General features: G+C 43.3%; 2 protein-coding genes across 2 annotated transcripts; one reads left to right on the plus strand and one right to left on the minus strand.

The window, feature by feature from the left end:
- Positions 1-496: 496 nt before the first annotated feature.
- On the plus strand, positions 497-19,249 carry KRT8 (keratin 8). The gene is made up of 9 exons (XM_087710628.1): positions 497-904; positions 6,187-6,395; positions 9,293-9,353; positions 9,451-9,546; positions 10,997-11,161; positions 13,342-13,467; positions 14,838-15,058; positions 15,381-15,436; positions 18,163-19,249. The coding sequence occupies exons 1-9, from the start codon at positions 581-583 to the stop codon at positions 18,354-18,356; spliced, it is 1,452 nt and encodes a 483-aa protein (XP_087566754.1). The 5' UTR covers positions 497-580; the 3' UTR covers positions 18,357-19,249.
- Positions 19,250-22,801: 3,552 nt separating this feature from the next.
- ITGA5 (integrin subunit alpha 5) lies at positions 22,802-119,552 on the minus strand. The gene is made up of 30 exons (XM_087710627.1): positions 119,257-119,552; positions 90,841-90,974; positions 81,918-82,018; positions 73,859-73,982; positions 71,942-72,003; positions 71,445-71,490; positions 69,886-70,011; positions 66,757-66,801; positions 65,641-65,684; positions 62,194-62,250; positions 59,415-59,467; positions 58,565-58,773; positions 53,117-53,305; positions 50,857-50,902; positions 50,184-50,291; positions 47,044-47,099; positions 45,557-45,711; positions 43,348-43,485; positions 42,502-42,569; positions 39,572-39,722; positions 37,254-37,346; positions 36,069-36,148; positions 35,315-35,395; positions 30,159-30,258; positions 28,476-28,628; positions 27,661-27,756; positions 26,528-26,641; positions 25,934-26,035; positions 24,881-25,003; positions 22,802-23,800 (listed from the first exon to the last, which is right to left on the minus strand). The coding sequence occupies exons 1-30, from the start codon at positions 119,463-119,465 to the stop codon at positions 23,717-23,719; spliced, it is 3,147 nt and encodes a 1,048-aa protein (XP_087566753.1). The 5' UTR covers positions 119,466-119,552; the 3' UTR covers positions 22,802-23,716.
- Positions 119,553-144,179: the final 24,627 nt, after the last annotated feature.

The raw sequence follows: 144,179 nt of genomic DNA on the forward strand, positions 1-144,179 counted from the left end.
TGGCGAGCTCTTCCCAGGGAGTCCCTCGCCTCGGGCCCTTCGTGTTTCAAACCTTCTCGCTCGGTTTAAGCCGCCAGAGCGAAGCGCCTCTCCTCTCCCGTGGGGGTTGGGGAGCTCAGGCATCCCCCGGGAGAGGGTCCCGGGTCAGCGCAAGTTTGGGCAACTGCTGCCCTCTTTGGGTTTGTTCGCTGCCCGAACACTTAAAACGTAGTAAGCTGGAGTGAATATCGCGGGGGAGGGGGGGAGATTTCCCGAAGGTGGCGCGTGGACGTGTCGCTCCGTGGCTCAGAGTCCCGCTAGGAAAGAGTTAAAAGGCGCAGCTTCCTTGCCGGGCAAAGCAGGTATCCGAGCTTTGGAGCTCCGCCCCCTCATGGTTGTAAAAGCCACTCAGGTGCTGCCGTCCTCTCCGCCAACCGCGCCCTTTCCTCCCCACGCCCCCCTCCAACGCGCTTGCATATAAGTCGCCGCCCGGCTTCCTCCGCCGTTGGCGTTGCCTTGCTTTCCAGCTGCCTGCATTCTTCCAGCGTCTTCCTCCCGCGCTTCCTTGCAAAAAAAAAACAACCAACCCCACAAACCCACCATGATGAAGAATTACCGGAACACGTCTAGCACCGTCCGCAGTTTTAGCAGCCGGTCTTACACGCCTGGCCCCGTTGCCAGCTCTCGGATCAGCACCTCTTACTCCTCCTCCTCCGCCCTCGGGGGCGGCAGGTATAGCGTTGGGGGGGCCAGCTTCCGCGGAGCTTCTCCGGGGAGCATGGGGGGCATCACGGCGGTCAGCGTCAACAAGAGCCTGCTGGCCCCGCTCAACTTGGAAGTCGACCACGCCATGCAGCAAGTGAGAACCAAGGAGAAGGAAGAGATTAAGTTCCTCAACAACAAGTTTGCCAACTTGATTGATAAGGTGAGTGGGTTTTTTGTGTGGGGGGGTCTTTACAGAAGTAAGGGGCTTAAAAGGGGGTTATTTGTTCAGCGACGTTTCACTGCCGGTTTTGCCCAAAATGAGTCTCTGCTCTTACAAAACTTGTAGGTTAAGTTTTGGGGAAACTGAGGCAGGAATGAAAAAGGCGTCAAGTGCACGCCCGTAGTAGAGAAAGCGGAGGAATTGGAGGACTTCTCCCCCCCCCAACCAACGGCATTTGTGAACAAGGGAATTCTTCGTGGGGGGGGCGGGGGGGGGCTGCCAACGGGGTTAGAGACTGGAAGCCAGAGAGAATAATTCCTGCTCCCATGAGTGCTTCTGTAGAGGGACTCAAACTACTTGAGTGGTGGTGTGGACGCCGAGCAAAAAGCTGCTCCTACAGGTGTGACGCGTAGTAAGACGAGCCTCGAATTTCATGTTTTGTGAGAGAGCAGAGCAGATGGCATTCTACTCTTTTATATTATTGACAAAACCTCCTGAATTTCCGGGATGATACACCAAGTTTATGGTCCACTGGCTTGAGACAAAAGTTAATGGCATTGAAAGTTTACTTTGTTTCTGGCTTAGTGGTGTTGGAGCTGACCTAATCATTATTGGTCTACAGTTTGCTGGGTAAATCATTTTTGCTTGGAAAAAAATGAATCTGGTTAGTTTATATCTTGAAAATACCCTTTGTTAGGCTGACTGGCAGTTATGAGCTTAAAAGGACAGCAGATATCCATACATTCTCTGGATGCTTGCATTATTTGGGGATAGTTTTTTTTAGTGTGCTTATCCTCTAATGAACAAAAAACAGAACGCTGATTAATCTTGTTTCTTTCTATCTGTTCTTATCTGTTATCTTTCTAAACTTGTTATGCTTATAATTATTGAGGGCAATACGTATTGTATTGCAACAGAATGTGTATACACATGCAGAGGTATTGTACCTTCACAAAGGTAGCTAATCCTTATGACTGCCTTCCTCCTCAAGGCTATGATATCTGGCCTGCAAAAATCCAGATGGTTTCTAGCCAGCATTGAAGATTATCTTTCCTTACCTCTTTGCTGCCACCTGATGGTCATTTAGATTTTTGCAGCCTGGGTATGTCAGCTGTGGATAAGTGAAGCTGGACTGCTGCTTGTATGTACAGTAGTATCGTTGAGGGACTTGTGTGTGCAAAACCAGCCTTTTTTGTGGTACTGGCAGGGAGAACCCTTTAAACCAGTGTTTCTCAACCTTGACAACTTGAAGTCCTGTGGACTTCAAGTTGCCAAGGTTGAGAAACACTGCTTTAAACTACAGATAAATTATTTGATTAGCTTTTCTATTTAGTATTCAACCAGTATCAGGCTGTGGTCTTAACAATTAAGCTGCAGTCAAGGCCATTAGGAGATTTGAGGGGAGGAACAATGCCCATGCCTGGGAAGGGTGGCTGCAGGATCAGAATTCTGCAATGTACTCCTAGTTTCTTAATAGCTGGCAAGTGGGAGCTCAATGTGTGCACTGTGCAACGGGAAAACTGCCCCAATTTGAAAGGAACATGCAGTGTAACATTTATTTTCCAGGTCTAAAGGTACAAGTGGGAAAGTCCTCAGTTTGGTGGGTGGCTTTCTGCAGAGCTCCCTCCATGCTGCTACCAGCTGCTTTCATGGGTGAGGTTTTTCCAAAGCTTGAACTGCCTACATATTGCTTGAATAACAAAAGAATTCTAGATACATACCCCGTGAACTTTTTTTTTATTTAAAAAAATGGAAACTAGATGCACTAAGAGATTGTTTGACTATATGTGTGAAACCAGCAGCAATTTCCCCTAATTATTTTGGCTCATAATAAATCAGGTGCTGCAGCTTCAGGTGTTTCCTGAACACCTCTAAGGAAGCATAGGATGAGGTGAGAGCTACCACACCTTCTGCTCTTGTTATTGCCAGAATGCTGCATCAACAGAGGTCTGAAATCTTGGGAGAAAAGTGTCTCTCGATTTTCCTGAGCTACCCCCTAGCATTCTCACCATGCGCCCTTAAAGCAATTGGGCCTAACTGAGCTGGTTGCTTCTAAGAAGTGCACTTTTTAATCCACAGTTTTTCCCTATTGTTTGTAAATAGCAATAGCAATAGCAATAGCAATTAGACTTATATACCGCTTCATAGGGCTTCCAGCCCTCTCTAAGCGGTTTACAGAGTCAGCATATTGCCCCCAACAACAATCTGGGTCCTCATTTTACCCACCTCGGAAGGATGGAAGGCTGAGTCAACCCTGAGCCGGTAAGATTTGAACAGCCGAACTGCAGTCAGCTGAAGTAGCCTGCATTTAACCACTGCGCCACCTCGGCTCTTAGAATAGAATAGAATTCTTTATTGGCCAAGTGTGATTGGGACACACCAGGAGTTTGTCTTTGGTGCATATGCTCTCAGTGTACATAAAAATAAAATGGAATACATTCATCAAGAATCATAAGATACAACACTTAGTGATAGTCATAGGTTACTAATAATCAAATTATACTAGGAAACAAAACAATATAAATTTTAAAGATGCAAGCAACATGGTTATAGCCATAAGTGGAAAGAGATAGGTACTAGGAAGGAAGAGAAGAATAATAGTAATACAGTCTTAAGTAAATAATTTGACAGTGTTGTGGGGATTAGTTGTTTAGCAGACTGATGGCATTTGGGGAAAAAACTGTCCTTGTGTCTAGTTGTTCTGGTGTGCAGTGCCCTGTAGCATCATTTTAAGGGTAGAAGTTGAAACAATTTATGCCCAGGATGTGAGGGGTTTGTAGATATTTTCACAGCCCTCTTTTTGACTCTTGCAGTGTACAGGTCCTCAATGGAAGGCAGGTTGGTAGCAATTGGTTTTTCTGCAGTTCTATCAGCCTAAAACTTTCTGGCAGGAGACCATATGAAAGGAAGGAGATACCAAAAATGTTTTTGAGGGGGGGGGGGAAATGTAATGGTGGCATTTGGATGACCACTCAGATGAATAGAAAATGAGTTTTTTCTAACATAACTCTAGTTCCCACTGTGCCTATTCTCAGTCTGTTCCTCTTCTGGTTCTCCTCCTGCTTCTCTTCCCCTTCCCTAAGGCAAAATGGTTCCTCCAAAGCTGTCTTTACGTTTTATAATAAATGCCTCAGTCTTTCATTAGTGTGTGAACTTCTCACAAGACTGTCAAGCTGCAGTTACTCCATCACTAAAGCATCTGCCTCTTCAGTAATCTTCTGAATTGCTAAGCGTGTTCCGCCATTAAAAACAGGTTATGTTTTAAATCTTGGCTAACCCTGCTTCAGGTTAGGTGCTGACTCTCCATCGCCAGTTCTTCCTCTCCTGCCTTTGCCATGGCTCAGATAAGATATGTTGAGGCAGGGTGACAAGAGGCTTTTTAAGACCCTTCTTGCCCCAAGGAGGGTTGTTGGGCATAGGCTTCAACCCACAAACTGTTCTTGACCCACGCACATGTTAGGACTGTTTTCAAAAGTTAAACATTGTTTCCTGTAATAGCAGTTTTCAGGTATGTAATCACTTAGATATGTTTCCAGACCAGAGGTGTACTCCCAAAGCTTTGGGTGTGCCCTCCCCAGAGTGCTTTTAAATTGTAATTTGTAGTGAGTGGAGGGGGAAAAAGTTATTGTAGGCCTGAGAGAAGTAATCAAATTCATTGGGTCTAATTCAAATTAAATCAGACTTCACTTTTGCTCTTGCCTCTCCTACACTTTGAAGTGCAGTATTTGGCCTTGGGCCGGTGAATGTTTGATGCACCTTAAGCCCCAAAGGAGCCATGCACCTCTTCACCTTGCATTTCTGGGGGGGGGGGGAAAGAAATGTTTGCTGTCCTTTTATTCGGAACAGGCTTAATCCACAGGGAACCTGGGAATTGTCAATTTTGCAGGGTGGCACAACCAAACACACTAAACTGAGATGATAAAAGTTTGCTCCTGCAAGCAGCTATTTAAGGAGCATTTTCAAATTCCAGTTTTGCTGATTTTTTTCAGACCTGGGAGATTTTAGACCAGGGGTAATCAACCTTTTTATACCTACCGCCCACTTTTGTATCTCTGTTAGTAGTAAAATTTTCTAACCGCCCACCGGTTCCACAATAATGGTGATTTTATGAAAACCTAATGAACATTTTTAAATAATGCTATGATTTTTTTAAAAAAAAGTCAATTAAATTAAAAAAAAAGAAAGTGCTTCAGTATTGGACAAAACTCTTACCACCCACCATGAAAGCTGGAACGCCCACTAGTGGGCGGTAGGGACCAGGTTGACTACCACTGCTTTAGACCCATCTTCCTTAGCTAATGGGAATGATGCAATGGAAGAATGTCACATTGAGATATTACATGACACATTTCTCTGCCTATTCTGACAATTATTGTCAGAATAGGCAGAGAAATGTGTGATTGTAAAATGTTTTTCATGGCACTTCTGTGTTTGGTTTTAAAGTGAAATTACTGAGTTATTTTTATTATTTGCTTGTGCTTTCATTAGCTGCTACAATTTGTAGCTGTCTTTTTTCTCCTTTAATCTGCCTTTCCGCTTATTTAAAATTGTTTCAAATAAATCAGATCTTTTCATTTGAGGCTACAAGCCACACTTGATTTCTTTGTGGATGCAGCGGCTCACATTCCAGAAAGTAGTAGACACTGGGAAAGAACTAAATTTAATTAAGCTAAATTAAAATCAGGTAAATATTATGATTGCTCCTTGGGAATTTAATCTTCTGTTTATATTAAACTTTACAATCCAATGGCAAGTTTCAGAAATATCCTGGGGTGAATGGCAGTCACACGAAAAGGCTACTTATAACTGTAGGGTTTCAGATTGTATCTTTTTAATCTAAAATAAAATCCGTCATAAAGTGCACAAAGTAACCTGTAGCAGATACATTGCCTCAACTACTTCTATTTGGGGATCCAGGAGACACCACAAATAAATTATGCATTGAGCCAAGAGGTATATTCCTTAGCATGTATATCTTTTGTTCTCAGATGTTTCTAGTAATCAAATAGTACTTAATAATGTGTTAAGTTTGGGAAGGCCTGCTGAATCCATTTACTAATAGCAGGAACTACAGCTTTGCAAGCTGCTGTGAACCTTTTCTGACTGGGGTGATGGCTACCTTAAGCCAGTAGAACATGGCCTACCTTATGCCAGGGAAATACCAGTTTGACCTCTGATGAAAAAGATAAATGGGGCTGCCCAGCTGAAGAGCTGCAGAGCTGCATGGATGCTGCTGAAGTATCAGGGATTTACTTCCTGATCTGATCTCCCTTCCCCCTCAGGTTCGCTTCCTAGAACAGCAGAACAAGATGCTGGAAACCAAATGGAGCCTCTTGCAGAATCAGAAGACTACACGGAGCAACATGGACAGTATGTTTGAGGCCTACATCAACAACCTACGCCGGCAGCTGGAAAACTTGGGTCAGGAGAGGGCAAGGCTGGGTGCTGAGTTGGGAAACATGCAAGGCCTGGTGGAAGAATTCAAGAGCAAGTGAGTCCTTCTAGTTCCATTGCTTTGGGTATGCCTGGGCTGGACAAAGTAGCTTTACCACCCATCTTATGCTTAAAAGGTAAAGGTTCCCCTCGCACATATATGCTAGTTGTTCCTGATTCTAGGGGGCGGTGCTCATCTCCATTTCAAAGCCGAAGAGTCAGCGCTGTCCGAAGACGTCTCTGTGGTCATGTGGCCAGCATGACTAAATGCTGAAGGCGCACGGAGCACTGTTACCTTCCCACCAAAGGTGGTCTCTATTTTTCTACATGCATTTTTACATGCTTTTGAATTGCTAGGTTGGCAGAAGCTGGGAAAAGTAACAGGAGCTCACTCCATTACGTGGCACTAGGGATTCGAACCTCCAAACTGCCAACCTTTCTGAGCGACAAGCTCAGTGCCTGAGCCACTGAGCCATCATGTCCCTTAGACCTGTGGAAATGCCACAGCAATCCTTCATTCTGCTGTGATGGCTTAGTTTCCCCAAACTATTTTTTAAATCCCTGCCACACCTTAAAATTGTTAATGGCTGCTGGTGGGTTGTCTTCTTTTAGGTTTTGCCATCCTTGTATTTGACTTTGCACTGATATCATAGCCCCAATCTCTTAATCTTGACCTATGTCAACCAGGTAACCCTATACACATTTATTTGGTGTAATATAAAACTATAAAACTCAGTGGACAGAGCTGGAAGGACAACGACATTAAGGATTTATTTATCAAACCATGCTAAACAAAGGAATTGTACCATAAGGCTGGGCAGGGATTATTTCCAGAAAAAGGGAAGCGGTAAACCAAAACACATATATGATCTCTTTGAAGTGTTTGAGGAAGTTGAGGATGGGAGGATACTGCCAGGAGAATTGTTCAGTCCTATTCCTCTACGTGGTAGCACACCCTCATCACACATCTGGGTGTCTTGCTTTGTACCAAGCAAGATTGCTGTTAAGACAAAGCGCTAATGGGAGAATTACCTAACTTGTTTTGCAAGTGTCTGTTTTTAGTGGAGGCAGGGACATTGAGGACAAATTGCTTTGTTAGTATGTCATTCTTCCCCATTGCCTTTTCAACTTCCCTGGCAGGCTGGTGCTGCAACTCCAGGGATACCTTTGGGCTTGGAATACCAAGTTGGATGAGACTGTTTCCAATGGAGGGAATGGGATATTGTCTTAAGAATTTCCAGCTTTCCAAATATTTCTGAGATTGGGAATTGGACAGGAGTTAACAAAGTTAGGATTGGAGAAAGTGGGTGTTGGAGCATGGGAAAGAATGGCTGGTGCAGATGACCTCTTGCCTGTACATATTTTTGGTGTCACACCCTGAAATTTCACATCCACTCTTGGGAGAGTTGAGGAGGAGGAGAACCTGTGGTATCTCGAGTTTGTGACCAAATCAAGTGTCCCTGGCACATTCTTGCTCCAACTTTCCCAGCTCCAGAAGTGTTTCATGTGAAACCATGTAAATAGTTAAATTTGCCATCTGTGGGTCTCACTCTCATCTTTATAAAAGTGTGGACTAAGGGATGCATGAGCAGACAAAAAGGTAGCTGATGCCGAATGCATTTTGACTCTGCCAGATGGTCCTTGGGTATAATCATCTGTTAGCGGTCACTCATAGTTAAGGTGCTGAATGAGGAGGACTCATCCTTGGAGGCTCATGCCTGTTGTAGCAAGTCTCAGCCATATGATTTAGATTGTTTCAAATATTCCCTGCTGGCTTCCCATAACCAGTCAATGGGGAAGCCATCAGTAAGTTGCAATGTTGTGAGGTCCCTTACTTAATGCCTGCTTGGTCCTTGTTTAAATCTGGCAACTGAAACTGCTGTTGTTAAGTGATGTCATCTGACAATATAGTCACAAGGCATTGTGCTTCAGAACTATATTGCTTAGCAACAGAGTTCCCGGTTCCAATTGCAGTTGTAACCTGAGGACTATTTGTAATATATGCCCACTTCAAGGATTGTAGCCAGAAAGCAAATATGACGAAAGTATCCCTAAACTGCTTTTAAGTTATCCTCTACCTCTACTAATGATCTAGTGGTTGGTTTGTTGTGGACTTTTTGTGGGGAAGGACTAGTAGGCCCAATTCTTAAGTAATGTCTTCAGCCATTTTACATATTTTATATTCAAGGGTTCCTTATGGGCTCCAAGGCATTTCTGCAGATACAGTTATTGTAATTCTAGTGGTTGACAAATTGCGGAATGGCAGCTTTTCACATTTTTTTAAATTAAAACAAAATCTAAATAGGATTTTAAAAATATGACAAGAGAAGAGCCTGAAAGGCATCCTAAGAGGGACATTGGCAGTATATAAAAAACTCTCAGCAAATGTCTGTTGGTTTGAATAGTAAGCTGCTGCCCCAGGAATTCACTGGGTTTCTCTAAATGTATTGCTATTGTGTTATTTGACATCTGTCCAAATAATGCAATTCACTTTGAACTATGGACTCAACTGTGCAGCTGCCGTGTTTTCATGAAGATTTTTAACAGAATATTATGCATAAATGAACACTGACCAAAAACTTACTGGCCAATGGAAATGTTCATAGTGGGAAGCACAAAAAATTACTCAAAAAGTAACCTTTGGGAAAATAACAAATGCAGGCCTGTGCATTCTTAATCTACTTTATTCTGCCTTTGTAAATAACATATTCAAAAACAAAGTTAATCGGAAAATGAACCTTTTAAAACCATGATGATCTTTTAATTTAGGGCCTTCCACTTTAACTCCCAGCATCTATATTTTGGCAGTGATTAGTCAGGGGATGCAGCACTTGGCACAAGGTCAGATGCATCACTATTTTTACATATTTCTAATGGTGATCCTAGCACACAGTGCTTGTAGCGTTGATCCAAATTGCACGTAATAAAAACCACTTAACTTCCTTCGCCCTGCAGATATGAAGATGAAATCAACCATCGTACTGAAAAGGAGAATGAGTTTGTCCTCCTGAAGAAGGTAAGTGGCAGGCTGATCATGTTCCTTGTTTTAATTATCACAATTTTGAGATTTTGTGAATGAGTCTTCACTTACAAGGGTGCACTCTTTCCCTCAGGATGTGGATGAGGCTTACATGAACAAGGTTGAATTGGAATCCCGCCTGGAATGTCTGACGGACGAGATCAACTTCCTGAGGCACCTTTATGATGAGGTAGGTAGTGGATTTCATTGAGCGAAGAGCGGCTTTTTTAAATGAACCCTTTTTGAAGACGTGGGCAGGGCAAGGAACGGTGGTGTCTGATCAGATGACAAAAAGGCTGTCATCTCATCATGTTCCCTTTCTACATACCAAAACAGGCCAGACTGGCCATTGCAGCTAATTTCAAAGACTCCTTGGGCTAGTTAATGGGCTTGGCAAGCTAATAAGAGGCTGCACCAAGATGACTCTAGTGTTGTGTCAAAGCCTTTTAAGAAGTTCCAAACAAGGTAATTATTTTTATGTATACTTTATGTACCGTGTTTTCCCAAAAATAAGACCGGGTCTTATTTTCTTTTGACTCCCGAAATAAGCATGTGGCCTTATTTTCAGGGAGGTCTTATTTTTGAGGTGCAGGAGGTGGGCGAGCGTGGTCACCTGGCTGCTGCCGTGTTGCAATATTTTCAGGGAGGGCTTATTTTCAGGGGTGGGCTTATTTTAGCACATGCGCTCAAAAGCCCAATTGGGCTTATTATCTGGGGAGGTCTTATTTTTGGGGAAACGGTAATATCATATGTCATGTATATTATAGTTTGCCTTTCTACAAAGTGACATTCTGATCTAGTTTCCATTAGTGCATGAAATATGAGAATCATGTAGGAAGCTGTAGTAAGTTGCTTACTATTTTATACAAAGGAGAACTTTTGGTGAAACATTTGTGTGGGGAAAAGGCTGAAATGAGAGGGGTGATGATGCAAAGAACATAGAGCCAGGATACATTGGGGTTGGTGGGGAAGACACGTTTTCTTCCTTTTATACATTATGTTTAGCCTATTTTATGACCTATATTAAATGTGTTTTTTTTTCTTTCCATGCAAACGGGACAGAAAAGATGCTGTCGAGTTGTGGCAGCTATAGTTAGAAATAGCTTTGAGGCTGCAGAAATTTAGAGACTACAATCAGCTTTAATGAGGATATCCCTCACAAAGTCCTGTTTGATTTCATTTGCTTTGCTAGGAAACACATGTTATTTTTACTGAAAACTTCCCTAGAGAAGTTTCAGGTTTAGCAAGGTTCCTCTTCATGTTCGACAGTGCTCGGCCTGCAATAAGTTTTCTCTTTAACTATCTAACTCAGTAGCCACCAGCCCTTCGGGCAGCAGGGGACCGGTTCTGTGGAGAAAGGTTTTTCCATGGGTCAGAGGGGACAGGGTTTCGTTTGTTGCCTGCATCCCGCGGATGGGACTTTGCTTGTTTGCGCGGCCTGGTTTCTGTCATGCCATGGCCCAGAGTCAGTCCACAGACTGGGGGATTCAACTAGTTCTGCCATTAGTTTTGAGACTTCACCTGTTGAATAAGAAAGAAGTTTCTTGTGAGTAGAGGAATGAGTAGGGAAGATTTGAATCCGCACCTCATGGTTCCCTGTTTGATTCCGGATAATTTCTAAATGTTACCTTTTGATACAGGAGCTGCGTGTCCTGCAGTCTCAAATCAGCGACACCTCTGTGGTGGTGTCCATGGACAACAACCGCAGCCTGGACTTGGAAGGCATCATTGCTGAAGTCAGGGCTCAGTATGAAGAAGTTGCTAACAGGAGCCGGGCTGAGGCAGAGAGGACATACCAGATCAAGGTGAGGCTCCATGCTGACTCTGGCTTTCCTCCACCATACCTGATGAAAAATTAATTCCCAATGAAGAGCTACAAGGCCTTCATTCATGTTAGGAGTTGGGGGATAACTCATGTCACAAAAGAAAGGAATCAATGCTTCATGCAGCGACAAAAGAGCAGCAGCATCCACACTGTCTTCCAAAGCAGGGGTCTTCAACCTTGGCAACTTTAAGACTTGTGGACTTCAACTCCCAGAATTCCTCAGCCAGCGCTGGCTGAGGAACTCTGAGAGTTGAAGTCCACAAGTCTTAAAGTTGCCAAGGTTGGAGACCCCTGCTTTGGAAGCTCTTTCACTTTGCTCATCTCCACCTCCTTTCTTTGCAGAGCAACGGAATCGTTTCCTCACTCTTTTTATCTGTTGAAAATATTGGCCTTTTTACGGGGAAAGTCTGGAGAATCCCCGTAGTGCAATAACTCTTTATTTTATCGATGGATTGATTTGTCAAATGTCTAAAGCTGCCTGATTCCATGATAACTCTGGCTAGCGTACAGTGTTAAATACAATTGAAAAGCAATAACCAGCAAAATGAAGGAGAGGTGTTTAGAGATAGTTAATAGTAAAAACTGTAAAACAATAGAGTTTGGTGTGGTGGTTAAGGCATCAGGCTAGAAACTGGGAGATTTAAAGAATAACAGAATTGGAAGATACCTTGGAGGTCTTCTAGTCCAACCCCCTGCTCAGGCAAGAAATCGTATACCATTTCAGATAAATGGTTGTCCAATCTCTTCTTAAAAACTTCCAGTGCTGGAGCATTCTCAACTTCTGGAGGCAAGTTGTTCCACTGATTATTTGTTCTGTCAGGAAATTTCCCCTTAGTTCTTGGTTGGTTCTCTCCTTGATTTATCCCAAAAGTGCTTTTTCAGGAGGCAACTGGACTTTCTTGTTTTTCCTTTGAAGACATTTTGCTTTTCATCCCATTCCCCACTATCCTGTCAGAACTGAAGAAGCTTCTTGGATGAGAAGCGAAATGTTTCTAAAGAAACAATAAAGTCCAATTGCCTCCTAAAAAAAAGCACCTTTGGGACAACCAGGACTTTCGGTGATTGAGAATCCCTAACACTCTTCTTGATTAGTTTCCATGTATCGCTTCTTCTGCCTTCACAACTTAAATTCAGTTGTGGCTTCCATTTTCCCTTGGTGGTGGTCCTAGCTATCCTTTCATGGCATGCTGGCTAGGGTTGAGGTTTACTATTTGAGTTGTGGTTGGGAAAAAACAAGTGTTGTTTGGTATTCAGTATAACTTGGACAGTATATTAAATAGCACTATTACGCCAATAATGGAAGCCTTAGATTATGATTTTCATTGCAAATAGAGAAGGCAATTGAGACTAGGAGATAATTACTTGCCTGAGGCTATCCAAGTAATGTTTGTGGTTCACTTCAGTTTTATGATGTATTTTTTCAGGTTGTTAGTCAAAACACCCATGGCGGCTTCAGTAGACCAGCTGTTTGAATGGAAAAGGAGGCTAGATAACTAGACATTTTCCTCTGAGATTAACTTTTGCATTTACTCTCTTGGCTCAGATGGGATTGGAGAATGAATATCAAAATCAAACAAGCCACACGATAGCTTTAGGTAATATTGCCTACAGCTATCATGTGGCTGGTTTGATTTTGATATGTGAACTTTAACTGTTGTGATTTATGGTTCAGTATGCGAGGTATGCGAAAGCAAGCCTCTGGTTTATATAGCTGACGGTGCTTAAAATAAACCAGAGTTTAGAGTGTCAGTCAATGAATTCTCCAATCTCCTCTGCCTGCCCTCAAAGTAATCTAGACCAGTGTTTCTCAACCTTGGCTACTTGAAGATGTCTGGACTTCAACTCCCAGAATTCCCCAGCCAGCGAATGCTGGCTGGGGAATTCTGGGAGTTGAAGTCCAGACATCTTCAAGTAGCCAAGGTTGAGAAACACTGATCTAGACAGGTTGAAATTTAGGTGGACAACTTAATTGGAATTAAGGAGTCGTTTCTAGGAATTAATACTGTACTATGGACCCCTTTGTTGAAGAGATGGTTGAGAGATGGTTGAGAGCTCAGTGTGTTATGGATATATAAAGAACTGTAGTCTTTCCAACCACTTATTTGCTCCTGTGGTCTTCCTGTCATCACATCTCTTGTCTCTTCTGTCTCCTCTCTTTAGTATGAAGAGCTCCAGACCATGGCAGGCAAGCATGGGGATGACCTCCGCAGCACCAAGAATGAAATCAATGAACTGAATCGAATGATAACCCGGATGCAGTCAGAAATCGATGGTTTGAAAGGCCAGGTCAGAAACCTGTCTTCTGCAATCCTCCTTAAGTTGGCTTTAGAGCTATAGCTTTGTCCCCAAGGAACATTGGTCTTCTCCAACTTTCTACCAGCATTGGACCAGAGCTCCTACAGTCACCAACAACATGGATATGATTATATGATTCAGTATCAGCTAGGTTGGGAATGTCTGTATTAAGAAGCCCAAGTTATTGCAGGGCAAGAGTGAGGATGAGCCACAAGTTGATACCATCAACTTGTATGGTTGTGTACGTAAAAGGTCCTTAGTACAGTCTCGTCTCCAACTAGGTTGGAGAACCAGTTGCCGCCTCTATGCTGTTTCTGGCTTACACAACTCTTCTAATCCTGTAGTCTTGGGCTGCAGAAATGCTGTAGCTTCCTGACTCTGGAGTAAATGCCTGAGAGACACTGACTTCTATTTGACCCCTTGAAGGCCATTCAGAGGACTAGAATTGACTTTCCTTTTGTGACCACAAAAAATGGATGGCTAAAGTCTTGAGTGTTGCCATTGGATCTAGCAGAATAGGGGTGGGGGTTGCTGGTATGGTTGAAGGCTTGGGAATGTGGGTGGGTGCTGTTGAAGGCAAAAGGTAGCATGTTAAGCAGAGACGGATGGATTTTCAACCTTTCTTGCTTTCTTGAATTCATGGGGTGGTGATGGTGGCCTGCATTCCAGTGGCAGGATTCATACTTTTTTGCTACCAGTTTTGTGGGCATGGCTTGGTGGGCATGGGAGGGGAAGGATACTGCAAAATCTCCATTCCCTCCTGATCAGCTGGGACTCTGGAGGCAAAGAATAGATGGGGGCAGGGCCAGTCAGAGGTGGTATTTACCGGTTCTCCGAACTACTCAAAATTTCCACTACCAGTTCTCCAGAACTGGTCAGAACCTGCTGAATACCACCTCTGCTGCATCATTCTCTGCATTTTATTCAGGCTAATCCCTGTTATTTCCACCTATGATAGGTGGAATATGGTTATTCTGGGGGTCTGCACAGTTTCTCACCTTAATATCTATAGTGTCAATGTTTTTTTGCACAAATAAAAGGAAGGGATTGGGTAAAGAACCTTGCTTGTGGCTTTCACCTTCTTTGGAGGAGATATGAAAGAACAGGAGTCATTCAATCCAATTATAATTAATTGTGCTTTGATCAAGTATAGTTATCCTCATCTGGGAAGAGACAGTTCTCATTCCTTAATTTTAGACTGTATTTCTAGGGAAAAAATCTGTCCGTTGTCTCTTAATTGCCCGTATCACAGAAGGGTGAGACTATTGGATAACAGCCGTATCCTCTCCACCCGCTGCCTTTTTCCTGGGTTTTGAGACCTGAGCTGCTGTTTCAACTCTTTCTTCCCTGCCCCCGTACAGCGTGCAAGCTTGGAAGCGGCAATCACTGAAGCAGAGGAGCGTGGGGAGCTGGCCGTGAAGGATGCCAACAACAAGCTGGCCGAATTGGATGGTGCCTTGCAGCGAGCCAAACAAGACCTGGCTCGTCAGCTGCGGGATTATCAGGAGCTGCTGAACACCAAGCTGGCCCTGGATATAGAGATTGCCACCTACAGGAAGCTGCTGGAAGGAGAGGAGTTCAGGTAAGGATTGGCCCAACATATGTGGACTTGTGGACTTCAGCTCCCAGAATTCTTCAGCCAGCAAAGCTGAGGAATTCTGGGAGTTGAAGTCCACAAATCTTAAAGTTGCCAAAGTTAGAGACCCCTGCTCTATAGTGATCCACGCTAGCATATAACACTGGGATTGAGATCCTTGATGCATCAAGAAACTGTTTCAAATTCAACTTGGCTGTAGGAACTTGTTCTGTCAGACTTGCATTTTGTCTGACTTAATATCATTTCTTGACTGATTTATTTTTGGGGTGGGGGGGACTCTTCCCCAACCCTTCCTCTTTTTTAACAGACTGGAATCTGGAATGCAGAATCTCAGCATTCAGACCAAGACAACTGGTTATTCAGGTAAGGAAATGTCGCATGTTGAAGAAGAGGGGGAGGGGTGATCAAGATATCAATGCAAATGTCAGAAATTAACCAGAGCAGGGAATCCTGTATTTATTTAGAAGATTTAGAAGACAGCTGCCCAATTCGCATAATTGCAGTTCTGGGTGGCGTGCGATATATAAAAATATTTGATTGCCGAGTTAGATCTCAACGTGTTTCAACACTGTTACGTGATGTTTATTTCCCTTGCTTTCATTTGGGAACCTGTTTAACTTGATACTTAATGCTGATTTTAACAAGGAATGGCTTGTCTTCCGACGAATTTTTTTCCATAGAGGAAGTGAAATAAAATTATTTCACTTCCTCTATTTTACAAAACGATGTGTAATCAATCAAAGCTGTAATACTACTTCAGCATATGAAGTTGGATTTCTTCCCTGAGTTGAGGGTTGGATTTTATGGCTTTAAGTGATGCCACCCAAGTCCTATTTTATTAGTTATTTTTTTTTCTTAAGTTTTCTTACTTCCCATGGCAGTTGAAAATCACTGCAGATTAGTTGCCAGAGAAATAAGAGCCAGTATGAAGACAAACAAGAGGACAAACCATCATAGTTTTAAGCATGTTTGGCTGGGCAACAAATAGTTTATTGTTTAAATTATTTTTTTAATTAAATTTGTTTGCCATCCATCTTGCCACTCTTGGCATCTGTTCCTTGCAGCTTTCCCCATCCCTGAGCTTTGTTCCAGTAGATCTAGAGTGTACAGGGTAGAGAAAACTAGTTTTCTGCATTTAAAAAAAAACCTCTCTTACTTTGCAGAAATAATAGTGATAAAAAATAGGCACTGTGAAATTATTTATCCTCCAGAGATACTTTAAAGATCAAAGCTAGTGCTGGAGCATAAAGTAGTTGCAAGGATGTACCCATGATAAGATTATGTTGCAAGCAATTGCTCGAGCAGTATTTTTGAGACTTTATGGATAGTAGATTGATTTTTCCAAAATTTAAAATTGGTGTGTGACCTTTTCTTTTTAAATGGATGGAAATTTCAAGTGTGAATGTGGGAGCTGTGCCATTAACTGGCAGAAAAAGAGGCTGGAAGCAGGGTCTGTCCATTGCTTGTCTAAAACAGTGTTTCTCAACCTTGGCAACTTGAAGATGTCTGGACTTCAACTCCCAGAATTCCCCAGCCAGCATTCGCTGGCTGGGGAATTCTGGGAGTTGAAGTCCAGACATCTTCAAGTTGCCAAGGTTGAGAAACACTGGTCTAAAAGATGCAGCTTGCAAGCATCTGCAGTTGGAGGTTGTTCAGAACAGCTTTCATCAACCTGGTGTCTTCCAAATGTGTTGAACTCCATTTTGATGATCTCCAACTGGATGAGAAGCTGATAAAATTCACAGTCCAATACATTTGGAGAGCAGCAAGTGAACAAAGACCGAAGTAGCATTTGGTGTGCCAAATTTTGTTGTCTTATCTCCCGCCCCTACCATTGGCAATTCTGAGACCTCATTGTTCAAGTTTTTAAGTGGTTGATTTCCAGAAATTTGGTGCAGTTGTACAGTGCCACATGAGGAAGATATGGGCACAAAGTGTGTGTTTCTGTGTGTAGAGAATCAAAACAAAATATGAGTCTGTATCTGCTCCCCTAAGCTTGGAGAAATGGCCTGCTACTTATCCTTTCCTCTTCCCTATGGGTCTTCAACTGGGAGGAGAAGTGCAGGTGGTCCTCACCTTACAACCACAATTGAGCCCAATGTTACTTTTGCTAAGCAAAACAGTCATAAAGTGAGTTTTATACCCCATTTTAGGACTTCCTTGCTAAGTGAATCACTGCAGTTGTTAAAATTAGTAACAAGGTTAAGTGAATCAGGCTCAGCCATTGACTTGGCTTGTCAGAAGGTCACAAAGGGTGAGGACCTGACCCTGGGACACCTGAACCCTCACAAGTTGCTAAGCGTCTGAATTTTGATCCTGTGCCAACAGAGACACTGCAATGGTTGGGTGAACAAAGTTGTAGCTCACTTTTCCCAGGCCATTTAACTTCAACTGGTCATAAAGTGAACTGTTGTAAGTTGAGGTCTACAGGCTGTAAGATGAGAGCAGTAGGGAAAACCCAGTCTATTTTAATCTCAGGTGTAGACAACGTGACTCAGTGGCTAAGACACTTGTGTTTGAAGATCAGAAAGGTTGGCAGTTTGGCGGTTCAAATCCCTAGTGCCGCGTAAAGGCGTGAGCTCCCATTACTTGTTCCAGCTTCTGCCAACCAAGCAGTTGGAACGCATGTAAAAATGCAAGTAGAAAAATAGGAACCACCTTTGGTGGGAAGGTAACAGGGTTCTGTGCACCTTTGGCATTTAGTCATGCAGGCCACATGACCACGGAGATGTCTTTGGACAACGCTGGCTCTTTGGCTTTGAAACGGAGACGAGCAGCACCCCCTAGAGTTGGGAATGACTAGCACATATGTGAGAGGGAAACCTTTACCTTTATATTTATTCCTTTCATCTCCCAGTCCTCACCTTAGGGAATTTGGCATGGCAAAGGATGCCACTATAACTGGACAAGGTAGCAGGAGAGGGTCTCCTCTGCATCTGGGAAAGGAATGAGGAAAATCCATGCATATAACCCGCTTCTTACTGTGCCACGCTTCCAATGTCTAGATTTGGAGATAAAAGCGAAAACCAAGATACCAAGTGCTGGAAACTGCTCTTCTCTCCTTTACCAGTGTTCTCTATCTTTTCCAGGTGGCCTGAGCAGCAGCTACGGCAATTACGGAGGTGGCTACGGCTCTTCCTACTCAAGCGGTGGATATTCCATAAATACATTGCCCATGGAGAGTTCAGCCGTCAGCACCAAGACCAAGGCTATTGTCATCAAGAAGATCGAGACCCGCGATGGAAAGCTGGTGTCTGAATCCTCCGATGTGCTGTCAAACTAGCTCTGTGGGGGTCTTGAGCAATGGAACCACTCACGGTTTTAAAAGTGCCTGAATCCAATAAGCCTTACCTAATTTAGCTAAGAAGATGAGCCACAGGTTAGAAGAGAGGGAAGAAATGCCTTTGTTCTCTTGCCGAACTTTGTTTTTTTTCTCTAGAAGGAAGAATTTATGTTTGTCAGATACTTGTGGACTACAGCTCCCATCAGCCCTTTCCTGGCCTTGCTGGAGGAGGCTGGTGGGACTTGGGAGTCCAGCTGCAACTGGGAAGTCCACAGCTGCTTTTAGAAAACCACAAACCATTGCCACTGACTTGCATGAGATGTGATCAGGGAGGAAAAAGACACTTGCTCTCCCCCAAGGGATCTCATGGTTTTGACACTTTCCCATCATTAGAGGGGCAGCTGTTGAAAAGAAGGCAGGAAACCGGCTTTCCCAAGCTAGGATCAGCAAGAAGTATTAACTCTTTTTAGACCACTGTATGTAGAGACGGACACCTCAGAATTGGTTTGTAGTTTTCACATCGTTTAAAAGCTGCCCTGTTGTATTATTCACCCCTCTTGCTGTTTGGCATAGCGTTCAGGTCAAATTTTCAATCAAAACCAAGGCTTGGAAACATTTTATTTTGAAGGATGGGGATTTGGAAAAATCCACCCAAGTCTTAACACTGGAGACAGCAATTCTCACACTAGCTATCTAAAGAAGATGGGAGCTTTGCAGTGCACCCGATTGGGATGCTAGGAAGAGGAGGGTAAAGTGGGAGCCGAGTTGGGCAGAAGCACAAAGCAAGCTAGTTCCATGAAGATTTTTTTTTTAAGAACTTCACATTGTTTTCATTTTATTTGAAATAAAAAGGTTTTCTTCCAATCTTTGATATTAAATGACTTAACTTTTCAGTCTGTGTTTCGTTTACTCATGGGAAGGCCCAAGATAAAGGATGAATGGAAAAGCAGAACTCATCTGCTAAAAACAAAAAGCATTCTGTGCTTTCAGAGCACAAATAGATTGTTAACAGCCCTGCATTTAGGAATTTGGGAAGGGGAGACAACCAGCCCCCTCAAAGGTTTTCTTGACATTAAGGCCCACTGGCCCACTGAGGTTGCTCCCTGTGCAAATGCTCATACATTGCAGTTAAGATTTGTTCCCAAGGTTAACCAATGGAAATTAATTCTCAATGACACAGAATTTAAAAAGGTGAACATGGCTGGGTCATGTCCCCTTAGGGATGTCATGCTCCTTGTGCTTTTAAAGCATCATTTCACATGGATTATGAAACTAGTAATAGCAATAGCAATAGCAGTAGACTTATATACCGCTTCATAGGCCTTTCAGGCCTCTCTAAGCGGTTTACAGAGAGTCAGCATATTGCCCCCAACAATACGGGTCCTCATTTTACCCACCTCGGAAGGATGGAAGGCTGAGTCAACCCTGAGCCGGTGAGATTTGAACCGCTGACCTGCTGATCTAGCAGTAGCCTGCAGTGCTTATTCGATGGTGATAGGGCAAAGCTAGTGTTCTGAGGGACCATACTCAAAAATAACACAATGGTCCACCTTTTCTTAGAAGGTAAAGGTTCCCCTCGCATATATGTGCTAGTTGTTCCTGACTCTAGGGGGCAGTGCTCATCTCCATTTCAAAGCTGAAGAGCCACTAAACACCGAAGGCACGCAGAACACTGTTACCTTCCCACCAAAGGTGGTTCCTGTTTTTCCACTTGCATTTTTACATGCTTTCAAACTGCTAGGTTGGCAGAAGCTGGGACAAGTAACGGGAGCTCACTCAGTTATGCAGCGCTAGGGATTTGAACCACCGAACGGCTGACTTTTCTGATAAGACAATCTCAGCGTCTTAGCTACCGAGCCACCTTTTTTTAGAAACACGTTATCCCAGTTAGTACTTTATTGGAAGCCCCCTCCTTCTCTCTAGGGCACCAAGAGGGTAACATGTTAAAGGAGGCTTGAGTTGGGTAAAGGCTACAATAAACTCCCACTCGCTGGCAGAGGAAAATACTAATTAATGAAGAAGAAGGGTTGGTGTTCTTTTGAGCTTGCTTGTTTTCTTGCAAACATTTCATTTTTAACTGGTTCTCTCCTGACACATGGTTGCTCAAGAAGACAAATGTTAGCATATCTTAACATTCCATGAACAGCCTAGGGTTGACAAAACATTTTTTTTCGAATAAAAACCTTCCCTGCTTGTGCACATACATCTAGAACCGTGTCGGTGAACCTATGGCACGCGTGCCAAATGTGGAACACCATGTCCACAAAGAGCCGAGGTGGCGCAGTGGTTAAATGCAGCACTGCAGGCTACTTCAGCTGACTGCAGTTCTGCAGTTCGGCTGTTCAAATCTCACCGGCTCAGGGTTGACTCAGCCTTCCAGCCTTCCGAGGTGGGTAAAATGGGTACCCGGATTGTTGTTGGGGGCAATATGCTGACTCTCTAAACCGCTTAGAGAGGGCTGAAAGCCCTATGAAGCGATATATAAGTCTAACTGCTATTGCTATGTCACCTGGCACACACGGCCTTGCCTGTTTGTTTTCCAAGTTTCTGGTGTGCATGTGTGTGTGACAATCCATTGTCCTTCATGCGCATAGCACGTACGCTGGCCAGCTGATTGTCAGATGCACATGTGCACCAGAACCCAAAGTCCGGCTTTTCCAGGAGTGTGATCCCTTTGTGCACGCAACAGTGCCAAAAACTGGCCTGCACATGTGTGCAAGCCAGCTGATTGGTGTGCATGTGCGCTAAAACCCGGAAGTTCGGCTTTTCTAGAGCCTGTGTGATGTTTCCACATGAGAAGAGGTTCGCCATCACTGATCTAGAAGTTCTAAGCAAGGCTTATCAAGAGGGAATGTTTGTTGCGATGGAAAGTTATAGCATAACACCCAGAATAATTTTTAGCTGTCTAGAGCAGTGGTTCCCAAACTTGGCAACTTTAGGACTTGTGGACTTCAACTCCCAGAGTTCTCCAGCCAGAAGAGCTAGCTGGAGAATTCTGGGAGTTGAAGTCCACAAGTCTTAAAGTTGCCAAGTTTGGGAACCACTGGTCTAGAGCACCATGGTATTACAGGTAGTCCTGGACTTAATGACCACAATGGAGCCCAACATTTATTGTTAAGTGAAAGAATTTGTTTTGCCCCAATTGTTAAGTGAATCACTGCTGTTGATAGTGAGTAACCCAGTTGTTAAGTGAATCTGGCTTCCCCATTAACTTGGCTTGTGAGAAGGGATCACACGACCTTGGAGCACAGCAACAGTCATAAATATGAACCAACTGCCAAACATCTGAATTTTGATCACACAATTATGGGGATGCTACAGAGGTAATTGTATTCAAGTCTTAATTTGGGATACGACTTACTAGCACTTAAGACATATTTCATTATGATTTTTGGACAAAACCCATTGACTGGGTTCAATCTGCCAACCCAACCCAAATGATTCTCATGAAGGCTTCATGAACACCACATATGAACCAACTTATTGATTATTTAGAGTTTCCACTTTGCTACAAGGAGACTTGTGATAAGTGTATCAGGCTGACTTCAGTAACCAGGATTAATGCACATCCATCCCCATGAGGCTACGTAAGGAATAAATAATGCTGCCTAACCATTCAAGCACATTCTGAATTAGACAGTTTAAACCTCTGCAGGAAACATGTCATCAAACTTATTTACTGGAGTAAGTTCACACATTTGATGTAATTGAATTAATTAACACAGCCTATGCAGTCTGTGATTTGGCCACTGACACATCTTGCTTTTATTGGCCTTTCCCTTCCCTTTTGTTATTTTGCTATTGGTTGAGGTCCAACATGTCTATTCGGCAAAAAATGTGATGTTTTCATGCTTTTCCACAAAAGCCTAAAAAATAGATTTGCACAGGTCCATCCCTGAAGCTCTGACGAGGAATATTCCAAACCTGCTCTCAATATTCTCATTTGGAAAAACCAAGATCAGTATTTTGAAGCACTTTCACGGCTCAAATAGCTTTATCATGCTCTACTCCTATTTGTTACCCAGCTCTGCATTATATTCTTACGGCTTGTTTTCCTGTTGTGTTTGATTCCATCGAGCTGACTTGTCCCATGTTATGTTGCTTTTTAAAATACTTAAAAAGATATACTTGCACAGCTATGTTTCACTTCCATATTAGGTCATATATTAATTGGGGACACATAACAAGAATGCCAAGGGAGAGAAGATTTCTCAGGGCATCCCAAAATGGCTTCTGCATTCTGGTTTTGCAAGACTGTCTTCATAACCATCCCAAATAATCATTCGACCAAAGTTCTCAGCTGTTTCTTTTACATGACTCCTGCTACCTGTTCATTTACACCATCAAAATTCTAACTCTGTTGGGCAGAAACAAGCAGTTCTAGAGGCTGTATCGCCCATAGCCAACCACATGGCGCTAACATTTACTAAGTAAGTAGACAAAAGTAGAAAATAGGGAAGCATTTATTGCACATTGGACATTTTAAATTAAAACAGCAACCCCTGTCTCTGCTACCAAGAGGTGGCCCTCGCTTCCTCATTCCTTCTTCTTTTCATTAAAGTGGCATCTGAAAAATAAAACATCTCAAGCGGTTTCCGGAGATCAGTGCGAAGACCGTCGGCGAGTCCGGGCCGACACCGGGTGATGGCTTGGCTTCCTAATGTGGCAAATCTTTGGCATTGTGGGAGCATCCTGCTTTCCCAGATAAAGTCTCTGCCCCATGTTGTCCTCCACAGGAAGCAAACCGGGGAAGACCGGAAAGGAGAGAAAGAGAGAGAGAGAGAGCCCAGGATCCTCCATTATGGCCCACGGAGGAGAAAGAGCTGGACTCAGGAGGTGATTGTGCTTTTATTTTTTGTTTCCTTTCGTTTTTTTCAGCCAAGCTGTGTCAATCTAAAGAAGACCGGCAGCTTGAGAACTGTCCACGACGACAATCCCTTCCCCGCAGATGGACGGAACAGACAGCTTGACTTAAGGGGCCTGAAATCAGGCCAGCACCTGCCGCTCTAGCGGCTTCAAGTATTCCCTTGGGCTGGAAGCGAATGCCTGCTGCAGCCCTCAGACTTCAGGACACAAGTTGTTGGTATGATCCAAGCCTCAGGGGACGGGAGTGGCTGGGAAAGGAGGGCACTTAGTGTCAAGGTTGGAGCCTCTTTCACGGAGGGAAAGCAGAGGTGCTTGGTGCACAGAACCCTGCAGTCGTCCAAGGGGCCCAGTGTCTGTGGCCCTGCCCTTCTACACCTTGCTGGTGTTGGTTGGAATCCTTCTTCTTCCCCAGTGCTCTTGATGGGCGATCCGAATGCCTCTTCGCAGGGCGGTGGCAGCAGCAACACACATACATAGAGGGCAACATTCACTTGCTAGGCCTCTGAAGCTGCTTGTGGTTTCAGCTGAGCTTTCTCCATGGCTGTGCCGTAAGGAAGGGAACGTTTGAAAAAACCCAGCTAAAAAAGAAAGAAAGAAAGAATGAATGAAAGAAAGAAAGAAAGAAAGATTAGCATCTATACAGGACATCACCCACCGAATTCTTTTTCAGGGCAAATTCCATTGTGGTTGAGTGGTCTTGTGGAAGCACATTTATGATTCCTTCTTAACACCACTGTAATCAAAGTAGTATAGAAATACCCCTAGATTTTTATTTAAAAACAAGAGAGTGTTTTCTCTTTCCATCTCTCTTTGAGTATCTCCTGACATTAACTTATTGCTGTCATTTCTAAGTGCCTTTGAATCGTTTTTGGCCACCTGGACAAGCCCCTGCATTTTTTTAAAGCAACATTTGTGGAAGGAGTTTATTATCACTATCCTCTTGCTAGGGCTAAGAGAGGATTGACTGACCCAAGGTCGCCTAGCTGTCCTTCTGTCCAAGGCAAGACTAGAATTCGCAGGGTTCGTGCTTCTAGCCTGATGCCTTGAAATTATGATATCAAACTGGGTCTTAACTTAATTAATGCTATAAAATTAAGTATGTAGTTCTCTAAACTCATGAGGACTGGAGCCATAACAATGAAAAACTCTTGGCTCAATTACATGTTTATGTGCATCACGCCCCACCTGCAGAGTTTCAGCTGAATACTGGAAACTGTGTCTCTTAAAAACACTAAATGTTGATTCAAGCCACTTTCATGACTGTGTACAGGCTGATTCACGTAGGTGCAGAATGCTAAAAAGGTAATTGTGTGTGCTTTGGGGTTGTAATTCTCCGTTGCAGGCCAAACTGTACACTTGTCGAATAACAGGGAAATGAGTCAGAGTCAATTCACCAGGGCAGGGCTAGAAAATCACAGGTGTTGCAGAAGATTCAGGTGCTGTCCAGGGTGCTGAAAACACTCCCCCATTGACACCTCTTAACATTCTATACCCCACAGCTTTTAACTGGCTTCTGACATTTCAGAATCTCCCTACCTACTCATAATTTCTTACATCTGCAGTCCTTACAAATCAAGACACACCCAGTACTTCAGAGCTTAAACGGTTTTCTCTCCAACCCTGAATTCCACAATTATTAGGTTGTTCCGTGAACTCACCTTGTACAGCACATAGATGAGCAGTGCTAACAGCAGCAGCCCAATCAGGATGGCTAAGATGATGATCCATAGAGGAACACCCTGGCTAGTCTCTGCCTTGGCCCAGTGGATTGATGTTGACACCTGTCACCAGAAAGGAAGCATGAATAAGAGATATCCAAAAGTTGTAATTGAAGGTGTTACTTTGGTAGCATCTAAGTCTGTTGGATCAACATATATACTATAAGTCATTCTTCAAAATGTTATAAGGACCTGTACATAAGATGAATAATTTTACCATATGTGGTATGAGTAAATAAGTATCTCAGAGCATGACTTTTGTTATGGAGAAAATAGGAGAAGGAAACACTACGTACACTGCCTTGAGCTGTACAGAAGCAAAGATGGGATATACTGTAAATCAAATAAGTAAGAATAAACTCCCCTTTATGACTCTGTAATCCATTAATAAGGGGTAGTGTTGGGGAAACTGAATCGAGCTGAGCATTTACCAGGATGCCATACCTGATGCCATATGCAGGTATTTTTACTTTGCCTCCTAGGAGATAATCTGCTACTACCTAGGATTGAACTCTCAACCCTTTGAATAGGAGGTAAGAGTATTCACCACTAGGCCACTACACCTCTCTAATAAATAAGCAAGAATAAAGCATCCTAAATCCACCAGGGTGCCAGGTATGTCATTCTCATAAATTTCAAAATAGGCCATTAGAAAGAGGCTAGCCTTCTTTAGTTATCCTAGGTTTCACATCATTCAGCCTCACCAGGCAATCCAGCACCTGAATTATAAGAGGAAAAATTACTTAGCCTACTCCACTTGTGTCCTTCTTACTATAACTTTCATTTATCCACTTTTCAAGAATATATCCAAGCTGGACTGACCCCGCCCATTCAGAGCTAAGAGCTACCTGCTTCTCTGAGTTGAGCTGATCCCAATCGCTCTCTCTGTTGTGGCAAAATGTCTCGTAATTTTCTTAATGTAAATTGGAATCCTCTTGGAAGAATTGGTATTCATAAGGACAGAATATTTCTATTCTAACCGATAATACTGACCTTCAGATCAATGGTGGGGAGCTCTAGAGGCTGGATTTTGTAGGGCACCTTTTGCATATGGTAAACAGCTTCACACTGGATAGCCTGAGGATAGTTCTCTTTCTGCAAGTGGGGAAAGAATCATGAGAAATGGTTCTGCACAAATGTTGGGTTGGATAGATGTACTGGAAGTGAAAGAACTTTAATAGGGAGGAATTAAGTATCCCATTCCCAAATGCTTAATACTATGAAAGCTAACACTTGTACAAAATGAATGGGAAGGAGCAGGCCGTTATTTTTCTGCTGGGATTATTACATTTTTTTCTGTGTGTACATAGATCAGAGGTGGGCAACTGTGATCTTTTAGCTTGAGTTATTCCATTCCTTTAACTTTCATTCATTTCTGTGCCAGCTACTGCTACAACCAAGAATAACAGTAAGGAAGGTGGGGGAAAAAAAGAGAGACAGACACAAAATTTGTCCAAACAATTGAAGCCTGATGAACACCAAAAATATGAATCTCTCTCCCTCCCTCTCCCTCTCCCTCTCTCTCACACACACAATTTGTCCCAAACAATTGAGGTCTGGTGAACACCAAAAATATAATAAGTTTACCTGTTGAAAGCTTTTGGACCAGATGCGAAAATGGAGGAATAAGCTGACACTTTCTAGCCGTTGCAATGCTCCCATGCGGCAGTGAAGTTGGAAACATTCATCTTCATTACACTTCTGCAGCGCAAGAACATTGAATGGTCAAATGAGACATTGGATGAACATATCTCATCAACCTTTAGTTACCTCCAAGGCAGAATTTGGGCCAAGCATCTTTGTGAACCTGAATGTCTGGCCTTACTTGACCTTCTTGCGCGTTGGATTATATCTCAGAATTCCCAGACAATACAACAAATAAGAATTACAGTCTAAGTTCTCGAGGACGACAGAATGGGGAAGTTATTGAATTGAATTGAAAAGTTTATTTATAGGCCGCCCTTTTCCCTGGGGGGACTCAGGGCGGCTTACAATTCATGGGGGGGGGGAATACAAACAGTGAGACATAAAACAATACATAATTAAAAATAGAACACAGCATTCATCATTCGGGTGGGGACGGATTACAATCTAACCCCAGGCCTGACGGGATAGCCAGATCTTAAGGGCTGTGCGGAAGGTCTGGAGGGTGGTGAGGGTGCGAATCTCCACGGGGAGATCGTTCCAAAGGGTCGGAGCTACTACCGAGAAGGCTCTCCTCCGCGTAGTCGCCAGTCGACACTGACTGGCAGATGGGATTCGGAGGAGGCCTAATCTGTGTGATCTAATTGGTCGTGAGGAGGTGATTGGCAGGAGGCAGTCTCAAGGGAATGTGAATCAGGACATTAGACCTAAGTTTCTCTGCATTATGGATGCATCTTACTTTTGAAGACTATGGCAAACAAAGGATCATGATTAGATTTGAAAATAAGCTACCGAAATGCATTTAGTGCTGCTTTTTGAAAACCACCTTCCACGTGTATTTATTTATGTAATTTATTTATTTAAATTTAAATTTATTGGCCACCCAACTTCCATGGACTCTGGGGGTGGGGATGGGGCAACGATGTCAACAAAAACAATGAGAAAACACTGTGGTGTAAGGAAATATTAGTGCAGCTCTTTAGGTTGGTCCTAAACACATCGTAAGGGTATCAAAGATACGGAGCACAACTCTTGTGTTTTGAAGACGTTTCTTAAAATGATGATGTGGGGCTTACCAGAGGGAAAGTGCCTCCAATGTTGCCCGTGTTCCATCCTCCATCTTGCACATAGTGCTGCTCCTGCCCAGGAGGAGGTGTTGGAGGTGGCTCCAGCTAAACAGAGGGAGGGACGGAGGGGGAGAGAGAGATTGCAAATGTGAATTTTCATAAATTAATTCTCTGTAGCTACCAGTTGTAGTCTTGTTGATTAGGTTAATACAGTTCTCCATGGCCTGTTAAACAGAGGCATTCCTTGTGGTGTGATTAGCTCAAGGTATCAAAGGGTATCTTTGCAAAGTATTGTAATACAGCTGCCAGTCAGAAAAGGCCCTTCTTTTGAATGCCAGGGCGACTCCAAGAATTAGTGCTCTTGTGCGATACAGGCTTCCCAATAGCAGAAAATCCCCCCTTGTTGTTACAACTCAGTCTCAGGCTTGGGCATGTTCTAACACAGAGCAAAGGCAAATGTCTTGTGGAAACAAGCTACTTGTTGAAACATTTATGGAAAAAAAAACACCTGCAGGCAAAAAAAAACCAAGCAGGTTACCAAAAGGGGGAAGATTTGAGATGGAAGACAATGCACAACATTGCCATTGCTGAATGGAAAAATGGCAAATTATTAAAGTAACCAAATAATGTATAGACAAATTTGGGGAATTTGCTGTCTCCTACAATTTATTACTGCTCCCTTCCTCTTTATTTTGATTTTCTAAACTATCTTGCTTGGTGCCTTTAGGTTTCAGGAGCTGAACTCCAGTCTCAACATTTAGTGGACAGGCCAAGTCACTTCCTCCTTTGTATCCTCCCCACCCCCCACAGGGGGCCCCTATTACCTGTAGACGTGATGGATTAATGGGGCTGCTGGAGGTACAATTTGCCGGCACCGTGTAGCGGGTGACGTACAGTACAGCTCGTCCTTGCACTCGGAGAGGACAGCTGAGGTCCAACACTCCTTCGCTGATGGCGCTGGGCCCCTCATTGACAAACTACATAAAGGAAAAGAAAAGAAATAGAGGAAATTATCCAAGGAACCGGGAAACCGCTTCATTCTAGAAAAGGCTGCTCGTTTACTTTGTCCTTCAAGGCTGAGATGCAGAGAAACCTATCACCTGCTGAATGACCTTGCAAACCAGCATGAAATCAGGACTATAATGCAGAACAGGTCCAGCTGAGCTAACAAGACCGCCCACGAGACAAACTGTAGCCATTTCATAAAGATATCTTGATCAGCAACCAAATGAAGAGCAATGCCAATAAAGGCTAGTGCCATAACAATAGTCAGCAAACCAGCCATGTTTCCATCGTTAGCCAAGCATTTATTTTTGGAAAAATCCCAGATGCGAAAAAGTAACTTCTGTATAACTTTATACAGAGGTATATATAAAACCTTATAAAGCTCAACATTCACAGCAATATCAACCTAGGCAGGTATATTGCTGTGAAGGTTGAGCTTTAATATGGCTTGTGTTAATCTAGATCTGCCTCCTTATTGTTAGTGTCTTTCAGAAGTGTAGGTTTGAAACTCCCATAATTCTTAGCCCGTATGACTTACACCAGATCTGTCAAACTGGCGGCCTGTGGGCCGCATGCATCATGCACAGTCCACGCCCAACCCGGCTTCGCAAAGGCAACCCCCCCGTCACAATATGTCATGTGACACAATCTAATTCGACACTCGTGACTTACACTCATGTTCCTTAAGAATTTTGAATGCTGAGGTGGAGTCATTTGGAGGCTACCACTTTGAAAAAGACTGGTACAAAAGGACATTTCAGAAGCTGAATTGGGTCCGATCCAGGGGTGGGTTCCTGCCAGTTCTAACCTCTTCTATAGAAGAGGTTCCACAAATCTACAGTGCCATTTAGAACCGGTTCCAGATCCCTCCCCCTGCCCATCCGCACATCATCAAGATGAAGAGCGAGAGGAGGAACTCTGGGAGTTGAAGTCCACAAGTCTTAAAGCTGTCAAGTTTGAACACCCCTGAGGTTTTTTTTTCTAAAGGGTTAGGGGTGCAAGGGTCTTGTAACTTGACAGCTTTAAGATTTGCACACTTCAATGCCAGAGTTCCTGAGTCAACATGACTGAGGAGGAATTCTGGAAATTGAAGTCTACGTCATAAAGCTGTCAAGTTTGAACACCCTGGGTTTTTTTTTCTAAAAGGTTAGGGATGCAAGGGTCTTGAACTTGACAGCTTTAAGACTTGTGCGCTCCAAATGCCAGTTTCTGAGCCAACATTTTGGTTGCTAAACAAGAGTGTTGTTAAGTGAGTTTCACCACATTTTATAAGTTGGCCACACCCACCCAGTCACATGACTGGCAAGCCACTCCCACCCGTTCACATGGTCGGCAAGCCACTCCCACAAAGCAGGCCACACCTACAGAAGAGGTTCTAAAATTTTTTGAAGCCCACCACTGATCCGATCCCAGAAATAAAATAGGCACCCCCAAGGACATTTGGCCCATTGGGAAGTCCCAGCTATTCCATCGGCTTCTTCTGCTCAGCAAGAAACACCCACCTGATAGACATGGCGGACCCCAGGGCCGATATCTTGTTCACGCTGCACTGATCTACCAGGCGCCCAACCAGGCAGAGCCACAGCGTCTGGCATGGATGCTCTGTGGAAGAGGTAGAAAAAAGCATTTCAGACAAAGAAATTATTCACTGGGGACTAGAGCAATTTAAATAATCAATGCAAATCATTTCTCAATGATGTGAGGCAAAATTAAAGCAAAATCCAAACAACAGTAATCAAGTCTTAACATCACATAAAGTTCACTGTGATGTCTACTAATATAGCAATGCCCTTTACTGGGATGTGTAAGCATGGAAATCAGAACATGTGTGTGTTCCTCTGGCTAAGCATTCAACATGTATTTATTTTAACTGAGAAGCAAATTGCAAAATTAATGTTTGGCAACAATACGATTTGCTTATTTGATATTTTTATTCCATTCTTTTATAGTAGGCCCAAGGCTGTGGATTTAATCCACAATTAAGCAATGCAATGATAATAATTATTTTTATGTTGTATGTTTTATTTATGAAGTAAAGCAGAATGAAGTTAATAAAACTATAAAAATGCAACAAGAATAAATGATTCATTAAATATATTTTTGTTATTTCTGAAGGTTATTATGTTCTGGGGGAAAATGACACATATTTTAAATTGACTTTGAAATGAACTTGGATATTTTTAGATGATCATATTCCTATGAACCATGTACTTATTAGATGGTAATTGATGGCTGAACTATGCAAATAGTTTTTCTACATCCTTCTTGCTGTCAGGACACTAGTTCTTTTACACGGAAGAAACAAATTTATGCCTTCAATTACTGAACTGAAGAGTGGTGTTACCTATAACTCATGAACATTGCTTCTAGGCCCAGATATAATGAAAAAGGAACTGTTATGCAAACTTCACACCCACACACATGAGAGACGCCCACAAAATTACTGTACACACCTCTCACTGTACATATTCATACATATAAGGTAAAGGTTCCCCTCGCACATACGTGCTAGTCGTTCCTGATTCTAGGGGGAGATGCTCATCTCTGTTTCAAAGCCATAGAGCCAGCACTGGCAAAAGACGTCTCTGTGATCATGTGGCCGAAGGCGCATGGAATGCTGTTACCTTCCCACCAAAGGTGGTCCCTATTGTTCTACTTGCACTTTTACATGCTTTCGAACTGCTAAGTTGGCAGAAGCTGGGACACGTAATAGGAGCTCACTCCGTTAGGCAGCACCAGGGATTCGAACTGCTGAACTGCCAACCTTTCGAAATGCTAAGTGTCTCAGCCACCGAGCCACTGCGTCCCGTTACACATAATTATTTCTTGTTGTTTGCTGTGTTTTTTTCCTTTTGTTATTTTTCTATTTTTTCTATTTTATCAAATAGAATGCAAAAAATATGACACAATGAGCCCACCAACAATCAGCAATCTCCTCCTGCCTCGTATGCAACTTTTGTTACTAAATACAGGGCTGAAACATTATGGAGCAAAGTAATTGTTAAAAATCAGTATTAAAAACTAGTTTGATTCTCCTGCTTAATAAAAATATTAAAAAATGGTCCCGGCTCTGCCCGTTTTAGAGTATGGTTGATATTGGGCACATGTGTAAAAATCAAGCTAGGATTTACTTTCGGGGTAGGTCGTATTTTGGGGGGAAATACAGTGGAAGCAGACCTGCTGAGATTTCTCTGAGCCTAGTCAAGGTTGAGTGTGACTAGCTGTGCATTTATTTATTTATTTATTTATTTATTTATTTATTTATTTATTTGTCAACAAGTGCATGGAAACAAGTATGAAAAATACATGAAAAAATGGATAAAAATAAGCAAAGCATAGCCACAAACATATAAAGAATACATATAAATGGGACAGGACTGGGACAGGAGGCACGCTGGTGCATTTATGCATGCCCCCTTAGGGACCTCTTAAGAAATGTGTAAGGTCCATGGTAGACAGCTTATGTTTATAAATATTATAATTTATGATATTCCTTTAGCCCATGATGAAACTCAAGGTGGTATACATTAGATTGCTTAATGCCTCCTCTTCGACTCTTGAACGTAATTGGTGAATTATAGGTGTTAAGATCTGTAAATGGCCTGCTCTACTCAACATTTGGGTCTCTTGCATCTTCTCCCAGGAATTAACCCTCCTTTATCAAGAATAGAATGAGAAAGATCTGCATATGCTCAAACTACCTCAGATTAAACCCCCCCTAAAGTGATCCCCCCCATTAATCTTTGACCACTTGGTAAATTAGGAGGCATTCATTCAAAACAGATTTATAATTTTAAAAGAAAATGTCTAGTAAGCCTAGGTACAGAGGGAAGGCGACTGCTTAGTTGCGGAGATAATGTAAGTTCTGCATGAAGAACCTCAAAAATTTAATCCTTGGCATTTTAAGAGGAAAATGTTGGGGAAGTTTACCAGCAGGCCTTGGAAATCAACTGCCAGAAGCTCTCACCACCTGAGGCCTGTGAAAAATACAGACTTCTTGGTGAGAGAGTAGAAAGACACGTGGAACAGTCTGACTGTCAGAGGCAGGATTTGAAAAGGAGGAGACAGGCTCTTCCTAAAACCCCAGAGTTGCCTCTAGGCGTGATGAGCAGCAAACAAGCCTAATAAATGGAATAAATAAATAAATAAATGAGAAATAAGAGTCCTCGGGGCTGTAGGCTAGAGCTTCCTCATTCCTGGTTTATATGTTTTTTGTTCCCTTTTGAAATTCCATCATGCACAGACTCTTTTATGATTAAGGAGCGTTCATTTAAATTGCTACAATTAGACGAGGTGTTATTCTAAGCTACTTCTGCAAAAGCTGCTAACCTGCCAAGAGTTGCTAATTAAGAAAGAGGCATTTTCTTGGGGAACTGGGGGAATATAGAAAGTTGCCCTGCTGGATTCATGAGGACTCCTGGGAAAAGAAAACTTGTCTAAAAGGTTTGACCAATGGTTTCAAGGGTTGACTTGTGACTGGAATATAACAGACCCCACGGTGTTCGTTCAAGAGAACGCTAACTAATCAAGAACATTTGCTAATCACTGTAATCAAATGGACTGTTTTCTCAAAGTGCTTGAATTAAAAGCTGATTCATACTCTCCAACATGGGGCATAAAATCGTGTGGGAAATTTTATTGTCTCTCCAGCTGCATATTCTTTGAATATAAGCTAGCCGAGCTTTCGGTAAAATGTCTATTTAAATAACTTGCTTGTGTTTCCTGGAGGAGATAATCATGGATGACTAGATTTCAGGTTTCAGAAGAAAAACAGCTCCCTTGGGGTAAATACCAGCTGCTGCCACATTTTCCAGTTGCAATGTACGCCTGTGAAGGTTGGACCATAAGAAAGGTTGAGCGCCAAAGAATTGAAGCCTTTGAACTATGGTGTGGAGAAGACTCCTGCGAGTCCCTTGGACTGCAAGGCGATCAAGTCCTAGAAGAGATCAACCCTGACTGCTCTTTAGAAGGCCAGATCCTGAAGATGAAACTCAAATACTTTGGCCACCTGATGAGAATGAAGGACGAGAAGATCCTAATGCTGGGAAAGATGGAGAGCAAAAGAAGAAGGGGACAGCAGATAATGAGGTGGCTGGATGGAGAAACTGAAGCAGTAGGCATGAGCTTAAATGGACTCCAGAGGATGGTAGAGGACAGGAAGGCCTGGAGGAATGTTGTCCATGGGGTCGCGATGGGTCAGACATGACTTTGCAACTAACAACAACCACATTGGAGAGCATTTCTCAGGGATACTTATATTTCCATAAGAAAATGTTCATGCAACTAGCATTCCACTGGTGTCATATAAGAAAGTGAGCGCAAATCCTAGACTGAACTCATGCAATCAGCACAGCAAAAATTGAAGTGTGGACCAGGCATCCTTGGCTAAGGGGATTGTCAAGTTGACGGGATCTACAGCACTTTAAAATATTGCAAGATGCTTCCTTCTGATTTACCAGTTGTCCAATCAACTAAACTTCATGTTCCTGTGCTGGATATCAGCACTGTTTCCCATTTGATCAATCTATACCAATGTGGAATATTTGGTTGCACTGAGCAGAGTCAAATATGCATATATTTGAATCCAAGCAATAAATTTAGCAGTAAGTGATTAGAGAGTTATCTTCTAAAAGCAAACCAGGTCTTCATTTAAGGGAGGACAGAGAAAGATGGCGAAGATCTAAGAAAGACCATTTCTCATGAAAGGAACTTTTCAAGTGTAACTTCTCTAATGATGCACTTACCAAACCAGACATAATATTGCCCGTGCTAATGAATTGAAAACTGTAAATTGACTGGGAGACAACCAGACCCAACTTCATTCAACTCGTTTTTAAATTATTGAATGAATAATTCCAGCTTTTTGGTAGTGTCTCTTTAGTTCTACTTTGGGGATATTTTCTTTCTTTACAGGTAGTCCTCGCCTCACAACAGTTAGTTTAGTGACCATTCGGAGTTACAACAGCACTGAAAAAAGTGATTTATGACCTTTTATCACACTTATACAGCATCCCCAGTCATGTGATTTACACTCAGATGCTTGACAAATGGTTCATATTTATGACGGTTGTAGTGTCCCGGAGTCATGGGATCTCCTTTTGTGACCTTCTGACAAGCAGACAATGGGGAAGTCAGATTCGCTTAACAACGGTGTTGCTAATTTAACAATTGCGGTGATTCACAACAAATGTGGCAAGAAATGTCATAAAATGGGGCAAAACTCCCCAATTAACCCAATTTCTCACTTGGCAACCTAAACTTTAGGGTCAATTGTGTTTGTAAGTCAAGGACTACCTGTATTTTCCCCACTGTTTAGCTAATCATCCCAACAATGCATGTGGCAAAACACAGAGTAAGAAGAGAGCAACATTCTCGGTGTCAGGGAAGTAGGAAGACTTTTATTAAAAATTGTTGGGAGGGAGGAAGATCAACTTATGAAGGGATGGAAAGGCAGGTGGGTTCCTGGCCTGGCAGCTGGTGCAGCCTTCAGGGTTAAAATGATTTGCCAACACGTGGCACCTTTCCTTTGTTATTAAAGGTGTGATTTGCCCTTACCCGCTTATGATTAAACTCCAGCATTTGCATGCCTTGCAGGCAACAGCAGGCCTTGGACATTCTTTTAACCATTCAAAATAATTACTCCTGGCGTGATACTTACCCATGGGATGTAATGCGAAGGGAAGTTTCCACACGCAGGACAAAAGATTCCACTTCGCTGTGAGAATTGTTGGCGTTCTTGCTGCGAAAAAACAGATATGTCTATGTGGAAGGGTGTAGACTAAAAGCACCGTGCAGGAAAGAAATAGTCCAGGAAACCAAGGACTGTTCTGACCTAGGCTTCCCAAGAGCATGAAGCAAACCCACTTTTATTAATTTACTGTGAATTCTGCTCATTCACATCCAGCAAAGTCTTTCAAGGGGGGATTAACAGTCACAGACCTTATCTGGCTTGGAGAGCTGACAGGCCGATATCTGCAAAACTTGGCAAGGAGTCTCAGAGAGTCACGAACCAATTAAGCAAACTAAATGTCTCCTGTAAATTCCCCTCCCCTTTCGTTCCTCTGTTATTTCCTTCCTCTGGGAGGGGCCATTCATCATCCACCTGTGGCCTTACTCCCAAGTCGACCCCTGTTCTTTAGCTGTTCCCTTTGTCTGGCAACTCTGCGCATGCGCACACTGGGAACAGGCTCCAGCTGTTCGTCTGCCTCACTGATGTCTGACTCTGAAGGCAGCTGATAACTGGCATATGGCTCTGGCCCCCTCTCTGCCTCCGACACAGAGCCCTCATCGGAGCCTTCCCCAGACTCCAGGACTGGCCCACGTTCCCCCCAACCTCCTCACTGTCCGAATCTGTTGCCAGCTTTGCTGGCGGGCCACAATAGGTACTGGCAGATTATCTTGGGTGTTTTTACCTGTGAATCTGGAAATCAAACTGGATGGATGGCTTAGCATCGGTGATGCGAGGCACAGTAAAACGCAGGCCACCCCAGAGCTAAGAAGGATAAGACAAAAAAAAAGAAGAAGGCATTAGAATCAAGTGCTTTATTCAGATATCTTCTATCAGAGGGTGTGCGTGTGGGTTTACTTGGATCTTGGTTGTTTTCTTGCAGACATTTCATTACCCAGCTATGTAACAGAGTGGGCTGTTTTGGATGTAATAGTTGCATGTTGATAGACCAAAGCCAACACTTTAGTACAGAGGCCTCCAACCCCTGAGTCTTGGATGGTACTTGTCTTTGGCCTGTTACAGCCTAAGGTGCACAGCCGAAGGTGAATGACAGGCAAGCAAGTGAAGCTTCATCTATATCTGCAAGTGCTCCTCAGTGCTAGCATCACCGTTTCACCTTCACCACAGCTCATCATATTAGATTCTCATAGGACAGTGATGGCGAACCTATTGCATGCATGCCACAGGTGGCACACTGAGCCATTTGTTAGGTGAGGCGTTGCCCTGACAGTCCAGCACACATGTGCGTGCTGGCCAGCTGACTTTGGCCTTCATGTTTGACCATTTTTCATCCCCTGGAAGCTTCCCTGAAACCTTCGGAAGGTGAAAAACAAGCAAACAGGAAGTTCAGGAATGGACTTCCGGTTTTGGCGTTGGGCTGTTTTTCTCCCTCCGGAGGCTTCAGGGAAGCCTTCTGAAGGCGAAAAACAGCCCTACAGGCAAACCAGAAGTCCATTCCCGAACTTCTGGGTTGACCATAGGGCCATTTGGGGGGGAGGGAGGAGGGGGAGGCTGTTTTCGCCCTCCCCAGGCTCCTAGAAAGCCTCTGGGCCTGGGGAGGGCGAAAAACGGGTCCATCGTGTGCCAAAAGCAGGGGGGGGCATGCGCATAAAATTATGGGTGTGGGCACGCCCGTGCATGACCCCCCCCTGCGCTCCCCCCGCTTTTGGCACGCAATGGGAAAAAGGTTAGCCATCACTGTCATAGGAAGTTGAACCCTACTATAAATTCCTACTGCAAGGGATCTAGGTTGTGTGCTCCTCCCTCCCCCCCACCTCCCACTCTGTGGAGAAAACAGTCTTCCACGAAACTAGTCCCTGGTGTGAAAAAGGTTGGGACCACTGCCTTAGTACATAGCAGCAACACTCACGCTGACACCTGCTTTCATCGGGTTGCCAAGATCACAGATAACCATATTTGTATCGTTCACGGTGTCATAACGGCAGCTCTGGCTGGAAATGTTCTAAAGGAAAGACAAAGAAAAAGTGCGTTAAGACCACGGGTATCAAACTTGCCCCGTCATGTTATTGTCATGTGACATTCCCCTCCTTCGTGGAGCTGGGGTGGGCGTGGCCTGCACAGGATGCATCTGGCCTGTGGGCCGCCAGTTTGACACCCCTGATTTAGACAAATCCATGGGGGATTTGTGTGTTATCATCAAAGTTAAAGGTAATAAGCTTTGGATACCAATGGCTAAAGAGCAAAGAGGCCTGCGCGCTTTCACTATCTTGTCCGACTTGTTATAATTCTTACTGCTAGGATAGAAGCCTCTTAACAAACTTTTCACGTGAGCTTCAATCCATTTCATCTGCTCCAGTCAGGGCTGGGTTTCAACCGGTTCGCACCGGTCCCTGCGATCCGGTTGGTCGCCGAACCCGGAAGTAAGTAACTTCCGGGAACTGCGAAGCCCCCCCCCGCGCCCGCGCGCGCCCGCACACCCGCGCCCGCTCCTTACCCGTTTTTTTGAATTTCGCGCTTTCCACGCATGCGCAGAACGCCTGCGCGATCCTCCAGGAGCAGCTGGAGCATCGCGCAGACGCTAATACGCATGCGCGTGCCGCGTGCGTGCACGAGGACGCCGCGTGCGTGCGCGAGGATGCCGCGTGCGTGCGCGAGGACGCTGCCGGCCTCGTTCCAACCGGATCGGGGCGAGAAACCCACCCCTGGCTCCAGTGTATACATGAGTAAAAAGGGTTCTGCTGAAATATTTATAATCACGTGTACATAAAACCAATAGCTCGCAGCGTAGAGAAAGCATTTCCCTTCTGTTACATGAAAGGGAAGAATGTTTTTATGGACTTAAACTATTAGGTTTCTATGTTTCTGCACAATTTAGTTCCTAAAAAGGGCTTTCTAATGTTTATACCCAAATTGAATAGATTCTTCAATTTTAAAAGATTTAGGGTTTTTGTTTTTTTAAAGGGAGAAGACTGTGATCAATCAGGAGCAGCCAAAAATGCATTAAAAAATAGAATAAAGAACAGGGTAAATAATGTAGCCTTTTCATTCTTGTAATTCCCAGAATCTTCTGGGATGGTGGGTGAGAAGCATGAATATCAGCTCGATACAGGTGGTCCTTGACTTACAACAATTCATTTAGTGACTCTTTGAAGTTACAGCATCACTGAAAAAAGTGACTTATGATTGTTTCCTACACTTACAGCCATTGCACCATCCCCATGGTCACTTGTTCAAAATTTGGATGCTTGGCAACTGGTTTGTATTTATGACAGCTGCAGTGTCCCAGAACATGCGACTGTCTTTTGTGACCTTCTGACAAGCAACGTCAATGGGGAAGCCAGATTCACTTAACAACCGTGATGCTAACTTAACAACTACAGTGATTCACTTAACAACTGTGGCAGGAAAGGTTGTAAAATGGGGCAAAATTCACTTAACAACTGTCTCACCTAGCCACACAATTGTGTTTGTACTGAATGGCAACTGAAATGGAGTCACTTTATGATCGCTTGAATTTTTGAAAATAATGAGTCATGTGGTACTTTTGGCCAGCATATTTATTGTGGCATAAGCTTCCAAGGATTAACGGAATGTGTTAATGTTTTGAAATGCCACCCCCCCCCCCAACCACTGTTGTATTTTTGTTGCTTTAGAAATCAGAAATATTGACCTGCTGGAATTCACAACATCATCATTTTTCAACGACCCCAGAATCTCTTGCAGGGTGGAGTCTGGGCAAGCAGAGAGTTCTTAATGGCCGGATGCCCTTCCTGTTGCCAATGCAGAATTTTGTGCAGCAGATATATTCTCATTGTGCCCAGAGAGAGAAATATCTGCCTCTACCTAGGATTGAACTCACAGCCTCCTGATTGTGAAGTGAGAACTCCATATCTAGGTCACCACACCACTGGAATTCACAACATGCTCCCACAATTCACAATCTTTTACACTTTGGTCAAAGAACAGAAGATGTGTCCCAGGGCTTCTATCAGTCCCCATGTTGTACTTCATGCTCTAGTTTGACAACTAATGCAGTGTTTCTCAACCTTGGCAACTTGAAGACGTCTGGACTTCAACTCCCAGAATTCCCCAGCCAGCGAATGCTGGCTGGGGAATTCTGGGAGTTGAAGTCCAGACGTCTTCAAGTTGCCAAGGTTGAGAAACACTGAACTAATGGATGGAACATCATTGGATTTTGAGGGAGAAGGTTCGTTAAGGAGCACTTACGCCGTAGTTGCGTTGAATTCCTGAATAGTCTGCCTCGGGTGGGATTGTCACATGGAGTTCAGCTTCATAGGCACCACCTTCTCCACGATTCATGGCATGGAATGAAAGGTTAAGTGAATTCTTGTTTCCCAGAAAGGCAACAGTTGGGTCCCTGCGAAAGGTGAAATCCACAATGAATGAGTGCACGCATCAAAACAAAACGAAATCTGAAACAATGAGGGCAAGATCAAAGGCGGCAAAGCTACCGTATTTTTCGGAGTATAAGACACACCTTTTTCCTCTCAAAAAAGAGGCTGAAAATCTGGGTGCGTCTTATACACTGAATACAGCATTTTTGGCCTCCTGAAACCCCGCCCCCTTCACCCAAATGGCCGTGCATAGCCTTTAGGAGCCTTGCAGAATGCTCCTGGGGGCTGGGGAGGAGGGCAAAAATGAGCAAAAAATGGTCTGATTTTTGCCCCCCACAACCCCTAGGAGCACTCTACAAACCTCCTAAAGGCTATGCATGCCCTTTTTTTTGACAAAAAAACAGGCCGTTTTTGGGAGGTCTGCAGAGTGCAAAAACTTTTTTTTTTAAAAAAAAAACATGCCTCTTTAAAATCTTGGTGCATCTTATACTCCGATGCATCTTATATTCCAAAAAATACCGGTAATTATTTGGGCACCATCCGGAGAGTTCAGAGAAAGGAGTACTGTACTTTTATGTCACTTTCAGGTGACCCTAGTCAACTAAATCTTCCGGCGTACAATTTAAATCAGTCTGAACTTCGTACTCTTCTCCGCAACCTTGGTAGAAAGTTGTTTTATATAACCAATGAGTCAACAAGGCCTGGAAAGTTTCAAGTATTTCTTTCCCCCACCCCCCTTTGTAACATATGAAATGTTAGTTCTTCTCAAGCACCTAAAACATTAGCTCATTCCTAGATTTTACACATATTAATCAAAACACTGTGCTTGGTGTCCATGTCAGATAAAGATTCTGCAGCATAGAAAAGGGATTGTGGTTTTGTCCTGGACTAACAGTTATTACAAGGTGTAGACCTGACGGAAGTCTCCGTTTTTATCACAAACACATTGCCAATAGAGCTATGTTGATATTTAGAAGGTGCTTAAACTGTGTTTCTCTGGTCAGCTCCCGACACCAGGATTCCCAATCTGGTCCCCTCCAGCTCTGGTTGGACTAGAATCAGGGCAATTATCTTTCCTTTCCAACTACATTTAACTGAAATTAAATACACTTAATACATTGACTCTCAGTAATACTAAAACTGTAGCACAGTAATTGTTTTTAGATAGCTCTAGGACTGCACTCAAGAAGGGGGGGGGTCAGATAGTACAGCTATGATCTCGTTCATTCTTGTCCACGTTGATCAGCAAAGACTTTCTGACATTTCTTTCTCAGTCAAGCGTTAAAATGAGACTTTTTGGCATGCAAAGCATGCATTCTGCAACTGCATATTTCCTCTTTCGACTAGTGTAGAGATTCAGATAGGAAGTATCTATTGGGCATGTAGTCTTTTCTGAACAACTATTTATCACCTTCCTTATTCATACAATTGATTCACAGAGCACGTTCATTTCATACTTATTTGTATTGGAAACAATATGCTAGCCCAAGGGGTCCTCAACTCCTGGCCTGCGGCTTGGTAAATCCATGCAAGCAGTGGGCAAGTGGGTGAAGCTCCATTTGTGTATGGGATGGGTGGATGCGTCTGCCGCTTGTGCACAACCATCCTTTCTCTCTCCCCCCACCGCACCACTACTGCCGCCACCACTGCCGCCATCACCACCAGTCCACAGAGCCTTAAAAGTTGGGGGCCATCATTGTAGGTGAGGATGTAAAAAGGGGATATCATTCCTCAAAGTGTGTTAATGTTGATGTGTACGTCCGTTTGTGTTACAAGCAACAAAAGATGTGAAACATTTAAAAGAGACCATGAATGGATCCGTTGCAGAGGTGGTATTTAGCCAGTTTGGACTGGTTCTCGTGAACTGGTAGCGGAAATTTTGAGTAGTTCGGAGAACCGGCAAATACCACCTCTGGTTGGCTCCACCCTCCCGTCCCCTGTCATTTATTCCCTTGTTTTTTAGCTCAGCTGATTTGCGCGGCAGAGCGGATTGCCGTGCCTCAGCTGAGCTAAACAACAGCTCTGCTCACCAGCGCTGACACCGAGGGCAGTCTTTGAGTGCTGCGCACGCGCAGGAAGTGCACACGTGCAAAGCGCTCTCTCGTAGAACCTTTCGGAAAAGATTTGGAATCCCACCGCTGATCAGTTGGTAACGAAAGAGCAAAAAGGATTGCACCTGGAAGGAATTGCAAATCTACATTTTCCAGTTGGAAATCTTGCATGCCTGCATTTCCATCTCACGATGGGAAAAGATACCAAATGGTCAATGTTTAAGAAAGGGACAATACAGAACCACTGGTCCCCAGGGCTAAAAGCACATTAAATTATGCATGCAAGTTGCATTTCAAGCTTAGGATGGGCTGCTCTGGGCTAACCAGAAGTGATTTCCAGTACTGTTCTGATCGCTCCAGAAGTATTCTGGAAGATGCTAAGCACACTCCTACTAAAAAGGTAGAGTTGACTTGCAAATCAGCAGATATTGGAAAACAACATTACTGAATGGGTCATGGACCATTTCCATTGCTTGACTCCTCCAAAGTCAGACTATTTGTCTGGAACGGTATAGGGTTTCCTGCCTAGGCAGGGGGTTGGACTAGAAGACCTCCAAGGTCCCTTCCAACTCTGCTATTGTATTGTTTTGTATTGGTGTTCAAAATGCATAAGAGGATGCAAAATATTAGATTTAGGAAAGAGGAGACTCTCTTTGGATTTCTTGAGATCAAGAAAATACAAGTAGTACACAGCTGTCCACCTTTATCCTTGCTTGTGGTACAGCAGGAAAATGACATGGCAGAGACTTACCCAAAGACATCAAGTTGCAGGTCAGGGACACAGACATTGTCCTCTCCACAGTCCAGCTGAATCTGGGCCTGGGAAAGAATTCCAGCTACAAGTCAGATGAAACTCTACCTTCTTCACATGTGTTAAAAGTACTGTCGGTGGCAGCTCCGACCCTATGGAACGATCTCCCCGTGGAGATTCGTACCCTCACCACCCTCCAGACCTTCCGCACAGCCCTCAAAACCTGGCTATCCCATCAGGCCTGGGGTTAAAGACCCGAATTGTATGAATGTTGTGCTTTTAATGATGTACTGTCTTATGTGTTAATCTGTTTGTTTTCCCCTCCTTTCGAATTGTAAGCCGCCCTGAGTCCCCCCAGGGAAAAGGGCGGCATATAAATAAACTACTCCAAATACTCCAAATTAAGCTGGGGGGGGGGGAAGAGGAATAATAGAATTCATTCATTTACTTCTTTCTTTCTTTCTGCGCCATGGTGGTGCAGTGGTTAGAATGCATTACTGCAGGCTACTTCTGCTGATTGCTGGCTGCCGGCAGTTTGATTCTCACTGGCTCAAGGTTGATTCAACCTTCCATCTTTCTGAAGTCAGTAAAATGAGAACCCAGATTGTTAGGGGCAATAGGCTGACTCTGTAAAACACTTTGAGAGCGCTGTAAAGCACTATGATGAGGAATATAAGTACTATTGCTATTGCTATTTCCTTGGCAGATGACTAAAGGTTTACCAGGAACAAGGGAAGGTGTTTCTAAGTCATGGGTATCCAATTCATTTGCAAGCAACACTCAGATTCCATTATTCTTGCTAGGCAAAACCTTCTTTGACACCTTCAAAGGCTGCATGGATCATACCTTCTGTTCAATGTGGTTGCGTGTGTGGTAGTTAAGGATGGGCTGCAGGCCATGGACATCTGGTGGTGCCTCTGGATCCAATGAGAAGTTCAGGGACAGATGGATGGGGGAGAGCTTGTCCCGGAATTCTGACTCATTCTGGAGAGACAGAGGAAGGCGTTGAGCATGGTGGGGAATAAGTTATGAAGAAATGCATGCTACTGTCATGTGGGCTTGTTTGCTCTGTTTTGGCTCCTCTGCAGAGGTGGGTTCCTACCAGTTCGCACCTATTCGGTACAACCGGTTCGTCAAATCTACCGAACTGGTTAGAAGAGGTTCCACCAGTGGACCTGGAAAGCAGGCCACACCTACAGAAGAGGTTCCAAAAATTTTTGAAACCCACTACTGGTCCTTGGATATGATTATTCTACACTATCATGCTCATATTTATAAAACTCAGTGCCTCTGTGAAAGGTAAGGATGACTACTGTGTTTGTGGTGCAATCAGAACATTGTGTGTGTTGAAGTTGTTTTAACGCAAACCAAAGATGCCTTTTAAAAAACAAGTTTACATCATATTCTTATGCCAGTGCTCTGTGTGAGGTAATTTAAGGTGGTTCTGATAAGTGTCGTCGGCATCTTCATATCCGGTCACATGGGTGGCAAGCCACTCCCATCCGGTCACATGGGTGGCAAGCCACTCCTACAAAGGAGGCCACACCCACAGAGTAGGTTCGAACAATTTTTGAAACCCACCACTGCTCCTCTGCAAACCAGAGCTTCATAACCTACCATATCCTGGCTACACTGTACTTACAATATTCCTACACTCCTAACCCTCAATTATTATATGCAAACATCAAAAACGTCATCAAAAAGCACAACAAAGAATGTTCTTTCTGCATCAACTCAGGAAGCTCAAACTGCCCAAGGAGCTGCTGATTCAGTCCTACAGATGAATGATTGAGTCTGTCATCTGCACCTCTATAACTGTCTGGTTTGGTTCTGCAACCCAACAAGACAGACCCAGACTTCAGAGGATAATCAGAACTCCAGAAAAAACAATTACTGCCAACCTGCCTTCCATTGCGGACCTGTACACTGCACAAGTCTTAAAGAGGGTCGTGAAAATATTTACAGACCCCTCGCATCCTGGACATAAATTGTTTCCACTCCTACCCTCAAAATGATGCTATAGAGCACTGCACATCAAGGCAACTGGACACAAGAACAGTTTTTCCCCAAACACCATCACTCTGCTAAACAAATAATTCCCTCACTACTGTCAAACCATTCACTAAGGCTGCATTACTATTACTATTAGTCTTTTCATCGTTCCTATCACCCATCTCCCCCCCACTTATGACTACAGGACTGTAACTTGTATCCTTACGATTTATATTGATATTGATAGTTTCCTGATTGTTTACTATGATTAAGTGTTGTACCTTATGATTCTTGACGAATGTTTTTTTTCATTGTATTTAAGTACAATGACACTAAAGATTATACTTATACTTATGTACACCGAGAGCATCTGCACGAAAGACAAATTCCTTGTGTGTCCAATCACACTTGGCCAATAAAGAATTCTATTCTATTCTGTTCTATTATTCTGTAGTTTGAAAATTGCAATTCTTGAGGCTCTTTTTGTGGTTTCCCTTTAAATATCCATAAATTATGTCAAGAATATCTATGGTAAATAGAACTGGTTACACCTTTATTCCACTGTTTCTCAAAATGTGATTATGGTCGTTTTACAGGATTTTCCTTCTGTGACCTCCAATTTTATTCTAAGGGAGGTGGTTTGGGTGAAATGGGATGAGGTGGCTGGGAACCGAGATGGAACCCAGGCCTCTATAGGATTATTCCTCCCTATATGTTCTTCCCTATATGTTATTCTGTTTTCAGTCTTTAAATACAGGTCAATCTTAGCAGAGATTTAATGCCTTAGGTGCATAATTTTACAAGTCAGGGTGTTTCCTGGTAGCCCCATTAGTGGGCAAGGTACACAGATTTACTGAAGTCTTGTATGAGCAAGTCCACTATCTCAATGGGGCACAAAGCAAGGGCCATTTTCTAAATACCTCCCATCCACATAATTCATCCATTTGGGACAGCAAGGCAAAAATGAGCATCTTAAGAGTGGCCATGGGACGTTTCTCATTCTGGAGAAGACAGTTTACAAGAAGAGGGAAAAATAGAGTTCACAGAAGTAGACTCCACTCACCCTCAGGTAAATCTTCATCTCACGGCACTCTGAACTGGCTCCGTTGTGGACTTGGAGAGTCTGAGTAAGGTAGGATTGCTGGGAATGCAGGAAGAGGGCCCGCTTTACTGCTCCTTTGTGTTTGAGGTGGTCAAGACGCAGCTCCACGGCGAATCCTGCCCAATGAGAGAGAAAGCAGAACCAAGTGAGATATTTTGTCTTCCATGCTTGAACATAGTCGATGAAGCTCAAGGATTTATCAGAAAGAAAAGCAAATCCCATAAGCCTGAGGCCTGCGCAATCCTGCTACATAAAGGTTTGGTTGCCTACCATACAAAAGGGATTGCAAAAGGATTTGTTTCTGCAAGTCCCTCTGGATTATGAACCGCCTCAAGCTGATATCAGATCAAACGTCCTTTAAAAAAATGCAACTCTCCCTTGCATCAGTTGAGCCATTACCCATACAGGCATCCAAGGTGGTTCACAGTATTTAACTGTAGAACCTTCATCTTGAAAAGAAAATATCCAAACAATGTGCTTTAGATGAGCTGGTTAAGACCACACTTGGAAAGGGGTACAGAGAAGAGCAATAAAGATGATAAAGGGTTTGGAGTTTAAACCATACGATGAATGATTGCAGGAACTAAGTATGTCTAATCTAATGAAGAGAACGACTAAGCACGAAATGATAAAAGTCTTCCAGTATCTGAAGGGCTGTTATAGAAGGGGTCAAACCAGTGGTGGGATACGACCGGTACACCCTGGTATGGGCGTACCGGTGCCTGCCGGGAGCACCGGGTACCATTCCGGTATGGTGCTCCGGAGGGCCCACCTGCCCGCCCGCCGTCCTTACCGGTATTTGAGCTCTTCGGGGCTTCCATGCAGGCACACGGAGCATACGGTGCCTGCGCAATGCTCCGCTGAGCAGCTGGAGCATCGTGGAGGCATTGTGGAGCATCACAAATGGTAAGTACGCATGTAAATGCTGTGCGCACATTCATGTGGTGGACGCTGGGCCCCGTTGCACCAGGATCCGGAACCCACCCCTAGGTCAAACCCTCCATAGCATCTGAAGGCAGGACAAGGAGTTACGGGTAAAGTTTATTAAAGAGAGAGCTAACCTAGAATTAAGGAGAAATTTCCTGACAGCGAGAACAATTAACAGTGGAACAGCTTGCCTTCAAAAGTTGTGGGTGCTTCTTCACTGGAGGTTTTTAAGAAGAGACTGGACAGCCATTTGTCTGAAATGGCATGGGGTTTCTTTCTTGAACAGGGAGTTGAGCTAGAAGACCTCCAAGGTCCCTTCCAGCTCTCTTATTCTATGTTCCATGTTCTAATGTTACTTACTCACTATTAAAATGTACTCTAAAACCCAGTAATTATGGATTCTAATAAAAAACTGAGATTTTGTAAATCCTTATTATTAGCTTGATACTCACATTATCATGTGGATGACGGAAGGAAAGAAAATGAAGGAAACCAACGAAGGAAGCCCTGCAGTTACTCACCAATGGAATCGGGAACATGCTTCCCAGATGCATTCAGACAGAAGCTCAAGTTGATGCTGTTGACACGTGGGGTGGGGTGGGGAATAAAAGAAGCAATGAGCCAATCTAAGACATGTCTGTGAGAGACAATGCTCTCTGATGACAAGAGAGCTAGGCATGTGCAGCAATGCTCAGGCTGAAAAATACGGGCCTATTCCAAAAGAATGGTTGGGGCTACACCCATTAGTGAAAAGCATTTTGTCACAACAAAAAGTTGATATGCACCTGGAGGAGCAGATTGACCAATATTGCGAGCCAAATGGAAACAGAACTCCACCCAAGGAGGAAGGATACAAAAAGGGGCTATTATACAGACTTTTATTGGTTGTGGAGAAAAATAAAGTCATCACACCTGATTGGGATAAACAGGGATGGGTGGGACCCTGTCTGGCTGACTCAGCCTCTCCTTCCAGCCATGTGGTCCCAGATGGGTCATGAGCTGGACAATCGCCCAACTCAAGTAGATGTTTAACAAGCTATCAGGATAGCCCCATGGAGCTGAGCCTTTGGAAAAACTCTTGTCTGTCAATAAATTCCCCCCACTATCTCTGTCACAGATTGAAAACTAGCATTGTTTAGTTAGATCCAATCTGCAAGACAGACAGCTGGTTTCCATGTTACTTTAGCACAGAGTGAGAAATTAAAAATGTTCTGCAATAATCTATCCCATTGTTCTCAATATCACACTAAACAATGACCTTTCTTACTCTTCTTTTAGACTCAAAGAATCATGGAAGGGGACGTTAAAGCCATCATCCCCCAGCTGTGTGCAAGAATCCAAGTTAACGCATCCCAGGCACACAGCTGTCTAGCCTCTTGTTGAATACATCCCTCCACCTTTAGATGGTTCATTCCAAATGACTCCTGTTTTGAATAGAGCAGGGCTGTCAAACTCCCGGCCCACGGGCTAGATGCACTGGCCACGTCCATGCCCGATTTAGCAAAGGGGGAAAAAAAGGTCCAGATACATCAAGTGACGCCACCATGACGCCGCAAGTTTTACACTCCTGAAACAGAGTGAGTGGGTAGAGATAGGCAAGGCAACGAGTCAGTGTTCCTAATCATATGTCCCTGAGATGATCAGGACTCCCAGAATTCTTAGCTGGCATTTGTGGCTCTGGATTCTATAAATTTTCTTGCCTAATATCTATAGAGGGTCAGGGTAGGAAGACCAAACTACAGAATCAATTCCTGCAGGAATGCCTAGATAAGACCTTATATAGTCAGGAGCCTACAGGTAAATATATCAATTGTTGGTAATGACAGCAGTCACAACCACTTGCAGCTCTTTATGTTCTCACTGTCTTTTACAAAGTTTTTTATTTTATTTGTACAATTATATCGTCTTTGCAGCACATTTTACATATTTTGCATATTCATTGTGTTTCCTTTATCTATATCTATCTATCTATCTATCTAGCTATCTATCTATCTATCTATCTATCTATCTATCTATCTATCATCTATCTATCTATCATCTATCTATCTATCTATCTATCTATCTATCTATCTATCTATCTATCTATCTATCTATCTATCTATCTACACACACACACACACACATATGTGTGTGTGTGTGTTTTTTTTTTTATATTTGTGCTGATAAATAAATAAAGGGAGACTAGTATAGATCTATTTCAAGCTATTTAGCTCTCATCAGCTAGCCATACCCTTACTGGGATTTGAACCTGGGCTTTATTTATTTATCAGCACAAATATAAAAAAAACCAAAACACAAATATAACAAAGGCAACAGTAAAAATATTGGGTTTCTGTCGTGATGGACTCTTGTGACGAGCCGATTGACAGATGATGGAAGCAGTTAGCTTCCTCCCATAATTGGGGCTTACCAGGGGTTATATCTAGATACGGATTTTGCACATCTTATTTTGTACATCTGTCCTCACATTTTATCCACTAACATTCAGAACAGGCTACTGTGTACAGGTGGTCCTCGACTTACAATCACAATGTAGCCTAGAATTTCTGTGGCTAAGTGAAACATGTGTTAAGGGAGTTTTGCCCCATTTTTAGGACCTTTCTTGCCATAGTTGTTAAGTGAATGGCTGCAGTTGTTAAATTAGTCAAACTGTTAAGTGAATTTGGCTTCCCCATTGACTTTGCTCATCAGAAGGTTGCAAAAGGTGATCACGTGACCTCAGGACACTGCGACTGTCATAAATGTCAGTCAGTTGCCAAGCGTCTAAATTTTGATCACGTGACTATGGGGATGCTACAACGGTCGTAAGTGCGAAAACTGGCCACACGTCACTTTCTTCAGTGCCATTTGAACAGTCACTAAATGAACTATTGTAAGTCAAGGACTACTTTGAAAATAGGCAAATAGCTTTCTTTTAAATATATTCAAAATAGGCAAATAGCTTTCTTTTAAATATATTAAAATAGGCAAATAGCTTTCTTTTAAATATATTAAAATAGGCAAATAGCCTTCTTTTAAATATATTAAAATAGGCAAATAGCCTTCTTTTAAATAGATTAAAAATAGGCAAATAGCTTTCTTTTAAATATATTAAAATAGGCAAATAGCCTTCTTTTAAATATATTAAAATAGGCAAATAGCCTTCTTTTAAATAGATTAAAAATAGGCAAATAGCCTTCTTTTAAATATATTAAAATAGGCAAATAGCCTTCTTTTAAATATATTAAAATAGGCAAATAGCCTTCTTTTAAATATATTAAAATAGGCAAATAGCCTTCTTTTAAATATATTAAAATAGGCAAATAGCCTTCTTTTAAATATATTAAAAATAGGCAAATAGCCTTCTTTTAAATAGATTAAAAATAGGCAAATAGCCTTCTTTTAAATAGATTAAAAATAGGCAAATAGCCTTCTTTTAAATAGATTAAAAATAGGCAAATAGCCTTCTTTTAAATAGATTCAAATAATCCAAACCGTATTTCTTATATATGCCCAACGTGATATAAAAAGGAACAAGTCCACCTCCATATTCTAGGAACACAAGCCCTCAATTAACTAATGAGAACTGATGAGAGAACATTCCAGAAATGATTTAAGAGCTGTAACTCTAGAGAGCCACAAAGGGACAAGGGAAAAAATTACTTCTTGGACCACTACTCACCATGCCACAGGGGTGCCAGTTTCCTCCACGGTGCATGCACGCTCCTCAGGGTTAAACATAGTGGGGAAGATGCTGAGAGTGGCAGTGGCATGAACAATGGGGCGTCCTCTGTGGTAGGAAGCATAAGGAAAAGGGAGAGAGTGGAAGCAATTTTTCTATTTGGAACGAGAAATGAGAGACTTAGGAAATAGATGGTTTACTTCGTTATTATCAAGCTTGGCAAGACAGTCACTTTGGCTGAGGAAAGTCAGCTCAAATCTCTGTCTACAAAGTCCTTGGAGGCAGCTATCCAAGATGGCAGCAGCCCTGTGGTCAGAGGGTAGGAGTTCAAGAGCAGATTGGTATACATGGAGGACATTTTCAGTGATTATGAGTCACCCTAATTTATGACTTGTCTTGGCAGTTCCAGAAGAAGGGGGTGTGTGTCACAGCCAAGCAATATGATATGTCTGAGTGTTCAAACAAACAATAAGTAATAAGGACAGGAGGGAGGAGAGAGAAATATAACCTACAATGGAGTCATAATCTCATCATTTTTTCCAGGGGAAATTTGCTTTGTCATTTTCTCCAATCTACTATGCATTACACATATTGCGTTTCTGCTCCCATATGCTTCAGACAGAGCACAGGGCTGGGGAAGACTGATCCATTGTCTCCAGAAGGCTTTACTTACCTGTAAACGATGGCTCTGTCTACTCCAAAGGCCCCCACAATTAGATCTGCAGGACATAGAAGGAGACAGTCTGTTGAGCACTTGGCAAGAAAATGGTGACTGCGCATCATGATACTATTTCAGGAAGCTGTTTTTAAAGCAAAGGAGAAAACACACACACACACCCCTTGCTTGCCCAGATAGCATACTATGAAACCTAGTAATTTCTCATTGGTTATGGATGAAAAAAATCATACAGTGCAGGCTGAAAGGAATCCTGGTGGCCTTTCACATCAAAATGTCATCACTGGGCTAGCTAGATGATTTCTTTTGAGATAAAGCTGAAACAACAGCATGCTTAGCACAGAGGATGTATGCCCTTTGTGTTATGGCCCTGCAGAGAATCTGAATGTATTGCTTAGCCTTAGAGCATCAAGGCACTTGGGCCTTTTTTTTTTTTTGAAAGCTTGCTGCAGTTGTTTCAAGGTGCTTTTCCAATCATTGGCGCATGACTACATCAGTCTGGAGCAGTGGTTCTCAACCTTTTCAGCACCACAGAAATATCTTTTCTACACCACCTTTAAATATCTTTTGTGGCCATGAACTACGGCTACAGACCCTCCAAGACTTAACTCAAGAGTTAAATCATAACATTTCTTCAAGCCCTTGTGATGACATCACACACATACACACACACAAGGTCCATGTACCACAGCCAGGGGTGAAATGCTACCGGTTCGGGCTAGTTCATCTGAACCGGTAGGAAAAAAAAATTGCTAAAAAAAAGTTTTAAAAAAGTTCCGATGATCAGCTGTGCTGCGCAATTGTCCGAACTTTAAAAAAAAACTTTTAAAAGCATTTTTAACTACCGGTTCTCCTGAACTGGTAGTTTTAAAATGCTATAAAAAGTCGGGAGGTCCTGCACATGCGCACACTCACATTGCTACCGAACCAGTAGCAGAGGTAAGTGAATTTCACTCCTGCCACAGGTTGAGATCCACCAGTCTGGAGGGAATATCGTCTGCAGACACACTCAAAATTTGTGGAAATTTTGTGGAAAGGAATTACAACGAACTTTCAAGAGATACGGATGCCTTAATACTCCCAACTGCATGATTTGAAGGAGTCCTCCCTGCATGCTTGATGTAGCTTATAGGTTATGAATCTAGGATTAGAAGATCTCATAAATGTGCAAAAGTGACTATTTCTTGAGAGCTTAAGCCATTTTGGTTATTGCCAACTTCAGGTACTTCCTTTGGGAAAATTGCTGACAGAAGCTCTTTGAAAGAGACGGTCTGGAATGAGTTAGATGCAATGGATTTTACAACACCCTTTGAAGACCTTCCTCTGGGTGACTTCTGAAAGATCACAGAGAAGTTGCCTCACTTCTGCTAAATAATTAAACTGTGGAAACTAAGCCAGGGCATTCAATTTAAGACCATCCATTTAAGACCTAGCAAGAATATAATTATATATTTCCAAGGTTCCAGCATGAATGCCAAAATGGCACTTCCCACCAATAGGCCTGAGGGCACCTGAAAATATTAAAAAGTATAAGAAATGTAACAATATGTGGGAACAACCTTGAGAAATGGGGGGAAGAGATGTTGCCTGGGGAATGGTCAGATAAAAGAAGGCATAGCCTATAGCTGTATAATGGTCAGAAGAAAAAGACTATAAAGGAAATAGCAGGAGATTTGTATTTTTAATCTTGCAAAATGTGATTAATGTAGCCTTACAATAAAGTATATTTAATTCATTTGATGAAGTTTCCTGTCCGGTGGACCTGGGAAGGCCAACATCAACATTGCAAGTCTGAAAATACAAATCTCCCACCATCACTTTTGCAATCTGAGGACTTGGGAGAGGGTGTATCCCTTCTGAGCCTCTTTCTCCAACCTATGCAGCTTTGAGCTATGACCTCTTTTATATGACTGTCCTCCATGCAGCTGCTCCCATCCTTAACACCTCCCACATTTGTTCCAACATACTGGTGCAACAACTGGAGGGGGAAAAATAGACCTCTAGATGAGAAGGGAAATGGAATTTGTTAAGAGGAAGACATAGTTACTGAACAAGGAACAGGAGTACTTTTTTTTGTTACATGTTACAATGGAAGTATGGGGTTTTATTAAAGCAGCTATGTCACCCCACATATTTAATGCTCCTGTATAAGAGCTCACCAGATGACAAGCATCATATCTGCAGCCTCAGACCTGCCAAATACGCACTCTCGCAAGTTCAGGTGTGGTTCTGTAACTTCTTCACAGGTCATCCTCACCTGGGTAACCGTTTCCATCCAGGTCTTTGGCTCCGCGCAAAGCAAACCCATAGAAGTCTGGGACTCCAGGTGACCAGTAGCCTTGCAATACTTGAAATGGCTTGGGGTGCAGCCCGTTCTGTTGGCCATTATACACATAGACCACTCCTTGCATTGCAGTACCGCCAAATGGCACTCCGATGGCCACATCTGTGGGAACAAATGCTTGTGTCAGCAGCGTACACACACACACACACACACACTTTGGAACTTTTCATCTGCTTACATTTCAATCAGAGCAAAACTGAACTGCATCAGCTTATATACGTTCTCAGGGGGCCAAAATGGTACAATGGAGCATTGTCAGGGTACAGGAGTTCATTCCATCCTATGTCGGAACTAATCTTCCTTAAGATTATATTGGGCTGTTGCCTGAAGGATCAGATCTCAGGAGATCAGGTCCTCATTAGTTTCTCAAAAGAAAACATTTCTCAACTTCCATCCTCTTTTCCTGATTGGGCCCAGAAGTGCCAGGAAATCTTGTCAGAGCAGCTTCAAGATGGGACTGATTGCTTCCTCAGACTCACACAGGAGAGGTGCAATCTTTAATTGGTAGAGGCCCAGGGGGATCTGCTGCTAAGGCAACCGAAGTAAACAATACAAATTGTTCCTGTTCTGTGCCTTACAGGGGAAGAAGTCTCCTTACCCCCCGTCCTATTTTGAGAGAATCGGCAACACAGTCCAAATTGGCTCTGGGGCCTCCTAACACCTATCTTCTGTATTTTTCAGAGTATAAGATGCACTGGAGTATAAGACGCACCAAGATTTTGAAGAGGCAAATTAAAAAAAAAGGTTTTGCACTCTGCAGACCTCCCCAAAACAGCCAGGTTTTTGCCAAAAAAAGGGCATGCATAGCGTTTAGGGGGCTGGGAGGGGGGCAAAAACAAGCAAAAAACGGCCCGTTTTTCACAAAAACGGACCCACGACACTCTGCGATGCCTCCACAACGCTCTAGCTGCTTGGCGGAGCATCGCGCAGGCATCGTATGCTCTGTGTGCAGAAGCCTCAAAGAGCTCAAATGCTGATAAGGAGCGCGGGCGGGTGGGCCCTCTGGAGCACTGTACCGGAACAGTACCCGGTGCTCCCAGTAGGCACTGGTACACCCGTACCAAGGCGTACCGGTTGTAATCCACCACTGCTCTGCATGGCCATTTCTGCAAAGGGGGCGGGGTTTCAGGAGGCAACAAATGTTGTATTCAGTGTATAAGGTGCACCCAGATTTTCAGCATTTTTTTTTTGAGGGAAAAAGGTGCGTCTTATACTTCAAAAATACAGTATATAGGCTGATGCCAAAACTACCTCATCATGTGCCCTCCAACGATTGTCTTAGAATAGGGGTGTCAAACTGGCAGCTCACGGGCCAGATGAGTCACACACAGGCCACGGCCACCCCAGCCCCGTGAATGGAAAAAAGTCACGAAACATCACATGACAGCAATATGACAGGTTTGTGGGTTTGACACCCATGTCTTAGAACAATACATATTACAGCCAATAGAGTGGCCGGCCACAGCAATCAATTGAGAGACTGGCATGGGGCCATCAAGGCCACTTTGGAAGAAGGATCTTGTCTTCACCCTGTGGATGCTGCTGATTGCCACTCTAGGGGAACCATGGCTCTTTTATGACTTGTGGACTACAACTCCCACAATTCCAGAGCCAGCATGCCTGGCTCAGGAATTCTAGGAATTGAAGTCCACAACTCACAAAAGGGCCATCATTCCACACTGCTGCTCTAAGCAGTAGACTGGAGTGGCAATCAGCAGCAATCACAGCAGGGGTGTCAAACTCATGTCATCAAGTGAACATACGGGGACTTTTTTCACCTTTGCTAAACTGGGTAGGGGCAGGGCCAGCATGTGACGTATCTGGCCCAAGGGCTGCAATTTTGACACCTCTGATCCACAGAGTGAAGACAAGAGGGGAGAAAAGTAGCCATACATTGTCAGGATGTAACCACTGCCCTTTTCTATGCATGTTTTGCTGCTTTCATTCCTTTGACAATAGCAGGCGGCTTCTGGAGAATAGCCCATTGTGGCCACGGTTGGCCCTAGTCCCCATCTGGCTACCTGTTGTGTTCCGCCATCCAAAGCACTTAGGTAGACTGTGCATTTTCTTTGGTTTAATTGATGTGATGGGGTTTTTTTCGGGAGGGGGAGGGTTTAGAAAAAAGAAATCTGATGGGAGCTGTATTATAAAGTTCCAACAGCAGATGGCAGCAGTGGAACAGGCAGCAACTCTCTACTGTCACAGAGACCGGCTGAGGGTTCCCTTAAAAAGAGCTGCCCCATTAACATGAAGGAGGAGGCGAAGGGGGAGGAAGAAGGAAGAAAGTAGAGAAGAAGGGAGGGTAGGAGAAAAGGAGGGGGAAGAAGAAGTATGGTTGTTTGTAAAGCAAGATGGATGTACGGGTTGGCAGCAAAGCAATCTCGATTATACTATTAAATTTTTAGGGGAAGAATCGGATTATAAATATTAAAAGGTAACACATAATGCTAACAATATTTATGAGGATGTATATTTGTGAATGTATGTATGAGAAACAAAAATTAAAAAAACATGAAGGAGGGGGAGGAGAATCCTCCTCTTTATGCTCCGACAGTCATTATGTAAAGCAAGGCTGTTAAAAGGATAATGAATCCATGTTATCCTGAATAGGCATACAGGTAGTCCTTGACTTACGACCACAATTGAGCCCCAAATTTCCGTTGCTAAGCGAGACAGTTGTTGAGTGATTTTTGCCCCATTTTACGACCTGTCTCACCGTGCTTGTTAAGCAACTCACTATATTTAAGTCAGTAACACAGTCCTTAAAAGACTTTGGCCAGTGTTGACTTTGCTTGTCAGAAAGTCGCAAAAGATGACCATGTGATCCCGGGACACTGCACACGTCATAAATATGAGTCAGTTGCCAAGCATCTGAATTTTGGTTACGTGACCACGGGGATGATACAATGATTGTAAGTGTGAGAAATTGACCCTTTTATTAGTGCTGTTGTAACTTTGAACAGACACTAAACAAGCTGTTGTAAGCCAAGGACAACCTACCTGTACTATGGTCAAGGTGTTTAGTCTTCAGTCCCCTCTTTCTACTTGGATCAGGGGTGTCAAACTCAAGGCCCGCGGGCCGGATCCTGCCTGCAGGGTGCTTAGATCTGGCCCACAGGGCTGCCAAGGAAACAGCAAATGACCGGCTCACGGTGCCTCTGCCAGTGAAAACGGAGCTCGGAAGGGCAGGAGGCCGTTGCAGCCGAAAATGGAGCTCAGGAGACTCGTTTTGGCTGGCAGAGTGCTCTGGTCACCACAGGCGCCCCCGACACAAGTGACCAGCTAGCCATACCCCCCCTGCCCCCCCGAGGCCAAACACAACCCTGATGCATCCCTCAATGAAATCAAATTTGCTACCTCTGATTTAGATCATGGCTGCCAAATTCGCTGCAGTGCATTGATGTCATGTGACGTAGTGCAACGTTTTTTGCCTATGTGGGGCTGGGGAGGGCGTGGCCTGCATGTAACTCATCCAGCCCAGTGACCTTCCTGGCTTAGATGATTCCTACCCATCCTCCTTTTGTACCACTTTAAATCTACCTCTACCCAGGCTAAGTCCGGTCTAGGCCTCAACTGTACCATCAGATTGATTCAACGGAATTACAGAGAGGCTGCAGAAAGAATTGCAATTAAGAAACTGAGGAGAACTGAACTCTACCACTTTTTCACACCTAGAGCCCAATTCCCTGTAGCAGGGGAACCAAGGACAGAGAATTTCTGGAAGTACAATTTGACAAGATACTGGCTTGAAAAATGTTAGATGCTAGATTTTGCTAGATGTCCTCATCAGCCCAACAATCAAGGTTATCCAAGTTCCTCCTATGAAAGCTGGCCATGACTCTGAAATCTTTTTTTTTTTTTTTTGCTGATGCAATAGAATATGATGTGGTGGCTCAGTGGCTAAGACGCTGAGCTTGTCGATCAGAAAGGTTGGCAGTTTGAATCCCTAGCACTGCGTAACGGAGTGAACTCCCGTTACTTGTCCCAGCTTCTGCCAACCTAGCAGTTTGAAAGCATATAAAAATGCAAGTAGAAAAATAGGAACCACCTTTGGCGTTCCGGGCACCTTCAGCATTTAGTCATGCCGGCCACATGTCCACAAAGACGTCTTCGGACAGCGTTGGCTCTTAAGGTTTGAAACAGAGATGAGCACCGCCCCCTAGAGTTGGAAACGACTAGCACATATGTGCAAGGGTAACCCTTACCCGTTACCTTTAATAGAATGTGTAGCTAGAGGGCATCCATGTGATGAATGAAAGGAATTAAAGCTTCCAAAAATCTAACTAGAAGCCTAGATTTTTTCTCAACATCTTCTAACTGGCGTTGAGACTACATTCTCAGACTTTGGCCAGCAAGATACCAGGGACTTAATTTAGGATTTTTTTGCCTGCAGACCATATGTTCTTATCGCTAGGGTTATCCCTGCCCCCCTGCAATAAAACATAAATAAATGGTTTCATCCAAGTCAAACCATTGCTCCCTCTAGCCCACAATGGCTTTTCCAACTGGCAAAATTTCAGGTGGATATCCTGCTATTTAAGATTCCTTTAGGCAGGAAAGGCAAAGAATAACATCTGGGAATTTTTTTATCTGCAAGACACAAGCTACAGTCTGTTTTGAAAATGTCCGCAGAGAAAGTTGCTTGCTGTCTCTCCTGGCAGTTAAGCCTGCCTTTCTCCAGATGTCTCTGCCAGAGATTAGATAGTTTTGTTGTGTCTCTGCATTGAACGCGACGGATTTAGTCATCCTCCATGCAAATAAAGCAAAGTTGCCAGATAAATTAGCTCTCAGCTGCCTCCTTCCAATGAGCAGGCATAGTCAGAACAGGAAAAGCATGTAGATAACCTTTGACTCAGTGGGACTACGACTGAAATGGGCTTTCATTTTTAAGGCATACACCAGGGGAGAGGAACCCATAACTCTCTGGATAATGATGGGTTTCCAACACCCATTAGCCACTGGAAATAGCAACAATGTTCAAGGATGATGGAAAATCCCTAGATTCCCATCTCCTATCCTACACCAAAATAAAATGCCTCCATCTCAATTATGAGTATCCCTTTAATTGGAACATAGATCTGGCTTCGGTTTCTTATTTGATTGTGGAATAAGATAAGGTGAGAATTAATGAGTTACTCCCTGAACTCTGAGGAAAGGAAAGCATTTAGTAACAAATCAGAACCCTACTAATGGAAATCTTTTGTTTGCAAATGCTGGATATTCCCTTCTCCTTTCTCTGCGTGAAAACATACATATGGTGTGAAAACAAACAAACATACATTCATCTTGGTCAAGGAGGCAAATCTGGAGAAACTCCTGTTCCTTTCCCCATGCCATGCCCCTCCGATCCGACTTTCATACCATTGTAGCCATCCTGGTTGAGGTCTCCCAATGAGGCTATGGCGCTGCCAAAGCGGCCAAACTCTTGGTGACCGGTCAGCACAGCTGAGGCACCGGGCTCCATGCCATATGTCTTTTGCAGGTAGATATAGACCCTGCCCACCTCCTGAACACGGCCACCTTCCGTTTTTTCCATAAACAAGGGGGCACCGATCAGCAAGTCATCGAGCCTGCATGGCAGGAGAGAGGGGAGAGATGAAGCAATCAACTCTAAGCTCAGGGAGATAAATCACACAGAGGGCTGGGATCCAGAGAACATTGCAGAGTTGCCCAAAATAGGGAGGGAAATGGGATCTAGATTAGGTTTTCTCAGCTCTTACAGAATCCTCAGCCAACATGGTATCCACCAGAGTCTCTTCTCCATCATGCCCTGACTGCTTCTCTCTATAATTCAGTCTTCTCTGCAGATGGACATTTCACTTCCCAGACAATTTCTGTATGGTGTGCATCAGGGTGGGTTCCAGCAGGCACTATTGCCAGTTAGCTGTGTGCACGCGCAGCGCAATAAAAATTTTTCTGCGCATGCTCAGAAGTGAAAAACAAGATGGCGGCGCCATAGGCCCCACCCAGAGAACCAGTTCGGGGGCATGGCAGGCCTGAGTTGCTGCCGGTTCCAGCGTCCCAGGCCACCAAACCCCTACCTATTCGGCCGAACTGGTCTGAACCGGTAGGAACCCACCACTGGTGTGCATCAAGACCTCACCCAAACTTAAATCTATTATCACATCTAATTTCCTCAGGAGCTGGGAAGAGCTGCTTCCACTCCACTTTAAGCTTACTGTTGACTAAGCAGCCCCTCCCCAATACTCACCCATCACCGTTGATATCCATGGCAGCCACAGCATACCCAAAATAGGCAGCCATCTGTTGAGACAAATGACAGGGATCAAGAAATGTTAGGATAGTACAGGCATTTTGAGATCACAGAAGACTGGAGTTGTCTGTTTGCCTGACACACTCCAACAACTTCCTCATACCTGCCCTTATTGCAGCATTTGCCCACTTCCATGATGAAAGATAGGAACAAATATTCTCCAAAAGGCCAGTTGTTAGGCTTTACAAGACAAGGATAAAGACAAGTGATGTCAAATTGCAATTCTCAACAGCTCTAGCCAACATGGTCAATAGTGACCAATGATGGGAGCTATGAAGGCCACAATTTCCTCACTTCTGCTCAGCTTCCACTACTCAAACTAGTCAGTTGCCTTAATGTACTACACTCAAATTCATTTTAGATGGAAGTACCTTCCCCCTCTTGGGAAGTACAGGCCTCTGAGGTTTTACAGTGAATTACGGCCAAGAGTTGTCAGTAACCAATGATACAGTAAATCTGAGATAAGTAAGAGGAATATAAACAAAGAAATAAATAAAGGCAAGAAAAAAGGTTAAAATCCTGCAGAAAGTACTTCAAAACCTGCACCAGGAAACAGTGTAAAACCCATTTCTCATACTCTTATACTAGATGCCATAAAAGTTGGAACTGTGCCATAGAAGTTGGGGTTATATGGGCATTTCCCAATTATTGTAAAAGTTGATCAGCACTACTTCCAGTTCCTGATATATGAACAGGCCCTGTGTTTTGAGTATATTTCCATTGAAATAAGGGCTAGGAGCTTGTGACAATGATGGAAGAACAATGAAATCCCCCTAGCAGCAGAACAATTTGTGAAAATGTCAGAATTTGCTGAAATGGAGAAAGAAAAAGCTTTTCTAAAAGACTGGAAACCTTGTGTGAACTTTTTACTGAAAGAAGAAAAAAAGATATGATGATTTATAGGTTTATGGATTAAAGAAAGATGTGGACTAAATGAGAGGCTGAAAGGGATCTGTATAACATTTAAGAGAGAGGGAAGATTGTAATTATTTGTAGAATAGCAAAACATAGTGTAGCGTAGCGTAGCATAGCATAGAACAGAACAGAATATAATTCTTTACTGGCCAAATGTGATTGGACACACAAGGAATTTGTTTTTGGTGCATATGCTCTCAGTGTACGTAAGGAGAATAAAATATTTTCATCAAGAATGAAGAGATACACTACTTAGTGATAGTCAAGATTACTAATAAGCTATCAAATTGTACTAGTAAACAAATAAAACAATGTAAATTGAAAGATGCAAGTCATATGGTTATAGAGAAGGTTGGAAGTCATTATATTTCAAACTTTTGTCCCCCCCCCTCTTTCTTGCACCTCTTTCTTTCTTTCTTTCTTTTTCTTTCTTTCTTTCTTTCTTTCTTTCCCTCTTTCTTTCTTTCTTTTCTTTAGTTTTGTCTTTTATTTCATATAAAATTTTTAAAAATATAAATGAATAAGATACTTGTGACATTGAAATGGAAGCTTGGAGTTTTGGAAAAAAGAATTCACCATCCAAACACACTTTTTCTTGTAGTTTTGCTATCAACCTCAAGTAGTGGAGAAGGTAAGGAGGGATACAGGTGCTCCACAAGGAAAGTTTACTTTACCTGTGTGTCTTTCTCTCCTAACCAAATCATTCAGCAACTGCTCAAGGTTACAATGGCACTGAATGAATGGTGGTTATGAACCTGGGAGTTCCAGCTTTTCCAGCATACCCACCCCCATCACATGACCACAATGCTTGGCAAGCCTTTCACACTGACAACCAATTGCTAAGTGCTCCATGATCACATGAATGCCAGTTGCATCCTTGCATGGTGGCCTCCCCAGAAAGTCAAAGGAAAGCCAGTAGGAATTGCAAGTCACCGGGATAAGTTTCCTTGACCTGCGCACCTTCTCCCAGCCCCTCTGGGTTTGCATTATGCCAGCCACTTGCTCACCCATACACACCTCTCCATCTGTCCCAAAGGTGCTTTTTTTCAAAGGCAACTGCACTTTCTTGGCGGGGGGGGGGGGAGTTTGAAGACATTTTGCTTCTCATTCAAGAAGCTTCTTCATCTCTGACCGGTCAGAGCTGAAGAAGCTTCTTGAATGAGAAGCAAAACGTCTTCAAAGAAAGTCCAGTTGCCTCTTGAGAAAGCACCTTTGGGAGAACCATGACCAGGATGGCTGAGAATCTCCACAGATACCAACCTGTGCCCCATCCCACACACACTTCCTGATCCACACCACATCCATGTGCATCCCCCTAACTTGCATGGCACCTTGTGTCCATCCCACCCATCCTTCCCTACCCCTATGGCACCTCTCCCACACCCTCCAGACCCTCCCCCATACATTCCCCGCCAGCCTTGTTCCCTCCCTTATCTGCCTGCAGGCTTGGCACTTGCAACATCCTGTCAGGTTCCCCAGTGACTTTTTGTTATGGGAAGCTGTTCAGGAAGGGGCCTTGCCTAAAGATTGTGGGATTCAGTTAATGACTTGGGACTGCAGAGATTGCTGTTGCTAAACAGGGCAGTTGTGCTTTACAACTGCATCATTTAGCAGCAGAAATTCTGATCCCAATTGCCGTCCTAAGTCAAGGACTATCTATAAGCCTCAGTTAGCAGTTCACCATGGTGTGCTAGGAGAAGACCATATAATCTTGTAAGGGAGAGCAGATTATTCTGATTTTAAGAGGGTTTTTCAATAACTGGGCCCAAATCACTTCAGTGTAACAAATGGATCTCTTCACCTGTTCTCCAGAAAAGTTGTATAACGGTCGAATGTCACTTCCATTTAGAATTGTTACCTGGTGGGGCAAAAAAAGAGAGGAAAAATAGATGTAACATCAAACATTATCTCTCCACAGAAATTTATCAAACACTTTGAGCTTCGCGAAGAGGAATCTAAATGATTCCTCTTGACAAAAATGCCATTTTCTCATTGCTTCTTCTAGCTTCTTTTTCCCCGCTGCAAAAATGAATTCAGGAGGTGAAACAGTCACAATATTTTCCATCTGGGTTGGTCCAGATGAGAGCAATCTTATCTAGAAGCACATCTGGACGCCAAGCTACAGTTGTAGCTTTAAAAAGAGACATACAGGTAGTCCTCAACTTGCAACAGTTTGTTTAGTGACCATTTGAAGTTACAAGGGCACTGACAAAAGTGACTTATGGCTGCTTTTCACACTTATGACCGCTGCAACATCCCCAGGGTCACGCAATCAAAATTCAGCTGCTTGGCAACTGACTCATATTTATGACGACGGCAGTGTCCCGGCATCATCTTTTGTGACCTTCTGACAAGCAAATCAATGGGGAAGCCAGACTCGCTTAATGACCGTGTTGTTAACTTAAGAACTTCAGTCTTATGCTTACAGCAAGAAAAGTTATAAAAAGGAACAAAATTCACTTATTAGCCGTTATTCACTTAGCAACAGAAATGTTGTGCTCAATTGTGGTCGTTGGTTGAGGACTACTTGTATTTCATTCAAATGACCATAACATATACCTCTTCCAGGGGCGAGTTCTAGCCCGCATTAATGCTGGTTTGCTTGTCGGCGTGCTGTGTGCGCGGGCACTAAATGCGCAGGCTGGCTGAGTGCTATGCGCACATGCAGTTGAATAGAAATTGTTCTGCGCATGCGCAAAACTCAAAAACAAGATGGCGGTGGTGACTGCAGCAACCGGGGAAGTGGTTCGGAGGTGTGGCCAGCTGGGGTCGCTGCCGGTTCTGCGACTCAGGCCGGTATGACACTTCCGGTTCAGCTAAACTGGGCCGAACCGATAGGAACCCACCACTGTCCTCTTCTCATATTAAAAATTTTTTGCCTATTTTTTTTTTCCCTTTCCCCAACTAGAGTATTAGTAGAGGAAATTGGGAGATGATAGTCTTGAGGTAAGCATTCTTTGTTTGAATTTAGAGATTCAATTCTGATCTTTTTTTTAAAAAAGTGTCACTTCTAGGTCACAAAACCACAGAGGGAGAACATCAGGGTTGTGAAACCCTTCTGAAGAAGAAGCTGTTAATACAAGCGCTCTGTCATCCAGGATTTGGTAGCTGAGGTTCCTGTCAAATGTGCTACTTGAACAAATTAACAACGAAGTTACAGTATTTGGGAGAAGGGAGCCAGGTCACAAGTTGAAGGCAGTAGAAGAAAGAACCCAACATGACTTCCACATCACGGGTCTGTGTTCATCCACAATCAAAGCGCCTTAGGAAAATCAGATTTCTTTATTTTGGGGCCTCAACATTCCCTTCCTCCTTAGAAATACATCGGTTGCTATAGCAGCCACGGGGATCCATAACAAACAAGCAATGAAGACGGGAAGGAGGAACCAACCCCACATAGCCACAAGGCAATGTCTTGTTTCCAGGTTAATTCACTTAGCTTTCATCATATCTGGAGATAGTACAACTGGTGACTAGGGGTCATGGAAAGGGCTGGTGTTTCTATGAGAAAATCTGCCCTTGTTGCAAGCAAGCCCAGCATAAAAAGCAGAAGGAGGACCATGCGTCTACTCCAGCAACACACCAGCTGATGCCATGGCAGCAAAAGCACAACTTGAGAATGCTGTGCAGTTGCATGCTGGCTAGCTGGATGCTGTCAGACACAACACCTATGGGACTTTCACCTTTGCAATGTACATCGCCCTCAGTGGTGGGATTCAGACAGTTCGCACCTATTCGGGAGAACCAGTAGGTAACTTTCTAAGCAGTTCGGAGAACCGGTTGTTGGAAGAAATCTCCTTTTGTTTTTTTCCCTACTTTACAGGGCTAATGCTGCAAGGAAGGCAGGAAGGAGACATTCTGGTGTTGTTTCTAGCCTAATCTTTATTGCCCTGCTTACAGAAACTGCCTCTTCAGTTAACCCTTATTACATTGTAACAGCTAAGGCGAAGCGCCCATTGACCTGAGTGACATTGAGTTGGCCACACCCACCCAGTCACAAGACCACTAAGCCACGCCTACCCAGCTGGTCATTAGGGCAGAGGACCGGTTGTTAAATTATTTGAATCCCACCACTGATCACCCTCCTTCCAGACCTTACAACCCCTGTTAAAATAACACTACTCAAGTATTAGGGAAGGAATAGTTGCCTTTTTTTTTTTTTTGGCAATGCTACTGGATGATCAGGCGGTTATACTTTTGAAGAAAAGAATGGTGTTAACAGAAAGTTCCCCAAAAGGGGCCACATTAAGATCTGAATGATGCATTTACAACTTTAAAAACTCTGCTTCTAAGCAGTATGGAAATAATACACTTCTGGAGAGAAAGGGACACTGCTTCAATCTGGCTTGGGGCCAATTTTTGGGAAGGAGGGAATTCCCCGTTTATGGCTCAGGCGTTCAAAAGCCCTTATTGTGCTCCCTTGGCGGATACTTTGGATAGCAGGGGACGTTAAATGAATGCTTTGACTGAATAGCACCGAAGATAGGAAGTGGTTTTCAAGACTAAAGACACATAGTGATTTGGGAGAAGGCTGGCATTAAATCACACCTGGAGAAAACCTTACGCTTGGGTGAATTCCAGTGGTGGGTTTCAAAAATTGTTCGAACCTACTCTGTGGGTGTGGCCTCCTTTGTGGGAGTGGCTTGCCACCCATGTGACCAGATGGGAGTGGCTTGCTGCCCATGTGACCGGATATGAAGATGCCGACGACACTTGTCAGAACTACCTTAAATTACCTAACACAGAGCACTGGCATGCATAAGAATATGGTGTAAACTTGTTTTTTAAAAGGCATCTTTGGTTTGCGTTAAAACAACTTCAACACACGCAATGTTCTGATTGCACCACAAACGCAGTAGTCATCCTTACCTTTCACAGAGGCCCTGAGTTTTATAAATATGAGCATGATAGTGTAGAATAATCATATCCAAGGACCAGTGGTGGGTTTTAAAAAATTTGGGAACCTCTTCTGTAGGTGTGGCCTCTTCTAACCGGTTCAGTAGATTTGACGAACCGGTTCTACCGAATAGGTGCGAACTGGTAGGAATCCACCTCTGGTTCATTCTCAGCAATATGCAAGAGCAGCCAAAATGCTGCACCAGTCCATGGCCCCCTCCAAGTAGCTTTCAATGGAATTATAGGACCAAAGCTAGCAGCTCTAGTAAGGGGGGGGGGGAGTGATCTTACAGACAGTTTGAGAACAGTGAGGGGGAAAAAAGAATAGAAATGACAAGGATATGGCTCTTACGTATCCATAGGTGAGATTTCCTTTGGGAACACCAGCCACGAAATCTGCAAGAAGCAAAGTGATACAAGATATAGAATATGGCATTACAGCATGAGTTCTTGTACTTAGCAACCATTCAAAGTTACGACAGATCCCCTCCTCAAATCTACTTATGACTCAGTTCTGAAGTTCCAATGGCTGCCCCCACTTACTGTAGTCACATGACAGGATTTGGGGCACTTAGCTACCAGCCCACACTTACAAACGTATGTAGCATCCCACAGACGTGTGTTCAGAGGTGGTATTCAGCAGGTTCTGACCAGTTCTGGGGAACTGATGTTGGAAATTTTGAGTAGTTTGGAGAACCAGAAAATATATATTCTCTGCCTCCCGAGTCCCAGCTGATCGGGAGGGGATTTTGCAGTAATCTTCCCCACTCAATGGAGATTTTAACACTATCCTTCCCCTGCCACGCCCATTAAGCCATGTCACAACTACAGAACTGGTAGTAAAATTTTTTGAATCCCATGACTGATGTGACTGCAATTTATGATGTTTCTGCCAGAACCGAGTATTTACTTCTGGTTTTCGGCAACTCTTAGCAAACTGACTCTTAGCAAACAAGGAGTTCATTTAACAACTGCAGCATTCGCTTAACAACCACAGCATGCGATTTACAGTTGCTGCGTTCACTTAATAACCATCTCAAAAAGGTCATTAAATCAGCCGTAGACCCATTTACAACCATCACTACTTATGGCCGAAATTGCCAGGCTCAATTGTGGTCATACATTGAAGACTAACCTGTAACATAAAGTAAGTTTCTACTCCTCATGGAGGAGAAGGTAATCTATGTTATTTATCATAACATTTGCTCTCCTAAGTACACGCAGCCTCCATTTTTGGTGATCAAAACAAAGCAGCCAACAACAATTGAATTATGTAGACAATCTGAAAATATTTTACTTTTATAAAAGGGTTAATTGGCAAATTTAGTCAGCATTTCATTCGGAAGGTAATATAAATTCTGTATTATTGATGTATATACAGTCCCAGCTTTTTATTCCCCCTAAAAGCATACGTATACTATCTCCCACAACAATGAATGTGATAATCCTCCCTCAAGCCTCATAGTACCTTCAGTTGCATCGCCGCTGAATTCACCTACAGCCACAGAATAGCCTAGGAACAAAACACAAGGAATAATGTAATGGATGAGAAACAATTTGTCACTAATAGCTACCAAGACCCCTATTGCAGAACAATAGAGTATCCTAAATCTCAGAATAATTGTGGTTTAGCCTGCTATAGCCAGGAATGCAACTTAATCCTGGTTTAGCCAGAAATGCAACCCACACTCAATATCACCTAAGCAGCCTCATCTCAGTTGAGTTCAGAATGGTCAGTCCTTGTGCTTTCCCTAAGGATCAGCATGTCATCATTTTTAGAGAACAAAAAAAAAACAATCACAAGGTGAAAAAATGTTTGCATTTGGCATCAAAGAAAGATCAACTCATAGAATAGGTAAAGGTAAAGGTTCCCCCGCACATGCATGCTAGTTGTTCTGACTCTAGGGGGTGGTGCTCATCTCTGCTTCTAAGCTGAAGAGCCAGCGCTGTCCAAAGACGTCTCTGTGGTCATGTGGCTGGCATGACTAAATGCCAGAACACTGTTACATTCCCACCAAAGTGGTCTCTGTTTTTCTATTTGCATTTTTTATGTGCTTTCGAACTGCTAAGTTGGCAGAAGTTGGGACAAGTAATGGGAGCTCACTCCATTACGCGGCACTAGGGATTCGAACTGCTGACCTGCCAACCTTCTGATCGGCAAGCTTAGCACCTTAGCCACTGAGCCACCGCGTCCCTCCTTCATAGAATAGAGCTCATTTCAATTCCAGTGTGAACCCTCATTGGTTTGTTACCTTGAAAAGACAGCCAATCAGAAACAAAAGAAGTCCGTAGTATTTAGAATAGTCTAGAATAGTCTTTTTCAGTCTTGAAGAACTTGAAGAGGTGTGGTTTATAACTCCTAGAATTCCCCAGCCAGTTATGCTTCCCTTGTTGGTTAGGGAATTTTGTGAGTTAGAAGTCCACACCCCTTCAAGTTGCCAAGACTGAGAAAGATTGTTCTAGGACAACTGTGGTGAGTTATTTATGAACTTTACTATTAGGGAGTGTCACACATCAGAGGCAACACTTCCCCTCAGAAATGAAGAACCACAGGTCATATTGTCTGGTTGTGGTTTACAGTGACCTCCGAGTCACCTTACAAACCCGTGGGCTATCTGAACTTAAGAGTGTGTAAAGTGGCTGAGCTCTAGCCTAGGAGAATCAGGCAAGCCAAGAACTCTTTCACCCTCTCTGCCCAGTATGAACCGTAGCCAGTGCTTTCATACAGCCTGGCCTTTTGTGTAAAGAACACCTCAGGGGTTTGGCACTGGTTCCATTTATGTTCTTCGTAGCCTACTGGCTTGAAGAACCAAGCCAAAGACCTGTTCATAAGGGATTAATTGAGCCTCCCACCTCAGTTTTCTGTTGTGGAGAGAGCTGGAATTTTCAATTTGGGGAAGACAGTCGAATTGTGTGTGTGTGTGTGTGTTGAGCTCCTTGGAATCAGGAAAATTAAAGCAGGATGCTTTAAGGATCCGACGTTTGGGAGTCAAGCAGCTTAATCCTGGTATAAACAGATCTGAGGATGACAGCCAGTTTGGTCTAGTGGTTAAGGCACCAGGCTAAAAATCAGGAGACAGTGAATTCTAGTTCCACCTTAGACATGCAATCCCACTGGTGACCTTGGGCTAGTCCTTCTTTCTCAGCCCAATTCACCTCACAGGGTTATTGTGAAAAAAATAGAAGGAAGGAATATTAGGTAAGAAAATCATCTTACAACGACAACAATAATGATAATCATGGCTGTGGCAGTGCCTGGAGACAGCAGAATAGAAGAGAAAGAACTGGAGAAGTTACCAAATACAAAAACTTACATACAAATAGAAATAAAACTGTGGCAAATGCAAGCAAGGGTAGTATCAATAATAATAGGCACTTTTGGTGCAATCCCAAAAGAATTAGAGCATCACTTGAACACCATTGGCATTGACAAATTCGCCATGGATCAATTGCAGAAGGTGGCTTTACTCAGAACAGCTTCCATCATGCGACAATATCTGTAACACAGTCAAACATCCACATCTGGCTGTCCCAGGGCCTTGGTAAGGACTCGAAAGGTAGGAAAAATGCTAAACCCAGTCTGAACATCTGGCTGAGTGTGTGAGGATCGATGATGATGATGATGATAATGATCATAATAACAACAACAACAACAATAACAACAACAATAGAAGGCTTTATTTTGGCAGCTCAAGAACAAGCCTTAGTCACAAACTGCATGAAGGCAAAAATTCAACATGTTACCACCAACAGCAAATGTCTCCTCTGTAATGAGAAAGACGAGACAATTGACCACTTGATCAGTGGGTGCAGCAAAATTTCACAAACTGACTACCTACAACGCCATGACCGTGTTTCTAAGATCATTCACTGGAAATTGTGCCAAAAGTTTGGATTTGAGTACAGCAAAAATCACTGGGAACATCAGGTTCAGAAGGTTTTAGAGAATGAGAAAGTCAAGATCTTGTGGGACTTCAGAATTCAGACTGACAGGCACTTGGCCTACAACACACCTAACATAACAATAGTTGAAAAGAAAAAAGTATGGTTCATTGACATTGCATTACCTGGAGATGCACAAATTGAAGATAAACAGCAAGAAAAAACCACAAATTACCAGGACCTACAAATTGAAGTTGAGCGACTGTGGAAAAAGAAATCGTGTGCTGTCCCAATTGTAACTGGAGCCCTTGGAGCAATATCTAAAGGGCTACCTTGCTATTTGGAAATTTTAAATTTATCAGGCTTGAACAGTCTGATTCTACAAAAAACCACCCTACTTGGAACAGCTTATATCCTCCGAGGTTACCTTAACAGTTCCTAGGTTCTTGGTTAGGACTCGAGCTGTTGAGCTACTAACCAGCCCCAAAGGGCGTGAATCTCACCAAAGATTAACCACAAATAATAATAATAATAATGATAAAAATAAATAAATGAGTCAAACATCTGAGAAAAATCGTGAAACTGGATCTATAACCTAGGACTCCTATCCATGCTACACAAAATTAACAAAAGCAGGTAGCTGCCGGGGGGGTGGGGGGAAATCTGTCAACATCAAAGCTGCTTTTCGATCATCTGTCTTCTCTGTCGAACTCACCTAGATAACTGTCATCCGCTTTGATATGAGCCTGCTGTGTCTTGAGCTCTTCTTTAACCACAACGATAAAATAGTCCGGGTCATAGGATTCTTCAATGGCCTCTTGAGTTGCTGAGAACACTTGGCCTAAAGGGCAAGCAGGGTGCAAAAATTACTGCCTTGGACTAAGATCAGAAAGACGGAGGTTCAAATCCCCACTTAAGCTGGAAATTTCTTAAGATAAGGAAAACTATTAATGTCTTGCAGCTCAAGTTATTTCACAGAATTGCTATGGAGAAATAAGTGAGAGTGGGAGGTGTCATATGTTTCTTGCGGGGGGGGGGTGAGATAGGCAAGAAATAACATCATGACATTTGAGAGATGTCGGAGAAAGATTGTCGGAGACAATGTTCAGATATGTGAGGCAGCTGGTGCTTACGGTTATCAAACAAGTCACACGGAACTTGCAAAAAAAAAATACATATTTCAAAATATGCTGTTTGTGAATCTTAGCCGCCGCTTTCCTGTTCAAACTAAGGAAAGGAATTCCAAACCCCCTGGATGAGAAGGCTCGAAAATAGGACTAAGAATAATAAGATTTATCTGATCAGGCAAATAAACATTGTTGGATAATGAATACATAAAACACAATGTATTTCAAGTAACAAAAACAGAGGGAAATATGCTCTGGAAAGAATCCAGTCCCTTCCTAGCCCTCTAAAAGGGATTCTACTCGATCCCATGGAGGCCTCCTTTTCTCTATATCAAATTGATGCAAGAGTTCTGAATCAAAATCATTTTATGCGAGGGCCCTTTCTGTGATCTTCTCAGACACCATACAGAGGGGAATGGGGACGGAGGAAAAAGGACACCTGGAAGCAAGGGAAAATAGACAGGTAGTCCTTGATTGACATCAGTTCATTTAGGGATTGTTTGAAGTTACAACGGCACTGGAAAAAGTGACTCATAACCATTTTTCGTACTTACGACTGTTGCTGCAGCATCCCTAGGGTCATGTGATGAAAATTTAGATGCTTGGCAACTGACTCATATTTATGACCATTGCAGTGTCCCAGAGTCATGCAATCTCCTTTCATGACTTTCTGACCAGCGTAGTCAATGGGGAAGCTGGATTCCCTAACTTAACAACTGTTGCGATTCACTTAACAACTGCGGCAAGAAAAATCGTAAAATGGTGGGGTAAAACTCGCCCAACAACGGTCTTGCTTAGCAGCATAAATTTTGGGCTCAGTTGTAAGTCGAGGACTACCTGCATTTCCATTAGATCATCTCTGCAAGCTTTGCAAAAACAGATTCCCCTATGTGCACGAACAGCCACTTTGACAACATGGCAACATTCACCTCTCTCCGGGCCTACAAACATCATTCTCACTGTTACCTCAAATTCCCAGTATTTTTTAAAATATCTCCCTAGTATTTACTTCTGCTGCCTTTTCTCTTCCTTCATGCCCAATTAAAATTCCTCACAGTACCATTTCCCACCGTAACCTGGGTTGAAGGTGAAAGAGATAAAACAACCTATGTCATGCAATTGTGGGTAGATGTAGCTGCCAACTGACCTTGCCAGAAGTAGCTTCCAGGGCCACCAAGAAGAACCCGTCCTGCCTGCAGAGAGAAAGACATTTTTTAAAATTCTTATTTAACCACCTCTACCTTAACGTGTTGGAGATTTCTCCCTTAAATGTCCAAACCTTGGCTCCAAACCTCAGTTCCCGATATAAAGCCTCGGGAGCTGAGAACCAAATAGGATATTAAATTCACAATAAATCCAAATTTTTTCCAAAGTCCTCTGGAACACTAAGATGACACAGCCGTCCACATTGAGGGACCATTGAGAGGGGTGGCAAACAGGTCAACTTCTGGGCAGCCCAAAAGGTCCACAATCACCCAAAAGATTGTTGGCTGCAGCTGCCACTCCAAACTGTCCACCTCAGTCCGGCTGAGCCAGTCGGCTCTGAATAATAACCCTGACCTGTTGCCCCGGAGGCACCAGTTGAATAGCCCTAAGGTGCGTTGTCCTTACATTGCCCCACACTCAAGAAGGAAGGAAACTGACCTTTGTGAATTCAGCACTGAAACCACCTTGACAATAGCCTTGTCCAGCAGCTGAGTTTAGATCTGGCAGGAGAGAGAGAAAGTGGGTGGGAAAGAAGAGAGTTGAGAAATTTAGAGAAGCTGAACAAGCAATAAATGGCATGAAATCATGGTGCAACAACAGTTTATGTGGGTAATGTAAGAAACCCAGCTTGAGTTTTTTAATGAGATGTCTTTCAATTGTGTTTCCTGCACATGGAGGCACACATGTAGTGGAGGAAGTTCAGGATAAAACTCCCACTTAAAGGCATCACGAAGTAGGAATCCTGGATTATCTCTTCTATTCCCCTCGCTTCCCTATCCTTCAAATTAAATCCATCATTTCATCTGATATAAACTGAGCAAAGCTTCATCATCATAATGACTGAGCATGGGGAACATGTGGTGTTCATTAACAATCAGGAGGGCCACAGGTTTTCCATCCTGCAGCGCAGAGCTTAAAAAAAAAAGGCCATAACATGAATGGCTTATTTTAATAACATAGTGGGATGTATTTCTTTAAACACTTCATTAATGCTTCCTGAATGATAAAAGTGGAAAGATGGGTTATGAGCAGGGATGTGCCAAGTTCTTCTATTTGGGAATGGAACATTCTGCTTCTCCTCTGGATTAGCCAATCTCCTTTAGACCGTGCCATTCCAGGGGTGGTCTGGCGGTTTTCAGAAGTAAATCATCTAAATTGGAAGCAGTTTGAAGCATCCTGGGTGTGGTCTGGGCATGAAACAGGTCTGTTTCATCCAGAATGCTATGTCTAGGATACCTCAAACTGTTTCCGATTCAGAGAATTTACTTTCAGAAACAATCATGCTGCCCCAGAGTAGCATGGTCCAGAGGGGAATAGAATGTTCTTTAGTTCAAAGGAATGTTTCATTCCCGAAGTAGATTCCCACATCCCTGGTCATGACAGAAAGCAATTTCTTCCAGCAAGCATTTTAAATAATATTTTAATTGAGTGCCATCTGGAAAGAGGTACTAACTGTGCCTTGCCTTCCAAAAGGCACAGGCATGGAACAACACTCACAGTCTCATGTTTACATACGTGTTTTGGGATTATGGCTTAGAATTCATTTTTATTTATTAATCAAATTCACAGAGCCACCCATCTCACCGAAGGCAACTCTGGGCAACACGCAACAAATATTTGGGAAGCATCATTGAGAAGACCTACAACACCTCTGTCTGTCTGTCTGTCTTTCTCTCTCTCGCAATCATCTTTATTATTTTTATAAGTAATTCAAGGTGGCCAATATACTTAATAATCCTTCCTCTTTTCCCCACAATACTAACCCTGTTAGGTTGGCTGAACTGAGAGTGAGTGACTGGCCCATGATCACCCAGCTGGCTTCCATGCCTAAGGCAGGATTAGAATTCAAAGTCTCCATGTTTCTAGGCCAGAACCTCAACTACTAGTCTAAGCTGTGCCATGCTCCAAAATATGCCATAAAGGCCTCCAGTCTGGGAATCTAGCATTGCCAGTGTGCTATAGACACCTCATGTGATATTTACTTGTCCCTGCTCCACTTGACATTTTACATCTCTAAAGCACACACTTTCAGTTCTAGATCATCTGTTCAGAGAAAGGTTGAAAATAACAAGGGATAATAATGATCGTTTTCTCTGAGGAGAGCCTAAAGGGGGTAGAGATATGGACCACAGCTGCCATTCTGTAAATGAGCAAACTCTCCTACTGCAGCCATTTTCTAAGAGGGCACACGGCATGCTCTCAATGTTTCAAATTGTCCAATAGACTTCAAAGGTTGGAGATCCAGGCCAGATGTGCTGAGGTTCCCTTTCCCGTTGACTATTCATTATTTTAGAGGACAAAGTTATTCAATAATATTTTCATGAACAATCCCTTCTCTCATAGACTGCATATTACCTGAGCGGCAAGGAGCGTATTCCACAAATTTAGTAAAGTTGTTGATTGACAGGTAGCATGTGCCCACAACTTCACGTTCAGGTTCATCCTTAGTTGTCCGCCAGCTGTACAAGGGGGCACAGGCCTGGTAGGGGGAAAAAATCAGCCTAATAAGCAAAGGCAGAGAGCTCAAGGGTCAATGTATGACATCAGGCCTGCAGTCAACCTTTCTATTGTTGTCATTAGATCAACCAGGGCAGGCCCTACCAGAGGGGAAACCCTGCCTTCAGAAAAATTGCTGTTTTATAGCTTCTCCCACAACCAACTTCCTTTCCAACATTTTCATTCACAAGCAAACGACTTCTTATCCCATCCTGAACATCAGTTCCTATGAAGGGTTAGCTTTTCCCTCAAGCAGCCAGATCAGGTAGCAGATGTTAAGAGGTAGAAGACGGATGTTGAAGTCCATGTGGCCTGCATGCTCACACACACACAAACATACACAAACACACCCTTGCTATCTCTCTGTCTTAAGTTGCAATGGAAAATCTTGCTCCATTGCGGATGTTGACAAAAGTCTGCTTCTTCATCTGAAGCATCCAAATGTCTTGATTCAGTCTTGTCTAGAAAAATAAAGCCGCTAGCCCAGTAGTGAAATTCAATTTTTTTTTACTACAGGTTCTGTGGGATTGGCTTGGTAGGCTAGGCAGGGGAAGGATACTGCAAAAACTCCATTCCCATCCCACTCCTGGGCCAGGCAGAGGTGACATTTGCTGGTTCTCCGAACTACTGAAAATGTCCACTACAGGTTCTCCAGAACATGCTGGAGTTCACCCCTGCGGTAGACTCATCACTGGCAGCAATTTTTTAAAAACAGGATGAGTTTGACATTGTAAGGTGTCTCTGATTAAGGCACCTTCTGATTTGTTAAGCAATATGAGTTCCTGTTTTGGATATAAGTTCTTGAAATGTATAAATACTGCTCAGAGACTTCCCGGTGCAGCCTCTGTGAAAGCTGACAAGTTTTAGAATTGGCTCACAAGCCTCACCGTTGGCAAAACCCCAGCTTGTGATTCTTCCTGGGACTGTTTCTACTTTTTGCTCTCACTTGTTTCTTACAAGAGCAATCTGTAGGCAATCAGACTTGGGAATATTTGATTTTTGCAAAGCAGACTGAAATCAAAATTGAGGAAAAATAATCTACTTACCCATCGTTCTATCTACCTTTATAGTTCAAGCAAACAGATGATAAAGTAAAATGTGTATCTAATATAATTTTGGGGAGGAACCCAGTGATACCAGAAGAGAAAGGAATTCCTTTCCTTGTACAATGGTGCCAAACCCCAAACCCACATGCTTAAAGAGCCAGAGGCTCTTCTCCTGCCTCCCCTCCCCCGAAATTGCCTTTTTAGCTACACCCCTCTTTTCTCTTGACTTTAGGGGGTTGGAGAGCTTTAGCAGCAATTTGCAGTGTAGCCAAGTGACGACTGAAGTAGGAAAAAAAACAGTGCAATAGCATTCTTGAACCCATGAACCCTTGCAATCAGTGGCAGGTAAAACTAAATGCAGATGTTGATAAATGAAAATATTTTCTAAGGTTTTTTTCTTTTTTAAAAAAAAGACATATAGTAATCAAGAATCTATTGAATGAAAACCTCAAACTTCTCTTTGAAGTGGCCAGGAAAATATTCTTCATTCCAAATGTCTGCTAGAGGCTTCCTGGAATGAATTGGCATGACCTTCAGTCTTCAGACCCCAGTGGTGGGGTTGAAATTATTTTACTACCGATTTTGTGGGCATGGCTTTGTGGGCGTGGTAGGGGAAGGATACTGCAAAATCCCCATTCCCACTCCACCCCCACTAGCTTGCTTTCCAGCTCCATTCTCCTGTTTGGGGCAACAAAAGATCAGCTGGGAGGCAGCGGGTGTGAGGGCAGCCTATTTGCTGGTTCTCTGAACTACTCAAAATTTCCACTACAGATTCTCCAGAACCTGTCAGAACTGGCTGAATACCACCTTTGATTCACACCAACCCTCAAGATAACATAATAACATAGTTGAAAGGGAACCTGGAGATCTTCTAGTCCAACTCCTTGCTCGGGCAGAAATGATATTATTTTTTGTGTGTGTTAAACTTTATAGAACAAATTTGGTTTTAAAAAAAAACCTAGAAAGTGGTGTTAGATTGATGACAATCCCCAATCTCTTCCTCCCTTTGGGGATTTGGATTAAACAGCTTCTCTGCTCACTGCTAGAGGGGACAGGATTTTAACCAACAAGCTTTCTAGCCTTTGTGAGTAGAAAGATTTTGTTCCAAATGTTGGGATCAATAGATTTAGAACAGGGTTCTCCAACATTGACAACTTTTAAGACTTTGGGACTTCAACTCCCAGAATTCCTCAGCCAGCTTGTGGACCTCTTGGCTTCGCTCGGCTCGTGGAGGAATTCTGTGAGTTGAGGTCCACAAGTCTTAAAAGTTGCAAAGGTTGGGGACAACTGATTCAGAAGACAAATGTGTGTGAAGGGTGGGTGGTGGGAGGAAAGAGGGGAGGGGGGAATCTGAGCAGGATTCTCCGCAGTCCAAATTGTCAGGGTTTGGATTTCATCACCCTGTATAGACCTGCCCCTCCCGCTGAATAGCACAAGAAGAACAATGAGTGAAATGTATACACTTCTCGGAGTTCTTTCTTTTTAAGAAAACACCACAAGCAGAGAGAATAAACAATGGGCATTATAAAGCCATTTTATACACACACAGGCATTTGCAACAACTTAGATCCTTCCTTATATTGTTGATTGGAAGGCTGGCAGCCTAACACATGGGGCAGCCTCTCTTTTTTTGTTGAAAAGCCCTGCCACAAAGGAGACAGGCTATGTGTAATGTAACAAGCAGGTCTTGATAGCTATCTTTAAATACTCCGCTGCTTCAAAGAGGACCTAAGATAACTCTCGTCTCTTATCACAAACAACTGGAAGAGACGCCAATTCCTTGAAAACGGCAGGAAGGCTGACTAGAGCAGGGGTCACCAACCTTTCGGACCTCAGGGACCACTCAATTGATAATTGTAAAACCCACAGTCCACCAATATGATTTTAAAAAAAAGATAAATAGTATTTGGTGCAATATAAAAAATGCAAATAATTTTTTTGCGGGCCACCAAAATTTTCTTGTGGACCACCAGTTGGTGACCACTGGACTCGAGAGTAGCATTAAGGGCGGAAGAACAAATATTTCCCAACTAAATAAAAATGGAAAGGGGCCATCCAGAAGCTGCCTAGGCCATCTTGAACACTGAACCAACTTTATAGAGAAGCTTTTCTTAACCCTAATGCTCTCCATATGTGTGGACTTCAATTCCCAGAATTCCCCAGCCAGCATGGCCATTGCTGAGAAACCTGAGCAATTGGGATCATGCCAAAACTGGAAGTCAATGCAATTTGGGGAGAGCAGAGTCTGGTCTGTGATGGTAATAAAAGGCTGATTGATTGATTGGGAGATCAGAGAGTCACAAGTGGCTTTTGCAGGCTGCAAAACCACTTGCACTTTGGGGCACTTGTAGTTTGCAGCTTTCAAATTCAGGCTGCACACTGGAGTAGCAGCCTGTATTGAGAGGGGGAGGAAAAAACAACAACTGACAGGGACATCCCCAACTGCCTGATTTTATTTTTGGCTTGTTATCCCTCCTCCCCACTTCCTTCTTTCCTTCAGGAGCTCAAGGTGACATACAGAGCACTCCCTCCTCAATTTTGACCTCAAACAACAAACCTTTGAGGTAATTTCCTGAAGTCATCAAAAAGGAATTTCCATGACTGAGAGAGGGCATAAACCTGCATCTCTCCACCAGAGGTGGGTTCCTACCAGTACGGAACGATTCGACTGAATAGGTAGTAACTTGGGGTGGACACATGACTACACTGGTTCTATCCTGGGTGCCGCCATCTTTATTTTCTGTTCTGTACATACGCAGAACAATCTGCATTGAAAAAATGTAAATTTTTCCCTTTTTTAATGGTGTGTGCATGCGCATACCTTTTTAAGTACACATGTGCACGCCGGCGGAGCGTACAAATTTTTGGGGGGCACCGAAACGGTAGTAATGCTGGCAGGGACCCACCCCTGCTCTCCAGCACCTTTAACCATGACATGGAACTGGCTCCTGTCATTCAGAGCTCAGAAACAGACCATCCCTTGATGGAGGCTAGTTCACAAACAAGGACTCATCTTGCCATGAGGTTCAGCGTGGCACATTCCTACTGCTCCCTAAACAGACCATGATCCAGTTCCTGAAGTGCTTAGAGAAATCACATGGGACAGTTTAAAAGAGAGAACGAGCAGTAAGGGGTAATCTGTTTCTACCCTAAAATCACAAGGCAAGAGAGAATTCTAATGGCAGGGCTGGTTGTTGCACCCTGTATTTTTCCTATCTTTGCAGTCTAAACTATGAAGGATAACTCAGCCTGTACAGGCTCCTCTCACCAGTACATGTGGTTAAAAAGAAATCAGCACATACTGGACAACCCCCCACAGTAAGATTTGCAGCTAAGGTTACCGACATGCTGCATCTAGGTAAGATCAAATTTACAAACCTATCAGATCTACGGGATTTGAAAATATATACTTAATGGACCTAATTTAGTCTGCTCTCTTAAAAGCAGGATGTATTAAAAGCCTGCTCTTGCTAACTGGATGAGCTCCCGTTTCTTGCCCCAGTTTCTGCCCACCTAACAGTTCAAAAGCATGCAAATGCGAGTAGATTAATAGGTACCGCCTGGGTGGGAAGGTAATAGTGCTCTGTATGCCTTTGGTGTACAGCACGCTCCCTTTTCAGTGCTCACCAAGTGCCGAAAAGCGTGCACATGCGTGGCACTGAGTGCTGAAAAGGGAGCACTTCGCGCTCGTCTGGGTCGCAACCAGGAAGAGGAGCTTCCCAGGGAGCATGCCCGTGACGGAAAATGAACTTCTGGTTTCCGGAGCGAAAATGTACACGGGCCAGCAAGTCTTCCGGTTATTGCTGCGCATGCACACGTGCCGATCAGCTGGCTGCCGTGCATGCTGCTGCCGGAAAACAAGACCAGCTCTTCTGGTTTCCGGCACTGCTGCATGCAACAGGGCCAGCTGACTGTCGCATGTGCATGCCTGGCAGAAACCAGGAAGGGGAACAGGAGTGATGCCACTTATGCCAGGTAACACTTCAAACACAGGTACCATTGGTTTACCATCATGGGTGTATAGCCATGCTGGCCACATCAGCCTGGAAAATGTCTTCAGACAAGGCTGGGCTCCCTTGGCCAAGAAACAGAGATGAGCACTGCATCCTAGATCAGACAAACAACTGGACAGGGAAAGCTTTATCCTCTCTCTCTATCTCTCTCTGTCTCTCTCACTCACACACACTTTGCCCCGTTTTATGGCCTTTCTTGCCACAGTTGTTAAGTGAATCACCGCAGTTGCTAAGTTAGTAACACGGCTATGAGGTTCAGTCTGCCTTCCCCATTGACTTTGCTTGTCAGAAGGTCACAACAGGGAATCATGTGAGCCCGGGACACGGAAACTGTCATAAATATGAGTCAGTGAGCGAGCATCTGAATTTTAATCATGCGACCATGGAAATGAGGCAATGGTCGCAAGTGTGATGGGCCACTTTTTTCAATGATATTGTAACTTTGAAGGGTTAGTAAAAGGACTGTAGCATGTTTATCAATAGAAAAACTAGCCTAGGAGTTGGGTCAGCCAGCGTTTCAAACTCCCTTTACTGATCGTGCCTTTAAATATAGGTTTTTGCAACTTAGCATAAGAATAATCTGTACAGGTAGTCCCCGACTTACAACAGTTCATTTAGTGACCGTTCAAAGTTACAATGGCCCTGAAAACAGTGACCGTCTGTCAAATGACTGTTGCAGGATCCCCGTGGTCACATGATCAAAATTCAGCTGCTTGGCAACTGATTCGTATTTATGACAGTTGCAATGTCCCGGGGTCATGTGATCCCCTTTTGCGACCTATATATATTTAAAGTCACAACCCCTGGTATGCCCAAATATGGGAGGAAGGTCACACTTCCATTCTCTGTCCTTCGGCTCGTCACAAGAGACCATCCAGACAGAAACCCAATATTTTTTTTTATAAGGAGTCGAGCTCTGTAGCTCAATGGTTAACACATCTGCCTAAGAGGCAATAGAGCACAGGTTCGATTCCCAGCAAGGGTATGGCTAGCTGATGAGAGCTAAATAGCTTGAAATAGATCTATACTAGTCTCCCTTTATTTATTTATCAGCACAAACATAACATATATATATATATATATATATATATATATATATATATATATATATATATATATATATATATATATATATATATATATATATATATATATATATATATATATATGAATGAAGTGATTATTTAGAATACCTTGCTGAAAAATGAAGGAATAACATCTTTGTTCGAATGTATGATGTACAAAGACAATAATGAACATAAGCATACTCGATAGATTATTGGTGGGATTAAATACAATTGAAAACAGTGATATATAAATATAAATAGTTAGTAAATCTTTTTTATATTGTAAAAATATTCAGAATGGGATAAGTGATTATATAAAGGTATATTGTCATTAAACAGCAATCAAGAATGTAGGGGAATTAGGATTATTGAAAAGAAAAAAATATATCAATTGTAATTGAATATACGTTGTACAATGAAAGTGAGGTATTTAGTTATAGTAGATGTAAAATCTGTGATTGTATATGTAATTGAGAATATGGATGCAAAAACACTTGTAACCAAATGACATGCTGTATGTAATGGATGAGAATTTTTTAAATGTATTTTTTAATGTTTAAAAATAAAAAAAAAATTTGCAAAAAAAATGGGGTAATCTCACTTATCAACCTAAAATTTTGGCTCACTTGTGGTCGTAAGTTGAGGACTACCTGCACTGACGGCCTAACCTGGTGGCCACCCATACAGGTTCAACAATACCCAACTGGAGCAGCAGAACTGGCTGGACTTCCGGGAGCTGCACTTCTAGTACAACCGGGGGGGGGGGGGGGGCAGATTGGAGAAGGTTGCTCTGCAGTCATCCTTAAAAATATATTTCACAAAATTTTGTAATATGATTTCACCACAAACATCATTTTGCAATTGTGGCCTGAATAACAACGATCGAAAGTAAGACGCCTCGCCTTCTAATGTGAACATGAATTAAACATTAAGGTGGTCAGGGGAGAAGGAGACAGAGAGTGGAGTTAGCAGTATCTTGTCCTTGTTTACTAAGTCCAGCTTTGGTCAAGGAGCTTTGCTCCAAGATAAGGAAGGGCATGTATAATTCCAGAGTTATAAACTTGCTATGAACTGTGGATGAAAAAACTACTATTTCCACACAGTGGGTGAAAAGGGCAAGTGTCTCCAGAAATCAATGCAGTGGCACTGTATTTTTTGTTTCTCAAGACACAGGAAGAAATACTTTATTTTTGGATTTCATCACTTTTAGATTTCAGCTGATTGCACAACATCCAACTATGTGGTTGTCACAACTTCAATCCTCCTGGAGCATCTCTCTTGGGATCAGAGATTCTTGTGCTCCCACATCTATCATCCAAAGCATCTCCATCACCAAAGCAAGCAAGCAAGCAAGCAAAGTCTCTATGACTGAGCTCCAGTTATTTGCACAACATCTGATATGATAGCAGACATGATAGCAGTGTTCCAACACCCCAGGGGCTGCCAAAAAGAAGCAGGAGTCAAGCTACTCTCCAAAGTACCTGAGGGTAGGACAAGAAGCAATGGGTGGAAATTAATCAAGGAGAGAAGCAATTTAGAACTAAGGAGAAATTTTCTGACAGTTAGAACAATCAATCAGTGAAACAGCTTGCCTCCAGAAGTTGTGAATGCTCCAACGCTGGATGTTTTTAAGAAGATGTTAGATAACCATTTGTCTGAAACGGCATTGGGTTTCCTGCCTAAGCAGAGGGTTGGACTAGAAGACCTCCAAGGTCCCTTCCAAATCTGTTATTCTGTTCTGTTCTATTCTAAACCTCCTGCTCAATTATCCATTATGGCAGCCAACACTTACCAAAATGGATTTGTTGTGTGATCGCACCGTGGCTCCAAACCATTGGAGAGATTTAAATTCCATTTGCTCTAGCGTCCCATTGAGTTCTTCCGAACGGGATCCTGAAACACAAAGTATAAATGTGGCCTAAATATGCATTTTTAAACATTTCAGTATTCGAGGCACAATTATTTGTCTCTGGTGGGAAAAGAAAACTGGTGTTAGTCTCAAGACAACAAAAAGTTGTTAGGGTTTAAATACTGCACTAAGTTTTCCTTAGCGAAGGTTAATAAATAAACCAAATTAGCTAAGTTCACACAACACAGGGTTAGAAAACATTTGAGCTACAGTTTCTGCTGTGGCTTTTATTAAACATATGGTATCTGAGGCCTGGGATCCTGCAAATATTGCACACTAGCACCTTCCATCCCAAGAAAATTGCTGGCTTGAAAAAGAATCAATATAATAATCCGAACCAAAGCAACCAGCCTCCACCCTAGTATCCTATGATACACTTCTGCATGAGTTACTAATTTGGCTTTGCTTCCTTAGCTTTTGAGAAATTCTGCCACATCTGGGTATACTAAACCGTTCTGTGCCGAACAGTGCAGAAATACCCAGAGATTATCTGTTGTCTTCCTGCATGATTTAATGCTTCTTCCAAAGACTAAATATTGTATGTTCTGATCAGCAACTCATACAGAAGTTCTATTAATAAGCACTTTCTAAAAGTTCATTTTTTCCAGAAGGCACTCGGCCAATTTTAATTTAGCACTGGGGTGGAGGTGGGGATTGAAGAGGTACCACAGCTGTCAGAAATTCCAAAAACCTTGGCCTAGAAATTCTAAACGATGACCTCGATTTTCCTGATAATTGGTGCCGTTGGTTTCAATCCAGACCTGAAAAGGCATCCCTCTGGCTCTGAATCAGAGAAGTTCACTAATATTCCCACTGCTCAGCGCCAAGGCAATAATCCAGAAGAATACAGCAATGCATCTTGGGGTCTTGGAATAAGACACCAAGTTGTCTTTTTCCTCTCTCTCCCAAAATCCCATTGGAGAGTGAATCCAGTGAATTGCTGCAGGCCAGGTGCAAGCAATCGAAAAGGGTTACTAGTTATTTTTGGTCTGGAAAGGCCTTTCCACTTCTCTTCCTCCCCTGCCAAAATTTCTGTTTCATTCTATATAATTCTCCCCACTTCCACCCTCCCGCTTTATTCCAGTCACACCGTTGCCTGAAAAGGTTTTTTTTTTAAAAAAAGAACAAGCAAAACCCTTTCATTGTTTACGATTTCAAAAATCCCACAACCCCTGCTCTGAACAGGACTCCAGAAATTCCTTCACTGTTTATTCACAGAGAGGGAGAGAGAAAAAAAATGTCATAATACCATATTGTTTTCCATTTCTCCTCCCTCCCACCCCAATTTCCCATTGTTTCCCTTTGGCAGGAGAAGGGAGGGCTCAAAGAAGGGCAAAGAATGGCGGAGGAAGTTCTTGCGTCTCAAAAATGCAGATAACCTTCTGCAGATCCCCACCCTGAAACCCACCACCACAATCTTCCTGAGCTGTCTCACATCTACCATTGCTGTAATTCTCCATCGTGAGATCCAAAGAATCCCAAGTCCCTTAAAACCTTTTCGAGACTCCTGTATGAATTCTTTCCCTACACTGTGCAGGAGAACGGAGGGCGGGCTATGACCTAATCCAGCGATGGTGAACCGATTCAGCACCCAGTGCCCAAACTGGAATGCACATGCATGTCTGTTTTTTGGCCATTTTGCGCCATTTTTCAAGCCATTTCCAGGCTGGTTTGGGGGGCATTTCCAGGTCATTTTTGGGTCCATTTTCGGACAGTTTTCAGGCTGTTTTCTGGTGCTCTGGTGTCTGTAATAACCAGCTGGCAGTCTGCATGTGCATGCCGGAAACCAGAAAAGCAGCTGGCAACAGCACATGTACCCACAGAGAGGACTCTATGTGCCACCTCTGGTACCATAGATTTGCCTTCACAGACTTAATCTAACATTCACATCCTGCATCTCTGGAAAAGCTGCCAAGACCCTAATAGGGGCCCCCTGACACCTGCCCTGTGCCCTCCCCTTTAAAAAAAACCAGCTGCATTCACTTAATAACTGTGTTGTTAACTTAACAACAGCAGTGATTCACTTAACAACTGTGGCAAGAAAAGACGTAAAATGGGACAGAACCCATTTAACAGAATGTCTCACTTAACAACATAAATTTGGGGCTCAATTGTGGCCGTAAGTACTTTGAACCATTGCAACATCCCCACGGTCATGTCATCAAAATTCATGTTTGACAACTGGCAGGTGTTTATGATGGTTGCAGGATCCTGGGGTCATGTGATCGTCTTTTGCCAACCTCCCGGATAGTTTCTAACAAGCAAAGTTAATGGGGGAAACAGGAATCACTTAACAAATACACAACAAATACGCTAACAAATTCATTTAACAACCATGGGAAAAAGATCTAAATTGGGTATGGTTCAATTTTTTTTTTAAACGCCTTGTTTAGCAATGGAAATTCTGGTCCAACTGTGGTCATAACTTGAGGATTATCTCTGTAGTGGGCCAGTAAGATGCAGCTTGTTTGTTTATTTGCTGTTTATATACAATCCCCTTCAGGATCTCTCTCAATCAAGTCAGTTCACTTATGCAAGACGGAGTAAAAAATTAGCATGTATCTTACTAAACATTTTCAGCAGAAAAATGCAAAAACTGTCATCATGAAAAATGAGATCAAAACCTCTATGCTAAGAGCATTTATGTTAGGCCATTATTCCATGGCCTTATTGGACTGTTGGGAATTTTGGTGTAATTTGTCAACCCAGGCTCAGTTGACACCACACTTTTGTTACTGTGGGGACACCCAAACTCATACAGTGAATATTGAATTCAACATTGATTAGATCTTTTCCCTTCACCTAACAAGTTTTCTGGCTATCCTCTTTGCCTGAACACATGTGGACGATTTGGTTTATTTGTTTGTTTGTTTAATAAATGTGTAAGCTTATATGATTAGGTCAGGTTTTCTACTATTAATCGGTTATAGTAGGCTCAATTAACAGAATAAAAGAGTTGGAAGGGACCTTGGAGTCTTATAGTCAACCCCCTGCTCAGGCAGGAAACCCAATACCATTTCAGACAAATGGTTATCCAATATCTTCTTAAAACCTTCAGTGTTGGAGCATTCACAACTTCTGGAGGCAAGTTGATCCACTGATTGATTGTTCTAACTGTCAGGAAATTTCTCCTTAGTTCTAGGTTGCTTCTCTCCTTGATTAGTTTCCATCCTTTGCTTCTTGTCCTGTCTTCAGGTGCTTTGGAGAATAACTTGACCCCAGTGGTGAAATTCAAAAAATTTCACTAGGCGTTTTTACTAGGTTCTGTAGGCATGGCTTGGTCGGCGTGGCAGGGGAAGAATTCTGCAAAATCCCCATTCCCTCCCCATTCCTGGGGGAGGGATATTGCAAAATCTCCATTCCCACCCCACTCTGGGGCCAGCCAGAGGTGGTTTTTGCCAATTCTCTGAAATATTAAAAATTTCCTCTACCGGTTCTCCAGAATGTCAGAACCTGCTGAATTTCACTCCTGCTTGACCTCCTCTTCTTTATGGTAACCCCTGAGATATTGGAAAACTGCTATCAGGTCACCCCTAAGAAGGGGTGCTGAGGTGGCGCAGTGATTAAATGCAGCACTGCAGGCTACTTCAGCTGACTGCAGTTCTGCAATTCGGCTGTTCAAATCTCACCGGCTCAGGGTTGACTCAGCCTTTCATCCTTCCGAGGTGGGTAAAATGAGGACCCAGATTGTTGTTGGGGGCAATATGCTGACTCTGTAAACCGCTTAGAGAGCTCTGGCTGAAAGCCCTATGAAGCGGTATATAAGTCTAACTCCTATTGCTATTGCTAAGGATCTTTTCATTAAGCTAGACATACCCAATTCCAGCAACCATTCTTTATAGGTTTTAGCCTCCAGTCCCCTAATAATCTTTGTTGCTCTTCTCTGCACTCTTTGCAGAGTCTTCACATCTTTTTTACATTGTGGTGACCAAAAATTGGATGCAGAATTTCCAAGAGTGGCCTTACCAAGGCATTATAAAGTGGTATTAACACTTCACATGATCTGTTAGATTAATAGAGAAGGTTTAAGTGATAGAGCAGATTTAAATGCCCATTCATTCTTGGGATTTTATTTATTTAAACTATCAATATGGCCAGTTAACAATGCGTTAAAGTCCACAAAGAAACCAGCAAACAAATATACAGTATGCAATGTGCCAGAACCCACTAAAGATAATGTTTATTATTCAAACCACACAGGTCCTGCTCACCTAACATTCTGCCCACAGTGGTTGGAGAAACAGCCAAGGCTTTCCGAAAGGGTGACTCTTCCTAATTTTAAGCGCTCTTCCAGACACTGCCAACACCAGTTTCATTTTTCAAACCAGCCTTATTGTACTGATATTTACCCATTCCAGAATCCAGTTATTCAGTTCCTTCTGGTTCCCCCCCCCCTGCTTTGAGTAATTCTGCCACAAAATTACATCAGTCTACATAAATAAAAAGTCTGCTTCCAACACTGTGAACAGCAGTTGATATATAATACAAATGGAAGGTTGCTTCCAAGATAGAGGGGTGCCTAGATGTTAGCCTAGCTAACCAGTTCCCCGAAATCAGATTCCAATGCTTCCCAAGGCAGTGATCTGTTCTGCAGTCTGGCTGAAATCTGATCTCTGTATTTCTGGCCCATCTCCATCGGGGACTGTCCACGTTAAGGCAACAATGCCAAATGCAGGGAAACCCAGTGCCAGTTGAGGCAGCCAAAAAGTCCGGGCTTTAACAAGTGCGTGCGCATGTGCGTGCTTGAGGCATCTAGAATGCTTCTGCTGCACAGAATACATCACAGGCTGAAAGACGCAAGTCTCAGCATGTGTAAATTAAAAACAGGCCACTGACAGAGCATTATCTCTGCACTTATTTTATTCCTAGCGCTCTGCAGCATTTTGGATTAAAAAACAAAAACGATTGTTTGGAGTGCGCGGGGGCTCTCAGCTAGCCTCCCTCGGCCTGCAAATCAGCCGCATCTTTTCCAGGGATCAGGGGTCCGCTTTCCACAGCTGCAGGGGGATTCGGTGGAGACGCTGTTATTTTAAGGAGTCGCCAACAGCCCGAGTATAAGACGCACCTTTTTCCCTCAAAAAAGAGCGTGCATCTTAGACCCTGAATACAGCATTTTTGGCCTACTGAAACCCCACCCCCTTCTCAGAAATAAATGTGCAGAGGGTATGGGAGGTTTTCAAAGTGCTCCTGAGGGCTGGGGAGAGCATAAAAGAGAAAAAATTGGTCATTTCCCCCCTCCACAGCCCCAGGAACACTCTACAAGCCTCCCAAAGCCTCTGCATGCCCCCCCCTTTTTCAAAAAAACAGGCCATTTTTGCAAAAAAATCAGGCTGTTTTTTTCTCGTTTTTGGCTCTCCCAGTCCCCAGGAGCACTCTAAGAGCCTCCCAAATCTCTGCATGCCCTTTTTTGTTTGCAAAAGAAGGACTGTTTTTTGCTCATTTTTGCCCCCCCAGCCCCAAGGAGCACTGTACAAGCCTCCCAAAACTCTGCATGCCCCCTATTTTTGGGTGGTGGTGGTGGAAATGAGGCCTGCAGAGGATTTGGGAGGCCTGTGGAGTGCAAAAACCTTTTAAAAAAATTTATCTCTTCAAAATTATGATGCATCTTATACTCCAGTGTGTCTTATAGTCCGAAAAATACGGTATGCTCTATCGTTTAACCTGAGCTCAGAGTGACACAACGATCTGCCCCTTTCCCATTTCATCTTTACAATACAATGCAATATAATAGCAGAGTTGGAAGGGGCCTTGGAGGTCTTCTAGTCCAACTCCCTGCCTAGGCAGGAAACCCTATACCATTTCAGACAAATGGCTATCCAATATCTTCTTAAAGACTTCCACTGTTGGGGCATTCACAACTTCTGGAGGCAAGCTGTTCCACTGATTAATTGTTCTAACTGTCAGGAAATTTCTCCTCAATTCTAAATTGCTTCTCTCCTTGATTAGTTTCCACCCATTCTTCTTGTTCTACCCTCCGGTGCCTTGGAGGATAATTTGACTTCTTTGTGGCAACCCCTGAGATATTGGAACACTGCTATCATGTCTCCCCTAGTCCTTCTTTTCATTAAACTAGACATACCCAGTTCCTGCAACTGTTCTTCACATGCTTTAGTCTCCAGTCCCCTAATCATCTTTGTTGCTCTTCTCTGCACTCTTTCTAGAGTCTCCACATCTTTTCTACATCATGGCGACCCAAAACTGAATGCAGTATTCCAAGTGTGGCCTTTACCAAGGCATTATAAAGTGGTATTAACACTTCACGTGATCTTGATTGAATCTTTACGACACCCCAGTAAGATGGGCCTGAAAGAAAAGGATGAGCCTAATTATCTCAATCATGGGAAGGAGCTGTGACTCTGCAGGGCAGCTATTTGAACTCCCAGTTCAGTCTTTGGCTTCCAGAGACCGAGCTATCATACCTTGGAACTCTATGCCAGTCAGCAGCAACAAGCAAAATGGGATTTGGCACAAATAAAGCAGCTTGACCTATTGGCAGGCAAGAAGAACTTTGATGAATATAACTTTTCAAGCTCAATATTACACTGCACTATAAACTGCCTTTCCAGAGATTGCTTGTTTGTGCTATCCTTGGTCCTAAAAATGACCTGACATCCATTAGGAAAAGTTTTCTTAATCTCACCGACTTTGTGGATGTGTGGGACTTTAACTCACAGAATTCCCCAGCTCCTGACAGTGAGCTAGCCCTGCAGTACTGCATTCTAACCACTGCGCCATCACAGCTCGATCACATGACCACAAGATGTTGCAAACACTGTAAATATGAGCCAGTTGCCAATGCCCAAATTGCAATCACATGATTGCAAGGGTGATGCGACGGTTGTAACATTGAACCATCATTTTTCTAAGGCGACTGTAACTTTGAACCATCATTAAACGAACAATCATAAGTTGAAGGCCACCTGTACCCTCTTCTGTTTTTGGTATCAGCACAAACAAGGAGAATATCAACAAGTACTATTTTTTCCCTACAAGATGATGGGAGAAACACCATATATGAAAACACTCTGATTTTATTTCTTGATTTTGATCCTTGTGTAAAAATATGAATCTGATCCCCCTCCTTGACAGTTTCCCTCCATTAATCTCTCGCTTAAGGCATTAAAGTCAGGATCCTGACATTCAACAATACTTCACCCCCTTCTGAGTTCAACAGGGTCAATCGGTAACTATTGTTGTTTTTATTACATTAAGCTACCTAGGAAGGAAAAGAGCAGACCTTTGCTGCTAAGCAACCACAGATGGGCAAGAAGAGTGGCATCACACTGAACTTCCTGTTTGCAACTGTTAGTTCACTCAGCTGAGACAGAAAATGAATTGAGAGAATTATACTATTATGTAAAAGTAAAAAAGTTGAGGTTTGATGTTACTGTCTTACTCCACTGCATCAAAGGGAGTTGGAAGCCAATGCCTTTTCTTTCTTTTCCCCCTTCTTTTCTACACTTTTCCCTTTCCTTTTCCTTCTCCTATCTTTCGCATTATTTGTTTTCGTATTTTTATATTATTATAAGCCAATAAAAAGGACCACTCGGACAAAAAGAATTGAGAGCAGCCACCAACGGCTTGTTGCCTTCCAAAGGCAACACGCTAAAATTGTAGCTGAAGATGCTGTGAGCTGCATTCAAATACATCAGGAGTGGCATCAGGTTGGGACCGGGTGATACCTTTGTGGATTTTCATTTAATGCTTACTTAGCAAATCTGGCATTAGACTCTGAAGTGGCATATCAGTTGTAGCTGAACACCCAAAATTCCACTGAGGTCTTAACCACAGACCAAACTTCATGCACACCTTCTCCCAGCTGGAAATGCCTAGGAAGTGAGTCCTAGGCTAATGTAGAACAATTAATGGGCAAGCATTTGTCTGAAATGGTATATGGTTTCCTGCCTAAGCAGGGGGTTGGACCAGAAGACCTCCAAGGTCCCTTCCAAAACTGCTATTCTGTTCTGTTCTGTTCCATTCCATTCCATTCTAATGCTTGCACTATCAAATTGAATGCAGACTTTACTCAGATAGTCAATAATAGAGAAATGGTGTTTGCATCTTATAAATGACAATGAGTGCTGAGTGCCGCATCAACTTAATAGGCTTGGCAGTCAACATTGGCATCCAATTATATTTTAAGTCTATGTTGCTGGCACTCTTGTTAGGGCTTCATTCCAGGTTAGAGATAGTAGCAGCAAAAGCTGGCTAGAGATGACAGACTTCCAAACATTTGCTTGGTTTTCCCAACAAACCTATACAGCCAAGCTTTGCTGGGCTATTCCCCTAGAAATACACAAAAGTGCTCTGAAGTTAAGACTGGGTGGGTGGGTTGTTAAACTACAATTCCTGGCATCCCTCACTATCGACTCAGGATGCCTGAATTTATAGTTCAGCAAAATCTGTCGATGTAGGAAAACCACACTGATAAATAAGATCTAAAACAAAAAGAAAATGAGTCTGGGTGGAATGTGAGTTATATCAGGGCCTGGGAGAGGGGTCTCAAACTTGATTTCATTGAGGACCACATCAGGGTTGTGTTTGACCTGGAGTGGGTGTGGCTAGGGTGGGCGTGGCCTCCTGAAACCCTCAATTTTCACTTGCTCCATTTTCACTTGCAGAGGCCCTGAGGGCTGGTCCTTCGCTCTTCCAGGATGGTCCCGCGGGCCAGATCTAAGCACTCTGCAGGAGGGATGCAGTCTGCAGGCCTTGAGTTCGACACCCCTGGTCTAGGATATTGAACTGCAAACTTAGACGGAAGAACAGGCTGGTAGCTAGCCTTCCCCCTGAGATCAACCCAACTTACTTTTGGTGCTATCAAATCCAATGATTGTGCAGCTGTTGTTACCAAGATGCCAGGGACAATAGAAAACTGCACCTTCTTGTGTAATTTCTGACTGGCCTGTTTCAGCCTTGGGTGCCCCGACAAGGATGCTGCCACTGAAAGGAAAAAGAGACAGGAATAAGTAGGGGAGGCCAATCCAGAAACTCACTACAGAAAAGCAAAGCAAACCTCTTCTGTATCTTCTTTTTATTGGAAGATTATTACCAAGAAATTCATCTGCTACTGATAGTGTGGCTCTTCTGTGTATGTTTGTGCAGGGTACAAGGGACCACAGGCTGAGTGATGCCAACTAAGGCCAACCCAACCATTAGGCAAAACTGAACTAGTAGTTGCAAAGGTTGAGCAACATGGAGAAAAGAATAGAAGGCATCTTTCAGTGCACACCTTTCCTGGCGAATAAAACAGTGTTTTCAGAAAACACATCCATACCCCTTTTAATCCCTTCCTCCTTAAAGCAATGAGAGTCAAACATGTCATACCTCTTTCTTTCTCAATAGCTTTCTTTAGGATGCATTTTTATTGCCCCCCCGAATCATTATTAGGAAAATGGTGACAACTGAAATATATATCTATATCTATATCTATATCTATATCTATATCTATATCTATATCTATCTATCTATCTATCTATCTATCTATCTATCTATCTATCTATCTATCTATCATCTATCTATCTATCTATCTATCTATCTATCTATCTATCTATCTATCTATCTATCTATCTATCTATACATACATACACACATACACACACACACATACATATATACATATGTATGTATGTATATATGATAAGGAGAAGGACCTTGTGGCTTAGTGGTTAACACATCTGCCTAAAATGCAATACAGCACAGGTTCTAATCCCAATAAGGATATGGCTAGCTGATGAGAGCTAAATAGCTTGTAATAGATCTATACTAGTCTCCCTTTATTTATTTATCAGCACAAATATAAACACACACACACAAATATGTATATGTATATATCTCCCTCCCTCCCTCCCTCCCTCCCTCCCTCCCTCCTTTCCTCCCTCCGTCCCCCTCCCTCCCAGCATAACTCTAGAACGCCTCAAGCTATTTCAACCAAACTTGGTACACAGATGGCTTAGTCTCTGGAAACAAATATTGTGGGGGTAAAATACCCCTAAAACCCCTCAGGGTGTGTGTTCTGTTAAGATACAGCCTGTTGTGCCTTAAAATGGCTTCTACTGTACTGCTGTAAAATGGCTTCTACTGTACAGCGCAGTGGCATTGCCATGGTAATGGCTTCACAGTACTCCACAAAGAGACTTCTTCTGGTAAGGGAGAAAATCCAACATTGGAAATTATGTTTGGTCCGGACATTTCCCCCCTATAAATAAACACCTGGGCAATGCCGGGTTATCAGCCAGTAAGTGAATACAAATAAATGTGAGAGCAATATTTTTTAAAACTGCAGGATTTGGCTGCTGAATAAAAATCAACAGAAACTAGGAAAAGTAATTTGGTTTTTGATCAGGAGTCCCTTGTCCTTCAGAGAGCTACACCTCACTACCACAGTGAGGTAAATAAACTTTGGGGGTTTATTTGGGGTTAGTAAACCACAAATAAACTTTTGTTTACAATATTGTGGTTTTCACCTAAATAGACAGAAAAGGTTTCTAATCCACCTGAAGACAAACCTGGGTTTAAAAGGTAGAAAAGTAATGTACTCTGATTAACGTGTAACCTTCTTCCAAGCTTTGCAAACTCAGAAGCCGTTATGAACAAAAATGGACCAAGCTGCTAAGTTCTCTTGGAACTAAGAACGTATAGTAGTTTTGAACTGGAATGGACATTTTGTTAATGGGTGGTTGAACCGTGGAACCTTGGAAATTGGATTAGGACAAGGTGGTTCCTACAACCACTTGATCAGGATCCGGCCTGAGCATCTGCTGGACAAGGTAGAGGAATAGAGGTAAGCAGCCCTGCATTTCCCATCCCTTGGCAATTTGATATCCATGCCCATCTAATCAATATCCCTCATTCAATGATTTCTCCCTACCCCCCCTTTTTCCCCCAACAAGGGATAAAAATCTGTTCTTGTTGTTAGTTGGGAAGTCATGTCCGACCCATCGTGACCCCATGGACAACATTCCTCCAGGCCCTCCTGTCCTCTACCATCCCCTGGAGTCCATTTAAGCTCACACCGACTACTTCAGTGACTCCATCCAGCCACCTCATTCCATGACGTCCCCTTCTTCTTTTGCCTTCAATCTTTTCCAGCATTAGGCTCTTCTCCAGTGAGCCCTTCCTTCTCATTAGGTGGCCAAACTATTTGATAAAAATCTGAGGAATAAGTAAATAGAAAGATAGCTTTTGTGAGTCATCCTTGAGAAGGTCAAGGTGGGGATTCTGGACATCATCTAATGAGGCAACAAGCTGGGAGCTAATGGCTGAGATCTCATTCTTCAAGAGGCAATTTAAGGCAGACCATTCTCTCAATACCTTTATCTGACTCTTAGTCAATTCCTTACAAATAGGGATGGCGGCAAAGTGGGCTGGATTATGACCAAAGTGGCTTACTTTCCAGTTTAATCATAACTCCTGAATGAAGCCACATCTCTAACCCTGCACCCAAACTGAAGCCACTCTAAGCACCAGATCTTCTACCAAGGAATTGGTGGGTTTTTTTGGTTTTTTTTTATACACATAAGCACATCAACAGAACACATAAACACATTAACAAAAATAACCACATAACTTAAAAAACAACATAGGAACAATAAGTTCCATCGTATATCATACAGCAGTTCCGAATCAGTTTCTTTGCAGTTAGTGTTTTCCCTTCTATACATTTCTATCTTGCGTTCATAATCTCCTTATTCATTATCCATTTTTAGATACATTTCTTTATTTATTTATACTTAGCTACTTATGATCAAGTTTTATTTACCTATATTGTGCTTTATATTTTTACTGTCATTTATTCTCTTACATACAGTTATAGGTATACATTCACATAGTTATTCTTTTTCTTTGCCATTCTTATATTATTATTATTCCATTTAAAAGGATATAAGGTATAATTTGGAATGTATTGTTTGCCATCCTTCACACCTGCTATGACACCACCTTATTTTCTCTTTCTTTTCTTTTCTCCCTCCCTTCCTTCTCTACTTCCTTCCTTCCTCCTCTCCTTCCCCTTCTTCCTTCCATTACTTCTCCCCTACTCCTACCCTCTGTCTTCTCCTTCCTACCCTCTCTCCTTCTCTCTTCCTCCCTCCTCTCCTTCTCTTTCTCTCCCTCCCACCCACCTCTCCTTACCTCTTTCTTTTTCCCCTACCTCTCTCACCTTATTTTCTCTGTCTTTTCTTTTCTCCCTCCCTTCCTTCTCTACTTACTTCCTTCCTCCTCTCCTTCCCCTTCTTCCTTCCCTTACTTCTCCCCTACTTCTACCCTCTTTCTTCTCCTTCCTACCCTCTCTCCTTCTCTTTTTCTCTCTTTACCAAGGAATTGTTTTAGTGCGATGGTATTATGAACTCTGCTCTTATTTGCTACAGTGTTATCTGCATAGAGCTCCACAGGGATATTTCTTGGCCTCCCTCTTAGTACAGCTTGCAATGTACTTCCCCTAGGTGAGAACTGACAGACAGATCACTTTCTTTTAGAATACTTGCAGATTGGGTAGTATCTTTGGATTGTGTGGGAGGTACAGGTTGTGTAAAATGGAGGCACATTTCACTCCAGTCTCCTTTACTTCTCTATTTCCCTTCAAACTACCCTTTCCACCCCACCCCCTACCCACCCCTCTCTCTCTCTCACACACACACAATTCCCTGGTGCAGGACAAAGGATCCTTGTGCAGGCAGTCAGGTGTACGGTTCAGCAGCTGCAAGCAGTCAGTGAATCCACCCCTCTTGGGGCCCACAGGCCTGGGAAAGAGCTTAAAATACTCCATAGTGGCCGAGGAAGTCCCATAGTAGGAAAGCAGAGAGGACAGGCAGGATAGTAAGGAGAATCCCTGCCTCGGCAGCCTCCTTCCTGTAAACCTGCCAGATGCATTTGATGCTACAGTTATCTGTGGGAGCTCAAACCATCTCCCGTTTCAATCTCTGTGGGGAGCTGGCAGCCAAATACTAACCAAGGCATATGTTATTGAGAGAAATGTGCAAAGATTCCCAGCCTGTCTTCAAACTTTGACAGAAAACCTGTCAAACCTCTGAGAACCTTAGGGATGATAAATCTGGGATGAAGAGAAGCTGGAATGAGAAGCGGAAACCGAAAAATAGGAGCAAATTCCCCCTTCAAAAACAGTTTCACATCCTTGAGCAAAATATATCAATGATATCAAGCGTAGCTTTACCCACAGAGCAAGCCAAATCTCAGAATAACAGAATTGGAAGGGACCTTGGCGTTCTTCTAGTCCAACCCGCTCCTCAGGCAGGAAGCCCTGTATCCTTTCAGACAAATGGTTGTCCAATCTCTTCTTAAAAACTTCCAGTGTTGGAGCACCTACACCTTCTGGAGACAAGTTGTTCCACCGAGTAATTGCTCTACCTGTCAGGAAAATTTCTCCTTAGTTCTAGGTTGCTTGTCTCTCCTCGATTATTTTCCATCCATTGCCATGTATCTCCATGTAGTACACACACTCTCCAACTCAAAATCCATGTAGCAGGATACATGGAAGTGAACAAAGGGACTCGGGTGCAAACCTTCTGCAGGATTCCTAAATGGAGTTTGATTTCTTCTGCAGTTGTGGTTTGGCTTGCAAACATTAACACCTAGAGAAGTCCTACAGAGTCTGACCCTTAGGCAGAACCACCAGACTGAACCAGATCTCAGAAATCAAGAGCTTCCAGCATTGAAAGGCACAATCAGTAGTTGTGACCATGAAAATGTTTCCAATCTGAACTTAATTTGGGTAAAGAATTTCTCACTCATCGTATAGAGTATAGCAGGAATACCATATCCCAAAGTTTCCTCCCCCAACAATGCTAAAGGTAAGACAAAAACAATCCTTTTCCACAGAATTCAAAATTACTTTTTATCAATCCATTAATAATGGATAAGAATGTCGCTAAAGACGGTGCTCTAACATAATTCCACTTTTCAGGAAGCCTTTCTTAACAAAGGATTACAGTAATACGGAGCATCATGTTTGGACTTGCAATCTATATTAATAATTAAAGTACAAGATCTGGGGGAAGTAAGATAATGAAGCATGCTCTTCTAGATAAGACATCCCAAGTCTGAGCTCTCGCCAGTATCAAAGTAGGAATTAAGATTTAAATTCAGTGCCTACTTTGGAAAAAGTTCAGAGAAGAGCAACTATATGATCAAAGGCCTGGAGACTAAAACATATGAAGAATGGCTGCAGGATTTGGCTTGGCTAGTCTGAAATTAAAAAAAGGGATGATATGATAACAGTATTCCAGTATTTGAAGGGCTGCCACAAAGAAGAGGGGGTCAAATTATTCTCTAAAGCACCAGAGGGCAGAACAATGGCTGGAAACTAATCAAAGAGAGAAGCAATCTGGAATTAAGGAGAAACTTCCTAACAGTGAGGACAATTAACCAGTGGAACAGCTGGCCTTCAGAAATCATGGGCGCTCCTTCACCGGATGTTTTTAAGAAGAGTTTAGAGACAGACAGGGATGCAGTGGCTCAGTGGCTAAGATGCTGAGCTTGTCGATCAGAAAGGTCGGCAGTTCAATGGTTCGAATCCCTAGTGCTGTGTAATGGACTGAGCTCCCGTTACTTGTCCCAGCTTCTGCCAACCTAGCAGTTCGAAAGCATGTAAAAATGCAAGTAGAAAAATAGGGACCACCTTTGGTGGGAAGGTAACAGCGTTCTGTGCACCTTTGGCGTTTAGTCATGCCAGCACATGACCACAGAGACGTCTTTGGACAGCGCTGGCTCTTCAGCTTTGAAACGGAAATGAGCACCGCCCCCTAGAGTCGGGAACAACTAGCACATATGTGCGAGGGGAACCATTACCTTAGAGACAGTAACTTATCTAAATTGGTATAGGTTCTCCTGCTTGAGCAGGGGGCTGGACTAGAAGGTCCCTTCCAGCTTGCTCTCTTCTACTCCTAATTCAGCACTGGTACCAGTGTACCAGTTTGACCATACTTCAGAGCACTGAGCATTGACCCAAAGGTAGCTTTGATTTTTCCCTTCTCCAACTCAACCAGACAATGTTAACCTTCCTATAAGTAAACAGTACAACCTGTCATGTCTGAGGTCTTTATCTACTTTCTGTTTGCTGAGCCCGATTCCTGCTCCAGCTAATCTTCTTGGCACCAAGATAGGCAGTGGAGACATCAGAATTCATCACTCTCCTGCTTTGGTTCCAGATGGTTCAGGTACACACTACACAGAACAGCTGAGGGTCAAAAGGTAACATCAGCACTGAGGAACAAAGGTCTTCCTTCCTATAAACTACTATGTTATAACAGAAGGTAAACATCCAAGAGATACTGTACGCACACAGTAGAAAGTCAACCATAAGCTGGATACAAGGGAAGATGTTATGGATATAATCACATGGAAACCCAATGTAGGAAAAGCAGCTGGATTCCTTAGGAGATGTCACTCTTCTGGATTATAAAATTCACACTGGTCTTCCCTAGAGGGATGGCCCTTAAGATAGAGGAGCAATGTTCCGAATTCCCAAGTAGCAGGGTTACTTTCCAAGACTTCTAATACAACACATCTGGAGGGCAGCAAGTTGGAGATGGTTATTACTCTTCATATCATCTTTGATGGAGTGGAGAGATCATACTCATAGCTCTTCCCCTTTGGGATCTGATTTCTCACTCACTTGTAGCATTAAATGCTCACTTTGTTTCGTGAACAGCTTGTTGCAAAATGATGGCTAAAAACCATAGCTCTCAGTACCTGTTTCTGGGTTAAGGTTAATAATAGCTGAAAAGGGACATCCCACAGACATCTGCATAGACCAGGGGTGTCAAACCCAAGGTCTGTGAGCCAGATCCAGCCCACGGGGTTCTTAGATCTGCCCCACAGGGCCGCCCTGGAAACAGTGAAGCACTGGCCCATGTTGCCTCTGCCAGGGAAAATGGAGTCGGGGGGGGGGGGGCTGCTTGGGCCACCACAGGTGCCCCAGATATAAGTGACATGGAGCTGGACATGCCCACTCTGGACACCACCACCACTGTGGTCAAACACAACCATGATGTGACCCTCAATGAAATTGAGTTTGACACCCCTGGCTTAAATGATGTGGGAAAGCAGGACACTCAACTAAATGATATGCTTCTGCTATAATATAGCAGGGTTCTTAAAGAGAACGCTGAAGCATCTGGAAATATCTACCATTTTTCTCAATCTGGTCTCCAGATGTTGCATACACTGCAATTCCCACTGTCCCCATTATAGGACTCAGGTACGTGAGCACTTTCAAAGCAAAATGGCTACTTGCAGGTATTTCAGACTACAACTCCCTAGGCAGGAAAATCAAAGAGGCAAATGAGCAGGAATTTCAGGAATTGCAAACCAAACATGGCTACCTCTACGGAAAGCGCCAGGTTGCCTATCCAGCATTACCTGAGGTAAGTGGGAAGTGTGTAGCTCCATGCTCTTGACAGACACTTTCCGGGGGCAGCATTGGCAATTGACACCTTTGCCAGTAACTGCAGACCTTAATAATCTTCCACGCAAGAACGGTTTATAAAATAATACATCAGGGAGTAGTCCAGAAAGCGCTGTCTACCAGAGCTCTGCAACACTTTGAATACCACTTTATAATGCCTTGGTAAGGCCACACTTGGAATACAGCATCCAATTTTGGTTGCCACAATGTAAAAAAGATGTGGAGACTCTAGAAAAAGATGATTAGGGGACTCAAGGATAAAACATGTGAGGAACAGTTGCAGGAACTGGGTATGTCTAGTTTAATGAAAAGAAGGACTAGGAGAAACATGATGGCAGTGTTCTAATATCTCAGGGGCTGCCCCAAATAAGGAGCCAAGCTACTCTTCAAAGGACCTAAGGGTAGGACAAGAAGCAATGGATAGAAACTAATCAAGGAGAGAAGCAACCTAGAACTGAGGAGAAATTTCCTGACAGTTAGAACATTTAATCAGTGGAACAACTTGCCTCCAGAAGTTGTGAATGCTCCAACACTGGAAGTTTTAAAGAAGAGATTAGATAACCATTTGTCTGAAGTGGTGTAGGGTTTCCTGCCTAAGCAGGGGGTTGGACTAGAAGACCTCCAAGGTCCCCTCCAACTCTGTTATTCTATTCTAATTCAAAGACCAAAAAGTGCTTTAGGACACCTAAGGAGGTTTGCACAGCGCCTAACTGCAATCAGCTGCACTTTTTCCTGGGATTGCACAGCTGTTCTCCATAGTACAATTCCAGGAAAACACTGATTAGGTAGAAGTTGGAATAGACAAATACTATTTGAGTGACATCCCATGCTAAGCATCTTTTAACCTGGGGGCCTGAAGTGTTGCACAGATCTAACTGGGGCCTCCTTTGATCACCAAGTGAAGGAGGACAAAATGGCAGCATTGTCATTCCCTCAGTCCACAAGAATGTAATGACAGAGGATTACTTTCTCGGAAGAAAAAGGAAGCTTTATGCAGTGGGAACCATCAGATCTCCAGGTTTCGTTAAAATGATAAGAGCAGTGTTATGGTGCAAATTTTCATGCATGCATGGCCAATGGTGCATGCAAAAGGCAGAGGATCTTGCATTACGTTGGCACGATGCTCCTTTCATCTTCTTGATATCTGCCCCACCCACAGACAATTTTGGTCTTGGGTCACACTCCTTCATCCCAGTGAAGCTAGATCCCTGCAGCTTGCCCATCAAATGATCAATGGGTTGTGGGGCAGATGGCACAAGTTGCCCACCACTGCTGTATAGTAACATATACATTGATAGAGCTAAAAACACATCAGCCTCTGGGTGGGCTCTCTCTTTTTCCAGACACTCTGCAAGGTTTTTGATTTTTTAGAGAAAGATTCTGATGGTTCAGTTCCCCTATTGCTAAAAAGCCACTGTTTCCTGTATACCTTGTCAACAGAAACTTTGCCTCCCTGATCATAACAGGAAGGCATACGAGATGTATAACCTTAATAGGATTGGTTTGCTGATCCTATACATCCCAGATAAAATATGACAAGTGTACAAAACTGTGATGATTATGTAGACTATAATCTCAAGTATGTAGGAACAGAGAATGTTCTCGCGAATACAGTCCATGTTGCTTTTATGTTTGTTTTGTACTGGGGTCCAGTAACCTGGCCCCTGCCTCCCATATCATATGGAGAGGAATTCTTTGGCAATACGGTACCTTTACTGTTGAATTCTACTGCAGACATGCCAAAATACGAACATACAATATTCTAGAAATAACAGACGATATTAACCTAGGATGGGTTTCAAAGGGAAGGATTAAGTTGATATGCCAATGGAATTTCATATCTATGGAATTTATATTTTATCATGAGATAATACTTGGTTTATAGATTCATTTTATAAATTTGGGGCACTTAACATCTCTTCAGACTTGTGGAGTCCCTTTGTGCTCTTGGAGTTCAAATAGAGAAAAACCTAATCCCGTCCACTGCCCACACAAGACTCAATCCTTTGACCTGCCCCTGGGAGAGATGTACTCTGCTTCTAGTTTCAAAGAGGAAAGACTTCTGTGATCAGAAAAACTGTTAGATGAACTGGGGAAATGTTCAATGCATAAAACAAAATAAACTCGGCGGACTCATTTCTCAGAATCTTGAATGTAAAAGCCAACCATTGTTATGTTTAAGAAAAAGGCAATAGCAACATTTTTAGCTAATGTGCCTATCTTTTCCCACTTATGACTATAACCATGTTGCTTGTATCTTTACAATTTATATTGTTTTATTTGTTTCCTAGTATAATTTGATTATTAGTAACCTATGACCATCCTTAAGTGCTGTACCTTATGATTCTTGATGAATGTATCTTGTATTTTTATGTACACTGAGCATATGCACCAAAGACGAATTCCTTGTGTGTCCAATCACACTCGGCCAATAAAGTATCTATGTAGTCCTGTATAATCCTGAGTTGTCCAGTCGCTAAGTCATGTTCAACTCTTTGTGACCCCAAGGACCTTAGCATGCCAGGCCTCCCTGTACTCCAATGTTGCTGGAGTCTGCCCAAACTCATCCTCACTGCATCAATGACACTATCTAACCATCTCATCCTCTCCCACCCCCTTCTCCTTTTGCCTTCAAAACAAGAGTGCCGGGCTCAGCATTTCAGTATAAAAGTTCATCCAGTGTGGGTTAGTGGTTAAAGAGCCCCGTTTGAAATAGAGACACCCTGGTTCAGATTCCCATTTAGCAAGAAACTGCTTGGGTGGTATTTCAACAGTCACCATTTCTATGTTCAGTTACACTTAAAAAAAAGTGTTATTATATTTTTATAAGACATACCTAATACATTACTTTGATACACTGATATTTCAAAGTGTCGAGTAGCAATTATTGCCATTTTAATCTTTACATAAGATTAAGGACTTAAAGAGGTATTATATCAGCATTAACTATGATTTAAATTTTTGATGTTAATACTGTAAATTTAAGATTATTTTGATTTTACAGCCAAAGTTGAACATTAAGTAACAGTTGCAAATCAGGGCAAAATATCTGTTGTACAACAAAGGTTTCTGTCTTAAACTGATTTCTTATTAAGATATCCACTGTACTGTTCACTTGTTGTTTGTCCATGTTGAGAATATATATATATATATATATATATATATATATATATATATATATATATATATATATATATATATATATATATATATATATATATATATATATATATATATATATATATATATATATATATATATACACAAAGCAAAATAGGAAACAGCAACTAATCATATAGAGGTGTTACGAGGACAAAGAAGAGTGAAGGAGAATATTACCCATCCCCTTGTATTCTTTGGCACTGAGGCACAACGGACATGTATGTGGCAAATAAACATGGCCCACTTTAGATGACTCCAGGAAGCATGGGCTCTGCTCCCTCTGGAGCTTAGCCAAGTGATTGCTGAACATTATAATGGCAAAGGATTAGCACTGCAGTTTCCATTCTGAGGAAGAAAATTATATGGAAGAGCCCAAAAATGACACTACAAAAGTAATCTCTACTTAAGTCAAGCTCGACTCCTTGGGATTTCACATGACGCAGTCATAGTTCTCTTGACAACCATAGAGAAGTGCTTTTCACGGTTTCTCCCACCAAACTACAGAATCTTCTTTTGTTAACTCACTCTTTATCTGAATGAAGGACAATTCCAAGTTGCCTAGATTCTGACATATTCTCTTATGCTTTGTTCCCACACTTTTCAGTCTACCAAAGTAGCTAATTGTGGTTGCTCACCATCCAGATGTTATCTAGCTATATATCTAGCTATATCAGAGGTGGGCGGCTGCCGGATCGGCCAAACCGGTAGTAGTGGTGGCAGGAGGCTCCGCCCACCCGCCCCGACATCACACTTGAGTGCGAGCGCGTGGGGGAGCACACCCGAACCAGTAGTAACAAAATTGGCAACCCACCATTGAGCTATATGTACTTGCTATATATTTTTCTATCTTTCTTGGGACCCCTTTTGGCCCAAACCCGTACTCACATATCCAACTTTCTCCAAACTGGCATCTCCATGAAATGTTGGACTACAATCCTGGTGTTTTGGTTTTTTGGGGAACGGTTAGCTGATAATCCTGCTTCCTGAGGAAGCCCCTCAACCCTGTTCCAGCTCGGTAAAGGAATCTTACTTAGGAGGAAATGGGAATGCTACAAAACAGTAGCCGTGTCCTGATCTCAAATGGGAACGTGAGTGATGCAAAGTGATTAGGAGGCCAGACCTCAATGCTTTCAGAGCCAGTGTTCTGAGTGAATCAGCCATCATCTCGCAATCTAACTCGCTGTGAAAAATTGCTTCCAGAAACTGCCATGCGATCATTTTACATGCTGTATCCTATCCTGACTTTTGAAAGATGTGGGAAAGCAATGCATTTTTTTTCAGGGACAGTGATGCCAAATCAAACCCAAGCTTTGGGGTTTCAGCTTTCTACTTTCAAGAAGTTTATTCCACGTCCACAAATCCATCCCCACTTTATGGTGGTCCCATAAAAACACAGGATACACATCTTTCTACTTCTGCTTGTTTCATGTTGCATGTGTTTAGCAAGAGCTAACAACTTTACATCCTGTTATATCCATTGCTCTTGATTACTGATTATCATCCATATACAGAACACAGTATCCAACCCAAAAGAGTATAATGATTTGTGATAGGTTATGTTTAATAGACTAGGTGAATCAAGTCTAGTTAAAGAATTCTATTCTTGTTAAGACATGAATGGAAACCACATGGCTACAATGGATGGGTACCAGTGGATGGAAACTATATTCAAGACACAAGCCAGTATATGCCCATGGGGCATCATTAGGGAGTAATTGTTGCTTAGCTACTGTATGATTTGTGATATGCAAACCCAAAGTGGCTGTTATTAAACTTTTGGCAAAATATACCTTTATTTTGCAAACGATTTTGGGAAATTCTCTTTGTGTTTCACCTTAGGGTTTGCTGGAGGTATCTTCATTCTTTGTATTTAACAACTCTTGGGAGATATCAGAGGCACCTTTGACCTGCCACTGATTTCATTGGGCTTCTGGTGGCTCAGCGGTTAAGACACTGAGCTTGTCAGCTGGAAAATTGGCAGCCCAGGTTCGAGACCCGGGTACCACGCAACAGGGTGAGTTCCCGTCCTCGCCCCAGTTCCTGCCAACCTAGAAGTTTGAAAGTATGCAAATGCAAGTAGATAAACAGGTAACACTTTGGTGGGAAGGTAACAGTGGTGCATAGTGTCATGCTGGCTACATGACAATGGAGATGTGTTCAGACAGCATGGGGCCAAGAGCTCTAAAATGGAGATGAGCATCACCCTTTCTAGTTGGCAATGACTAGTGGAGTAAAAAATCCAGAGGAACTCCTTACTCATTTCATTATGGAATTCAGTCTCTCTTACATCTTCACAGATGATATTTAGAGGGGGGTGGGGAACTAATTTAGGATATTTCCATCCTCACCCCCCTCTAAATATCTAAATATCCTTAAAGGTTTCTCTATCAGGGCTATTACAATTGTTGCTAAGGCTGGGCAATGCTTTGCATTTATAAGATGCTTGGGAGGGGCTCACTCTTTTAGTATATTCTATAAAGCAGCTGTGTCTTTTTCTGGATTGTGCTTACAGCTGTAACACCATCCTAGAAAAAGATACATTTCATTTGCTGGAGCACCCAGAGAGACTGCCCTTGCATGCTTCTCCTTGAAAAGCACTTCTATTGTCACAAAGCTCTGATTCACCTTTAAATTATTATATATTTTGCCTGGTGTTCTACTTTGCCTTGTAACCCAATTTTGATTGTGACCTCCCTCCCCCAACAAGGTCCTTTAGCTAATGGCCAGGTTACAAATATTTCAAATAATAATAAAAAAGAATTCCCATTGACTCCCTGTGGTCATGACGGTACTATGATATGCAGGAATTTAAAAACGTGCCACGGTGAATGTGCTGAAACAAACCGACAAAGACTTAAAAAGAAACATCTTTGTTCTCACCTATCAAGAATGCTGCAGCAGCAGCAGCTGGTCACTTTGAAAAGGCCATCTGAGGATGGGGGGAGCAAGGAAGGGAAAGGACGCCCATAGCCATCCAAAGACAAGGGGGAGTAAAGTCATTAAGTGTGGCATGCAAAGCGCTTGAGATGCACCACTGATCACAGGTGAGGTACTTGAAGGCATGAAGGGTTGGTGCACAGATGAGCTGCCCAGTCAGGTCGCTGCTTTCTCAAAGGACAGGTGTTGCTTTGTACAGGTGAGTTTGCTCAGCCCCAGGTACTTCCTTGCAACCCAGACATCAGAGAAAGTATCCCACTGACTTTCATTCCTTCCCATCAGCAACATGTCTTGCTATCCCCACATACATTGGGAGGCAAAGGTAAAGGTTCCCCTCACACATATGTGCTAGTCGTTCCTGACTCTATGGGGCGGTGCTCATCTCCATTTCAAAGCCAAAGAGCCAGCGCTGTCCGAAGACGTCTCTGTGGTCATGTGGCCTGCATAACTAAACAGCGAAGGTGCACGGAACGCTGTTACCTTCCCACCACAGGTGGTTCCTATTTTTCTACTTGCATTTTTTATATGCTTTCAAACTGCTAGGTTGGCATGAGCTGGGACAAGTAACAGGAGCTCACACCGTTACGCGACACTAGGGATTCGAATTGCAGAACTGCCGACCCTTCTCATCAACAAACTCAGCATCTTAGCCACTGAGCCACGGCATCCCTTTTGGGAGGCAAAACACTCCCTTAAATGCTTAGTTTATAACAAGTTTCCATTTGAAAGGCAGTCTGGAGGCGTAAGGCACTGGTAGGGTTATGCAAGCAGATATTATCGTTAAGAGTGGCTCGCCAAGCACGAAAAGAAGCTGATAAACAGAGTGGCTTCTGCTTAGACAGCCAAAGGCTTCCCCCCCATCGCTGCCTGCCACAATCTGGGGCCCCTCTCGGTCAGATGCCAGGAAGCCAAATAAATCTGACAGTGGGGTTGGGCCTGCCCTGGGGCCATAGCCATTCTCTGAAGAGGACCGCTGTTCTCAGGTGGGTGAATCAATAGCTCAAGCTAAGCAGCGCTGGTTAATCTGCAACCTGCTGGAAAGGGCACCGGTCCCCTGCAAGGCCTTTGATGATAATAATGGCATGTAAAGAGAGCTAACTGTTTTTTTCCCTGAGAAAGGGGAATGCAGCTTATTTTCAGAGTCATAAAGGAATACCGAAGGCTGCAGCTTAGTGGCACAGTGGCTGCTTTAGAGTTTTTCAATCCAACTTTTATTATTGTTTAGAATAGAATAGAATAGAATAGAATAGAATTCTTGATTGGCCATGTGATTGGACACACAAGGAATTTGTCTTTGGTGCATATGCTCTCAGTGTACATAAAGAAAAATAAAATAAAATACATTCATCAAGAATCATAAGATACAACAGTGATAGTCATAGGTTATTAATAAGCAATCAAATCATACTAGGAAACAAATAAAACAATATAAATTGTAAAGATATAAGCAACATGGTTATAGTCATAAGTGGAAAAAGATAGGTACTAGGAAGGATGAGAAGAATAATAGTAATATAGTCTTAGTAAATAATTTGACAATGTTGTGGGGATTAGTTGTTTAGCAGAGTGATGGCATTTGGGAAAAACCTTTATAAACTATTCAAGGTGGTGAACATACTTAATATAGTCAGGTAGTCCTCGACTTATAACCTTTCATTTAGTGACTGTTCAAAGTTACAGTTGTACTGAAAAAACTGATTTATGATCATTTTTCACACTGCAACATCCATTGCAACATCCCCATGGTCATCTGATCAAAATTTGGATGATTGGCAACTGGCTCATATTTATGATAGTTGCAGTGTCTTTGGGTCATGTGATCAATCACCTTCTGATAAGTAAATGTCAATGGGAAGCAAAGTTTCACTTTACAACTGTGTTACTAGCTTAACAACGGCAGTAATTCACTTAACAACTGTGATACGAAAACTGTATCTCCTTTAGCCACAGCAATTTTGGGCTCAATTGTGGTTGCTAGTCCTTAGTCTACCTGTACTTCTTCCTTCTCCCCCTCTTTTCCCCACAACAACTACTCTGTGAAGTGAGATGGGTGGAGAGAGAGTGACGTGTCCAAGAACATCCAAGCTGACTTACATGGCTAAGGAGGGACTAGAACTCACAGTCTCCTGGTTTCCAGCCTTAATGACTAGTCCACAAAAGCCCCACAGTCAATATTTAGCACTTCCACATGGTATCCTCTGGAAGTACAAAACTTCCAGAAGATACCAAGTTGTTTACTCTTGGGTAGATTTCATACATTAAGATGCACCATAGGTCTGGTCCAATATAAAGGAAATTCACTGCAGCTGCTATTTTCTGAATCTACTTTATGAACAGGAAGATGCAAGTTGCCGCCCAAAACATGAGACACAATACGTTAGTTGGGAGAAATTTGTAATATATAAATATGTATAATAAAACTATTGATTATTCTTAGCCAAATGGCCAAATGATCTCCCCTAAATAAGCACACAGCCTGGCCTCTTGTTTTTAACATAACCTTTGGAACTCAGAGGCTGGGAATAGCTTAAGTAGGGAAAATATAATGTACCGTAGCATTTGAATATCAAATTTGTATCGGCTTCCTACCACAGCTAATTCTCAACTAACCAGGCTAGATTCATTTAGATGCTATCAGTTTCCTTCTCTTTCTTTTTCTCAGCCTTTCTCACTACCCACTGGTCACCCTCCCCCCCTTCCGTTTCAAAAGAGGGAGGGAGACTGCCTGAGAAGCTACCGTGTTTCCCCAAAAATAAGGGTCTCCCAAAATAAGCGCTTGGCCTTATTTTCGGGGAGGTCTTATTGTCAGGGAAACAGGGTACTACAACTTTCCCCAATCCTGTGTCCTCCAGATGTAGTGGACTTCAAAACCCATCATTCCCAGCTTACACACCCATTCCAGATTGTACACACATATAGAGACATGTTCCTCCTAGAGGAGAAAAGGATGGATCTCTTTTTATACTAGCAGGACAGAGCAGTCCTTGGAAAATGGCAAATATATTAGGTGTACAAACTTAGTTTTTTGAAGCTTTTTCTACTGAGGTACAAGGCGAACCCCGATTTATGGCAACTATAAGTAGAGCTGGGCAGGGAATACTGAGAGGAAAAAATGCATTTTCCTGCATTTTTTTCCTGGGTACTTTTTAAACCTCCCAATATTTTTGGATTATTCTGATTTGTTAAATTTACATGTATTCTACTTGATTTCCATGACAGGGATGGGGGGGAACGGGCAGCATTGAACTGAACTAAAACTAAGAAATAAATGGCCGGATTCAATAAGCATCTGCTTCTCCCAGCCGCTAAAAGAAATTCATCTCCCTCAGCTTAAAAAAAGAATTAAAGAGACAAAGCAGCTGGACAGACCGGAAAGCAGCACATGTTACTGAAGACTCAGGGATGTCCATGAACGTCCTGTTTCCAGCTCAGTCCATCAGTTACCCTTTCATAATGTGCAGCAGTGCTAGTCCTCAAAACTATTACATTATTTCATTTGCCCTTTTCAAAAATCTTGTTTTCCCACAATAGTTGTTGGGGAACACAGTTTGACACAGTGGGCAACTGTGTCCATTGTGACCTGGATTTTGAAAAGGAAGTAACAACTAAACCCAGTTTAATTCTGTGATTGGATGGCCTTAGAATGCAAGCTCCAGACACCATATCCAGTGCTGTTCCTCCCATTAGCAGATGAAAATCACTGGCGGAGCAAAGGGAACATTTCTTCCCCCTGTCTCACCCAAAGCCAACCTGAAATATTGGGGGGGGGGGGCAGAGGTGGTATTAAGCAGGTTCTGGAGAACCGGTAGCAGGAATTTTGAGTAGTTCGGAGAACCGGTAAATACCACCTCTGGCTGGCCCCAGAGTGGGGTGGGAATGGAGATATTGCAGTATTCATCCCCTGCCACACCCACCAAGCCACGCCCACAGAACTGGCTCCACCCCATCTATTCTCTGCCTCCCGAGTCCCAACTGATTGGGAGGAAATGGGGATTTTACAGTATCCTTCCCCTGGGGTGGGGAAGGAATGGAAATTTTACAGTATCCTTCCCCTGCCACACCCATCAAGCCACGCCCATAGAACTGGCTCCACCCCATCTATTCTCTGCCTCCTGAGTCCCAACTGATTGGGAGGAAATGGGGATTTTGCAGTATCCTTCCCCTGGAGTGGGGAACGAATGGAGATTTTACAGTATCGTTCCCCTGGGGTGGGGAAGGAATGGAGATTTTACAGTATCCTTCCCCTGCCACACCCATCAAGCCACGCCCATAGAACTGGCTCCACCCCATCTATTCTCTGCCTCCTGAGTCCCAAACTGATTGGGAGGAAATGGGGATTTTGCAGTATCCTTCCCCTGAAGTGGGAAAGGAATGGAAATTTTACAGTATCCTTCCCTTGGAGTGGGGAAGGAATGGAGATTTTACTGTATTCTTCCCCTGCCACTCCCACCAAGACATGCTACCAAGACACGCCCACAGAACCGGTAGCAAAAAAAATTAAACCCCACTACTGGGGTGTGTGTGCATTCCAGAGGAAGTTAAGTGGACTCATGGCAGCCTTTGTGAGGAGGCAAAAGGGAAGCTATATTTTAGGAGAAAATGGATACCTAGGGAGCAATGATTACTCTGTAAATCTATGTAGACCACTGATGGTGTGGCCCTCTACGAATATTTTTGACTGAGAGATGTGGATTTTCAAGTGGCAGCTTTGTGGTACTCCAAGTTCACATTCCCAATGCTTGGAAGAGGAAACCAATCCAGGTTGTAGTGCTGTTGAACAACTGAAGCTGAGCTTGCTAGACAAAGCTTCTGTTGGGGCATGGAAGAAAGACAAAGAGCACAAGAGAACAAGCGAGCCCAGAGGGCACAACCATGTCCAAAGGAATCTGTTTGGCTTGGTGGGCATAGCTGTCTTTTAAAGATGAAGCCAGCCTATTCAGACAGCTGACATGAAGAAGGCAGGAAAGGTGATAGAGGTCAGGGGCTGAAGTCAGGAGAGGCCAGTAGTGGACCAGAGGTCAGGGAGAAGTCCTTTCCTGACCTCCTACATAGACAGATCAGTCACAGCTAAGAGGTCTCGTGGGAGATGTAAGAAGCCAAATCCCTCTGTACCCATTGCTCTAGTTATCCCTGTTTCTCAGCCACTTCTTTTAAGATGTGGCCAATTACAACTCCCACCACCCCCAGCCAGAACTGCCAATGGCCTATTGATCAGAGGAGAGGTAGGAATTATCTCCCAGGGTAGGCTGGATAAAGGCCTAGCGTACATCATTCCAAGAAAGTACATGCCCCAAATGCTGTCATTTCTCCATTGGCTTTCTGCTCCTTCTTTGCTTTGAAGTGGCCACTTAATATGAAAGGAAAATGAGTCAAAGCACTCTCAAATGAGGTTGCCCTTAGCAAAAGTTAATGATGGGGTTTTTTTCCAGTAGCAAATGCAGATGGAAAACATTTAGGACCAATGAGGTACAGCTAGCCTACCCTCGTTAGTTTACGTGTCTCCTGGTCTTGTCCTTCCAGAGATAGGATTTCTATGCTGGGTTGGGTCTATGCTGAAGATAAAACCACACGGGGTGGGGGTGTGGATAGAGGGAAAGAGGGCACAAAGCCAACTCTGGCCTGGTGCCATTTGGGGTTATGCCAGTGAAGCAAAGAAGGAACACACCCCAGTGGATCAGCAAAGACCAAACCAGCATCAATCAGTCCCTGCCTTCCTTCCAATTCTACCCTAGAATCAATGTAAGAAATTGCCCTACCACATCATTCACACTTTCCATGGCAGGGCTGGGTGCCACTCTAAATCAATGTAAGAGCTTTCCTTTTAATCCTTCACTTAGTTCCCACTCACCCAGCCAATATCTCCAGTCCCCTTGGACCTCCCTACACACAGTCCTTTGTTGATTTCTACCTCCCACCCAACCCCATAAGAAGGATGGGGAGAGGGTTTGAGGGAAGCAGCAAACCACGTATCCAAAAGTCAGAACTGGAAGCCAGAGTAGTACCCAGTTAAGAACCAGGAACTGATATGCCCTTAAGAATATATATAGAATTGAGGCCTTTGAACTATGGTCCTGAAGAAGACTCCTGCGAGTCCCTTGGACTGCAAGGCAATCCAACAGGTCAGTCCTAGAGGAGATCAACCCTGACTCTCTTTAGAAGGCCAGATCCTGAAGATGAAACTCAAATACTTTTTGGCCACCTAATGAGAAGGATGGACTCACTGGAGAAGAGCCTAATGCTGGGAAAGATTGAGGGCAAAAGAAGAAAGGGACAACAGAGAATGATGTGGCTGGATGGAGTCATTGAAGCAGTCGGTGTGAACTTAAATGGACTTCAGAGGATGGTACAGTGTTTTTCAACCTTTTTTGTGCAAAGGCACACTTTTTTCATGAAAAAAATCACGAGGCACACCACCATTAGAAAATGTTAAAAAAATTTAACTCTGTGCCTATATTGACTATATATAAAGTAATTTTCCCACGGCACACCTTACACTATGTCACGGCACACTAGTGTGCCACGGCACAGTGGTTGAAAAACACTGAGGTAGAGGACAGGAAGGCCTGGAGGAATGTTATCCATGGGGTTGCAATGGGTCAGACACAACTTTGCAACTAACAAAAACAACATGTATGTATGCATGCGTGCATGCAAGCAACAGCAATCAGACACATGTGCACAAATTCATAATTCACAATGAACGTAGATGGCTTATATACTAATTCCGAACACAAATACCACTTCTGTGGCCTGGTTCAAGTTATCATATTACAATTCATTCAGACAAAATTCAAATTACACCTCCACTCTTCCCATCAGTGACGCATGCAATCAATCTAGGATATAGCTATGTCACCCTTGTTTCTCATTTCCCTCAAACTAATCAACTAGCGATTAGCTTCAGAACAAATCAAGAGTTCTAAATTCTGATTTAAAATGCTTAAACCGAGTATAAACCCTGAGTTTGCAATATAATGTGCAACATGCAGACCATTCCATGGCAGGATACTTGCCAATGCACGTCACAATGTGTGACATGCTGCTTTCTCTCTCCTGGTCATCATCTTCTCTTCTGTACAATGAGCTAATTAACAGCTCTTGATTCCATCTACTAGGTAGTTGAGACTCCTATAATTTGAATCCATCCATTCCATTCTCTCTTCCCCCACCCCAATACAAACCTAATCATTACCAGCATCCCATCTTGGAGCTAGCAATTAACTGGGGAGGGAATAGAGACATTTCACCTTTGCAAAGGCAATCCACATGAAAGCCAAAAACAATTTCCACTAGGCAACAGAAAACGTTACATACAAGAACTGTAATTCTTGGACCAGCTCTAGCCATACTCCTGTATTATGTTGTTATCTCATGCATGTGTCTCTGAGCCAAGAGGAGGCTAAACGCACAAGCAGAGTATTTCTGGAGAACCGGAGCTCATGCTGGTTACTACTCTAGAACTCCACTGGATCAGATTGAAGTTCCAATTAGCCCGTTGTTTTTTTTATATATATATATTGATTAAGAGCCTTTGGACTCTTACAAACATGATTACCTTTGTTTGTTCTAACATCTACTACTTGAGGTACGCCACTATTAAACAGGGAGAGTTTTATTTGGCTCTCTCTCATAGTTGTCCACCACCCAGTGATCTAAGCTTTAACACTACCAGATCTTCAGCAGCTTTTCAGAAGATGTGAACCCCAAAGATTTCCATTCTAAACATTTACAATGCTGGATTTACAATGCTGGTGCATCTAACAAGGCTAATTCCAACATCAGGGAAATGTTCCAATGAGGATAAGCCTGGGCAACAGAAATGCACTTCCAGTAAACATCCACATCATTCTGCAGGAAATGCTACACCATCATCTTGCTAATCTTCCTTTTTGTAAGCTCTTCAAGATAACAGATATGAGATTTAACAGGAAACAAACCATTAGTATTCAACAAGCATGAAGGAACCGCAGTGGTAGAAGCCAGTCTGGTGGCATGGTTAAAGGCACTGGAATCGGGAGTGGGGATTAAACCTGAGTTTTCGTCCTGCCTGAGTTCTAGGCACAAAATTACAGTGACCTAGCACCAATCACTCCCTTGCAACAGTGGTGGGATTCAATTTTTTTTACTACCAGTTCTGTGGGCATGGCTTGGTGGGCGTGGCAGGGGAAGAATACTGTAAAATCTCCATTCTCTCCCCATTCCAGGGGAAGGTTACTTCAAAATCCCCATTTCTTCCCGATCAGCTGGGATTCAGGAAGCAGAGAACAGATGGGGGCGGGGCCAGCCAGAGGTAGTATTTGCTGGTTCTTTGAACAACTCAAAACTTCCGCTACCGGTTCTCCAGAACTGGTTAGAATCTGCTGAATGCCACCTATGCCTTGCAACCCTAGGAAGGGGATGTGGACCAAGGTCAAAAGAACAATAATAGAATTAATAGAATTAAATACAAGATCTGACATTTCAGAATAATGGCAAACTTTTTGCTGGGCAAGAAATGTATTTGTAGCAGAGTTAAAATAGGCCTAATATATTTAGGCTGCAAAACACCAAAATAACCACTAAATGCTAGCAAAGGGATAGATCAACCTCAGATCACTTGGATTTCTGTCACTTGGATTTCTACTACCCAGATATGGTAGGACTAGATTGGAAGTACCAGCACTCCCTCTAACACTAAATGGGGACATTCCTGTATTCTGGCATGTGCTGCTCAGGGCGTACCTCTTGCTATTCCTGGAAGGCCACCAGTTCATGCAGCTTCCTATTGTCCAGGCTAGGGGCGATCAGCTGGGCTGCTGAGAATAGATCACGGCTATTTCACTAATAATAACAGCAAAAAACACAGCAACACTGAGCTGGAGATGGAGCGGCTATGTTAAGCCTGGACTGTGGGAGCACTCTCTCCTCTCCCCACATTCCTGCTAAAAATGACTGGCTTTTTGCAGTGGGAAACCAGCAATCTTCAACCAGGGACACACAGGCAAAGTAAGGTTGGACAGTAGGTAAGTTCTCTCTTTCCATAATCATCACAAGGTGGTAGGCAAGGAGGAGGACTCAGTTCCCACCATTCTTTCTCAGAGGTTGTCCTTGAATTTGAAGGCTTTGAACAGGAATTGTTTGAAACTCTCTAGGATTCCCTTCACAACCTCACAATAGCAATAGCAATAGCAGTGAGACTTATATACCGCTTCATAGGGCTTTCAGCCCTCTCTAAGCGGTTTACAGAGTCAGCCTATTGCCCCCAACAACAATCCGGGTCCTCATTTTACCCACCTCGGAAGGATGGAAGGCTGAGTCAACCCTGAGCTGGTGAGATTTGAACCGCTGAACTGCTGATAGCAGTCAGCTGAAGTGGCCTGCAGTACTGCACTCTAACCACTGCGCCACCTCGGCTCTCTGCTGCGCTACCTCGGCTCTCTCACAGAAGGGGTTGCTAGCTCCATCCTCTATGCAGGAGTGGGTTCTGGCTTCTTCTACTGCCGGTTTGCTCAGGGCCGCACTTTGTGTCCGTGCTTTGCATCTGCACTTGATGTGTGCTATTCACACACGTGGAGTAGTGAAAAATTGCTTCAGTGCGTAAGCAAAAACCCCAAGATGGCGGCACCTATGCTGCCGCCGATAGAACCGGTTCAGGGACATATCTGGCCGAGTTACTACCTGCTCGGCCAAACCAGTCCGAACTCATCTCTGCCCCTATACTAGTAGACCTAAGCACTGCTTCCATTTATTTGGCTGCAGTTTGCAGTTTGATCGTGGAAGTCGTTTTTTTAAAAAACTTCATACAATTTCTCCCCTTTCCTCTCTCTCTCCCGCAACACCCCCCCCCTGCAAAGCTTAGTAGGCCATTCCTATTTTACAATGAATCTGATTGTACTTGGTGCTAAAATAGCTACCACATTCATTTGCATTTAACTGTTCAAATAGGCAGAGATGGAAAAGGGAAGCAATAAATCGGATCTGTCTGTCCTTAGATGCATACGGTACTTACATGCCTGTCCATCAAGATTTGCACATGCCTGTACTGATACAAACACACACACACAGGCACTTAAGAATGAGACAAAGAGCTTGAGGAATTTCAATACTTAGGATTATTATTTTTTTAAATGCATTTGCATTGCCTTCTCAAGCGACCTCCCCCCAAAAAAGAGAGAGAGAAAGAGAGGCTGTGATTCACTAGGCATAGGAACCATAAAACAGACATTTAATGCCTAAGGATCTAGCTTGAGGAGCCTGGCAGGAAGTTCCCACCAGGGCAGCCTCTAGCAAACCTACCTCCTGGCCCTTCCTGCAATAAAAAGGCAAATACTGTTGCTTCCTGGCCTGGAAGAAGCTTTCCTCCGCAGCCCATAAAAATGTCACATTTGCAAGAGCTACTGCATGTTACATTTTGCAATGATGGGCCTGTTTGGGGGACAAGGACATATTTGGCACATATTAAGTTGTTTGCCATAATAACTATGGTTGAAGGAAGGCTCACTGGCAGGTCCTCCTCTTAAAAACCCAAATTCGGTCTTTTGAGTCTCAGGTTGGGAGAAAAAGACCACCGCTTTTGATCTTGACAAACAATTGTCAAAGACTGTATTGAGCAAGGCGGACAACTTGGTCTCCTGCACTGAACGGGTGGGGATTTTCACGTCATCAGATCCACAGAACCCTTCTGAATCTCTGATTAACTAAACGAGGGAGTGAAAATATTTTGCTAGGCAGAGATTCCAAAATTAGCACCCTAAGAAAAACCTGGAAGGTCAAGTATTTGGAGCAGCTGGCCAATCTTGCTTGGGTTCGGAAGCTAAGCAGATTCAGATCTGGTTTGTATTTGAAGGAGGACCACAAGAAACTACATTTGGAAGCTAAAAAACATTCCAGAAGAAAACAATGGCAAAGTACGTCCATAGTGCAGTCCAGACAATGACACTGGACCTGTTGGAGAGGTCAAAAGACAAGCTTGACACAAGAGAAAGTTGACCTGATATCAAGTAGAGAACTTCAGGAGTTTGAGAGGCAGGTGGTACGCAGAAAACCTCTATTAAATTACAGATGTTCACCTGGTCAACAATCAAACAATTGCTCTGCTGTTCAAACCGAGAGGCAGGTATCAATTGTACATATTTGCAGTCTTCTTTGTCAATATTCTAATCTGGCCCTTCAACATGTCAGGAGAACCCCAGCTTTGGAAAGACTGTTTCTCCACAGGGGTGGGGAAGCAGTGTTTGCTGGGGTTTAAAATATGGGCAGAGGCATCCAGCAGTGGAGGAACAATCAACACTCCACTCTTGTTTACTAGCCTAATTAGAACAAATCACATATACAACAATTGACAATAACTTGAGTTGAGATGTGGAAACGCCAGCACCACCATTATTAAAGGCAGCTTCGAACAAAAAAAAAAATCCTAGACAAAAATCCCTGTATATGTGGAAAATAGGCTATCCAGAGAGACTCATTGGGAGTATGTTTCTTTGCACAGATCATATGCTACACGCCCATGCATGGGTGTGACTCTGCAGAGCGCACACACATAGGCGCTGAACATTGGTGATGATCCATGTCTTGGTTTCTGTCCTGTGCAAATGTTTCCAGCTAGGAAGTTGTACTGCATCTGAGCCAGTTCTGCTGGCAAAGCTCCCATAGAAAATCTTCCCATCAGACCTCAGGGCATTGACCTCAAAATATCCTGCTAATGCTCTGGAAGCGCCTGCAACAGGCCACAGAGTTACAGGCTTAATGCTGTTTGGAGCACCACGTACTGCAGCTAACTTCTTTCAACCGGAGGACTCTAGCTAGACGCTCCAAGGAACTGTGCCCAGCTTGATAAAGGAACTGTAGCTTGAGCTCTTGGAGAAAGGAAAAGGCCTGGAGGATGGCAAGCAAGGACTGCTTCAGGTTCAGGGCACAACACCAAAAGAGGACAGCTTGCCCAGGATGACCCGGCTCTTTCTGATCAGCCAAAGAGAGAAAGGAGTGCAGCCAGCAAGCAAGCCATTGACTTCTTTGAAGCTCATTGCAAACATGACTCAATGGGAACTTTTCCTGTGGCAAAAGCAGTCTCGGGAGACGCACACAATGAATATTTCGGATGAAATATCTGGACATCTGTCCCTCAGCTACATACAAGAATCTAGCAAGGATGCATTGCTGCCATTCGTAGCAACATCTTTGGGACAACTGGAGTTAGCCAAGAAAGTGATGAGCATAAATGGGTTTTTCCTCCCTGATTATAGAATTGGTTTCTTCTTTCTTAGGACACAGGGAGAAAGACATCAGCCACTCTCATCTCCCCAAAGAGAGCAAATCAGGAGGTGGAGGAGATTGTGTATATACAGCACCAATGCCAGCATCCTGCAGGCATCTGCTCCTCTCCACCCCCTTGATTTTTCTTCTTGAACAGCAGCCTTTAGCATCATTCAGAGCACAGTGGTAGATCAGACCTATTCACCCCACTGTGCTTGAGAGAATGCTATTACATGTAAGAATGTCTGCCCACTGACCAAAAGGGGTGTTCAGCACAGACTCCCTCAAAGCAGAGAAACCCACAGCACTGAGCAAACCATAAGAAGCAGAAGGAATCAGTTAGGATCGCTCTAGATGCCCTGAAACACCATTCCCAGCTACCCATCTCGTTTTGTAGACAAACATCTGTGCTTTTTTCCACTCCTCACTTCATTCTGTACAATAAAGCCTGAGGTGAGGATTTGTGGCTGGTTTTCTCCTAACCTCACCGTCTGGTTTCCACGTTGTGCTGGCTCATTGAAGCTATAGGCATAATGGCCATATTAGTAGGGTGTGACCTGAAGATCATCACTGCAGATTAGTTACGGCTTTAAAAAAAAAATTACAATGCTCAAAACCTATTCTTTTCTTCTCAAAACCCATTATTCTCCCACCCCTCACCATTCTGGAATGTTTAAAGGGGCATTGGAGAGTGTTAAAAAAAATTTTTCAGCCACGCTTTGCAATATGTCTCTTTGTCAGTAGAGGCACAAGGCTGCCAGTTCGTTGATTAACGTAAGTGCTTAGCCTGCACCTCCAGAAGTTTTCTGCCCTTTTATGTGCGTGTATTTAATAAGCCCTAATAAATTAAGAGATTCGCCTGCCAACAACTATGCACAAGTCTCTTGGAGAGTTAAATGCAGAAGATCTATTAAATCTATTTAATCTCTTCCCTGTGATATCGTGGCGGGGGTGGGGTGGTCTTTGTGTGCTCCCATAAGCACACTTACCAACACCATCCAACCCATTTGCCCAGTGGCAGCCTTTCAATCTGGAAATGGGTGAGATCTGGGTGTAATACACACATTGTCCCCATGCCCCTCCCTTTGCTGGCAGATGCCAGCTGACATTTATAAGCTTTCCCCAGTTAGTGTGTAAAAACCACATGCAAAGGCAGAACTAGCCATTTAGGACCAGGAAATCTTCATCAGCATCTTTTCTTTCTTGCAAACCACCCCAAAATGGAGACGGGGAGCCCACAGTCAATCTTCAACCCGCCACTAGCATCCCAGCTAAAGAGGAAGGGGATCCTGTATGAATTTCTGCCAGATCCTTTCAGCTTTGCTGGCTTATACAAAGAGAGACAGACAAGTTGGATGTTCCCCATTCAGGATAAGGCTTCTTGTTCAACACATCCCAAGGAGAGGGAGGAGAGCCTGGAATACGACACCCCCCCCCCCACATACCCCACCTCATCTCATCTGCAGCGGTTCCCTTGGCGGATTCCCCCCTCCCTGGTGTCTTATGTGAGGAGGGGGAAGCTTCCGGCTGGCTATTTGCCAAATCCTTTGGCCAAACACACACCTGGTGGAGTGGAGGTCAGAGACCCACACACACATTTTTTTTCCTTTTACCATTCCCTTCCAAGCTAAATAGCAACGTTTTTTTTTTTTTACAGATCTGCCCCCCACGAAGGGCGCGGGTTCTCTCTCCCATTCCGGCTCTCCCCGCCCAAAAGCCCGATCCCCTTCTTTCTCTTCCACCCCCACCCCCCAAGCCGCTGGAAACAAGAGCGGCGGGGGCTGAGCTCCGATTACAGGAAATGCTCGGTTCCGAGCCTGTTGGGGGTGAGAACGAATGGAGAGGGTGGGGGAGAAGGGATGTGTGGACACGCATAGAAAGTCCGCCAGGTTCCCCTGAGGGAAAGTTGGACCGTGGCGCGCGCGGCCCCCACCGGTGGAAAAAGAAAGCGGGCCGGCGCCCCCGCCAAGGGGGAGCGTGCGGGATGGAGACCCCACTAACGGGAGCGGGTTGGGAGGAAGCGCGCAACAGGCAGGGACGGTGGGTCTGCAATCACTTAGTGGGGCTAAGCAAGAGAGGGAGCGGGCGCCAGGCCAGGCCAAGTGGAGAGGGGGGCGTGATTTGGAAGGGAGAACGCGGCTCTCGCAGCCAATTCAAGCAGAGCCAATGCGATTCCATTGCCCCGGGGCTAAATTGTCCCAAGTGTTACCAAAGGGTCTAACATCTTTAGCCGTGCCTGCATTGATCGTATGCAAGCCCACCCCTCCCCCAGTACGATCACTAAACTTTCCACCCAGAAACACACACACACACACACACGAATTTCTGGGGTGTGGGGGGGTTGTAGGAGAGTTTGACGCGGTGGGATTGAGACGACCCAGCCGGGTTCCCCTTCCTCGCAGAAGTGCGAAATGCCCTCCCCAACTCCCCCCCCTCCTCTTAGGGTCGCGCCGTCCAAATGGGACTCACCTCTGTTGTTCCGGGAGGTAAAAGTCCACTGAGAAGCCAAAAGCGCTGCCTGTGGGGCCGGTCAAAACCGTCGGCGCCTTGGAGTCCAGGTTAAAACCCCAAGCGCAGAGCCCGCTGAAAAGAAAGAGCAAAGCCCGACGAAGCATGGCTGGGCTCGGGGAGAGAAACGGGGGTCCGGATGCACGGAAGGCCACGGAGTCCCAAACCATCGTTTAGCCGGGTCGCCAAGAGCGCTGGCTCCAATCTTCTCTCCAAGCCGCTCGGAACGTGAGTGCAGCGGAGACTCCCTGCCTTTCTCTCTCTCTCTCTCTTCCTCGGGAATGACTCACAAAAGGAGGAGTTTCTCGCCCTCCCCCTCGACGGTACGCCCGGGGGGGGGGGCAGGATGGATCTCATTAAACTGCCAGCGCTGGGAATTTTGGAGAGGAGCCAAGAAGAGCCGTGATGAATATTTCGATATTTGGGGGTGGGGGGGGTGGAGATGAGGCAGGGGGGGGGGGAGGTTGTTGAAAGTAAAGCCACGGATTAAAAAAAAAAAAGTTTTAACCGCTCTGTCTGAGACTTGTGTTGAACTTCTTGTTCTTCGGCTGTGCGCTGCGGATGATGTCACGTTGGGGTTTTCCTTCCTGCAAGGGAATCGGGCGCTCGCGGTTCCAAAAGGCAAGGGTTTGGTTGTGATTGGTTGCCCCGCGTTACCATAAAAACGAAATTATGCTCAGCCGAAGAAGAAAAAGAACACACCCGGCCAGGTGTGGGGGCTTTCTTCTGCCCTCTCTCCATCCTACCACAAATGGGACTATTTGAAGCATCCCGAGAGCAGGGACCAGAAATCCAGCTTGGTTGCTGTTCATGGGTGAGGTTCTGGAAGTGTCAATATGGGCAGTCCTCGACTTATGGCCAGAACTGAGCCCAAATTATCTGTGGCTAAGTGAGATAGTTGTTGAAGTGAATCGCTGCAGGTTTAAGTTAGTAACACTGTTGATTAAATGAATCTAGCTTCCCCGTTGATTTTGTTTGTCCGAAGGTTGCAAAAGGGGGTTATATGACCCTGGGACAACCGTCATAAATATGAGTCAGTTGCCAAGTATCTGAATTTTGATCATATGACCATGAGGATACTGCAATGGTCGTAAGTGCGAAAAGCAGTCATGTCACTTTTTTCAGTGCTGTTATAAACCGAGGTGGCGCAGTGGTTAAATGCAGCACTGCAGGCTACTTCAGCTGACTGCAGTTCTGCAGTTTGGCTGTTCAAATCTCACCGGCTCAGGGTTGACTCAGCCTTCCATCCTTCTGAGGTGGGTAAAATGAGGACCCTGATTGTTGTTGGGGGCAATATACTGACTCTGTAAACTGCTTAGAGAGGGCTGAAAGCCCTATGAAGTGGTATATAAGTCTAACTGCTATTGCTATTGCTATAACTTCGGTCACTAAATGAACAGTTGTAAATCGAGGACTACCTGTAACTGATGCGTCCAATAACTTTTATTGTGCAACCCTATGCAAGTCAGTCTGGACATAAACCCCACTCAATACTTACCTGGCAGGGGAGACACCATGATCCCTGAATTCAATGAATGAAGTTTCTTCCCAAATATAAAATTCCCCCAAACCTTAAAAGCAAGATAGAGATATCTTGAGCCCCTCCAGTTCACTAAAGTCTTGCTCCACCCTTAAGATTCACCACATTTAGATTGCCAGTTGACTGAAAAGTTGTTTGCACATCATCCAGGAAGTTGTAACTTTGGGCCAAGAAAAATCATACACACCTTTACTCCCAACCTCAAGCCTCTTACTATAGCACAATAAAATGTGTGGGATTCTCCCTGTCCTCCCCCCCCTCCCCCCAAATGTGCTGAGTATTCTGGCTGCACTGCAGACATCTAAACACAAGAAGTTTCCTTCCAAAGAGTCAAGCCATTTGGGGTTCATCTGCCTGTGTTTCTCATAACTGGCAGCCATTCAGGTTTTCCAAATCCTTCTAAGCTGGGGATGGGACAGAATAAATGGGAAATGTGTCTGTTTGAAAACAGTATGAATTTAAACTGCAATCTTAGACACACCCGCCTGCAAGAAAAATGCCCTTGAAAACATCACAAGTACATTTAGATAGTATAAAACTGCATAGTTTGTTCAAGATCTCGCCAAAACCTCACCATGGAAATATTATTTATGTATTAAGATATACACGGCCAACCCTCCAATCGTGTCATTTGGGTGGTTTCAGAAATAAAGAAGCACAATAGGTTGCTTTCTTGAAAAATCTTAAGGCATAAGCGGATAGGTACCCTTCCAAACGACCATCACTCTGAATTGCAGAAAATGTTGATGGCAGCTTTATTAATTTATTACAGTTATATGGTTTCCTTTTTCCTGAAAGCTGAAAGCAGCATGCTGGAAGGCCTCTTCTAAAGTTATTACCAGGGAGAGTGACTGGCCCAACATTATCCAATGAGCTTTTGTAGTCAGCCTGGATCTCCCAGATCCAACAAAACCTATCATATCAGGAAGCACACTTTGTTGTCTTCTGGCTCACACAGAAACAGATCAAATGAAATAGAATTAGGGGGCGACATGATAATAATATTCTAGTACTTAAGGGGCTGCCACAAAGAAGAGGAGATCAAATTATTCTCCAAAGCACCAGAGGGCAGGACAAGAAACAATGGTTGGAAACTAATCAAAGAGAGAAGCAACCTAGAATTAAGGAGAAACTTCCTAACAGTGAGGACAATTAACCAGTGGAACAGCTGGCCTCCAGAAATCATGGGCGCTCCATCACTGGAGATTTTTAAGGAGAGAGTAGACAGTTACTTGTCTGAAATAGTATAGGTTCTCCTATTTGAGCAGGGGGCTGGACTAGAAGACCTCCAAGGCCCCTTGCAGATCATTCATTCCATTCTAATATCAGCAACTTTTGCTGTTAAGAAATAACATCCAGATCCTTGAGATACTAGAGTTTGATAGTCCTAAGCGAGTGAAAGGGAGAAAACATACATTCTCAAGATCGCTGTAGCTTCCATTCTACAGTTTTGTGCAATTACTAATAGGAAGCTGTTTGGAGGACATGCCCTGCTAGTCCTTAGAGTAACCTTTTGATAACTGGAGGCTATACTTTACTTCTTTAGTGCACACATGTGAAAACAAAGGCTATAGTTGGTGGAGTAATGATGTAAAATAGCAGGGTGGGGTTGTATAGGAACAAAGCAAGGATTTTCTCTTATTTCCCTAGAGTTGTGGGGGGGGGACTCTCTAAAAGCAGTGTTCAGCCAGTTTTACATTTGCACTATTTATGCACTCCAATTAGGATTGAAGAGTACAGAAAAATTACTCAATGAACTACATGCAACTCAATGGCCATAGGTTTCTCACTTCTGCTTTGACAATCTTGCTTATCCTTTGTAGGCAAACCTCAAACTAATACGAAGTTTAAGAAGGTTGAACTGGTCCTTTGTGTAAAACCTTCAGTCCCACCTCCTTGTTTTGCAGGAAATCTCCAGATGTTGATGAACTACTATACCCTCCACCAGTTGTAGACAAGAGGGCCAATAATGAAACATGGTGGGAGCTGCAGTTCAGCAAGATCTGGAAGGATACAGACTGAGCATCTCAGTGTACTGAAAAAGGGCAGGTGAGTGATGATAGGATTCATGGGCTATATTTATGAAGAAGCTGGATTTTTATTTCAACAAAAGGTGCTATGAGGGGGGAAAAACAAATGAAGAGAGAACGGTGCTTTATTTATTTAGGAAATGTATAAGGCTGCTCAACTCACAATGGGCGGTTAATAGGGAAAAAAATAAGAAAATAAAAAAAAGGAAAAGAAGAGAAAGAAAGAAAGAGAGAGAGAGGAAGGAAGGATGGAAGGACCTTACATTTAACATCATACTCTTAGCTACTTACAACAGGATGTGTGCAACTCGATCTATCAGTCAAGGATGAGGCTTATGGATTTCATTAAGCCTCTCCACCCCCACCCCTGCCATCTAATTCTTCCTCTGTACTTCTGAGATGGTCATAAGACCTCATATATATATCATCATGGCTGCTGAAGATCAGAGAGTTGGTGTGTGTGTGTTAATGTAGGCTCATTGTGCTTTGGGGCAATTGTACTTTTAAAAAGCTGTAGGTGAGAGAAGTGATTTGGCTAAGGAGAGCTGTGTAGGCTGCTAATTTCATAACCATCTCTTCTTTCTAGATAGCGCTACTGAGGTTCTGTGGATCTGCTGCTTGTCTCCACCCACTGTACAGTACTGTCTACTTGAATTTTTTCAAGAACAATGGCATTCTGAGACTTGCAGGCCCAACATATTTGGAAAAACCAGGATGGAGAAAAGGGTGTGGCATTATTTACCAACACAAAAAGCAATCACACAATAGTTGGTGGAACTTTCTCCCACTCATGTATCCGATTCATTAAGTAAGCTTAACCGACAGTACTTTTTCTGTAAGGGTGAGAATTGTTGCAGATTTCAACATTTGGCTTCAGCTTAGGTTTTATGCAACTGTGAACATTGCCCATGTGTGTGGCTGCATTTATAATAATTATTAGTTAAAGGGAGTGGGTGGGAATCATATGGAAAGCAGGAGCACTGGGGAAATTGAGAGAGATCTACTTCATTGCTGCATAAACAAAAGCCTCTCTATTAATTCTGCAGCTGTTAATAGAAGAGAAGGGCAGTTGTGCTAAGTGCTGTCCCAGACCCCTTGGTTTAACACTGATTTTCTTCCTGTGTGTGTGCATGTATGTGTGTGTGTTTGCCAATTCTGGATAATGTTCCATGTGACAAAGAATAGGCACTGGCCCATGATGACGGTTTATACCAAAATAAATTGATTTGTGGTTAAGGTGTCATGAGAATTTAGCCAAGTTTCCTGCAAAAGCTTAAGACATCCTGCAGGTTGGGGAAGCTAGAAGGGGCCAAGACCCTGTTTGGAAAACTCACTGTCTTTGAAAAAAGGGCTGATAGGGAGAAACCGGGTATGGATTAAGAGTTCAGGACGGATGCAAGAGGTGGCAAGAGATGTGCTGATAATCATGCGCATCTCCCCCATGTTCTAAGGGAGAAATGCAGATGGCCTTGTACTTGAAACGATAAACAGGAATCAAAAGGCGCTTTTTGTCTGGTATCTACTGGCTTATTCATACCTGTAGAATTACTCCTCAATGAATGGACATTCAGCCACCCTGGATCAAGTAAGCCTGCCTTAGGAGTTCTTGTGGTCCCTTCTGCTGCTCCACATCCTGAGAGTGGAGGTGATCTGAAATGGTTGCTTAATCAGCAGGTGAGCAATGGGACCACTCCAGCCCATTGTGATGCACATAGGTATCATAATGCTCCACCCACTGCCTACAGTGTGCATGTGTGCAGAGAGGGAATTTTCACAGGTGCCTTCTCCATACAGAGGAACTCGTATCATTGGGATACCTTCTAATATATGGATGTCAAGCTCAGGGTGTCACATTGCTGTCACGTGACGTATCATGACCTTTTCCCCATTCGCGTGGCTGGGGTGCCTGTGGCCAATGCATATGAACCAAAGATTTGCAAAGTGATCTGCAGGTAGGCAGTGGCCGGATTCAAATTTTGTTAGTACTGGTTCTGTGGGCATGGGTTGGTGGGTGTGGCATGGGTTGGTGGGTGTGGCTTGGTGGGCGTGGCAGGGGAAGGATACTGTAAAATCTCCATTCCCTCTCCACTCCAGGGGAAGGATACTGCAAAATCTCCAATCCCACCCCACTCCAGGGGAAGGATACTGCAAAATCTTTATTCCCTCTCCACTCCAGGGGAAGGATGCTGTAAAATCCCCATTCCCTCTCCACTCCAGGGGAAGGATACTATAAATACCCTCCACACTCCAGGGGAAGGATACTGTAAAATCTCTATTCCTTCTCCACTCCAGGGGAAGGATACTATAAATACCCTCCACACTCCAGGGGAAGGATACTGTAAAATCTCCATTCCCTCTCCACTCCAGGGGAAGGATACTATAAATTCCCTCCACACTCCAGGGGAAGGATACTGTAAAATCTCTATTCCTTCTCCACTCCAGGGGAAGGATACTGTAAAATCCCCATTCCCTCCCGATCATCTGGGACTCGTGAGACAGAGATGGGGGCAGGGCCAGTCAGAGGTGGTATTTACCGGTTCTCTGAACTACTCAAAATTTCCGCTATTGGTTCTCCAGGACTGGTCAGAACCTGCTGAATACCACTTCTGCAAGTAGACCTAACGACTAGAGGCAAAATAGCTTTTTATTGTTGGTTCTTTGGTGCAGACCTTTTAAATAAAGTTTAAAAGAGTCTTGAGTTCAAGCCTCATCATAACCACCATGTTTGGATTTCTGAGCCTCTCTTGCCCCTGCTGTAAAATGGGAAGAAGCAGCTAAATCCTAGACTCCCCATGGGGAAATTGGACAATTTGGTGCAGCTCTTTGTTTTATTTTTATTTTTTTAAGGAACCATAGCAACTTTGGGTGGTTTAATTTTTCCCCCCAAGCTGTTGTTAGCGTTAGCAGAAGGGAAGAGAGAGTGATGAGAGCTGTCAGTCCTAGGTCAAGAACAGTCCTTTCTTGGGATTTTTTAAAAAAAACAACACCCCAACCAGCTATCCAATTGCTGTTAATAGCAAGCGGGTGGGATTTCTGGCTCAGCTTCCCCACAGGCAGCCGTGGCTTTTGTTTGCTTGCCCACCCTTTCTAATTAGGCCCCTGGGTGGGGTGCTTAGGCTGAAAGCAGACCAAGTTTCTTCTCTGACTCAGCTGAGCTCATGGAAAGGAACGAGTTCGGCCAATGTTGCAAAACATTTGCTTAGCTGTGGAAAACATTGTGTGCTAATAATAAATAACTGGTGGCCTGTGGAGGTGAGAATTAAATTGGGGACAGACTAGTTCCACTGCTTATGCATTCCTGGACTCGGAGAAAGCTGTCATGTCCCACCCTGGATCTGAGCCTGATGCAAATCCTCCCGAGGAAAGTTGATTGTCTTTGGATGATGATCAGTTCTCTCAAGCGGGGGGGGGGGGGGCACTACCCTGCAATCTACTTCGCAGCCTTTCATAGGCTGGTGCTTAGGAAAATAGAGATGAAGGGATGGACGTTCCCCCCCTAAGAGTCTTTCTGAATCGTAATACTGAAATAATTCCTTTCAAGTATTCCGATTGTACTGCTGGAATGTTATCGCAGAAACCACCTACAAGGGGTTCAAGAGTTCTTCACTTTGTGTTGCAGGTTAAAAAGCCGAGGAAAGAGAAATGTGGTTCCTTGCCTCATGGATGTCACACCTCTGCTTGGCTGTCCTTCTGAAAGTAGGCCCCACATTTTGAACTTCCATTCAGGCACGTCACGTATCTGTCCCAGAGGTTCCTCCTCCAGGCCCCAGTCTCAAAGAATTGGTTGTCAGCTTGTCTTCGTCCTATCAAGATTCCTGCGATTCAGTGAAATTCAAGTGGAGAGTTTTTCTTGTCAGGGGTGTATCAATTTTTATCAGAGGAATTTCCACATGCAGCGTGACGGTTGAAAAAGAAAAATGTTGATCTGTTCTCCTTCCACCCAAAGACACAGATTAATCTGTGTTGTCCAGATAATAAAAAATTCAGCAAACAGAAGCAAAGGTGGGCTTCAGAAATTTTAGCAAGGGTTTCTCTGCCCAGTTGCTGGGTGGGCATGGCCATGGTGGGCACGGCCTAGTCGGCTGCCTGCACCATGGCCGGTGGGTGGGTGGGCTGTTCCCCTGCCTGGGCTCCAGAGGCTTTTCTCCAGCTTCCGAGAAGGTGAAAATGGCCTCCCCAGGCTCTGAAGGTTGGAAACAGGCTCATTTCTGTCCTTCCTGAACTTATGATAGGCCCATTTTTTGCACTCCCCAAGCCTTCATGTGCGCCCTGCACTTCCCTGCATCCAAAACAGGCTGCGTGGGGATGCCTGGGGGGGAGGGGCCAGCCAGGAGTGGGATTTGGGGGTTCTCCAAATTCTCTTTTGCACAGAATCTTAGCTAGAGGTTCTCTCGAACCCCTACGAACCCCCAGTAGCAAACCCCTGGTAATCTAAAGACAAGGGAGCTGAACCGTGCATTTTTTAAAGACAATGTTTCTCGACCTGGATAATTCTAAAATGTGTGTCATGTGCTGGCTGCACATCTTAAAGTTGCTCAGGTTGAGAAAAATTACTTTGTGGAGCTGATCATTATGCTTTCTATTTCCGTTCCAGAAATTTTGCCTCCAAATCTCTATCCTATCTCTTTCTGCTGTTGGGAAATTGCCTTCCCCTTATACGCAGAAAAAGCATTCTGGCAGCTCATTTGAGTGAGCCAGCAGTGTTGTTGACATTTAGAAGAAATTATTTCAATAATCTTATTATTACTTATTAATGTTGTGCCATCAACATCCCTGGCACTTTGCAAAATGTGAGAATGTTTAATTGATAAAGCAGGTTCCTGATCATCCTGCTGCAGGATGATCTTTTTCTCAAGAGATCTGTTCTGGAGAGATTATATTCCAGGATCTGTGGGTTTTTTTAAAAATACTTTTGCAAAATCAGTATCCAATAATGTAATTTGTGTCTGTCAAACTAAAAATAGCCTACTTTTGTGGAATAGACTTAAGGATATTAAAAGTCTTCCTTAGTTTCTCAAACTCCATATTTAACTTCGTAGCGTATTTTCCCATCTGAGATGCTCAGATACGTAAGACTACAAGCCTCATCTTCCCCTAGCTGCTTGCTAGTAGGGAATGTCTAGTGGTCTTGCCCAGCTGAAGTCTGAGAACTGGATTTTCTGTTACTAAGTCTGAGTCTGAGAAAGAGAATTTTGATGGGGACAGAAAAGTCCTGCTTCTCTCTCAACCATCATGGTGGACAACCCTATTCGAACTCCCGTTTGGGGCGGTGGCATTAACTTGGTTTAGATTCATGTACTCCTGAAGTGTATTTAAGTACTTTGGGATTTGTCAAGTAGGGTAGCTAGAAAAAAACCTCACCATCTCTTTTGATTGCAAGAGTATTTGTGCTATAATACTTGAAAGAGGCACCCTTTCTTCTCTGCCAGTTGACAGAGGATCTTATTCTCATTTCCATATTTGAATGTTCCTCTCATCAGAATTTCAGCCAGTGTTTCCCAGCATGCATTTGGCATTAGGTCTGGGGAAAAAGAATTGTGCCTGTGATTGCGACCTTGTGTCATTTCCTAATAGTGAGGACAATTAACCAGCGGAACAGCTTGCCTTCAGAAGTTATGGGTGCTTCATCACTGGAGGTTTCAAAGAAAAGACTGGACAGTCACTTGTCTGAAATGGTATAGCGTCTCCAGCTTGGGCAGGGGGTTGGGCTAGAAGACCTCCAAGGTCCCTTCCAGCTCTATTCTGATTGATTGATTGAATGTAAAGATTATCCCCCTGCCAGAATTCTGCCTGTCATATAACTCAAATGAGGACCATCTAGAGTTTGATGGACTCTAAATCATGTTGGCTAGGGCAGAAGGAACCATTTGAGTCGGGGTAGAGCATTTTTGCCAGGTGGCTGAAGAAATCTCATTTCTAGCTATATTCAAGAGAATGCAATTCCAACTGCAACTTTTCTGGCCTCAATCGAAAAGTAGCTTAATCTGATTTAGAGACCCATTGAAATCAGAGAGATGGATTTGGTATGGCTGACTTCCCTTAATTTCAGCATAAGAACATGCACTTTGCTTGGGTTGAGATTTTGTAGAGATTGGGGGATGTATGTATGGAAGGACAGTCTCAATCAGATGCAATGACTAATGTATGTTTGACATGGAAATAGTGTGAAAAGGTTGTTGTCTATATATCTCCAGTGACTAAGCATTGTTTGATATATACCCACTGAGTTACATACCAGTACAACTGTGCGTGTGCCATCTCGGCCTCTCCTTTAATCACCGTGCCCCATGGTGAAATATTACGCTTTCTAAAATATATGTGCTCTTACAAAAAATAGAACTAGCTTAGTCTATCCAAGAAGCATTTTGCTTATGTACCCTTTATATATAAATTTTAGAATGCTTGTGATACAAAAACATCTTTTTGTCAGGTTTTGCAAATTTAAATATGCCATATTTACCTTCGTGCACATGTACACACAGCATAGCTTCACATATGAGAGTATGATTTCTTTGTGCAAACATAGTAAGGAGCACACCATTTCTTCTGTATGTTACACCCATCACTTAACTTTTCATGCCATTCTTTGGTGGATCTTTTGATAATATTCAGTCAGTTCTGGGTATTGCTTTCCCTTTGGGTGACCCCTCATTCATTCCATTCTGCTATCATTTGTGATTCATTTTGGTTCCTCCTTTTCCTCCAATCTCTCTTGCATTCCTGGCTAGAAAGTTATAACGCGGTCATCATTCCCATCGTTCACCACTAGGGGGGGTGTCACATGGCACAATGCTGCTGCAAGGCTTAGGCAGAAGGCTTAGGCAGAACCCCACTGGCTACTTGGGGCTCAGCTGCTGTTTAACTTAATTTGCATTGTTGTTTGGGCCTCCTACGAGCAAAAGTGTTAAATAAACCGCACCTAGCAGCAACACAGAGGCTTGAATCTGATGCGGCATTCCGATCTTTGAAGAACAGTACAGCGGATGGGCTCTTTCCTTAGTAGCGTAGCCTCAAATACATTATTTTCAAAGCCATCAAGTTTTTATAAGTACACGTTGCTTGCTTGCTTTTTAATCTGATGAGGTGCAGATGAGTTGCCTGAAACTGACGTCACTGAAATGCCTTAGGTTTGAGGCAAGAGAAGTTTCAACTGGTAGGGCTTGATTTGTGTTGGCTCACCCACCACCCCGACCCTTCAAGTTATCATACGAGATGCCTGTGTGACCCAGCTAGAGACTAAATATAATCAAGGCACGGCTGGAAGTGTGTGGGGCAGGGAGAGCTGTCTAAATTATTGTGCAGACTGTGACATGCACTACTTTTTTTCCCCCCTTGCTGGGCTGATGTCATGGATGTGTGCTCCGTGCAGTATAATTCTTCCTTTCCCCAGAATGGATTTATGTTTTTGAAGCCAAGACAACTGACCTGGAGGGGCTGAGAGGGGCAAGGATTGTCTTTACACAAAATGTTTGGCCATGGGTAACTTAAACATGCTTTGCTGAATTGAACTACTTTTCAAGTTTTGTGTGATTCCCTGAATCAAAGGAGGTGATTGTAGATTTTAGAAAGAGCTGGCATAGTCATGCTCCACTTTGTATCAAGGCTGCAGCTATGGAGGTGGACAATCTGACTTGGTCTCTTCATAGGTTATCTTTAGTGAAGAGTGCATATCAGCATTTCATTTCCTGCATCAAATGAGGAGAGCACATCTTTCTCTTTCTGTCCTGGCCACTTTTTACACAGAGGCACAATTGAGAGTGTTAGAGTGCAGTACTGCAAGCTACTTCAGCTGACAGCTAGCTGTAGTTCGGCAGTTCAAATCTCACCGGTTCAAGGTTGACTCAGCCTTCCGTCCTTCCGAGGTGGGTAAAATGAGGACCCAAATGGTTGGCTGACTCTGTAAAAAACACTTAGAGAGGGCTGTAAAAGCACTATGAAGTGATATATAAGTCTAAGTGCTATTGCTATTACTGGATAGAAAGGTGAAACACAAGACTTATAGGATTTGACCACAATTTATGCCCTATGCCTGGGCATATATTTCATAGTGGAGTGCTTATGTCCTATGATCCTGACTCTGTGCTTTGGTTAATGCACCCAGGATAGTATTTGCCTTTTTAGCAGCTGCATCACATTGTTGACTGATATAGCCAACAATGTGATACAGCTGCTAAAAAGGCAAATAGTATTAAGATCATGGGAAGTAAGAGCTCCACTCTGAAATATATGCCCAAGCTCAGACACTACAATTCAAAAAGGATATTGATAAATTGTAGCAAGTTCAAAGGTGGGCTATCAGAATAGTAAGGGTGTTAGAAATCAAGCACTATAAGAACAGTTTAAGGATCTGGTTGTTACTTTACAGAAGGGACAACTGGGTGGAAATATCATAACAGATATTGAAGCACCATGTAGAAAAAAATGTACCAAATACTGTAGAACAGGGGTGTCAAACTCATAGGCCAGATGTGTCATGCACTTGCCATGCCCATCCCCATTTTAGCGAAGGGGGAAAAAGTCATGAAACGTCATGTGATGAAAACGTGATGCCACGAGTTTAAGAGCCCTGCTGTAGAAGATAGAATGGAGTTATTGTCCATCACTCCAGAGGACAGGATCAACATGAATGGATTAAAAGTATAAGGAAGAAAGTTCAGGCTAGGCCTCAGGAGGAACTTCCATGACTGTACATGTTGTCAGCCAGTCATAAGAAATTGTGAGATCTCTTTTAGTGGAGGTCTCCAAAAAGGCAGCTGGATGTCATCTGTCAGAGACATTTTAGTGAATTCTGCACTGAGTAGGCGGGAGAGGGTGTTGACTAGATGATCTCCATGATCCCTTCCAACTCTATCCATCTATTTTGGTCTGAAACGCTATCCGTCTAATGTGCAAGTGGTAGAGCTGAAGTGTCAGAAGGTATGGATGAAACAGTAGCATTAAAAAATTGGAGTTGGTAGGGAGAAAGCAGACCTGTAGAAAATAAACCATTTCGTTGCAATGAAATGAAACCACATAACCAGAGAGGACATTTATAGAGGAAGTGCAGTAGTAGTGGATGAAGGAAGAATATTTCTAAGTTTCTTAATTTCTTAAAAACTGGCCATGGTGTTCCAGTTGAGCAATGAACAACAACGAAAAAAGGGATGGTATCTCAAAGCTTAATGATCTGTGAAGCCCCAGACCTTGTATGACACATATGTTACTGACCTACAATAATCTTTTGCCATAGTGACACAAAAATTCAATTGTTATGTAGGCAGGCATATAAATAGAAATTAATGTCAAAAGAGGAATCTTCTTTAAAAAATGAGAAACTTGATGAGAAGGAATTCAAAAGGGAAGTTAAGAGTCATATATCATGGTTATTTAAAATCATGAAAAGAAAAACTTAGCTGGAATATATTTTTTTTAAATCCAGGAAGAGTCCCACTAAAATTCACCAATGCAATTAACAAAGGAAGTCTAGACTATTTCACAGAATGGGAAAAGATATATTGAGTGACTTGGTTTAAATTTTACCTTTCTATTCAATTTAACTCGCAAGGCAGCCAACAAAAATCAAAATACAAATACATAAAACCAAGGTTTAAAAAGTAGTTTAAATTATTGAAATGTTATATAGCTAACAACAAGAAGGAATATTTCTTTTTGATAAAAAAAAATGCAAACAGAAAATAAAAGTGTGATAAGAACAATTGTATCACTCAAAGTAAGTAAGTAAGTAAGTAAGTAAGTTAGTAAGTAACTTACTTATTTACTTACTTACTTACTTACTTACTTACTTACTTACTTACTTACTTATCACTAAAATATTTAAACCAACAATAACAAACATTTAAACATAGTAATGGCAGCACTTGATACAGATACTGTAAATGGTTAAGCCACTAGATAATATAGTTGTGAAAGATATTCTAAAGCAGCATAAAATGAATACAGAGAGACCATATGAATTATGGTGGTTAAATGGCTACATCTGGATCAGCAAAGCCAGAGGTGGGTTCCTACCAGTTCGCACCTATTCAGTAGAACCGGTTCGCCAAATCTACCGAACTGGTTAGAAGAGGTTCCACCAGTGGACCAGGAAAGCAGGCCACACCTACAGAAGAGGTTCCAAACATTTTTGAAACCCACCACTGGTCCTTGGATATGATTATTCTACACTATCATGCTCATATTTATAAAACTCAGTACCTTTGTGAAAGGTAAGGATGACTACAGCGTTTGTGGTGAAATCAGAACATTCCGTGTGTTGAAGTTGTTTTAATGCAAACCAAAGATGCCTTTTAAAAAACAAGTTTGCATCATATTCTTATGCATGCCAGTGCTGTGTGTGAGGTAATTTAAGGTGGTTCTGACAAGTGTCATCAGCATCTTCATATCCGGTCACATGGGCAGCAAGCCACTCCCATCCGGTCACATGGGTGGAAAGCCACTCCCACAAAGGAGGCCACACCTACAGAGTAGGTTTGAACAATTTTTGAAACCCATCACTGAGCAAAGCCCAGATTCACATTCCTGTTTTCCTACAGAGATCTCAGGGGGACTTTGGGCCAGTTGTCTTCTATCTAGCCCAACCCCACCTCACAGGGGAGATGGTGCAATGTGGATACACAAAGTAGGTGGTGCCAGGGTAGTACACTGAGGTGGACAGCGGAGGGAGAGTCTCAATTTACTTTGAGGTCATGGGAAAGACAGGCTGCTGCCAGTGCAATAAATAATTGCCCCCCTCTTTATGTTGGAAGGACAGATATATAAACCCAAACAGATATCAAGAGAATCTGGTGATGAACAATATTGTATATGGCAGATTCTTACAGCCTTGGTGTTTGTGATAACCAGGAGAACCTATAGCTGCATAACCACAGTTCAAAGAATCCTACTATCGTAATTTAGGGATGAAGCCAGATGTAGGCCCCAAAATCAAAGCACCAAAGAGAGGTCAGGGCTAAAGTTTGTTGGAGGTTGTAACTTAATTTATCACAAGAACATTCCCTCTTCCTTCCGGAGGTTGAGATTCAGCAACTCCCCTGGTAGTCATAAGCCAATCTTTTTGGGAAGGGTGCCACAAACTGAGTCCAAAAAAATGAAGCAATCCCACAACAATACAGTATGCAGAATATTCCATGTGCTTTCTTCAATCTGGGTGCTTTTTGCAAATGGTATCTTTAGCTAAGAGCCGATGATATGCTGTTTGAGCCTCTCCAGTACCCTGGCAATTTCCTGGGGCCTCATGTATCCATATTATTGGGTTCAAAGCAGTTTTCCGCAAATAGAGTAGGACTGGCTGATATGTAAAAATATAAGTGGTGAATAGCTTCTGCCTTTTGGGATCAACCATCAACAGTAAAGGATCCAGCAATTATGAAATATAGGTAATGGGAATTGGATTTTCTGGTACTAAGTGATGTGGTCATAAAGCACAACGTCACATGAATGCATTGCTTAGCAACAGCAATCCCTCCAATTTCAATTGCTGTCATAACCCCAGGACCATATGAGTTGTTAAGGGGCAGAGGTCCCAGAAGCAGGGGAGAAGTGAGAGTGGGCACGGTAGTCCCATGGGAAGGTGTTATCACAAGAAGGTGCCATAGGGAGATGCCACAAGTTGGCCCTATGGAGTGCAGGTGGGGTGCAGGCACCACAGGGGGGTGGGGGAGCATGTGGGCAGGTGCCACAAAGCATGAATGAGTGTGCAGCTGCTGCAGAGAATGGCATCAATCATGTGACTGCAGTTCACTGTGATGTTGTAATTGCAAATCATGCATTGAATGCCTGGATTGTGAGCATGTGACCATGAACATGGCTGCAAATGCATTGTACATTCCCATCATTCAGCCCATTGTAACTTTGAACAGGTGGTCCATACCCTGAGGATTATCTGTATATATCAGACTAGCATTTAGTAAGGTAGCAATGAAGCTCTTGGAAAGCATATTCAGATGCCATGATGTTTCTATACTACAAAGATTGGAATTTTCAGGCAATGGCTTTCTCTGTGATAAGTCATGAATTCAAAATTTGGATGTTGAAGAAGCAGGAAAGAATACTTGAACAGTGCTCAAGAAGATTTTGAGGATACTGTAGGAAAACCAACAAATGGATCATATGACAAATCAATTCAAAATTTTCACCTGGGACATAAATAATCAGGCTTGAAGTATCATAGTCTGGACATATTATGTGAAGAGGCAGCTCCTTTAAGAAATCCATTATGCTAGGAAAGGTAGAAGATGACAACCACCAGTGAGATGAAGGCATCAAATTCCAGTAAATGATGGCAACTAACTTGAAAGTTCATGTCTGGGACAGATATCCCTGAGAAAGTATGTGGTTACTAAGAGCTGATGCTGGCCTGATGATATTTAACCAATAATTAAAATAATTTTGTAAAAAAAACAAAAAACCACAGAACAAGCTTCTGAACCTGGGGCCCCGAGTAAATGTAAAAAGGAATAAATCAAAACAGTTGTGTTTGACAGCGAAAACAGAATATCAATTGAAAATTATACATAAATGGTAAAGAAGCAAAAACAGCTACTAGAGGAATAGGTGGGCCTTGATAGAATGTTTATTAAACAGGGGGAAAAGGATGGAAAAATGTTAACAGATGCAAGGACTGAAAAGAAGGGGGAGTGGGGGGAGTCTGCTCAAATGAATGAGTATGTCAAAAGCAGCAAAAATGCTTCTATATAAGAGCATGTACCTGCTCTTTATACATTATACATGAAAGCGAGAGTCAATCAGAGTTCAACGTATCAGGAAAAACTGAATAGCAAAGCGTTGGGGATGGGATACCTAAGTTGTGTCTGGTAAGATAGGAGAAGGAATAAGGAATGGATATTGAATGGATTAAGGTACAAAAACTAGTGATTAGTACCAATGTTGAGGTGGCTGGATTATAGAGAGAAAACGAAAAAGGCCAAACAATTGAAATAATGTTTGAAAAGTGAATTCGTTGAGGAAAGAGGAGACCAAAAAAGATTGAATGGAGATGATATTTTCAAGCAGAGAGAGAGAGAGAGAGGGAGGGAGAGAGAGAGAGAGAGAAAGAGAGAGAGAGAAACCAGAGCAGAGGTGGTATTAAGCCAGTTCTGACTGGTTCTGGTGAACTGGTAGTGGAAATTTTGAATAGTTCAGAGAACTGGCAAATACCACCTCTGACTGGCCTCGCCCCCATCTATTCTCTGTCTCCAAGTCCCAACTGATCGGGTGGGTCTTCTGTTGCCCTACACAGGAGAATGGAGCTGGAAAGCAAGTTACTGGGGTGGGGAGGGAATGGGGATTTTACAGTATCCTTGCCCTGGAGTGGGGAGGGAAGGGGGATTTTGCAGTATCCTTCTGCAGCCACACCCACCAAGCCACGCCCATCGAACCGGTAGTAAAATTTTTGGAATCCCACCACTGAACCAGAGACAATATATGAATCAATGTATGGATGAGATAGAAATAAAGATGGCTCACAAAGCTGAAAAGCAATGAAGAGATATAATGAGATACAGTGAATGTAAATAAATTTAACCATATTTGTATTTTTTCTCATATCTAATTTATAGAGAAGCTGTTTGTAGTCACTCGGAGCTGAAAATTTCTTGATTGCACATAAACAATATCTAATATGTTTTACTGGAGCTATGAGGGATTAGAGGAAACACAACCATAAAACTTAGGATCCCTTATTTCCTCACCTATTTATATTTTTCCAGCCGTCAAATTGTATTATACGTTTGCAAAGGAAGACCTAAGGTAGAGAAAATGGATGGAATACTTTTCTTACGCTGTTCCCTTCCCCACTAAGCTTCCACATCTCTACATCTATCCTACAGAACTGTTGTTCCTTGAGCTTCTTTTCCCGTGAAGGATGGCAAGGTGGGCACCACATCATACCTCTTTGGAAATGATGCTCAGAAACAAAAAGTCGTAACTAAAGAGATTGTCAGAATATTCATGACTGGCAGAGGCATGGTAACAAGGTCAGCCAATGAATAGGCATGGTAATAGGTCAGCCAATGAGGGCTGTTTAGAAACTGAAACTTGAGAGACCGCCTACTGCCAATTACCTGCACTACACCAATTAGATCCCACAGACTAGGCCTCCTCCGAATTCCATCAGCCGGCCAGTGTGGACTGGCGACTACCCGGAGGAGAGCCTTCTCTGTGGCTGCTCCGACCCTCTGGAACGAACTCCCCGTGGAGATTCGTACCCTCTCCACCCTCCAGGCCTTCCGCATAGCCCTTAAAACCTGGCTGTTTCGACAGGCCTGGGGCTAAAGACTCGTTGCCCCACTCGAATGGTATGACTGTTGTGCTTTTAACTGTGTATGGTTTTATGTTTTTTTGTTATTTGTTTTTATTTCCCCTCCCTTGAGTTGTGAGCCGCCCTGAGTCCCCTCAGGGAAAAGGGCGGCATATAAATAAATTAAAACTAAACTAAACTAAACTAAACTGTATTTGCTGGAGACAGCTAGGTGCCTGTGAGGGGCTTAGGCTTAGCTTAACTGCCCTGAAGAAAGGACATTCTCTTTGTCTGTGCGGGAAATGAAAGTAGTCTGGACCTGCGGCTCTGACCTGAAACTGAAGAACAACTCTTGGTATTGTATAAATTACTTCATGTGTTGTTATGTATATAAAGAAGTTAATGAATCCTGCTGAATCAATTATCTTTGTGTGCTTTCTGATTTTTGCCACAAACTCTGACAGATGCTGAACTATTCTTCCTTAATAGTCATGTAGGGCACCTTGGTTTTAAGCGTGGGAGCATCAGTCTGAAACATGTTGGTGTGCTTAAAGTGAGCCTGGAAACATTCCTGGTCTTTCAGCAGAACTGACCCCCGTGACTTTCTACTCATTTTTCTACCCTTGGAAAGTAGCAAGCAGTTGCCTGCAGAGAAACACTTGTTGGATATGAACGGAATTGAGGCAGGGGAAGCGCAGGAGACTTACTATTGGGCTGACTTCCCCTTGGATTTGCCCATAGCAACTTGAGCTAGTGTGCTTGCCAGACTCACATGTTTGCATCAGATACTTCTTCCTTCTTCCTGGGAGTTGATCCCAGGCCATTCCTCCTATTAGTTCCTGTTATGTAACAAGAAAATGTGTTACTGAGCAATAACAAAGCAGCATTTCCCAGGTGTCAACAAACAACACAAAGAGCATTTTCATCTCTGCCTGGATCTGAATGTAGTTCTTAACCTTGGCACTCACTGGCTTAAATTTAATCATCGTCATACAGCTGTTCCAGATTTAAGAATACGGGATGCCAATTGTCCAGGAAGTTACAAAACCTCGGCGGATTTTTATAACAGCTCTGGCTTCAAAGACTATGGAGCAAATCCTACATCCATAATTACTGTATATCTCTGGACCCCAAAATTGTAAAAACTAAATCCCACCCAGCATTCTCTGCAACTTTCCTCTCGGGGGAACAAGAGATCTTTATGGTGAAGTAATGCAAGAGCAATTCTGCAAGCATGAAGAAGAACCTTGCTGAATATGATTGGAGATCACTCTTCCTGTTTTCTGAGCAGGTGTCAGCCCAGCCTTTTAAAGATGGGTTTATTGAGCTGGTTCATCTGATGATGAGGTCATTTCAAACATTTTAAGCATATTCTCGGTGATAGATACAGAGGTGTTTCTTGTCCTCTGTGTTTAACTTCACTGCTTCTCCTCTGGTGCATGTCCCTGACGCACACACACGCACTCCCTTTTCGGCACCCAGTGCTGAAAAGGTTCATCACTGTACTAGTTATCTTATGTTTCAGAGTATAAGACGCACCAAGATTTGAAGAGGCAATTTTTTAAAAAAAGTTTTTGCACTCTGCAGACCTCCCCAAAAACTTTCGTAAAAACAGGCCTTGTTTTTTTCCCCCAGAAAAAGAGCATGAATAGTCTTTAGGAGGCTTGTAGAGTGCTCCTGGGGGGGGGGACCCAGCAAAAAGCACCCTTTTTTTGTGAAACCAGGCCCATTTTTGCCAAAAAAGGGCATGCATAGCATTTAGGAGGCTTATAGAGTGCTCCTGGGGGCTGGGGGAGGGAATTGAGAAAAAATGGCCCATTTTCCACTCATTTGTGCCTTCCCCAGCCCCCAGGAGCACTCTGGAAGCCTAAAGGCTGCGCACAGCCATTTTGGTGAGGGGGTGGGGTTTCGTGAGACAGAAAATGCTGTATTCAGTATATAAGAAGCACCCAGATTTCAGCCTCTTTTTTGAGGGAAAAAGGTGCGTCTTATATTCTGAAAAATACGGTAATTGTTCTCACTGTTAGGAAGTTTCTCCTTAATTCCAGGTTGATTCTCTCCTTAATTAGTTTCCATCCATAATTTCTTGTCCGGCCCTCTGATGCTTTGGAAAATAAGATGGCCTCTCCCCCCCCCCCCCGGCTTTGTGGCAGCCTCTCAAATACTGGAATACTGGTATCATGTCCCCCTTAGTCCTTCTTTTCTCTTTTTCTTTTTTGATGCGTATATCCACGCATCAAAGAAACATTGCACTGAACTTGCAGCTGTGGTTTGGGGTGGGGGGAACACCACCAAGTCCAATGAGATTCCTTCTTCTACACAGCTATAAAAAGTGCAGAGGTTCATCGGATCATTCAATTTGGTGGCTGTAGAGCATTGGCAGCAGAATTAGAAAGGCTGCCTGCAGAGTTACGTTATGCTTTAGCTCTCACTTCATAAATTGTGGCACTGTTTAATTATGTTCCACCAACGGCTGTGAGGAATGAAGTTCTTTCTTCTTGGAGGATTCTTGCAGTAGAGTCCGTGTCCCTGGATCTCTTCCACCCCATCTGGTCAGTCTCTTCAGTTGGCTTGAGCCAGTCCTGCTATGGATCAATGCTTGCTCTAATTTATCGGGCACATTGCATGGCTTTGTTGCATCAAAGGGTGGCAACTCTTCCGTTCAGTAAACAACAATGTGAGTTGATTAAATGTGAGTTTAAAAAATGACAAATTGAAGGAATCTGTTATAAACAACAATGGCCATGCACAAGTTCCAATTCCTTTTAAAGCTATAACCAACATCCTCATAACTGCTCCTTGGCTGAATCTCTTTTGCATGTTGGCTTATGCTAGGTTTGAATTAAAGCAGTTTTCTTCTAACCTGGCAGTGGCACCCACCAGATGTGTTAGAACACAACTTCCAAGCTAGCTAGGAATTATAGGAGATTACCAAGACCAATTGAATCTTTTGTCTGCCTTCTCTGGTATTTGCTTTTTCATCCAAGGTTACATCCAAGCCTCAGTAAAAGATTAAACTGAACCTACAGATGTGACCTGAAATATATTTCAAGTCATAACTGTAAATTCAGTTTAATCTTTCACTAAGGCTTGGATTATATATTATGACACATCTCCTTTTACTTTCCCCAATTGCTGCTTCTCTGTTAAACCATTGATTTTAACAGATTGCAATTTAATTCAAGTTCCACTTGTTTTTGTTGGCTACTAAATTAGATAACTGCATTTGCATTGCTTGTTTAAGCCAGTATCAAATCAACACTTTTCCTGGGTTATCAAAATACTTTGAGTTATAAATTACTCATACAGACTGGGTTTCTATTTCAGGCTATACTTCTCCCCAATCTCATCAAATTATTTCAATTCTTTAAATTGCATAGGGAAAGCTGCTAGGTTTTTCCCCTGTCCTGGTCAACGTAAGTAAGTAGCAAAAATAATAAGCCTCTCAATGGGGCATTTCCCTAGGACAGGGAGGAGAGCCAAAGAAATTGGGTGCTTAGATTAACTCCAAAGAACATTATGAAACATGCCACCTAAATGTTATGGCCATGCAGATTAGGCTCATTGATGATGTTAATAAAGGGTTTGGTTTTGGCTTAGCAAAATGTATGAATTGGGACATTGCAATCTGAAAACCATGCTAATTTGGGGCAGCATCTATTCCTTGACGTCCCATCTGGCTCTGTCTTAGGTGTCTCACCACAGGTTCCACCTAGACAAGATATGGTCATTACATTTTGTAAGTTATTGGTGGGTATTATACGTTTTCCTCCATGCTAGTATTTTTCCATCTCTTTCTCTTATTCTCTCCCTCGTGACAGGTGTTACTGTGCTCTCAATCACATTTTGCCTTTTAAATCCAAAGTTCTGCCCAAACGCAAAACTTGTCCAAGAGCTTTTTCCTACTTGCACCGATGCGGAAACATATCCTGGTCACTTCTTTTTTCCTGCAGATTTCTTTTAATCTCATTTTCAGCCTGGCAATGAGACATCATCCTTAAGCCATGTTTAACTATGCCTGTGTTAATGAAAAAATATTCTAATGCCGCCCAAAGTGTGTCAGATTACTTGGAAGGAAGTCAGGAGATGGATAGTGACTGAGTAGTTAGCACTAGAGAAAACATAAAGATAGGCAACTAGACTGGTCAATTGACCCTGAATTTTCTATCAACACATAGGTGAGTGGTTGGACAGTCACACATTAACGCTGCAATAGCAATAGCAGTTAGATTTATATACCGCTTCATAGGGCTTTCAGCCCTCTCTAAGCGGTTTACAGAGTCAGCATATCGCCCCCACAGTCTGGGTCCTCATTTTACCCACCTCGGAAGGATAGAAGGCTGAGTCAACCCTGAGCCGGTGAGATTTGAACCGCTGAACTGCAGATAACAGTCAGCTGAAGTGGCCTGCAGTACTGCACTCTACCCACTGCGCCACCTCGGCTCTAGCTGCAGGTTTCTCCAAGTTGGGTTTCTTCAGATAGTTTGGACCAGGGTTCTTATTACCCTGCCAGGAAGAGCAAAAGATTAGCACTGTGGATATTGATTGGGTACCAGCTTGGAGAAGAAGTTCAGGCATAGATGTAGAGGAGCATAGCTAGCTTTGAGAAGGAGGAAGAGAGGGAAAATCATTGTTCGGTCCTGGAAGGGTAGAAAGTGTAGAAGGCGTGACCCGTCAAAAGCGCGGAGGACAAAATCGCGCTCGACGAAAGCGCGCATGTGACGTCATCACAGCGCGACGAAAAAAATTAAAAATTGAAATAAAATTAAAATTAAAGCAAGCCGATTCACATAAAGGTAAGGGTTAGGTTTAGGTTTAGGGTTAGGGTTAGGGTTAGGGTTAGGTTAAGGGTTAGGTTAGGTTTAGAGCGTTAGCATTAGGTTTAGCGTTAGGTTAAGGGTTAGCGTTAGGTTTAGCGTTACATTAACGGTTAGATTTAGGGTTAGATTTAGGGTTAGGTTAAGGGTTAGGTTTAGAGTTAGGTTTAGGGTTAGGTTTGGGGGGGGTTAGGGGAAGGTTTTAGCTTTATTTTTACATTTTTTGATCACAGCGTGATGTTTTCGTCGCGCTGTGATGACGTCAAATGCGCGCTTTCGTCGACCGCGATTTTGTCCTCCGCGATTTTGTGGTGGAACCGTAGAAGGACTCTTGGAACAACCCAGAGGTGGGTTTCTGCTGATTCGGCCTGGATCGGGCAAACAGGTAGTGGTGGCGGCTGGAGGCTCCGCCTGCCTGGATGCTTCTGCACATGCGCAGAAGCGGCACAAGCGAGTATGCACACGGGAGCGAACAGGTAGTAAAAAAAAGTAGAAACCCACCACTGGAACAACCCCACCTTCACCTCACTGTCCTTCATAAGGAACCCAGAAGGTTTTGGATAAGCTTTCAAGTTTTTGTTAATGAACAACTACAACAGCAAAACAGCAGCCCTCCTGGAATCCCTTCTGTGTCTGTTTTTTGTCCTAGGCTACCTTAAAGAGATGACACTAGTGTTCTGTTTCCCACAACATCCAGCTAAATGCCTCTAAGATTCCTGAAAACAAGAGAGGGATTTGGTAGAGTTCTTTCTGATTGTTTTCCCAAATTGGCATTCAAGGCAGATACAGATTTCCTTTTAGCTATCTTGATAGGAGACCAGAGGTAACATTTGTTCACCTGGATTTGACCAACTCTCCTTTCAATACTTTCTTTCTCCTCTTCCCCTTCTCCCCCTCCATTTTGTTTCTGCTTTCTGCCACAACCTTCCATAATCTAGGCCCCTCCACATGTTGGCAATTTACTGACTGGGAATTATGGATATTGTGACCCTCATACCCCCAAATGACATTAGAATACGAAAGGTTGGTGAAGAGTTGTGTTAAAAGTAGGGGAGCTCCCCTTCTGTACCTCCCCTGCTTCCCTGCATTATCTATTTCTGGCAAAAAGGACCAGGGCTACTTGTGGGGTTAGCCACAAGCAGACGTTGGCCTGGCAGGCAGTAGACAATCTGTTTGTATATGCATCGCTCAGCAACCAAACAATTCTGAGAAGAAGAGTATTACAGTGTCTGTCATGTGATTGTATATGTGTGCATATGTTTTACTCAGCCAACTAGTATCTTCTTTGGAAGTGCATCATTGCTTGTATTAGTTTTAACGTAATTCGGAGGCCTCCCTAGAGAGTATCATCAGCAATCTTGGAATCTTGCCTTCTGGAATCATGAAATCTAGGAAGTAGCCTGAGCTTCTGAAACTATTTGCAACTGACTGGAATAAGGGAAGGATGGAAGATACGGGAGGAAATTAATACAGGAAAGGCAAACTATGGGTTTCAACAGTTCCCATGCAATTATGAAACACTAAGCCATGTGGAAGTGTGGGTTGTTGGAGCCTAGGTTTCAGCCATTTCCCTCTGAGTCTCTAGCCATCTCCTCCCTATCTATGGCTCCTTTCCCCAATCATCTTATCTCTCCCTTCAACTATCATGGTGCACAGTGGTTAGAGGACATTACTGCAGGCTATTTCTGCAGGGGTGTCAAACATAATTTCATTGAGGGCCGCATCAGGATTGTGTTTCACCTTGGGGGAGATGGAGTAGGTGTGGCCAGGGTGAGTGTGGCCAGCTCGACGTCACTTGTGTCAGGGGCACCTGTGGTGGCCCGAGCTCTCTGCCAGAGAAAACGGGCACCTGAGCTCCGTTTTCAGCTGAGACAGCCTCCTGTAAACCCTTGCCAGCGAAAATGGAGCTCAGGAGGACCCATGTGTGGCCCTCACGAGCATCATTTTCTCTGGCAGAGGCACCGTGTGTCAGTCCACTGTTTCTAGGGCAGACCCGCAGGCCAGATCTAAGCACCCCGCCGGGCGGATCCAGGCCTTGAGTTTGACACAATAGCAATAGCAATAGCAATAGCAGTAGACTTATATACCGCTTCATAGGCCTTTCAGGCCTCTCTAAGCGGTTTACAGAGAGTCAGCATATTGCCCCCAACAATCTGGGTCCTCATTTTACCCACCTCGGAAGGATGGAAGGCTGAGTCAACCCTGAGCCGGTGAGATTTGAACCGCTGACCTGCTGATCTAGCAGTAGCCTGCAGTGCTGC

The sequence above is a fragment of the Thamnophis sirtalis genome, unplaced genomic scaffold (assembly GCF_051295495.1).
Source record: "Thamnophis sirtalis isolate CommonGarterSnake01/CBP01778 unplaced genomic scaffold, rThaSir2_p1.2 scaffold_3, whole genome shotgun sequence".
NCBI classification, from domain to species: domain Eukaryota; kingdom Metazoa; phylum Chordata; class Lepidosauria; order Squamata; family Natricidae; genus Thamnophis; species Thamnophis sirtalis.

Coding starts and splice junctions, on each gene's coding strand:
- KRT8 (XM_087710628.1), top strand. CDS start 581: ATGATGAAGAATTACCGGAACACGTCTAGCACCGTCCGCAGTTTTAGC. Junction 9,354..9,450: donor AGTTTGTCCTCCTGAAGAAG/GTAAGTGGCAGG, acceptor TCTTTCCCTCAG/GATGTGGATGAGGCTTACAT. Junction 9,547..10,996: donor TGAGGCACCTTTATGATGAG/GTAGGTAGTGGA, acceptor CTTTTGATACAG/GAGCTGCGTGTCCTGCAGTC.
- ITGA5 (XM_087710627.1), bottom strand. CDS start 119,465: ATGGTTTGGGACTCCGTGGCCTTCCGTGCATCCGGACCCCCGTTTCTC. Junction 72,004..73,858: donor ATACGCTCCTTGCCGCTCAG/GTAATATGCAGT, acceptor CTCTCCTGCCAG/ATCTAAACTCAGCTGCTGGA. Junction 28,629..30,158: donor GGGTCCGCCATGTCTATCAG/GTGGGTGTTTCT, acceptor TCCTTTATGTAG/TTTGTCAATGAGGGGCCCAG.